The 144,179-nt window shown below is 44.8% G+C and overlaps 1 protein-coding gene across 1 annotated transcript; it reads right to left on the bottom strand.

The window, feature by feature from the left end:
- Positions 1-30,713: 30,713 nt before the first annotated feature.
- Positions 30,714-105,773, bottom strand: BRD10 (bromodomain containing 10). Its single transcript, XM_069764429.1, has 8 exons — positions 105,293-105,773; positions 95,250-95,444; positions 81,588-82,990; positions 80,875-80,939; positions 57,868-57,957; positions 42,955-43,070; positions 42,024-42,187; positions 30,714-34,526 (listed from the first exon to the last, which is right to left on the bottom strand). Exons 1-8 carry the CDS (start codon positions 105,625-105,627, stop codon positions 31,294-31,296), a joined length of 5,601 nt encoding a protein of 1,866 aa, XP_069620530.1. The 5' UTR covers positions 105,628-105,773; the 3' UTR covers positions 30,714-31,293.
- Positions 105,774-144,179: the final 38,406 nt, after the last annotated feature.

Below are 144,179 nucleotides of genomic sequence, written 5' to 3' on the forward strand. Positions count from 1 at the left end.
TTCCAAAATGGGGTCACTTGTAGGGCGTTTCTACTGGTTAGGTACATCAGGAGCTCTGCAAATGCAACATAACGCCCGCAGACCATTCTATCAAAGTCTGCATTCCTAAATGGCGCTCATTCCCTTCCAATCTCTGCCATGCACCCAAAAAGTGGTCCCCCTCACATATGGGCTATCAGTGTACTCAGGATAAATTGCTCAATACATTTTTGGGCCCAATTTCTCCTGTTACCCTTGTGAAAGTAAAAATTTGGGGGTGAAAAGATTATTTTTGTGGAAAAAAATATGAATTTTTATTTTCATGGCTCTACATTATAAACTTCTGTGAAGCAGTTGGGGGTTCATAGTGCTCACCACACATCTTGATAAGCTCTTTGGGGGGTCTAGTTACCAAAATGAGGTCACTTGTGGGGGGTTTCTACTGTTTAGGTACATCAGGACCTCTGCAAATGCAGCATGACACCCGCAGACCATTCCATCAAAGTCTGCATTTTAAAACATCCCTTCCGAGCCCCGATGTGTGCACAAACAGTGGTCCCCCCCACACATGGGGTATCAGCGTACTCAGGACAAATTGGACAATTTCTGGGGTCCAATTTCCCCTGCTTGCCTTGGGAAAATAAAAAATTGGGGGCTAAAAAAATCATTTTTGTGGAAAAAAAAAATATTTTCACAACTCTGCATTATAAACTTTTGTGAAGCATTTGGGCGTTCAAAGTGCTCACCACACATCTAGATAAGTTCCTTGGGGGGTCTAGTTTTCAAACTGGGGTCAATTTGTGGGGGATTTCCACTGTTTAGGCACATCAGGGGCTCTCCAAACGCGACATGGCGTCCGATCTCAATTCCAGCCAATTCTGCATTGAAAAAGTCAAACGGCGCTCCTTCTCTTCCAAACTCTGCCGTGCGTCTAAACAGTGGTCGACGTATTCAAGAGAAATTGCACAACAAATTTTGTGGTTCATTTTCTCTTTTCACACTTGTCAAAATAAAAAAAATTGGTTCTGAAGTAAAATGTTTGCAAAAAAAAGTTAAAGGTTAATTTTTTCCTTCCACATTGTTTTAGTTCCTGTGTAGCACCTGAAGGGATAATAAACTTCATGAATGTGGTTTTCAGCACCTTGAGGGGTGTAGTTTTTAGAATGGTGTCAAGTTTAGGTATTTTCTGTCATGTACAACCCTCAAAGTGACTTTAAATGTGAGATGGTCCCTAAAAAAAATGGTTTTGTAAATTTTGTTGTAAAAATGAGAAATCGCTGGTCAACTTTTAACCCTTATAACTTTCTAAGAAAAAAAATGTTGCTTCCAAAATTGTGCTGATGAAAAGTAGACATGTGGGAAATGTTATTTATTAACTATTTTGTGTGATATATCTCTCTGATTTAAGGGCATAAAAATTAAAAACTTGAAAATTGCAAATTGCCATATTTCCATTTTTTTTCATAAATCGCAAGTAATATTGAAGAAATGTTACCACTAACATGAAGTACAATACGTCACAAAATAATTCTCAGAATCAGCGGGATCCGTTAAAGTGCTCCAGAGTTATAACCTCATAAAGGGACAGTGGTCAGAATTGTAAAAATTGGCTCGGCCATTAACCCCTTCCCGACCCATGACGCCACGTAGGCGTCATGAAAGTCGGTGCCAATCCGACCCATGACGCCTATGTGGCGTCATGGAAAGATCGCGTCCCTGCAGATCGGGTGAAAGGGTTAACTCCCATTTCACCCGATCTGCAGGGACAAGGGGAGTGGTAGTTTAGCCCAGGGGGGGTGGCTTCACCCCCTCGTGGCTACGATCGCTCTGATTGGCTGTTGAAAGTGAAACTGCCAATCAGAGCGATTTGTAATATTTCACCTATTATAACGGGTGAAATATTACAATCCAGCCATGGCCGATGCTGAAATATCATCGGCCATGGCTGGAAATACTAATGTGCCCCCACCCCACCCCACCGATCGCCCCCCCAGCCCCCCGATCTGGCCGGTACACTGCTCCGGCTCCCCTCTGTCCAGTGCTCCGCTCCCCCTCGTGCTCTTGTCCGCTCCCCCCGTGCTCCAATCACCCCCCCGTGCTCCAATCACCCCCCCTGCACTCCGATCCACCCCCCCCGTGCTCCGTTCCACCCCCCGTGCTCCGTTCCAGCCCCCCCGTGCTCCGTTCCAGCCCCCCCGTGCTCCGTTCCACGCCTGCCACGCTCCGATCCCCCCCCCGTGCTCCCCCCCACCCTATCATACTTACCGATCCTGCCGGGGTCCGTCCGTCTTCTCCCCAGGCGCCGCCATCTTCCAAAATGGCGGGCGCATGCGCAGTGCGCCCGCCGAATCTGCCGGCCGGCAGATTCGTTCCAAAGTGCATTTTGATCACTGAGATATAATCTATCTCAGTGATCAAAATAAAAAAAAATAATAAATGACCCCCCCCCCCCTTTGTCACCCCCATAGGTAGGGACTATAAAAAAATAAAGAAATTTTTTTTTTCCCACTAATGTTAGAATAGGGTTAGGGTTAGGGGTAGGGTTAGGGTTAGGGGTAGGGTTAGGGGTAGGGTTAGGGGTAGGGCTAGGGTTAGGGTTTCGGTATGTGCACACGTATTCTGGTCCTCTGCGGATTTTTCCGCTGCGGATTTGATAAATCCGCAGTGCTAAACTGCTGCGGATTTATGGCGGATTTACCGCGTTTTTTTCTGCGCATTTCACTGCGGTTTTACAATTGCGATTTTCTTTTGGAGCAGTTGTAAAACCGCTGCGGAATCCGCACAAAGAAGTGACATGCTGCGGAATGTAAACCGCTGCGTTTCCGTGCAGTTTTTCTGCAGCATGTGTACAGCGATTTTTGTTTCCCGTAGGTTTACATTGAACTGTAAACTCATGGGAAACTGCTGCGGATCCGCAGCGTTTTCCGCAGCGTGTGCACATACCTTTAGAATTAGGCCATGTGCACACGGTGCGGATATGGCTGCGGATTCACAGCAGTGTTCCATCAGGTTTACAGTACCATGTAAACATATGAAAAACCAAATCCGCTGTGCCCATGGTGCGGAAAATACCGCGCGGAAACACTGCGTTGTATTTTCCGCAGCATGTCAATTCTTTGTGCGGATTCCGCAGCGTTTTACACCTGTTCCTCAATAGGAATCCGCAGGTGAAATCCGCACAAAAAACACTGGAAATCCGCGGACAATCCGCAGGTAAAACGCAGTGCCTTTTACCCGCGGATTTTTCAAAAATGATGCTGAAAAATCTCACACGAATCCGCAACGTGGGCACATAGCCTTAGGGTTAGGGTTGGAATTAGGGTTGTGGTTAGGGGTGTGATTAGGGTTATGGCTACAGTTGGGATTAGGGTTAGGGGTGTGTTGGGGTTAGGGTTGTGATTAGGGTTATGGCTACAGTTGGGATTAGGGTTAGGGGTGTGGGGGTGTTAGTGTTGGAGTTAGAATTGAGGGGTTTCCACTGTTTAGGCACATCAGGGGGTCTCCAAACGCAACATGGCGCCACCATTGATTCCAGCCAATCTCGTATTCAAAAAGTCAAATGGTGCTCCCTCAATTCCGAGCCCTGACGTGTGCCCAAACAGTGGTTTACCCCCACATATGGGGTACCAGCATACTCAGGATAAACTGCGCAACAATTACTGGGGTCCAGTTTCTCCTGTTACCCTTGTGAAAATAAAGAAATGCTTGCTAAAACATCATTTTTGAGGAAAGAAAAATGATTTTTTATTTTCACAGCTCTGCGTTGTAAACGTCTGTGAAGCACTTGGGGGTTCAAAGTGCTCACCACATATCTAGATAAGTTCCTTGGGGGGTCTAGTTTCTAAAATGGGGTCACTTGTGGGGGGTTTCTACTGTTTAGGCACACCAGGGGCTCTGCAAATGCAACGTGACACCCGCAGACCATTCCATCAAAGTCTGCATTTCAAAAGTCACTACTTCCCTTCTGAGCCCCGACGTGTGCCCAAACAGTGGTTTACCCCCACACATGGGGTATCACCGTACTCAGGAGAAACTGGACAACAAATATTGGGGTCAAATTTCTCCTGTTACCCTTGGGAAAATTAAAAAATTCTGGGCTAAATAATTATTTTTGAGGAAAGAAAACGTATTTATTATTTTCACGGCTCTGCATTATAAACTTCTGTGAAGCACTTGGGGGTTCAAAGTGCTCACCACACATCTAGATAAGTTCCTTTTGGGGTCTAGTTTCCAAAATGGGGTCACTTGTGGGGGGTTTCTACTGTTAAGCCACATCAGGGGCTCTGCAAACGCAACGTGACGCCCACAGAGCATTCCATCAAAGTCTGCATTTCAAAACGTCACTACTTCACTTCCGAGCCTCGGCATGTGCCCAAACAGTGGTTTACCCCCACATATGGGGTATCAGCGTACTCAGGAGAAACTGGACAACTTTTGGGATCCAATTTCTCCTGTAACCCTTGGGAAAATAAAAAATTCTGGGCTAAATAATTATTTTTGAGGAAAGAAAACGTATTTATTATTTTCACGGCTCTGCATTATAAACTTCTATGAAGCACTTGGGGGTTCAAAGTGCTCACCACACATCTAGATAAGTTCATTTCGGGGTCTAGTTTCCAAAATGGGGTCACTTGTGGGGGGTTTCTACTGTTAAGCCACATCAGGGGCTCTGCAAACGCAACGTGACGCCCACAGAGCATTCCATCAAAGTCTGCATTTCAAAACGTCACTACTTCACTTCCGAGCCCCGGCATGTGCCCAAACAGTGGTTTACCCCCACATATGGGGTATCAGCGTACTCAGGAGAAACTGGACAACAACTTTTGGGGTCAAATTTCTCCTGTTACCCATTGGAAAATAAAAAATTGCAGGCTAAAAGATCATTTTTGAGAAAATAATTTTTTTTTTTTTTTCATGGCTCTGCGTTATAAACTTCTGTGAAGCACTTGGGGGTTCAAAGTCCTCACCACACATCTAGATTAGTTCCTTTGGGGGTCTAGTTTCCAAAATGGGGTCATTTCTGGGGGACCTCCAATGTTTAGGCACACAGGGGCTCTCCAAAAGTGACATGGTGTCCGCTAATGATTGGAGCTAATTTTCCATTTAAAAAGCCAAATGGCGTGCCATCCCTTCCGAGCCCTGCCGTGCGCCCAAACAGTGGTTTACCCCCACATATGGGGTATCAGCGTACTCAGGACAAACTGGACAACAATATTTGGGGTCCAATTTCTCCTATTATCCTTGGCAAAATAGGAAATTCCAGGCTAAAAATCATTTTTGAGGAAAGAAAAATTATTTTTTATTTTCATGGCTCTGCGTTATAAACTTCTGTGAAGCACCTGGGGGTTTAAAGTGCTCAATATGCATCTAGATAAGTTCCTTGGGGGGTCTAGTTTCCAAAATGGGGTCACTTGTGGGGGAGCTCCAATGCATAGGCACACAGGGGCTCTCCAAACGCGACATGGTGTCCGCTAACAATTGGAGCTAATTTTCTATTCAAAAAGTCAAATGGCGCGCCTTCCCTACCGAGCCCTGCCGTGTGCCCAAACAGTGGTTTACCCCCACATATGAGGTATCGGCGTACTCGGGAGAAATTGCCCAACAAATTTTATGATCCATTTTATCCTACTGCCCATGTGAAAATGAAAAAATTGAGGCGACAAAAGTTTTTTTTGTGAAAAAAAAGTACTTTTTCATTTTTACAGATCAATTTGTGAAGCACTTGAGGGTTTAAAGTGCTCACTAGGCATCTAAATAAGTTCCTTGGGGGGTCTAGTTTCCAAAATGGGGTCACTTGTGGGGGAGCGCCAATGTTTAGGCACACAGGAGCTCTCCAAACGCGACATGGTGTCCGCTAACGATGGAAATAATTTTTCATTCAAAAAGTCAAATGGCGCTCCTTCCCTTCCGAGCCTTACCATGTGCCCAAACAGTGGTTTACCCCCACATATGAGGTATCGGCGTACTCAGGAGAAATTGCCCAACACATTTTAGGATCCATTTTATCCTGTTGCCCATGTGAAAATGAAAAAATTGAGGCTAAAAGAATGTTTTTGTGAAAAAAAGTACTTTTTCATTTTTACGGATCAATTTGTGAAGCACCTGGGGGTTCAAAGTGCTCACTATGCATCTAGATAAGTTCCTTGGGGCGTCTAGTTTCCAAAATGGGGTCACTTGTGGGGGAGCTCCAATTTTTAGGCACACGGGGGCCAATTTTTGATTCAAAAAGTCAAATGGCGCTCCTTCCCTTCCAAGCCCTGCCGTGCGCCCAAACAGTGGTTTACCCCCACATATGAGGTATCAGCGTACTCAGGACAAATTGGACAACAACTTTCGTGGTTCAGTTTCTCCTTTTACCATTGGAAAAATAAAAAAATTGTTGCTAAAAGATAATTTTTGTGACTAAAAAGTTAAATGTTCATTTTTTCCTTCCATGTTGCTTCTGCTGCTGTGAAGCACCTGAAGGGTTAATAAACTTCTTGAATGTGGTTTTGAGTACCTTGAGGGGTGCAGTTTTTAGAATGGTGTCACTTTTGGGTATTTTCAGCCATATAGACCCCTCAAACTGACTTCAAATGTGAGGTGGTCCCTAAAAAAAATGGTTTTGTAAATTTCGTTGTAAAAACGACAAATCGCTGGTCAAATTTTAACCCTTATAACTTCCTAACATGTTTCCAAAATTGTGCTGATGTAAAGTAAACATGTGGGAAATGTTATTTATTAACTATTTTGTGTCACATATCTCTCTGGTTTAACAGAATAAAAATTCAAAATGTGAAAATTGCGAAATTTTCAAACTTTTTGCCAAATTTCCGTTTTTATCACAAATAAACGCAGAATTTATTGACCTAAATTTACCACTAACATGAAGCCCAATATGTCACGAAAAAACAATCTCAGAACCGCTAGGATCCGTTGAAGCGTTCCTGAGTTATTACCTCATAAAGGGACACTGGTCAGAATTGCAAAAAACGGCAAGGTCTTTAAGGTCAAAATAGGCTGGGTCATGAAGGGGTTAAGTACCAAATTGGCTCTGTCACTATGGGGTTAAAGCACTAATGCACTTTATTTAGGTATTAAGTGCAATACTTCATTGTTATCTCCTACACGGATAACAAGATTGTTAAATAGTCCACCTTGTCAGCCACAGTTCCATTTTTTCTGGTTGACCAATTGTTCTTCGCCTCTTATCCCCAAGCCGTTGAGGAATGGGAGCGCCAGAGTGCATGTCCCAGAGTGCCAGCCTTCGCTGCAAGGAAGGTCCAATCTAGCAACCTGATAGATTCAGGCACTTCCCTGGTTCCTATCCTTTCCTTTTAAATTGTGCTGGTCGTCTTTTTAAAATATATATTATTGTCTTCATGATAAGTCAAGTCTTTAATCCATAGCAAAATAAAGGTTATAGGGCATGGCCTGAAATCCTGGCATGTAGTTAGCAGGATTCCTGAGCTCCATGGGGACACCAGAGAAAGCCACCTATAACTCAACAAAAAGAAGCTGGTCTCATTTGGACCCCGTTTGGGTGGATTCAGAACTGCCTGTGAAGCAATCCAAGACCACCTGTGACCCTCTACGTGCTGGCACAGCCGAGATATTGGCTTTGAAACCCAGCAGGACCGAACACTGCAGGCTGGTGAGTGGAGCCGCACCACAGATACCTGCGACTCATTAAAATAGTTCCCTATCCCCAGCTCCTAGCACAGCCATCAGGCGATGGTGGCGACAAAAATATACCCCACTCACTTCTGATCACTAGTGGTACTGTCACCAGCTCACTCTCGCCCTTCCTGAAGGTGGCACACCATAGCAGCATCTGTTCCTACGATCTTAGCAGAAGGTCTAGTTTGTTCCAGAGACTACCTTCAGTATACCGGACTCAAATTAGTCTGCAGTTAGACTTTAGCTATTAGTTAGCTATTAGATTTTCATGTATGGTGAATTATACATAGAGTGGATATTGTTTGGGTAAAATTTTGTTCAGGACTTTGAGATGTTTATTTTGACTACTTGTGGTGCTGGGTTATTCACGTAAATCGCTTATTTAAGTCGTGCATAATCAAACGTACTCAATCGTATCCAGGGATTCAAGCTTCAATCCAGGGATTCAAGCTTCAGGAGGCTAATTTGCATATTCCAGGTGCCTTCTGGGAGAAGCGAAGTCTCCCTAAGCTAGAAGATCGTTGGGTACAGCCGGGACCAGCTGCTTCGAAAGCATCACCAATCCAGGGATTCAAGCTTCAGGAGGCTAATTTGCATATTCCAGGTGCCTTCTGGGAGAAGCGAAGTCTCCCTAAGCTAGAAGATCGTTGGGTACAGCCGGGACCAGCTGCTTCGAAAGCATCACCAAACCAGGGATTCAAGCTTCAGGAGGCTGATTTGCATATTCCAGGTGCCTTCTGGGAGAAGCGAAGTCTCCCTAAGCTAGAAGATCGTTGGGTACAGCCGGGACCAGCTGCTTCGAAAGCATCACCAATCCAGGGATTCAAGCTTCAGGAGGCTAATTTGCATATTCCAGGTGCCTTCTGGGAGAAGCGAAGTCTCCCTAAGCTAGAAGATCGTTGGGTACAGCCGGGACCAGCTGCTTCGAAAGCATCACCAAACCAGGGATTCAAGCTTCAGGAGGCTAATTTGCATATTCCAGGTGCCTTCTGGGAGAAGCGAAGTCTCCCTAAGCTAGAAGATCGTTGGGTACAGCCGGGACCAGCTGCTTCGAAAGCATCACCAATCCAGGGATTCAAGCTTCAGGAGGCTGATTTGCATATTCCAGGTGCCTTCTGGGAGAAGCGAAGTCTCCCTAAGCTAGAAGATCGTTGGGTACAGCCGGGACCAGCTGCTTCGAAAGCATCACCAAACCAGGGATTCAAGCTTCAGGAGGCTAATTTGCATATTCCAGGTGCCTTCTGGGAGAAGCGAAGTCTCCCTAAGCTAGAAGATCGTTGGGTACAGCCGGGACCAGCTGCTTCGAAAGCATCACCAAACCAGGGATTCAAGCTTCAGGAGGCTAATTTGCATATTCCAGGTGCCTTCTGGGAGAAGCGAAGTCTCCCTAAGCTAGAAGATCGTTGGGTACAGCCGGGACCAGCTGCTTCGAAAGCATCACCAATCCAGGGATTCAAGCTTCAGGAGGCTAATTTGCATATTCCAGGTGCCTTCTGGGAGAAGCGAAGTCTCCCTAAGCTAGAAGATCGTTGGGTACAGCCGGGACCAGCTGCTTCGAAAGCATCACCAAACCGCGCGCGAATTTTTGCCTGTAGGACATTATTGCAAGAGAGCTTGGCTGAGTAGATTACACAAGAAGGAAAACACACAGCAAGTCAGCAGGATCTAGGAGCAACATGGCAGATGTGACAACCTACATGGTGAGCTGCAGCATGTGCTACATGTTCACAGATCGACCAGGAGAAGAATCCAATTTCACCTGTCAGAAGTGTAGACTAGTGGCCCTTTTAGAAGAAAAGGTGCGGGGTCTGGAAGAAAGAATAGCAACTTTGAAACTCATCAAAGAGAATGAAGACTTTCTAGACAGAACAGAAGCATCTCTACTGGTCACAGAAGGTGCAAAAAGTGTCAGAGAACCTCCAAAAGCAGATGAGTGGAAGCATGTGACCAAAAGAAGCAAGAAGACCATGGAGAAATCACCAACCACACAACTGAAGAACCGATATCAAATCTTTGTAGAGGATGAAGATGACACATCTAAGGATGAAGCAATACCAGCAAGCAAAAAAGAAAAGGGCACACAGCAACAAGTGACAGCAAAAAGTACAGCCAAGAAGCAACGAAGAGTGGTGGTGGTGGGAGACTCACTACTGAGAGGCACCGAAGCAGCCATCTGCAGACCGGACATAACTGCAAGAGAAGTATGCTGCCTTCCAGGTGCGATGATCAAGGATGTGACCGATAGGATACCAAAGCTCTTCAGCTCCAAGGACGTCCACCCATTTCTTCTGATACATGTTGGCACCAATGACACGGCAAGGAAGGACCTACCGACAATCTGCAAGGACTTTGAAGAGTTGGGGAAGAAAGTAAAGGAACTGGATGCACAGGTAGTTTTTTCTTCTATCCTTCCAGTAGACGGGCATGGCACCAGGAGATGGAACAGGATCCTTGATGCAAACAACTGGCTAAGACGATGGTGCAGACAACAAGGATTTGGATTCCTGGACCACGGTGTGAATTACTGGTATGATGGACTCCTCGCCAGAGACGGACTACACCTCAACAAACCTGGGAAACACACATTCGCCAGAAGACTCGCTACACTCATCAGGAGGGCGTTAAACTAGAAGAAGAGGGGACGGGAAGAAAAACATTAGACTCGAACAAAGACGACCCAGGAAAACATACTCAGAAGGGAGGTAAGAACATTTCTAAAACAATCCACAGTGAGGAGATTGGAACAAAACAAAATCCTCTAAACTGCATGCTCGCAAACGCCAGAAGCCTGACAAACAAGAGGGAAGAACTAGAAGCAGAAATATCTACAGGTAACTTTGACATAGTGGGAATAACCGAGACATGGTTAGATGAAAGCTATGACTGGGCAGTTAACTTACAGGGTTACAGTCTGTTTAGAAAGGATCGTAAAAATCGGAGAGGAGGAGGGGTTTGTCTCTATGTAAAGTCTTGTCTAAAGTCCACTTTAAGGGAGGATATTAGCGAAGGGAATGAGGATGTCGAGTCCATATGGGTTGAAATTCATGGAGGGAAAAATGGTAACAAAATTCTCATTGGGGTCTGTTACAAACCCCCAAATATAACAGAAAGCATGGAAAGTCTACTTCTAAAGCAGATAGATGAAGCTGCAACCCATAATGAGGTCCTGGTTATGGGGGACTTTAACTACCCGGATATTAACTGGGAAACAGAAACCTGTGAAACCCATAAAGGCAACAGGTTTCTGCTAATAACCAAGAAAAATTATCTTTCACAATTGGTGCAGAATCCAACCAGAGGAGCAGCACTTTTAGACCTAATACTATCTAATAGACCTGACAGAATAACAAATCTGCAGGTGGTTGGGCATTTAGGAAATAGCGACCACAATATTGTGCAGTTTCACCTGTCTTTCACTAGGGGGACTTGTCAGGGAGTCACAAAAACATTGAACTTTAGGAAGGCAAAGTTTGAACAGCTTAGAGATGCCCTTAATCTGGTAGACTGGGACAATATCCTCAGAAATGAGAATACAGATAATAAATGGGAAATGTTTAAGAACATCCTAAATAGGCAGTGTAAGCGGTTTATACCTTGTGGGAATAAAAGGACTAGAAATAGGAAAAACCCAATGTGGCTAAACAAAGAAGTAAGACAGGCAATTAACAGTAAAAAGAAAGCATTTGCACTACTAAAGCAGGATGGCACCATTGAAGCTCTAAAAAACTATAGGGAGAAAAATACTTTATCTAAAAAACTAATTAAAGCTGCCAAAAAGGAAACAGAGAAGTACATTGCTAAGGAGAGTAAAACTAATCCCAAACTGTTCTTCAACTATATCAATAGTAAAAGAATAAAAACTGAAAATGTAGGCCCCTTAAAAAATAGTGAGGAAAGAATGGTTGTAGATGACGAGGAAAAGGCTAACATATTAAACACCTTCTTCTCCACGGTATTCACGGTGGAAAATGAAATGCTAGGTGAAATCCCAAGAAACAATGAAAACCCTATATTAAGGGTCACCAATCTAACCCAAGAAGAGGTGCGAAACCGGCTAAATAAGATTAAAATAGATAAATCTCCGGGTCCGGATGGCATACACCCACGAGTACTAAGAGAACTAAGTAATGTAATAGATAAACCATTATTTCTTATTTTTAGTGACTCTATAGCGACAGGGTCTGTTCCGCAGGACTGGCGCATAGCAAATGTGGTGCCAATATTCAAAAAGGGCTCTAAAAGTGAACCTGGAAATTATAGGCCAGTAAGTCTAACCTCTATTGTTGGTAAAATATTTGAAGGGTTTCTGAGGGATATTATTCTGGATTATCTCAATGAGAATAACTGTTTAACTCCATATCAGCATGGGTTTATGAGAAATCGCTCCTGTCAAACCAATCTAATCAGTTTTTATGAAGAGGTAAGCTATAGACTGGACCACGGTGAGTCATTGGACGTGGTATATCTCGATTTTTCCAAAGCGTTTGATACCGTGCCGCACAAGAGGTTGGTACACAAAATGAGAATGCTTGGTCTGGGGGAAAATGTGTGTAAATGGGTTAGTAACTGGCTTAGTGATAGAAAGCAGAGGGTGGTTATAAATGGTATAGTCTCTAACTGGGTCGCTGTGACCAGTGGGGTACCGCAGGGGTCAGTATTGGGACCTGTTCTCTTCAACATATTCATTAATGATCTGGTAGAAGGTTTACACAGTAAAATATCGATATTTGCAGATGATACAAAACTATGTAAAGCAGTTAATACAAGAGAAGATAGTATTCTGCTACAGATGGATCTGGATAAGTTGGAAACTTGGGCTGAAAGGTGGCAGATGAGGTTTAACAATGATAAATGTAAGGTTATACACATGGGAAGAGGGAATCAATATCACCATTACACACTGAACGGGAAACCACTGGGTAAATCTGACAGGGAGAAGGACTTGGGGATCCTAGTTAATGATAAACTTACCTGGAGCAGCCAGTGCCAGGCAGCAGCTGCCAAGGCAAACAGGATCATGGGGTGCATTAAAAGAGGTCTGGATACACATGATGAGAGCATTATACTGCCTCTGTACAAATCCCTAGTTAGACCGCACATGGAGTACTGTGTCCAGTTTTGGGCACCGGTGCTCAGGAAGGATATAATGGAACTAGAGAGAGTACAAAGGAGGGCAACAAAATTAATAAAGGGGATGGGAGAACTACAATACCCAGATAGATTAGCGAAATTAGGATTATTTAGTCTAGAAAAAAGACGACTGAGGGGCGATCTAATAACCATGTATAAGTATATAAGGGGACAATACAAATATCTCGCTGAGGATCTGTTTATACCAAGGAAGGTGACGGGCACAAGGGGGCATTCTTTGCGTCTGGAGGAGAGAAGGTTTTTCCACCAACATAGAAGAGGATTCTTTACTGTTAGGGCAGTGAGAATCTGGAATTGCTTGCCTGAGGAGGTGGTGATGGCGAACTCAGTCGAGGGGTTCAAGAGAGGCCTGGATGTCTTCCTGGAGCAGAACAATATTGTATCATACAATTATTAGGTTCTGTAGAAGGACGTAGATCTGGGTATTTATTATGATGGAATATAGGCTGAACTGGATGGACAAATGTCTTTTTTCGGCCTTACTAACTATGTTACTATGTTACATAAGTTCAATTTGAAAAGCGGTACCCTGGACCACTAGTACTCAAAATGAACAAATGAACATATCAATGTCCTGAATAATATTTGCCCAAAAATGATCAACTCTATGTGTAGTTCATAAGTTATTCACGTAAATAGCTTATGTCGCGCATAATCAAACGTACTTAATCGTACATACATTCAATTTGAAAAGAGGCACCCTGGACCACTGGTACTCAAAATGATCAGCTCAATGACCTGAATAATATGTGCCAAAAAATGATCAACTCTATGTGTAGTTCAGAAGTTATTCACGTAAATCACTTATTATTGTTGCTCATAATCAAACGTACTCAATCGTACATAAGTAGTGATGAGCGAACGTGCTCACCACTACTCATTACTTGCCCGAGTATCACTATGCTCGGTGTAATCGGCAAGCACTGAGCATTTCCGGGATTATTTGGCGGTAACTGGTGTCTCCATCCAGCGTTTTTGGCAGACTTTAGAGACCCAATCACGGTGCAGGGATTGTCTGCCAGGCCATGAAACGCTGCAGCCATCTTTGTTGTGGGCGTGCAGTGATTGGCTTGGCCACACAAGCATCATCCCGAGTATAAGAGACCTGACGCCGCCCTGCTCGCGGCATTCAGCTCCGGATTCAGCGAGAGTAGGGAGAGCTGCTGCCGAGATAGGGTCAGAATCGTGGTTTTTAGAGTTAGTGTAGGTTTGCAACTCTTAAATCCACAACTACTCAGAAACCAAAAGTCCTTTTTAGGGCTAATTCGTGGGTCCTGATATTGAAGCGGTAGGTAGGAGGGCACAGCATATCCACATCAGTGCAAGGCCTGCAGGCACTGTATGTGCATCAATTGCTCCCACTGCATCCCTCCCAAAGCTCCATAACTGTCTGCTGTTGCTGCAGCTTAATTACTATATACCTAGCTGCATTTTTTTCTAAAAATTCACCCCCCCCCAAAAAAAAAAAAATACAGTCAGACTGAAGCCTTTTGATAAATCATAGTTTGTCAGGCATACATAGCATACAGGTCCTTCTCAAAAAATTAGCATATAGTGTTAAATTTCATTATTTACCATAATGTAATGATTACAATTAAACTTTCATATATTATAGATTCATTATCCACCAACTGAAATTTGTCAGGTCTTTTATTGTTTTAATACTGATGATTTTGGCATACAACTCCTGATAACCCAAAAAACCTGTCTCAATAAATTAGCATATCAAGAAAAGGTTCTCTAAATGACCTATTACCCTAATCTTCTGAATCAACTAATTAACTCTAAACACATGCAAAAGATACCTGAGGCTTTTATAAACTCCCTGCCTGGTTCATTACTCAAAACCCCCATCATGGGTAAGACTAGCGACCTGACAGATGTCAAGAAGGCCATCATTGACACCCTCAAGCAAGAGGGTAAGACCCAGAAAGAAATTTCTCAACAAATAGGCTGTTCCCAGAGTGCTGTATCAAGGCACCTCAATGGTAAGTCTGTTGGAAGGAAACAATGTGGCAGAAAACGCTGTACAACGAGAAGAGGAGACCGGACCCTGAGGAAGATTGTGGAGAAGGACCGATTCCAGACCTTGGGGAACCTGAGGAAGCAGTGGACTGAGTCTGGTGTGGAAACATCCAGAGCCACCGTGCACAGGCGTGTGCAGGAAATGGGCTACAGGTGCCGCATTCCCCAGGTAAAGCCACTTTTGAGCTACAGAGAAGCAGCACTGGACTGTTGCTAAGTGGTCCCAAGTACTTTTTTCTGATGAAAGCAAATTTTGCATGTCATTCGGAAATCAAGGTGCCAGAGTCTGGAGGAAGACTGGTGAGAAGAAATGCCAAAATGCCTGAAGTCCAGTGTCAAGTACCCACAGTCAGTGATGGTGTGGGGTGCCATGTCAGCTGCTGGTGTTGGTCCACTGTGTTTCATCAAGGGCAGGGTCAATGCAGCTAGCTATCAGGAGATTTTGGAGCACTTCATGCTTCCATCGGCTGAAATGCTTTATGGAGATGAAGATTTCATTTTGCAGCACGACCTGGCACCTGCTCACAGTGCCAAAACCACTGGTAAATGGTTTACTGACCATGGTATTACTGTGCTCAATTGGCCTGCCAACTCTCCTGACCTGAACCCCATAGAGAATCTGTGGGATATTGTGAAGAGAAAGTTGAGAGACGCAAGACCCAACACTCTGGATGAGCTTAAGGCCGCTATTGAAGCATCCTGGGCCTCCATAACATCTCAGCAGTGTCACATTCAGAAGATTAGGGTAATAGGTCGTTTAGAGAACCTTTTCTTGATATGCTAATTTATTGAGACAGGTTTTTTGGGTTATCAGGAGTTGTATGCCAAAATCATCAGTATTAAAACAATAAAAGACGTGACAAATTTCAGTTGGTGGATAATGAATCTATAATATATGAAAGTTTAATTGTAATCATTACATTATGGTAAATAATGAAATTTAACACTATATGCTAATTTTTTGAGAAGGACCTGTACTTACCTTCCACAGATCTGTAAAGTCCAACGATGTAAATCCTTCTGAAGGGGTTAAAACATTTTGCAGCCAGGAGCTTTGCTAATGCAATGCTACTCCTCGCTGCAAAACCCCGGGGAATGAGTCTAAATATAGCCTGGGAGCTTTCAAGGAAAGTTCCCACGATCTATGAACAGCCAGCAGAGGGCGCCTCACCGCAAATGAAGCTAAATATAGCTCATTGATCTATATTTAGACTCATTCCCAGGGGTTTTGCAGCGAGGAGTAGCATTGCATTAGCAAAGCTCCTGGCTGCAAAATGTTTTAACCCCTTCAGAAGGATTTACATCGTTGGACTTTACAGATCTGTGGAAGGTAAGTATATTGTTGGTTTATTATTATTTTTTGTCACAGAACGAGGGTCTTCACTGAGTGGATTGGGCGTTAAATAAAAAATTACAACAACCTTTGTTTTTATTTCATTAAAATAATTTTTAATAATGTGTGTGTATTTTTTTAACCCTTTCTTTCAATTGGATTAATAATGGATAGGTGTCATAATTGACGCCTCTCCATTATTAATTAGGCTTAATGTCACCTTACAATTGCAAGGTGGCATTAACCCTTCATTACCCCATATCCCACTGCTACACGGAAATGGGAAGAGAGTGGCCAAGTGCCAGAATAGGCGCATCTTCCAGATGTGCCTCTTCTGGGGTGGCTGGGGGCAGGTGTTTTTAGCCAGGGGGGGGCCAATAACCATGGACCCTCTCCAGGCTATTAATATCTGCCCTCAGTCACTGGCTTTACTACTCTGGCGGAGAAAATTGTGCGGGAGCCCACGCCAATTTTTTCCGCCATTTAACCCTTAAATATAATAGCTAGAACGCCCAAATTTTGCATATACACACTACTAACATTAGTAGTGTGGAATATGCAAAAAAAATGGTGATATGAGATGGTTTACTGTATGTAAACCAGGTCTCATATCATGTCGGGTTTGTGAAGGAGAAAGCAAAAGCCGGTAATTGAATTACCAGCTTTAAAGCTATCTAGCGCTGCATTAAATATAAATATATATATATAGGTGTCTCCCTGACATATATATATGTATATATACCTATTCTATGTGTATATATCTACTCTAATCTAACCTGTCACTGTGATTTTACTGTACTCTGCGCTGAATTACCGGCTTTTCAAAGGAGACCCGTGCGTAAAAATCGGACAGCAATACAGATGTCATACGGATGTTGCGATAAAAAAATCGCATGACACTCGCATGGCACTCGCAGACGTTACATCAGTTTTTTCGGTCCGTAAATCGGACCGTTTTTTTCTCACACAAGTGGAAAGGGGCCCTTACTCTAATTATATACAGCACTATTTTGCATTTTTAAAAAAAACAAAACAGGGCACATTTTTGCCAGTGTGGTATTTCCGTGACAGGATTGTTATTGTGATTGATATTGTGCTATGAAGGTGTGGATGTGTGCCCGGGAGGGGAAGTTGGTTATAGTTATAATACACTGCTTAATGTTCAAAGTACTGTAAAACTCTATTTGTCAAATATTCAAATATTTTCAAATGCTTCTGAATAATCTAAGCACCCATTGGTTATTGTTTAGTAAAGACGGTTTTATAATGAAAAAGGTTACATTTTAATCAATAAGTTCAGAGGCTGACACAGTGATTTAATTCATTTTCTAGGAACCCTCCATGACCGCACAGGTAATTCCCATCGCAAGTTCATTATGTATTCCTTGGTGTTAAATAAATATTTTGAGTATGCATACTGTTTTGAATATGCATACTGTTTTGGCCTTCAGAAAACCGTTGAGGATAGGAAGTGGGGAAAGGCTATTTAACCTCTTTGTTTCCTGTCCCTCTTAGCAAGGGGAGGCACCTCCTGTTGTGGGGTCCTGGAGGGTTCTTAGAATAAAGACTTACCGGTAAGTCTAATACCATTTTCTTTCCCAAAGCCTGAAACGTCATTAATGAGAGTCCTGTAACATGTTCCCTTTTGACCTCCTAAATAAGGTGCTGTTGTGCAAACTGTCAACAGTTAGTCTTATTGAGTATTTGATTGCAGAAATTTCTGCATCTCTATGCATTTTTGTACAGCAACGAATGCTTGTTAGTGCTAAATACAGATATTAACACTTAGCCTAGTGTTTTCCAGATGCCCTGGTACAGTCCCATTGGGGTAATGGGATTTAGGGGTTAAGGTACCGTCCCATTAAGCAACTTACCAACGAGAACGACAACGATCCGTGACATTGCAGCGTCCTGGATAGTGATCTCATTGTGTTTAACACGCAGCAGCGATCAGGATCCTGCTGTGATATCGCTGGTCGTCGCTGAAAGTCCGGAACTTTATTTGGTTGTCAGGTCGGCGTGATTCGTCCTGTTTGACAGCAAAAGCAACGATGCCTGCAATGTTTTTCCATGGAGCGAACAACCAGCGAGAACGATAAGTACGTCACAGGATCGCTCCTGCATCGTTCTGCTGTTACAATGTTTGACGTCTCCTAGCGACCTAAACAGCGACGCTGCAGCGATCGGCATCGTTGTCTATATCGCTGCAGCGTCGCTTAATATGACGGTACCTTTAGTATGAGCAGCTGTCACTGACACCTGCATTACTAAACCTGTAAGTAAATAGTTAAAGGGAACCTGTCACCTGAATTTGGCGGGACTGGTTTTGGGTCATATGGGCGGAGTTTTCGGGTGTTTGATTCACCCTTTCCTTACCCGCTGGCTGCATGCTGGCTGCAATATTGGATTGAAGTTCATTCTCTGTCCTCCATAGTACACACCTGCACAAGGCAAGATTGCTTTGCGCAGGCGTGTACTATGGAGGACAGAGAATGAACTTCAATCCAATATTGCAGCCAGCATGCAGCCAGCGGGTAAGGAAAGGGTGAATCAAACACCCGAAAACTCCGCCCATATGACCCAAAACCAGTCCCGCCAAATTCAGGTGACAGAGTCCCTTTAAATAAACACATCCAAAATAAAACACTTTATTTTAAATATAACAGACATTCTTAATCATTTAATTTAACCCAATATACTCAGCCCAGGTCTGACAGTAATCATCAGCCTACGTCGGAGCGTTCACAGAATAAAACTACATAGGCGGTAACCAAACAGCAACTGGCAGAACTTGGCATGCACCGCACATGTGCAAGAAAAACAGACGAGTGCAATCTGATAACAAAAAAAAAAAATCGAATTGCACTCTGACCAATGTTAATCTGAGAGTCCCTGCTGATCTGCGATTTTTTTTTCTCATCTGAATTCGGACAAAAAAAAAGCAGTATGATGTGATTGTCCTCGTATATTGGCTGAGATTCAAGTCAATTGGTGCAAGGAGAAAAAAAAACCGGACGGCATACAGACCATGCGAGTGCCATCTGATTTTTATACACCCATGTACTTGAAAACCCAACATTTCATCTGCCACATACAGTAAAATCACAGCATGACCTGACAAAATGGGATAGAATAGATATATACATATAGAATAGATAAATATGTCAGTGGTTGCATAGCTTACTGTACCTGTATTTTATTAACAAACAGAGGGAAAGCAGACAGCTGGGGGCAGATGTTTATAGTCTGGGAAGGAGGTAGTATCAATGGTGTGTCCCAGACTATTAATATCAATAAGCTGACTGCTGTATACAAAGCCTTTAAGGGTTATTAATGGTGGAACCACCCCCCCCTACCAAAAAAAAAAAAAAAGACGTATGGTTCTCCTATAATAACCAGCAAAGGCAAGGCAGACAGCTGCAGGATGATAATAATAGCCTAGGAATGGCCAATGGATATTGGCCTGTCCGAGACTAAAAACATCAGTGGCAAGAGGACTGATAGTTGGTGGGAGGGTGATGTGACCTTTGTATGGCAGGTGACATCAAGCCCTGGTTAGTAATGGAGAGGCATGTATAAGACGCCTCCATTACTAAACCCATAGTGATATTGTATATTAAAAAAACAAAGAGTATATTAAAAACAAACACCCACCACACACCCAGAATAAACTCATTTATTTGAACAAATCATGCAGGCTCCTTTATTGACACTAAGTTAAACCATACTTGCATCATTGCCTATTCCACTGAAGCCAACGTCTCCTATAATTAATTAAAATAAGAAACCCTATTTCTCACCTGTCCGAAGTGAAGAGATAATCCATAATGGCAGGCTCACACTGACACACGAGGTAAATCGCTCCTGCAGTGTGTAGCACTATGCTGCGGTGAGAAAGCTGACCGGAGTTCATGAGCTGATGAGCCCCAGTGAACTCACCGAGTTCTCGTGCAGCAGCGCTATTTCTCACCATGGTGGTGCCGTGAGCTCACTGGGGCTCATCAGCGGAGTAACTCCAGTGATCTCTGATGCTCCTGTCAGTGTCGCCAGCTGCTGGGTAAAGCGGATTACAGCGGATAGGAGAGGGATACGGTGGTTTATTATTTTTTCTCTTTTGCAGGTGACATAGGCATCGGGGATTAGGCGTTAAGGTGAGTATAGGGTGTTTTTTTTATTTTATTTCCAGGAGACAGGGATTAGGTGTAAGGTGAGTATATACTGTGTTTTTTTATTTCAATATTTTTGACTGCTATGCCTGCTCCAGCTGTTGACAGCAGGCGTGGGTCACGATGACATCTGACAGAGTGACTCCGCAGCGCTTTAACTATGTCACCGGCGGTAACTTTACCGCCAAGCAGAAGAGCTGATGTGTCTCAAGATGTTTCCAACACTGTTATCTGTGTGACACCATAGGAAATCTGAAAAACGCAAACAAAACCTCAGCAAATATGCAAACATTTTTACACTTGCGTTTTTGCTGCGCATTTGACTGACTCAATTGAAGTCAAAGGGTGAAACATGAGGTAAAAAAGCACAAAGATCTGGCATGCTGTGGTTTTAAAAGCAGCACAAATTCTGAAATGAAAAATACTGATTATATATGCACAGCCCTTCAGTATTGCCATTAACTTTGCTGGTATAATGATTCCCTAGCGCTTTTGGGCCAATTCTGAGTGGAAAAAACACTTAAAAAATGCATCGAGTGCACACAGCCTTACAGTGTTTATGAATTTTTATTTTATAAATAATACATGAAAATAAGCAACTTTAATATATCTCATCAGAAAAATTATCTTTTTTTCTCTGCCAAAATTGATCAGTCATTATTAAAATTCTCAATTCTAACACAAAAATCTGTATTCAGTGAAGACAGACTGTCTAATCACGGAGATATAATCTTGTCAGTAGCAACTGCCATCTCCTATGTAGATAGGAGGGGAGGATCTCTGCCTCTGGCTTCTCCTTCGTTCGGACTACATAAAATTGTATGCATATTGTAACGGGGTCTACCAAGCTGGGGTACCTCTTTCAGTGCCACCCCGTGTTTCAGGAGGTCCACTCTGCTTTGGTTGGAGTCTGAATGAAGGATGTTGGCTGAAATTGCTTGGTTACATGGGCGCATATAAAAGATCACTGCTTCTCCATGTTTTTCCAGTCTGACAAAACTTTACTCACAGGATACAGAATATATCACTCAGATACAGAGGGCAGGCCAGACATACATTACAATAGCCGCAGGGGGCCGGAGCCTGACGATATTTACTGTGGGAATTACAAAGGTGGGGGGCGGACAAAAGTGGAATATCGTGTTCCCTCTGCCCAGGGGCGCAGCCTGTGGGCTGATGCATTAGGGACATGCATCTCACATGGAACCTATTATACATACATATAACTGCACAACATATTCTGGGTGCTGAGTGGTTCCATAACACGTAACACATATCAACTGCCATCTCCTATCTCAGTAATGGGAAAGTCAATCTTCAACAAACACAGCTCTTACCTCAGGACTGAGAATTTTAATAATGAGATTTATCACAAAGTTGCTTATTTTCAGGTGCACTATTGATTCGTGAAATAAAAATGAAAGTTGGAGCTGCACGACGACATTTGTTGTATTGCATTATTTCCTATTGTGTTGCATTGCGGCCAGCGACTTTCTGTAACAGTCACAAATGTTTCCAATTGAGATGGATAATCTATTTCAAGTCGTACAGTGGCTATGGAAAGTACTTAGACCCCTTTAAATTTTTCATCCATTTGGTAAATTAAAAAACATTTTTTTCACATTAATGCACACTATGCACCCCATATTGACTGAAAAGGAAACAAAAGTAGACATTTTTGATAATTTTATAAAAAAGAAAAACTGAAATATCACATGGTCATAAGTATTCAGACCCTTTGCTCAGACACTCCTATTTAAGTCACATGCTTTCCATTTCCTTGTGATCCTCCTTGAGATGGTTCTACTTCTTCACTGGAGTCCATCTGTGCTTAATTAAACTGATAGGACTTGGTTTGGAAAGGCACATACCTGTCTATATAAGACCTCACAGCTCACAGTGCATGTCAGACACAATGAGAATCATGAGGTCAAAGGAACTGGCCAAGGAACTCAGAGACAAAATTATGTCAAGACACAGATCTGGCCAAGGTTATAACAGAATTTCTGGAGTACTCAAGGTTCCTAAGGCCGGTTTCACAAGTCAGTGGCTCTGGTAAGTGAGGTGACAGTTTCCTCACGTACCGGAGACACTGACTCACGTAGACACATTGAAATCAATGTGTCTCTGCACATGTCAGCGTGTTTTCACGGACCGTGTGTCCGTGTGCAAAACACGGAGACATGTCAGTGTTCGTGGGAGCGCACGGATTACACGGACCCATTAAAGTCAATGGGTCCGTGTAAAACACATACCGCACACGTGTGCAGTCCGTGTGCCGTGCAGGAGACAGCGCTACAGTAAGTACTGTCCCCCCCACGTGGTGCTGAAGCCATCTTCTCTTCAGCAGCGTTCGCTGGAAAGAAGATATGAAAAATCCTTTTTTTTTGTTTGTTTCGGGTTTTAAATAAAGATCCCTGTCCCCACCCCCTGTGCGCCCGCCCGCTGTTAATAAAACACTCACCCGGCTCCCTCGCAGCATCCTCAGCGCCAGCTTCTCCTGTATGAGCGGTCACGTGGTGCTGTCGATTACAGTCATGAATATGCGGCTCCACCTTCCATAGGGGTGGAGCCGCATATTCATAACTGTAATGGGCGGCACCACGTGACCGCTCATACAGGAGAAGGTGCGGCGAGGACAGGATGCTAAAAAAAAACAAACCACATGAAGGACTCCCAGACTATGAGAAAAAAAGATTCTCTAGTCTGATGAGATGAAGATAGACCTTTATAGTGATAATTCTACGCAGTATGTGTGGAGAAAACCAGGCACTACTCATCACCTGCCAAATAGAAACCCAACAGTGAAACATGGTGGTGGTAGCATCATGCTATGGGGGGTGTTTTTCAGCTGCAGGGACAGGACGACTGGTTGTCACTAGGGTTGAGCGAAACGGATTGGACAAATTCAAAAATCGCCGACTTTCGGCAAAGTCGGGTTTAATGAAACCCGACCCAATCCTAGTGTGGAATCGGCCATGAGGTCAGCGATCTGCGCGCAAGTCACGTTTCGTATGACGCTTTCAGCGCCATTTTTCAGCCAATGAAGGAGGACGCAGAGTGTGGGCAGCGTGATGACATAGGTCTCGGTCCCCACCATCTTAGAGAAGGGCATGACAGTGATTGGCTTGCTTTCTGCGGCATCACAGGGGCTATAAAGGGGCATGCACGCCGGCCGCCATCTTACTTCTGCCGATCTTAGCATAGGGAGAGGTTGCTGCAGCTTCATCAGAAGAAGGGATATAGTTAGGGAGGGAAGATTAACCCCCAAACTGCTTGTGCTGTAGCGATTTCCACTATCCAACACCACCGTTTTTTGCAGGGACAGTGGAGGCTATATTTTTGTGCATCAGCTCTGTAGCTTATTAGGCTGCCTTATAAGGCTCCCTGATGGCTGCATTGATGTTTGCACGCTGCTGTGCAAACCAACTGCTTTTTTAAAAGCAAAAATCCTGTTGCTCCTTTCTGCGCAGTTATCTTGTTTATTTGTTCACACATTTGTGTGCAACAGTCCTTTTTATTGCTGCCATACTTTTCCTGAGATCATTGTTGGGAGATTGAAATTGTACTACAGTCCTTGTATTTTTTCATATATCTTCCAGCCACTTTCTGCCACTTACATTGTGTTGTTTTATACACTGGGCCTGAGTTTTGGTTCAGTCTCCCAGAAAAACAAGGGAGATTTAAATTCTCAACAAGTTTATATACACCTTCTACCTTGTTTTACATTACCATATAACAGTTGTTATTTTGGTTAGATTTTCCAAAAAATGAGGAAGTCTGGTGGAAGAGCCCGTGGGCAGTGGTTGCCAGCTGGTACTGATGGTGGTGGTAGTGCATCTGGTGGTAGTGGCAAAAGCACAATAGCACCTAAGGCTGGAGGTGTTGAGCCAGTGTCATCGTCTGGCTACACAAAGCCTCGAAGGCTCCCTTATCTGGGAGTAGGAAAACAGCTTTTAAAGCCGGATGATCTAACCTTCATTAAAATGAACCAATCATGGATTTCAAATTATTTTGCCCCACCATCCCCTGCTGACACGTAGCTTGCCTGAAAAATGTCTTGGTTTTGGCCTCCTCTTACTGACTTCTCCAATTCCTCCATTTGCAGCTGCTGAATGTCCACCATAGGCCATTTTTATAACTCCCTAAATGGGCTGACTCCCTCCACAGGGCCGTGGTCACCACCTGGCACAAGCACCCGTGCGAGTGCCGTTTGCCTGGACAGGTTGGTGTCCCCACTCTTGGGCGACGGCACTGGCACAGGGTCCCTCACAGTACAATGAAGTGTCTCTGAGGGTGGTGGTGCACAACCAACGTCAGACACGCAGTTGTAATATGAGGGGCCCTGTGCCAGCACCGCCGCCCACGAGAGAGTGTTCCCCCCCCAGCTCGAACAGTGCTCTACCACTTGCAATACTTACCTCTCCCTGCTCCACCACTGTGTAGTCTGTGCTGTTAAATCCTTCAATGGCACTGCCAATACAAATTTGTTGAAATGATAGATGATAGTTAAAATATACAGGGGCCCTGGCATCCATTTAGATCAGTTAATACTTTGCGCCTACTACCACTGTCTGCTACTCAGCAGAGGAGCCCACCCCTGTACCTAGCTATGCCACCTGTTTAGTCCTGTTACCAATTTTGAACTGCATTTAGCCTACTTTATTATTTGGGCCTACTGTGTCTGCCACTCATTACAGTTGTCCTCCACTGAACAAAGAAATGCCACCTGTTTAGTCCTGTTACCAATTTTGAACTGCATTTAGCCTACTTTATTATTTGGGCCTACTAACTGTGTCTGCCACTCATTACAGTTGTCCTCCACTGAACAAAGCAATGCCGCCTGTTTAGTCCTGTTACCAATTTTGAACTGCATTTAGCCTACTTTATTATTTGGGCCTACTAACTGTGTCTGCCACTCATTACAGTTGTCCTCTACTGAAGAAAGCAATGCCGCCTGTTTAGTCCTGTTACCAATTTTGAACTGCATTTAGCCTACTTTATTATTTGGGCCTATATCTGTTTCCTCCTCATCCTGCCCATTGCCCAGCCACTGCAAGATGAGTCTGCTGGTACATTGACCCAGACCACTACATTCCCCTTGCACTCTACACAGCCAGAATCTGACCCTGCTGAAAGTCAAGTTCCCCTTCCCGCATACTATACCACCGTACACGGGGGCAAAGAGGAAGGTGCAGATGAAAGTGCAGGTTCCTTCATCAGGTGGGGGGGCATACTCGTTGGCGACATCACTGGCATAGGGCCCCTCATAGTACGCAAAAGTGTCTCTGCCAGTGGGAAGCGCCACCCACCGTCAAGCACACCGCCGTACTATGAGGGGCCCTGTGCCAGTGCCAACGAGTGGGCCCCCCTGCTTGCTCTGGATCACAGCACTTGCAAAGTTGAAATACTTACCTCTCCCTGCTCCACCGCCGGGACGTATTCCGCGTTTCCTGGGCCCACGAAAATCTTGAGTCAGCCCTACCCCCCCACAACTTTAGCCAAATGACCCCCAGTTTTCAATGCCTAAGTATTATTATAAAGTAAATTAAGATTGACAAGCTTAAGTAGTAAGAATTTATGTTTTTGGCATTAAAATGGGCACTGTAGGTGTTTTCCTGTCCTCCACTCACTGCCGACTTTGATTCCCCATTGACTTGCATTGGGTTTCATGTTTCAGTCGGCCCCTGACTTTTCGCAATAATCGGCCGATTTCACCCGACCCGACTTTTGACAAAGTCGGGTTTCGCGAAACCCGACTCGATCCGAAAAAAGTAAAAAGTCGCTCAACTCTAGTTGTCACTGAAGGAAACATGAATGAGGCCAAGTACAGAGATATCCTGGATGAAAACCTCTCCCAGATTGCTCTGGACCTCAGGCTTGGCCGAAGGTTCAACTTCCAACAAGACAATGACCCTATGCGCACAGATAAAATAACAAAGGAGTGGCTTCAGAACTCTGACCAATTTTTGACTGGCCCAGCCAGAGCCCTGACCTAAACACAATTGAGCATCCCTGAAAATAGCAGTCCACCAACGCTCACCATCCAACCTGACAGAACTGGCGAGGATCTGCAAGGAAGAATGGCAGAGGATCCCTAATTCCAGATGTGGAAAACTTGTTGCATCATTCCCAAGACATGGCTGCACTAGTTCAAAAGGGTGCTTCTACTCAATACTGCGAAAAAGGGTCTGAATACTTATGACCATTTGATATTTCAATTTTTTTTTTTTTTTTAATAACTGCAAAAATTACTACATTACTGTTTTTTTCAGGCAAGATGGGGTGCAGAGTGTACATTAATGAGAAAAAACAACTTTTTTGAATTTACAGAATGGCTGCAATGAAACAAAGTTAAAAATTTAACCCCTTAGCGACCGCCGATACGCCTTTTAACGGCGGCCGCTAAGTGTACTTAAACCACAGCGCCGTTAATTAACGGCGCTGTGGAAAAAGTCCATAGCGCCCCCCAGAGGCCGATTTTCTCCGGGGTCTCGGCTGCCGAGGGTAGCCGAGACCCCAGAGAACATGATTCGGGGGGTTTTTAACCCACCCCGCATTTGCGATCGCCGGTAATTAACCGTTTACCGGCGATCGCAAAAAAAAAAAAAAAAAAAAAAGCGATCTTTTTAATTTCTCTGTCCTCCGATGTGATCGCACATCGGAGGACAGAGAAAAGGGGTCCCAGGTGGCCCCCCAATACTCACCTAGCTCCCCCGATGCTCCTCGTGTCTCCCGGTGGGCGCCGCCATCTTCAAAATGGCGGGCGCATGCGCAGTGCGCCCGCCGGCCGGCACCGGGAGAATCTTTGGGGTCTCGGCTGCCGGGGGTAGCCGAGACCCCAAAGAGCATGATCGGGGTCGGTATTACCGACCCCTGTTTTGCGATCGCCGGTAATTAACTGTTTACCGGCGACCGCAAAAAAAAAAAAAAAAAGTAAAGTGTAATTCTCTGTCCTCTGATGTGATCGCACATCAGAGGACAGAGAAATAGGGGGATTCGGGGACCCTAGCATACTCACCTAGGTCCCTGGATCCTCTTGCTGCTCCTCCTGGCCGCCGGCAGAAGAACACGGCAGACGCATGCCCAGTGCGCCCGCCATCTGTCTCCATCTGCCGGCCGGCAGAAGAACAGCAGTTGGGGCTAAAATTAGGGTTAGGGGTAGGGTTAGGGCTAGGGTTGGGGCTAAATTTAGGGTTAGGGTTGGGGCTAAATTTAGGGTTAGGCTTCTTTCACACTTACGTCGGTACGGGGCCGTCGCAATGCGTCGGCCCGACATACCGACGCACGTTGTGAAAATTGTGCACAACGTGGGCAGCAGCTGTAGTTTTTCAACGCATCCGCTGCCCAATCTATGTCCTGGGGAGGAGGGGGCGGAGTTACGGCCACGCATGCGCAGTCAGAAATGGCGGATGCGACGTACAAAAAAACGTTTCATTGAACTTTTTTTGTGCCGACGCTCCGCCAAAACACAACTGATCCAGTGCACGACGGACGCGACGTGTGGCCATCCGTCACGATCCGTCGGCAATACAAGTCTATGGGCAAAAAACGCATCCTGCGGGCACATTTGCAGGATCCGTTTCTTGTCCAAAACGACGGATTGCGACGGAATGCCAAACGACGCAAGTGTGAAAGTAGCCTTAGGGCTAGGGTTAGGGGCTAAAGTTAGGGCTAGGGTTGGGGCTAAAGTTAGGGTTAGAGCTGGGATTAGGGTTAGGGTTTGAGCTGGGATTAGGGTTAGGATTAGGGTTGGTATTAGGGTTAGGGTTGGCATTAGGGTTACGCTTGGGATTAGGGTTAGGTTTGGGATTAGGGTTAAGGTTAGGGTTGTGATTAGGGTGTATTGGGATTAGGGTTAGGTTTGAGGTTAGGGTTGAGATTAGGATTAGGGGTGTGTTGGATTTAGGGTTTTGATTAGGGTTATGGTTAGGGTTGACATTAGGGTTGTTTTGGGGTAAGGGTTGTGATTATGGTTAGGGTTAGTGATTAGGATTATGGATCAGGTTGGGATTAGGGTTAGGGGTGTGTTGGGGTTAGGGTTGGAGCTAGAATTGGGGGGTTTCCACTGTTTAGGTACATCAGGGGGTCTCCATACACGACAGCCAATTTTGCGCTCAAAAAGTCAAATGGTGCTCCCTCCCTTGTGAGCTCTGCCGTGCGCCCAAACAGTGGGTTACCCCCACATATGGGGCATCAGCGTACTCGGGATAAATTGGACAACAACTTCTGGGGTCCAATTTCTCTTGTTACCCTTGTGAAAAAAACTTGGGGGCTACAAAATCTTTTTTGTGGAAAAAAAAAAATATTTTTTATTTTCACGACTCTGCATTCTAAACTTCTGTGAAGCACTTGGGCATTCAAAGTTCTCACCACACATCTATATAAGTTCCTTGGGGGGTCTAGTTTCCAAAATGGGGTCACTTGTGGGGGGTTACTACAGTTTAGGTATATCAGGGGCTCTGCAATCGCAACAAAATGCCCACAGACCATTCTATCAAAGTCTGCATTCCAAAAAGGCGCTCCTTCCCTTCCGAGCTCTGCCGTGCGCCCAAACAGTGGTTTACTCCCACATATGGCGCATCAGCATACTCAGGACAAATTGGACAACAACTTTTGGGGTCCAATTTCTCTTGTTACCCTTGTGAAAATAAAAACTTGGGGCTAAAAAATCTTTTTTGTGGAAAAAAAAAATATTTTTTATTTTCACGGCTCTGCATTATAAACTTCTGTGAAGCACTTGGGCATTCAAGGTTCTCACCACACATCTAGATAAGTTCCTTAAGGGGTCTAGTTTCCAAAATGGTGTCACTTGTGGGGGGTTTCCACTGTTTAGGCACATCAGGGGCTCTCTAAACGTGACATGGCGTCCGATCTCAATTCCAGCCAATTCTGCATTGAAAAAGTCAAACGGCGCTCCTTCACTTCTAAGTTCTGCGGTGCGCCCTAACAGTGGTTTACCCCCACATATGGGGTATTGGCGTATTCAGGAGAAATTGCATAACAAAATTTATGGTTACATTTCTGTTTTTACACTTGTGAAAATAAAAAAAATGGTTCTGAATTAAGATGTTTGCAAAAAAAAGTTAAATGTTCATTTTTTCCTTCCACATTGTTTCAGTTCCTGTGAAGCACGTAAAGGGTTAATAAACTTCTTGAATGTGGTTTTGAGAACCTTGAGGGGTGTAGTTTTTAGAATGGTGTCACACTTCATTATTTTCTATCATATAGACCCCTCAAAATGACTTCAAATGTAATGTGGTCCCTAAAAAAAAAAATGGTGTTGTAAAAATGAGAAATTGCTGGTCAACTTTTAACCCTTATAACGCCCTAACAAAAAAAAATTTTGTTTCCAAAATTGTGCTGATGTAAAGTAGACATGTGGGAAATGTTATTTATTAACTATTTTTCGTGACATATCTCTCTGATTTAAGGGCATAAAAATACAAAGTTTGAAAATTGCAAAATTTTAAAAATTTTCGCCATATTTCCGTTTTTTTCATAAATAATCGCAAGTAATATCGAAGAAATGTTACCACTAACATTAAGTACAATATGTCACGAAAAAACAATCTCAGAATCAGCGGGATCCGTTGAAGCGTTCCAGAGTTATAACCTCATAAAGTGACAGTGGTCAGAATTGCAAAAATTGGCCTGGTCATTAAGTACCAAATTGGCTGTCACTAAGGGGTTAAATGAGTATGAATACTTTTTGTACCTACAGTAAGCGACTAGGGTGCTTTAACATTGCGTTGTGTCCCCGTCGGGGCATACGTCTGAAATCCCGAGCAAAACAGGGTCTGGATGCATGGGCTGACAGGGCCATAGACCATAATGGTGACGGCAGAGTGAATATGCGCTTTGCTGTGCATAATTTTTCTGGAGTGTATGCCTACATCTGCAATAGACTGCATGATGTCTGCCTTCTGTAGGCATACACTCCCGAAAATGATGCATGGCAGAGAGCAGGCTCGCCCTGCCATCACCATTACAGTCTATGGCCCCATCAGCCCATGTGTCTGGATCCCATTTTGTGGGGGATTTTGGACGTATGCCCCAACGGGGAAACAGAACACAATGTGAAAGCACCCTTAGACTTCAATGCAAGCCACAAGTGAAAAGTCACATGTTGCTGCTAAGCAATTACATGACTAAATAAGAGCTCTAAAATGGTCAATGTGCCATCAAGTTATAGAAAATTTGCACAGATGTTTGTGGCACGACTATGCTAAAAATTGCTATTGCTTGACAAATAGTGTAGCCCCAGCCTTGGTCTTCTAGAATGTAACTTCGTTCAGTTTAGTACACACAAGTTTTCATCATACAGTATGTAATCTGGCTTCTCCTAGGTATATATTATCTCATTAAAAAGTCTTACTTTCAAGAAATCATACAGTAAGAATGATTGCATAACTTTTATTTTCTACAAGCAGACTAGTCTGCATTAATGCTAAACAGTACACTTCTGAAAAATACTAAAATACTTAAAAAAACTATATACATTATGTAAACAAAACATAAATAAGACAATATTCTTTATACAGAATATTTAGTAAAGAATGTTAAGGGTAAAGAATATGTACAAGTTTACAATTTTGCTAAAACCCTTTAAATTCATAAATATTTACCCCCCTCAAACTAAAATTATTTTTTATTACAACCTGTAGAAAGACAAATACTGTTCTAGATAAACTGCAAAAATATTCAAATAGAAGTGCAAATAGCTAGACTATCAATGGCAAACTATACTGGCTGATTAAAGTGAATCATCATTCACTTAAAGCAGATTGCCACACTCTGCTCTACTTATGTGAACCTAGGAAAAAAAAAAGGAATAAAAACAAAAATTAAACTACAACCAGTAAGATAACTGCGTAAACCGTACTTGATGAAGTGCATGTGAAACATTTAAAAAAAGCTGTGTCAGTTTATCATTTCATTAAGTGCCACAATATCTACCTTTTCATTGTATAACCTCATTTAGGATGCTACAGTGTGCCGCTTTTCTGGTGAAGACTGATTGACAAAAGAGGCAGAGCCTGTCATGTTGTTCTCTGAAGCAGGTACTAGATTGGCAGAGGATTCACTCACATTTGAAATAATTTGCTCCTTGACAGATATACTCTTAGGGAATTGCATTACGTTACTTGGTTGTGGGTAGCTGCCCTGGAGTATGCATGGAACGATGCGAGGTTGAGGTACAGTGGTTAACGAAGGGCATGTTGAAATCCTTTTGACTGAAGATACAGGACACGGAGACACAACTCTAGATGTCATATTTACATACTGAGTCATATTCTGTACAGAAGGTACCAATTTAGGAGCGGCCACAGAATACATATTTAAAGGTTGTTCGGAAGTCGGCACTGGTGCCACATTTTGCTTTAAAGGTTGTTGCACTGCGGTGTTATTCAGGAGAGAATGACATGTTTGCACACTATTGCCAACTAAAGATCCTTGTTTAACATTTGAGGATAAAAGCAGAACATGACTTCCTGCCCCAAGACCTTGAGGAGGAACAATTAAACGTGTACCATTAATAGTAATCTGAGTTCCAGGTACCAATGGCGTGCTAGTATTAATAACCAGTTTCTGATGGGTACAGTCATTCAACTGGGGCTTTAACTGGGTGACGGTAGTGGATGAAAATGGCGGTAAAGCATGATAGGAAGAGTCGACGGAGCTGGCTTTACATAAAGGAGGCATTAAAGGAGAATTCAATACCACCTGTGGCTTGGTGGCATTTGTTGAGAGAATTTTAGGAAAGATTTCTGAGCTATATTGAGTTTTCTCCATTCGTTCCCTAATTACTGGCGGAGATGCGGCGGTCATTGGAGGTTTTAGATGTGAACTGTCCTCTAGACAAGTGGTTGTTACAGGTATTTGCAAAGAAGATAATGCCTGTTTTACCTGTCCAGTCATTTGTGTTGACAGTAAAACTGATGATGAAAGATGTCCAGTTTTCACAGTTGATAATGCTACAATACTCCCTCCATTTGAGGGGCACAAAAAAGGTGGCAAAGGCTTTGAAAAGTCTCTTCCACTAGATGGAGTTGTGCCCGGCTTTGCTGTGGCCACCACAGTACTTTTTGCAGCAGACTTTGCAACAAACACAGTACGTAAACGGTTTGAACTTGTAACTTGTCCATTTTGCCCTTTTAACTTAAAATTCTCTACAGAGGAATCAGCAAAGTCTGTATGACTATTGTCAACTCCCTTACCCAATGTTTTTTGTAAAATAATAGGTAGGATATTTTTCATACCACTAGTGGAATTGACAGTGGTCTGTCCTATAGTTAATCCAATCTTTACATCCTTCACTTGAGACACAATTGGTGCAGAACTTGTCTTTATTGATGAAGTAATGGTGGAAGGTAGTAAAATAATTTGTGGAGACTCAGCCGGCTTGACATAGGTTTTGCCAATAATATTGGGAGAAGCCAGTTTTGAGCTTTGTAGTGCAACATTTGTGCTTGATGAACTAGTCGGAACTTGAGTGTTTATAAAAACAAATTTTTGTGGGGTTACTGCGGATGTTGTCAGCATGCCTATTTTTGGAGTATTTGGAGATGAGAGAATAGGAGGGGGAGAAATCAGCAGAACCTTATGGAGGGAAGATCCGATACATAAATCACCCTTTGAAGTAGTAGTGTCAGGCTGGACTACAGAAAGACTACTTTCTGCTTGTTTTAGGTCTGTGATCTTGTTTACAGCACTACCACACTGTTCACCACTGCTACGAGTAGGAATATTAGTAGGAATATTTAAAGCAATATTTGTCGTAGCTTGGGAAACTGTAGGTCGATGAACAGTGTTGACTATATTAGAAGATTGCATGGACTTTTCTGTAGTTTTACATATCCTTGAGCTAGGATACTGGACTGGTGTCGACGTAGTGTTTATTTCTGTCAGATAACTTCTGTCACCAAAAGCTGATAAAGTCTGCAGGCCAGAAGATTGAGGTACTGGCGTAGTATTGGAAGAAGCAGAGGTTTTAGATCTTGAGACCAAGAATGACTGAAGCTGTGGGGTAAAAGTAAATAGGGAGTTTGATACTGGAGTAACTTGTTCTTGGCTTGGCTGCACTTTCACAAGCCCTGTATTGCCACCCCTAGTTCTTACAAGAATTGACTGTGAATCTCTAATGCATACAGTTTTTAATTCCTGTTTTGCTTCAGGTATATCTGTCTGTGATGCACTGGATACATTTACTATGTGGCTAGCCATAACCGCTTTGCTTATATTTGGTGGCACACCTCCAGAGTCAGACTGAACTGCTGGTGACCTTACAGATGATGGCACTGATATAGGCAATTTAGCTGTCAAAATGGAAGTACTACTTTTACTTGTTTCACAGGGTGATACCGTGGAACTACAAGCAAAAGGTACGGCTGGTTGGCAAACAACACCAGCTGAACACGTGGAATGTACTGAACTTTTGTTAAATGCTGTGACAAGTTGTGCAGTTTTCTCTGCATTTATATAACCTACAGAAGAAGACATTGGTGACAGAACAGCAGACTTCATAATGTTGCCAGATGCATCTGGCTGGGCATGGTGGTTATCACGTCTGGATAGCGTTTCATCTTTTTGCTGGATAATTAGGTTTTTAGGCAGAATAAGAACCGGTTGCATTAGTTTCTCTCCCGTTTTAGTATCTACTACAGGTTGCACCTGATTGTTAACAGGGGAGTTCTGTAGAACAGGGATACAGTGTCCATCTGGGAGCTTGTATATCATCTGTAATGGAGGTTTTAAAGAATTCTGACAAGGCAGTGCAGACTGTAACGGGAATAAGTCTTGACCATTTTGAGACATGGGTTTGTTAACAGACTGTGCAAGTTGGCTCGTTAAGGTCACTTTATTCCCAAAATTTTTAGCTAGCAAAGCCTGTATTGGTTTGCTCCTTCTAGCCGCTTCTAGGGGTGAAACACACATGACATCCGCTGTTATTTCTGTAGCATCCAGTTGATTTTGCTGCTGGTTTTCTAAGCATGTTATTCGGTCCCTGCCTTCCAAGGAGGAACCAGAGATTTCATGAGAGCTTAATTTTATTCTTTTTTGTTGGCAAGTGACATTTTCTTCATTATCTGTGTAAATATACTGTCTATTCAGACGTTTACAGCTTCTTTCTGGCAATTCTTTTAAAATTGACTCTTGCCTAGCCATCTTGGTTTTGCCACATATTCCAATCTCTGAATACACTAGCTTCTCTGTAAAACAAATATAGAAAAAAAAACAAAATCAATACATATTACTACATTTTATATGATTATCCAGAATACAGATTATGTATATGTAAAAGTATCTGCCAAATCTTAGAGGTATTGATGCAAAAATAACACTTATTTCTGTGGCTCCACCTCTACCAACTCCCACCTCTTAGAAAATGGTCATCCCCCAGTCATCGTTTTGCAACACAAGTTTGTCAGCAACCATTACTAATGAGAAGAAGCTTGTTCCATGTTTTTACAGCTCTATTTCATATTCTTTATTGCAGACAGACACAGGCAAGTAAGGCTTCTTAGCCATTTCAGTGACTTTCATAGAGAGGACTTGCTTGAGCTTTCACAGCATTTCATCACCTTAGACACCAGAATGAGGTGTATAGCAAAACAGTGAGCAATGGAGCCCCATTTTCCTCAGACAGGGTCTCGAAAGTTATGGCATACTGGCATATTGTAAAACAAAACAAAACAACAAAAAAATTGCTTCTGGGTCAAGATATACAGAAATCACTGGATCTGTGAATACTTTAGAATTGCATTTAAGGCACATTTGCAATATTACAGATATTCAAATACATTATGTAAAACGCCACAGCTTAAAGTTTAAGCTCTTATGTTGGAAAATGGTAATGAAATCCTTTATTGTTCTGTGTCCAACTTATGGAACCCCATGATCCTGTATATTTGACCATTTGGTGATATTGGGCCATATAATGTCCCTGTTTGGTTGAAACCACACTAAGCGGCGATAATGTTATTTTAAATGTTTTGAAATGTATTTGTTGTAGGTTTTGGTGTGCAATAATAAAAATACTTGTTAATTTGTTAAAAGGTGATCCCTGCTTTTGTGCAAGTCTTCTTGTTCTTTGATTGTTTCATTGATTTTTTTTCGAGAAAACAATGTCAGAATCACCGGGATCCGTTGAAGCGTACCAGAGTTATAACCTCATAAAAGGACAATGGTCAGAATTGTAAAAATTGGCCTGGTCATTAACGTGCAAACCACCCTTGGGGGTAAAGGGGTTAAAGTATGTAAGTGAGCTGTTACGATCTATGGGCCAGACATGGATCTGCATGAGAATCTGCCTCCAGAGCGTATTTTAAATGAAAGGGGGCTGTTACGAGTATGAGACATGTAATGACTGACAGTCTGCTTTCCTGATCTACATGTCTCACACTGGTAACAACCAGTTCCATTTAAAATAAGCCCTAGAGCCAGACTCTAGGACATCTATGTTCGGCCCGAAGAGCTTAACAGCTCATTTATACATTAAGAAAAATGTGGATTGCTCTAGAATAAAACATCAGATTACATCTCAAGGTATACTTTTATTCAACTTTGCATGACCTATATGCCCATATAATTGGCTGACAAGGGTTGATCCTACTGACAGATTCTCTTTAATGACCACATCTTGAGCCTGTGTCCCTTATCTTTTGACATCTTCATCACTGCCGCAGACAGCGAATTGAGCTCCATGCAATCTTTAGACTGTTCTAGTAATTATTCGGGGTGCCGCTAAGGTTGTTGGAAAACCCTTTTAGTATACTGCATAAAAATATAACCTCTCTATCAAAAACACCCAAGAATGGTGTAACCTAGGCCATTAGAGAAGTTGGTATTAAACCCTCAGGCATTTATCCTATCAGAAAGGCTAAAGGTATCGTCACACTCAGCAACTTTACAACGAGAACGACAACAATCCGTGACATTGCAGCGTCCTGGATAGCGATCTCGTTGTGTTTGACACGCATCAGCGATCTGGATCCCGCTGTGATATCGTTGGTCGGAGCTAGAAGTCCAGAACTTTATTTGGTCGTCAGGTCGGCGTGTATCGTCGTGTTTGACAGCAAAAGCAACGATGCCAGCAATGTTTTACATGGAGCTAACAACCAGCTACAACGATAAGTGAGTCGCCGTTACGTCACTGGATCGCTCCTGCATCGTTCTGGTGTTGCCGTGTTTGACGTCTCTACAGCGACCTAAACAGCGACGTTCCAGCGATCGGCTCATTGTCTATATTGCTGCAGCGTCGCTGAGTGTGACGGTACCCTTTAGCCTCCTTGTCCCTTATCAGTCCTCATCTCAATGGATAGATCTGAATAAGTGACCAGTTGGTGGATAAGGATGCCATAGTTGAAAGCCTCATTTAAGCATGTATTCCTAGAAACCGGTTTTCCGTAACTGCAGATTATCTACAGTGTGTCCGTAAAGTCATGGTGCACTTTGACCAGTCACAGGATCTATTTATAGTTTACAGGAGGGCAACAAAATTAATAAAGGGGATGGGAGAACTACAATACCCAGATAGATTAGCGAAATTAGGATTATTTAGTCTAGAAAAAAGACGACTGAGGGGCGATCTAATAACCATGTATAAGTATATAAGGGGACAATACAAATATCTCGCTGAGGATCTGTTTATACCAAGGAAGGTGACGGGCACAACGGGGCATTCTTTGCGTCTGGAGGAGAGAAGGTTTTTCCACCAACATAGAAGAGGATTCTTTACTGTTAGGGCAGTGAGAATCTGGAATTGCTTGCCTGAGGAGGTGGTGATGGCGAACTCAGTCGAGGGGTTCAAGAGAGGCCTGGATGTCTTCCTGGAGCAGAACAATATTGTATCATACAATTATTAGGTTCTGTAGAAGGACGTAGATCTGGGGATTTATTATGATGGAATATAGGCTGAACTGGATGGACAAATGTCTTTTTTCGGCCTTACTATGTTACATTTTGGTGCCCTTTCTCTGACCCAATCATATCAGACCTGTTTATGAGGAGAGATAACAAGAACCAATCAAACAACACAAACTAATTTAATTGATTATATAGATCACCAGAATATTTACACAATCAAAGATATCAAAAAATACAGACTCAAAGAGATCAATTAAATCCCTTGAGGAAGCGAGTGTTTATACTCGCGAAACGTGCGTCAGGTTTGCTGTCACATCGTGGACAAGAGGAGACAATATGGGTAATTAACCCTTGATTTATTGATGTATACCTTATGCTACTTATGTCTGATACATTGTAATGGTTTTTAGCAATGCATGCTAGCGCTAAACATGGTGATAGTTATAGGTGGAACGGATTAGTCTTGGTACAAACAAGTGACTAACTTATTGTCCTACCTGTTTAAGTTACATTGCTTGTGTGCATTGCTTTCTACATGTGTATCTAATTATTTAGCATAATATGTTGTCCTGATCGACCCTGTGACTGTTACCCCCTTTTTTGGGGGGGGGGGGAATCACACTATTTTATCATATCCTATTATATGTGTACTAGCTATTGAACCCGTTCTACGCCCGGGTGGCGAGCATTTATATTGGTATATGGTCTCCATCATGTGCTGCTGCCATCCTGCGCCCGTTCTGTCATGTGCTGCTGCCATCCTGCCTCCGTTCTGTCATGCGCTGCTGCCATCCTGCCTCCGTTCTGTCATGCGCTGCTGCCATCCTGCGCCTGTTCTGTCATGTGCTGCTGCCATCCTGCCCCCGTTCTGTCATGCGCTGCTGCCATCCTGCGCCCGTTCTGTCATGCGCTGCTGCCATCCTGCGCCCGTTCTGTCATGTGCTGCTCCCATCCTGCGCCCGTTCTGTCTTGTGCTGCTGCCATCCTGCGCCCGTTCTGTCATGCGCTGCTGCCATCCTGCGCCCGTTCTGTCATGTGCTGCTCCCATCCTGCGCCCGTTCTGTCATGTGCTGCTGCCATCCTGCGCCCGTTCTGTCATGTGCTGCTGCCATCCTGCGCCCGTTCTGTCATGTGCTGCTGCCATCCTGTGCCCGTTCTGTCATGTGCTGCTGCCATCCAGCACCCGTTCTGTCATGTGCTGCTGCCATCCTGCGCCCGTTCTGTCATGCGCTGCTGCCATCCTGCGCCCGTTCTGTCATGTGCTGCTCCCATCCTGCGCCACTATTGTATTATATGCCCCCCATAAGACGCTCCAGTGTGTATGCCCCCGTATGCTGCTGCCATATAAAAAAAAAAAAATACCATACTCACCTATCGTCCGGCTCCACTGCAGGTGTGTCTTCAAGAAAATGGCGCCGGAAAGCGCGGACTGCGCAGGCGCCGATTCCGGCAGCAGGAATCGGCGCCTGCGCAGTCCGCGCTCTCCGGCGCCATTTTCTTGAAGACACACCTGCAGTGGAGCCGGAGTGTGTCTTCAAGAAAATGGCGCCGGAAAGCGCGGACTGCGCAGGCGCCGATTCCGGCAGCAGGAATCGGCGCCTGCGCAGTCCGCGCTTTCCGGCGCCATTTTCTTGAACACACACTCCGGCTCCTCTGCCTGTGACTGGACTCTGTCACAGCAGAGGAGCCGGGAGACGGAGCCGCACGCAGCGCTGGAACGGAGGACAGGTGAATATACTTACCCTCCCTCCTGGCGCGTCCACGGTCCCTGACTCTCCGGTGGAGATCGCGGTATGCGTTCAGTGCTTACGCATACCGCGATCTCCTGGGAGCGTCACTCTGTGGGGGCCAGACTGCGCCGGCGCTTGCGCCTGCGCAGTCTATAAAGGCTTCGGACAGAGTGTCGCTCCCAGCGTTATATTATAGATTTGTATTTAGTCTATGTGGTAAATATCTACCCTTAATAAAATATTTATATCTTGAGATACATTATGACTTAAGTTCTCCTCATATTTAACAAACTCATTTAACCCCTTAGTGACGGAGCCAAATTTTTAAAATCTGACCAGTGTCACTTTATGTGGTAATAACTCTGCAACACTTCAGCAAATCCCAGTGATTTTGAGACTGTTTTTTTCGTGACACATTATACTTTATGATAATGGTAGATTTAGGACAATATGTTTTGTGTTTATTTATAAAAAATATCAAAAATTTGAGAAAAATGTTAAAAAATTAGCAATTTTAAAAATTTGAATGATTATCCCTTTAATCCAGATGGTCATACCACAGCAAACCATTAATAAATAACATTTCCCACATGTCGGCTTTACATCGGCATCATTTGTAAAATGTTATTTTAATTTTTTAGCATTTTAGGAGCTTTAAAAATGTAGCAGCAATTTTACATTTTTTCAAGGAAATTTACAAAATTCATTTTTTAGGGACTTATCCATGTTTGAAGTGACTTTAGGGGTCTCATATATTGGGAAACCCCCAAACGTGATACCATTTTAAAAACAGCACCCCCTGACATATCGAAAACTGTTGTCAGGAAGTTTATTAACCCTTCAGGTGCTTTACAGGAATTAATGCAAAGTGGTATGACAGAAATGAAAATGTGTCTTTTTACCACCTAAATGCCTCTAACTTCTGAACAGATTACTACAGCTGTCAGACTCTAAGGCCGCTATTTGGTCATGAATTGCCACGGCAAACATCAGGACCACAAAATCATGATCTGAGGGCACCAATTGGGATAAAGAGGAAGCCCCCACACTCTGTTAACCATGTATAATGATGTAGTCACTATTTAGAGCAGCATCTAATGGGTTAAACAGATTTGGACGGTGCAAACACTGATCGTGGCTGATGCAAGTTATCAGCTATAGTGCACAGTCAACAGCTGCTGGATTGTCACCTGTATGGGGAGGCTATTCTCTTATATGTCAGGTCAGTTAAAAGGCGTATTGGCTGTCATTAAGGGGTTAAACTGTTGCTGAGCCCCCAGTCAAATTAACCCCTGATATACTGAACTCTGATTAATACACTGCCAGGTCTGTGACATCATGCAACTACAAGCTTATGCCAGCTGTGTGGTTTTCCATACCAGTCGAGATGTGGAAGGTACAGTGGAAAGTTCAGTATGCTTTATGGCTCGCTAAATTCAAATCCGTGACCAAAGTGCTACGTGACTATCGGGGCATTTATAACGATGCACCACCACATAGGAATAACATTACTCAGTGGGATAAGCAGTTGAAGGAAACCGGCAGTTTGGTGGAGAAACCCCGTTCTGGTAGGCCATCAGTCAGTGACGAGTCTGCAGAGGCTATATATTTCAAAACACTGACCGTCACATCCAAACATAGACTAAGTGTGAACAGGTGCTGAACCTAGAGTCGCCAACTCGTATATAGTCAAGTAAATAAGGCAGCACACTGCAGCGCTAAAACATGCAAACATGAAACACGAAAATTGAACTGCATTACTGCACTAGAAATATGAAAAATGAGAGCGTTTAGCGCATAAAATGCAGAGGCTATATGGAATAGCTACCTAAGGAGCCCTAAAAAAATCTGTGCGTGCGTGTGCTTGACAATTATACCCAAGCAAGACTACAGTTCAAAAGATAAAGAAACGTCTCTGTTTTACGGGGTACAAATTGCAGCTGTTGCACGCTATCAAACTGGTGGATAGACCCAAAAGATGCGCGTTTGCTACCGATATGCTTCATGAGATCAGAGATGATGCAAGCTTTTTGCAGAAGATTGTGTTTAGCGATGAGGCGACCTTCCATAAAACAGAGAATCACAGACGTTATTCACTCTGTTACACCAGACGTCTTTACCCGTGTGTGGAAAGAACTTCACTATCGTTTAGATGTGTGTAGGGCAACAAATGGAGCCCACATCGAACTGCACTGAATAGGTATAAAACTGGGAGAATTTTTCTCTTATTTGGAGCAGATTTCACATTTCTATCGGTTTTTGTTGCTTTCCAGTGACTGGTCAAAAGTGCACCATGGCTTCATGGACACACTGTATTTCTAGCTCAAAAACTAGTTTAGCCCTGTACCAATTGCTGTAGAGAAAGAAGAGATTTTGGTAGCAGTGATGTAGTTTCTTAGCTGAACCTGCTTTATTACCCAGATAAGTCAATGAAGTAGTTGAGCATTTTTCAGAGAGACCTGTACCGAGACAGAGCGATCGATATTGATAGCATCATTTAGCAGGCAAGGATCTGGGCAGTGAGTGCTGGGTGTCAGCTGTCATATCAGCTGAACACCCAGCAGCGATCACACACACAGCTCCTGTGTGCGAGCGATCGCCATGACTTATATATACACTTTCTCAGTCGGGAAGTACTTTCTAACCATGATGTGTATATATAGACTTCAAATGTCAAGACGGGGTTAAATGTAATGTCAAGCTCAAAAAAAAAAAAAAAGCGAGGCCACGCCCCTATCTGCAAAGGGTCACTGTGACGTGGTGGGATGGCTTTTATGTTTTTTGGTCAAAAATATGCTCCTGGCATGATCTAAGCAGGCCACAGTTGCTGGCGGACCTGAAGGTCGTCATGGCAACCATCGGGCAGTGGAGTTGATCAGAAGGCAGAGGGAGCTCCCTCTCCCCCTAAATGGCTGTGACAGCCTGGGATCAGCCGTCATGGAAGCCGAGCTCCCGGTTGCTATTACCCTGAAGTGCTTAATGGGTATGTAAACTTTTGAATTGGATTTACTTTATTGCTAGGATTTGTTTCAGGATTTAAATAAAATGAAATAATGTATACCTTATATAAACTCTTAATACAAGCATACAACCAAAACTCTGAATTCTTACCAAGAGAGCCTTTTTCCTGAATTTCCTTTTGACAGGAAACAAATGTTTTTGACGGAGACTTTGTAGATTTGTTAGTTTGACACTCTTCATTATATGATTCCCTGGTAAGATTTTCTGAATTTGTCAGTTTTAAGAAATCATCGTAATCTCTTCTGAGGCGTGCCCTGCAGAAACACAGAAAGGACAATGAAGAAGTATAATTAAGCCTTAATTACATTTCAGTACAATGAATTCTTACGTCGCACAGTCCAAACACAAACATAATACAATAATTATAATCAATAAAGCACTTTTAAAATAAGGTTTTGCTAGCTGGGAGAGGTGACACAGTATCTATCCAGCATGTCACCGCAAGTATGCAATAAATGTGCTTACATGATCACCCACTTAAGCTGTAAATACAGGGAAATCGGCAGTCTGTATATAATGACTGCAGGCTTTTCTTTAGAGCTGGGAAATCCTTTTTTAGGATTAATATGAACAGATGGGATCACTTAGCTTCAGGTATCTCTAGCCTACTAAAGGGTCACAAAATAATTTTCATTTTCTACTGGCATAGAGAGATGGGATAGAATTGAGAAAAGTAAAAAAAGCTAAATATTCTGTTTTCATTTACAAGGGAACATATAAAAACGATATCTTTACAGCAACCTAATTTGATGTACAGAAGCACAATAACTCTTTGGTGCCATATGGAGAATGCTCTGGTGCTCCTACTAAACATAATGTATTAAATACTTGTGGGAAAGAATATGGCGCAGTTCTTGTGGCCTGCAGTGCTAAATAACTATATGTCTATTTAGAAATGGGTAAGTAAATACTCTGTTAGACATGGTTGCTCTGCTTGACTGACCAAGTGACTTCAATCAATTATTTTTAGGGAAAAAAAAGCGGCCTTTAGACATGAATGTAATTATAGAAACATTATTACCGGTTTTTCTGAAAAGCTTTTTGCAGCTTTGGTTCCCATGGCAACAGCTCATTTAACAGACGTGTCAAGGTGCTGTGTAGCTCTTTCACACCTTGTCTCCTGACGTGCCACTTTCCCTAAAACATTAATACAATAGACACTTGTTCTAAAAGTGGGTTCATCTAGTCTTCAAGCTCTCAAATACATATACGGTATATAGCTACCCATCTCATGTATCACAGTGGATAGCTGTCCATCTAAAGCGCAAGACATACAGTCACAGCAGAAGGAGTTTGCACCCTTGAAATGGCTCCAGAAAATAATTGCTTTGTGTGTATTGGAACAAAAAAAAAAAAGCAATTTGGACATTATTTCACACTACACTCCAAAAGTGGGCTGGACAAAATTGTTGGCACCTTTGCAAATTTGTGGATAAGCAACTTAACCTTGTTTCAAGCACGTGATGCTCGTTCAAACTCACCTGTGGCAAGTAACAGGTGTGGGTAAAATGAAAATCACACCTGAAACCAGATAAAAAGGGGAGAAGTTGAGTAATTGTGTGTGCCACACTAAGAATGGAAAACAAAGAGGAGAAGAGAACTGGGAGGACTGGATAAGGCCGGAGTCACACATGCGAGAAACTCGTTCGTGTCTCGCATGTGAAAAGCAAGCTCTGGCGCCGGCACTTGGGAGCAGAGCGTGGGCTCCATGTGTTGCTATGTGGCTGCACGCTCCGCTCCTAAGTCCCGGCGACAGAACTTGCTTTTCGCATGCGAGACACGGATGTGTTTCTTGCATGTGTGACTCTGGCCTAATAGTGATGAGCAAATTTGTTCAAAAAACGATCGCCAAACATAAATTCGGCACATTCGGATTCGTGATCTGAAACACGAGCAAAATTTTATAAAAATTGTAAAGAAAAAAATAAAAAATCGTAACATTTGGTAAAAAGTGCGGGAAAATATTTGCGTTGCCACAAGTATTTTCAGCCTTTTAGCAACGATAATGGTGGTGTTTCATGAGCATTTGGTACGTGTTTGATGAGGGGAGGGGGTTTGCAGAGCTCAGAGGTGCGACGTTCTTGTAAACAGTCATTTTTTCCCCCTAACTTTATGTGTGCACATTGTGGCTAGCCAATTAGGGCGCAGGAAACACCCACAATGTTTTGACACAACGGCTTGTGTCTTTGGCTGCTAAAATCACATATCCCTCTCCATATTAATAGCGTACATCTTATTTTAGCACCATTTTGACATTAACAGCGCAGAGAGGCTGCTCCTGATGCTGGCACTGTTAGCAGAAAGATTTTAGCTAGTTAACTAGGAAGTTGTATATCAGTCAGATAGTGCAGCTAGATAGTGGCCAGTGTGGATGTAAAATTTACCCCCCAGCAATTATTTTTTTGGGCCATTACTGAAGTCCACAGACAAAGCCGGCAGGGCACACGTCCTACAAGTGTGTTGTGCACTGCTTCTATTGTGCTCCATGAATGAGTATAGCATTCTAAATAATATTACTTCACTAGTTAAATGTGAAACAGCCTGCTGTATCCCACCTTGTCATTTAGTGCTGTGGTGATATAAAAAAATCAGTCTGCAGACCTAAGGACATTAAAAAAAAAAAATTGTAATTTTTCAGTTGCAAAAACTTTGACAGTCAGCCGTATCACACTTAGCCATTTTGTTGGGTTGCAATTAAGCTGTACAAATATCAACAGTCTCCAGAGCTCTTGTTTTTCCTTTGTCCACCATGTGCAACATAAATCAAGAAGTTTACAACCCATGGCACTGTAGCCAATCTCCCTGGATGTGGACGGCAGAGAAAAATTGATGACAGGTTGCAACGCAGGATAGTCCACATTGTGGCTAAGCAGCACCAATCAAGTTCCAAATAAATTATTTTCAATGTTTTATTTATCTGGAAATTCAGATAACAAGAACATGAAATAAAGTCTGTACAACACACTTATTTTAACCTCTTAGGCTGGTTTCATACTTGCGTTCCTGTGTGCTGCGGATGTCAGCGCACTTCCTCCTTGTTTCATCCGTGAAGCTCTGCCTAGTTCTGGCTGCATCCAGCGTTTCCCTGCGTACCTATCTTTAACATAAAATTTTGCGTTTCTGTGCGGGCGCCGCACACCTTAAATCGCCGCATGCGGACAGATTTGCATACAACGCATGCCCTTGCGTACCCAATGTTAAAGATAGGTACACAGAGAAACGCTGGACGCAGCCGGCAGAGCTTCACGGAGGAAGCAGGGAGGAAATATGCTGTCATCCGCAGCACACAGGAACGCAAGTCTGAAACCAGCCTTAGTGACAGAGCCAATTTAGTACTTTATGACCAGGCCAATTTTTACAATTCTGACCAATGTCACTTCATGTGATTATAACTGTGGAACACTAACGGGGCCCGCTGATTTTGAGACTGTTTTTTCGTGACATATTATACTTTATGTTAGTGGTAAAATTTCATTGACATGACTTGAGTTTATTTATGAAAAAAACGAAAATATTTAGAAAATTTTTGAACATTTTGCAATTTTCAAACTTTTAATTTTTATGCCCTGAATTCAGAGAGATATGTCACACAAAATACTTAATAACATTTCCCACGTGTTTACTTTACATCAGCACAATTTTGGAAACACTTTTAATTTTTATTTTATTAGGAAGTTATAAGGATTAATCCCTGGAACTTTTTTCGATTTTGCTTTTTCCACTCCCCTCCTTCCCGGAGCCATAACTTTTTTATTTCTACATCAATATGGCCATGTGAGGGCTTATTTTTTGCGGGACTAGTTGTAGTTTTGAACATCATCATTGATTTTACCATGTTGTGTACTAGAAAACGGGAAAGTTTGATTTTTTTTATTGTTTTATTTTGAATGGGGCGAGGCTAGAAGCTGGCATAGTCTGATCGGCTCTACTACATAGGAGCGATGCTCAGATCGCTTCTATGTAGCTAAATTACAGCATTGCTATGAGCGACGACCACAGGGTGGCGCTCACAGCAATCTGGCATCAACAACCATAGAGGTCTGCAGGAGACCTCTGGTTGTTATGCCAACGCACCGATAACCCCCGATCATGTGACGGGGGGTACCGATGCACGCATTTCTGGCCGGAATCGCTTGATAAATGCCACTGTCAGAATTTTACACCGGCAGTTAACTAGTTAATAGGTGTGGGCAGATCGCGATTCCGCCCGCACCTATTGCGGGCACGTCAGCTGTTCAAAACAGTTGACATGTCCCGGCTTCGATGTGGACTCACCGCCGGAGCCCGCATCAAAGCAGGGGTTCTGCCATTGGATGTACTATTCCGTCTGATGGCAGAAAGGGGTTAAAAGTTCACAAGCGATTTCTCATTTTTCCAACAAAATTCACAAAACCTTTTCTTTTTTTTACAGACCACCTCACATTTGAAGTGAGTCTGGAGGGGTCAATGTAATAGAAAATACCCCAAAGTGTCACCCTTCTAAAAACTGAACCCCTCAAGGTGCGCAAAACCACATTCAAGAAGTTTATTTACCCTTTAGGTGCTTCACGAGAACTAAAGCAATGTAGAAGGAAAAAAAATGAACATTTTACTTTTTCACAAAAAATTTGGAACAAATTGTTTTTATTTTCACAAGGGTATCAGGAGAAAATGGACCACAAAATTTGTTGTGCAGTTTCTCCGAAGTGTGTCAATACCACATATGTAATAATAATATAATAATAATAATTTTTATTTATATAGCGCCAACATATTCCGCAGCGCTTTACAAATTATAGAGGGGACTTGTACATACAATAGACATTACAGCATAACAGAAATACAGTTCAAAACAGATACCAAGAGGAGTGAGGGCCCTGCTCGTAAGCTTACAAACTATGAGGAAAAGGGGAGACACGAGAGGTGGATGGTAACAATTGCTATAGTTATTCGGACCAGCCATAGTGTAAGGCTTGGGTGTTCATGTAAAGCTGCATGAACCAGTTAATTAATTTTTTTTTTTTTTTTAATATAGGCCACACAGGGATCGTTAGGTTAATGCATTGAGGCGGTAGGCCAGTCTGAACAAATGAGTTTTTAGGGCACGCTTAAAACTGTGGGGATTGGGGATTAATCGTATTATCCTAGGTAGTGCATTCCAAAGAATCGGCGCAGCACGTGTAAAGTCTTGGAGACGGGAGTGGGAGGTTCTGATTATTGAGGATGCTAACCTGAGGTCATCAGCGGAGCGGAGGGCACGGGTAGGGTGGTAGACTGAGACCAGAGAGGAGATGTAGGGTGGTGCTGAGCCATGGAGTGCTTTGTGGATGAGGGTAGTAGTTTTGTACTGGATTCTTGAGTGGATGGGTAACCAGTGTAATGACTGGCACAAGGTAGAGGCATCGGTGTAACGGTTGGTGAGGAATATGATCCTGGCAGCAGCATTCAGGACAGATTGGAGCGGGGAGAGTTTGGTAAGAGGGAGGCCGATTAGTAGAGAGTTACAATAGTCCAGACGAGAATGAATAAGTGAAACAGTAAGAGTTTTTGCAGAGTCGAAAGTAAGAAAAGGGCGAATTCTAGAAATGTTTTTGAGATGCAGGTAAGAAGAGCGAGCCAGTGATCGGATGTGGGGGGTGAATGAAAGGTCAGAATCAAGGATGACCCCAAGGCAGCGGGCATGTTGCTTTGGAGTAATGGTGGAACCGCAAACGGAGATGGCAATGTCAGGCAAAGGTAGGTTAGTAGAGGGAGAAAACACGAGGAGTTCAGTTTTTGACAGGTTTAGTTTCAGATAGAGGGAGGACATGATGCTAGAGACAGCGGTAAGACAATCACTGGTGTTTTCTAATAAGGCAGGCGTGAGATCAGGAGAAGAAGTGTATAGTTGGGTGTCGTCAGCATAGAGATGGTACTGGAAGCCAAATCTACTGATTGTTTGTCCAATAGGGGCAGTATACAAAGAGAAGAGGAGGGGGCCTAGGACTGATCCTTGAGGAACCCCAACAGTAAGGGGAAGGTGAGAGGAGGAGGAACCAGCGAAACATACAGTGAAGGATCGGTCAGAGAGATAGGAGGAGAACCAGGAGAGAACGGTGTCCTTGAGGCCGATGGAGCGGAGCATAGTGAGGAGGAGCTGATGATCCACAGTATCAAATGCTGCAGAGAGATCCAAGAGAATTAGCATGGAGTAGTGACCATTAGATTTAGCTGTTAGTAGGTCATTAGAGACTTTAGTGAGGGCAGTTTCAGTAGAGTGTAAAGAGCGGAAACCAGATTGAAGAGGGTCGAGAAGAGAGTTATCTGAGAGATAGCGGGTAAGACGGGAGTGGACCAGGCGTTCGAGGAGTTTAGAGATGAAGGGAAGATTAGAGACAGGTCTATAATTAGCGGCACAGTTTTGGTCGAGGGATGGTTTTTTAAGTAATGGATGTATGATGGCATGCTTAAATGAGGAGGGAAAAATACCGGAAGTGAGGGAAAGGTTGAATATTTTTGTTAGGTGAGAGGTGACAGCCGGGGAAAGGGACTGGAGGAAATGTGACGGAATGGGGTCACTGGTGCAAGTGGTCGGGCGAGAAGATGCAAGGAGCCTGCTTACTTCTTCTTCTGTAACTGGTTCAAAGTCAGAGAGTGAACTAGATGCAGTGGGGGAGGGAGGACAGTGCATGGTATGAAGAGATTGGGAGATGATTTCCTGTCGAATATGGTCAATTTTTTCTTTGAAGTAATTGGCCAGATTGTCAGCACGGAGATCCGTGGTTGGGGCCTGCGCTCTTGGGTTGAGTAGGGACTGGAACGTGTCAAAGAGACGTTTAGGGTTATTGGACAGGGAGGTGATGAGGGTGTTGAAGTAGGTTTGTTTGGAGAGGTGAAGGGCAGAATTGTATGTCTTTAGCATGAACTTATAATGGATGAAATCTTCGGGTAGATTAGATTTTCTCCACAGACGTTCTGCGCACCTGGAGCACCGCTGCAGGAAACGTGTTTGCAGCGTGTGCCACGGTTGTTGCCGTCTGTGCCGAGTTGTTTTATGTATAGGAGGAGCAGCTTCATCCAGGGCACTTTGCAGGGTTTCATTGTAATGCTTCAGAGCAGAATCAATGAATCAATCATATGTAGGAAAAAGCCACTGTTTGGGTGCATGGCAGGTTTCCGAAGGGAGGGAGCACCGTTCGATGTTTTGAATGCAAAATTGGCTGGAATCAATGGTGGCGTCTTGTCACGTTTGGAGACCCCCTGATGTACCTAAACAGTTGAAACCCTAACCACACCCCTAACCACAACCCCAACCCACCCCTAACCCTAATCACACCCCTAACCCCAACTTTAGCCCAACCCCAACACGCCCCTAACCCCAAATTTAGCCCAACCCCAACTTTAGCCCAACCCTAAGCCCAACACACGCCTAACCCTAACTTTAGCCCAACTCACCTTTAGCCCAACTCACCTTTAGCCCAACTGTTGTGATAGGCAATTCAGTAACACAATGTACATAGCGATCAGAGCACATACAGTGATCTGACAATAACCCAAAATAATAGAACGAGCTCTGAGACGTGGGAACTCTGCAGACCGCAATCCCTGATCCTCTCCAAACACAACTAGAGGCAGCTGTGGATTGCGCCTAACGCTCCCTATGCAACTCGGCACAGCCTGAGAAACTAACTAGCCTGAAGATAGAAAAATAAGCCTACCTTGCCTCAGAGAAATACCCCAAAGGAAAAGGCAGCCCCCCACATATAATGACTGTGAGTAAGATGAAAAGACAAACGTAGGGATGAAATAGATTCAGCAAAGTGAGGCCCGATATTCTAGACAGAACGAGGATAGGAAAGATAACTTTGCGGTCTACACAAAACCCTAAAGAAAACCACGCAAAGGGGGCAAAAAGACCCTCCGTACCGAACTAACGGCACGGAGGTACACCCCTTGCGTCCCAGAGCTTCCAGCAAAACAAATAGACAAGCTGGACAGAAAAAATAGCAACAAATAGCAAAGAAGCACTTAGCTATGCAGAGCAGCAGGCCACAGGAATGATCCAGAGATACACAAGTCCAACACTGGAACATTGACAGGAAGCATGGATCAAAGCATTAGGTGGAGTTAAGTAGAGAAGCAGCTAACGAGCTCACCAGATCACCTGAGGGAGGAAACTCAGAAGCTGCAGTACCACTTTCCTCCACAAACGGAAGCTCCCAGAGAGAATCAGCCGAAGTACCACTTGTGACCACAGGAGTGAACTCTGCCACAGAATTCACAACAGTACCCCCCCCTTGAGGAGGGGTCACCGAACCCTCACCAGAGCCCCCAGGCCGACCAGGATGAGCCACATGAAAGGCACGAACAAGATCGGGAGCATGGACATCAGAAGCAAAAACCCAGGAATTATCTTCCTGAGCATAACCCTTCCATTTAACCAGATACTGGAGTTTCCGTCTTGAAACACGAGAATCCAAAATCTTCTCCACAATATACTCCAATTCCCCCTCCACCAAAACCGGGGCAGGAGGCTCAACAGATGGAACCATAGGTGCCACGTATCTCCGCAACAATGACCTATGGAATACGTTATGTATGGAAAAAGAATCTGGGAGGGTCAGACGAAAAGACACAGGATTAAGAACCTCAGAAATCCTATACGGACCAATAAAACGAGGTTTAAATTTAGGAGAGGAAACCTTCATAGGAATATGACGAGAAGATAACCAAACCAGATCCCCAACACGAAGTCGGGGACCCACACGGCGTCTGCGATTAGCGAAAAGTTGAGCCTTCTCCTGGGACAAGGTCAAATTGTCCACTACCTGAGTCCAAATCTGCTGCAACCTGTCCACCACAGTATCCACACCAGGACAGTCCGAAGACTCAACCTGTCCCGAAAAAAAACGAGGATGGAACCCAGAACTGCAGAAAAACGGCGAAACCAAGGTAGCCGAGCTGGCCCGATTATTAAGGGCGAACTCAGCCAAAGGCAAAAAGGACACCCAGTCATCCTGATCAGCAGAAACAAAACATCTCAGATATGTTTCCAAGGTCTGATTGGTTCGTTCGGTCTGGCCATTAGTTTGAGGATGGAAAGCCGAGGAAAAAGACAAGTCAATGCCCATCCTACCACAAAAGGCTCGCCAAAACCTCGAAACAAACTGGGAACCTCTGTCAGAAACAATATTCTCTGGAATGCCATGCAAACGAACCACATGCTGGAAGAACAAAGGCACCAAATCAGAGGAGGAAGGCAATTTAGACAAGGGTACCAGATGGACCATCTTAGAAAAGCGATCACAGACCACCCAAATGACCGACATCTTTTGAGAAACGGGAAGGTCAGAAATAAAATCCATAGAGATATGTGTCCAAGGCCTCTTCGGGACCGGCAAGGGCAAAAGCAACCCACTGGCATGAGAATAGCAGGACTTAGCCCGAGCACAAATCCCACAGGACTGCACAAAAGTACGCACATCCCGCGACAGAGACAGCCACCAAAAGGATCTAGCCACTAACTCTCTGGTACCAAAGATTCCAGGATGACCAGCCAACACCGAACAATGATGTTCAGAGATAACTCTATTCGTCCACCTATCAGGGACAAACAGTTTCTCCGCTGGGCAACGATCAGGTTTATTAGCCTGAAATTTTTGCAGCACCCGCCGCAAATCAGGGGAGATGGCAGACACTCCCTCTTTGAGAATACCCGCCGGCTCAGACAAACCCGGAGAGTCGGGCACAAAACTCCTAGACAGAGCATCCGCCTTCACATTTTTAGAGCCCGGAAGATACGAAATCACAAAGTCAAAACGGGCAAAAAACAACGACCAACGAGCTTGTCTAGGATTCAAGCGCTTGGCAGACTCGAGAGAAGTCAAGTTCTTATGATCAGTCAATACCACCACGCGATGCTTAGCTCCTTAAAGCCAATGACGCCACTCCTCGAATGCCCACTTCATGGCCAGCAACTCTCGGTTGCCCACATCATAATTTCGCTCAGCAGGCGAAAACTTCCTGGAAAAGAAAGCGCATGGTTTCATCACTGAGCAACCAGGACCTCTCTGTGACAAAACAGCCCCTGCTCTAATTTCAGAAGCATCAACCTCGACCTGGAACGGAAGAGAAACATCTGGTTGACACAACACAGGGGCAGAAGAAAAACGACGCTTCAACTCTTGAAAAGCCTCCACAGCAGCAGAAGACCAATTGACCAAATCAGCACCCTTCTTGGTCAAATCGGTCAATGGTTTGGCAACACTAGAAAAATTGCAGATGAAGCGACGATAAAAATTAGCAAAGCCCAGGAACTTTTGCAGACTTTTCAGAGATGTCGGCTGAGTCCAATCATGGATGGCTTGGACCTTAACCGGATCCATCTCGATAGTAGAAGGGGAAAAGATGAACCCCAAAAATGAAACCTTCTGCACACCAAAGAGACACTTTGATCCCTTCACAAACAAAGAATTAGCACGCAGGACCTGAAAAACCGTTCTGACCTGCTTCACATGAGACTCCCAATCATCCGAGAAGATCAAAATGTCATCCAAGTACACAATCAGGAATTTATCCAGGTACTCACGGAATATGTCATGCATAAAGGATTGAAACACTGATGGAGCATTGGCAAGTCCGAACGGCATCACTAGATACTCAAAATGACCCTCGGGCGTATTAAATGCAGTTTTCCATTCATCGCCTTGCCTGATTCTCACCAGATTATACGCACCACGAAGATCTATCTTAGTGAACCAACTAGCCCCCTTAATCTGAGCAAACAAATCAGATAACAATGGCAAGGGGTACTGAAATTTAACAGTGATCTTATTAAGAAGGCGATAATCTATACACGGTCTCAGCGAACCATCCTTCTTGGCTACAAAAAAGAACCCTGCTCCTAATGGCGACGATGACGGGCGAATATGCCCCTTCTCCAGGGATTCCTTCACATAACTGCGCATAGCGGTGTGCTCAGGCACGGATAAATTAAACAGTCGACCTTTTGGGAATTTACTACCAGGAATCAAATTGATAGCACAATCACAATCCCTATGCGGAGGTAGGGCATCGGACTTGGGCTCATCAAATACATCCCGGTAATCAGACAAGAACTCTGGAACCTCAGAAGGGGTGGATGACGAAATTGACAGAAATGGAACATCACCATGTACCCCCTGACAACCCCAGCTGGACACCAACATGGAATTCCAATCCAATACTGGATTATGGGCTTGTAGCCATGGCAACCCCAATACGACCACATCATGCAGATTATGCAACACCAGAAAGCGAATAACCTCCTGATGTGCAGGAGCCATGCACATGGTCAGCTGGGTCCAGTATTGAGGCTTATTCTTGGCCAAAGGTGTAGCATCAATTCCTCTCAATGGAATAGGACACTGCAAGGGCTCCAAGAAAAACCCACAACATTTAGCATAATCCAAGTCCATCAAATTCAGGGCAGCGCCTGAATCCACAAACGCCATGACAGAATACGACGACAAGGAGCATATCAAGGTAACGGACAGAAGAAATTTTGACTGTACAGTACCAATGGCGGCAGACCTAGCGAACCGCTTAGGACAATCAGAGATAGCATGAGTGGAATCACCACAGTAGAAACAGCCCATTCAGACGTCTGTGTTCTTGCCGTTCAACTCTGGTCATAGTCCTATCGCACTGCATAGGCTCAGGTTTAATCTCAGGTAATACCGCCAAATGGTGCACAGATTTACGCTCGCGCAAGCGTCGACCGATCTGAATGGCCAAAGACAGACTCATTCAAACCAGCGGGCATAGGAAATCCCACCATGACATCCTTAATGGCTTCAGAGAGACCCTTTCTGAAAATGGCTGCAAGCGCAGATTGATTCCATTGAGTGAGCACGGACCATTTTCTAAATTTCTGGCAATATAGCTCTATCTCATCCTGAGCCTGACAAAGAGCCAGCAAATTCTTTTCTGCCTGATCTACTGAATTAGGCTCATCGTACAGCAATCCAAGCGCCAGGAAAAACGCATCGATATTACTTAATGCAGGATCTCCTGACGCAAGAGAAAATGCCCAGTCCTGAGGGTCGCCACGCAAAAAAGAAATGACGATCCTAACCTGTTGCGCTGGGTCACCAGAAGAGCGAGGTTTCAAAGCCAGAAACAGTTTACAATTATTCTTGAAACTCAGAAATTTAGTTCTATCTCCAAAAAACAAATCTGGAATAGGAATTCTCGGTTCTAACAAAGAATTCTGAACCACAAAATTTTGAATATCTTGAACTCTTGCCGTGAGCTGATCTACACATGAAGACAGACCTTTAATGTCCATTGTAACACCTGTGTCCTGAAGCACCCAAATGTCTAGGGTAAAAAAAAAGACAAATCACAGTGCAAAGGAAAAAAAATGGTCTCAGAACTTCTTTTTTCCCTCTATTGAGAATCATTAGTACTTTTGGCTTCCTGTACTGTTGTGATAGGCAATTCAGTAACACAATGTACATAGCGATCAGAGCACATACAGTGATCTGACAATAACCCAAAATAATAGAACGAGCTCTGAGACGTGGGAACTCTGCAGACCGCAATCCCTGATCCTCTCCAAACACAACTAGAGGCAGCTGTGGATTGCGCCTAACGCTCCCTATGCAACTCGGCACAGCCTGAGAAACTAACTAGCCTGAAGATAGAAAAATAAGCCTACCTTGCCTCAGAGAAATACCCCAAAGGAAAAGGCAGCCTCCCACATATAATGACTGTGAGTAAGATGAAAAGACAAACGTAGGGATGAAATAGATTCAGCAAAGTGAGGCCCGATATTCTAGACAGAACGAGGATAGGAAAGATAACTTTGCGGTCTACACAAAACCCTAAAGAAAACCACGCAAAGGGGGCAAAAAGACCCTCCGTACCGAACTAACGGCACGGAGGTACACCCCTAGCGTCCCAGAGCTTCCAGCAAAACAAATAGACAAGCTGGACAGAAAAAAATAGCAACAAATAGCAAAGAAGCACTTAGCTATGCAGAGCAGCAGGCCAAATGAATGATCCAGAGATACACAAGTCCAACACTGGAACATTGACAGGAAGCATGGATCAAAGCATTAGGTGGAGTTAAGTAGAGAAGCAGCTAACGAGCTCACCAGATCACCTGAGGGAGGAAACTCAGAAGCTGCAGTACCACTTTCCTCCACAAACGGAAGCCCCCAGAGAGAATCAGCCGAAGTACCACTTGTGACCACAGGAGTGAACTCTGCCACAGAATTCACAACACCCAACTCACCTTTAGCCCAACTCACCTTTAGCCCAACTCACCTTTAGCCCAACTCACCTTTAGCCCAACTCTAACCCTAATGAAAATATTTATTTTTTTGCTAACTAAGGGGGTGATAAAGGGGGGTTTATGTTGATCATTGTGATAGGGTCTATCACAGCGATCAAAATGAACCAATAGGAAATATTTCCTTTTGTTGACGGGTGCCGGCAGATCTAGGTGGGCGCATTGCGCATGTGCCCGCCATTTTCTCCCGAAAGAATACGCCGGCGGCCCGGGGACTTCATGAGGGTTGCAGGGACAACGGTACTGGGGGGTGATCGGGAGTCATTATTTCTCTCTCCTCTGAAGTGCAATCACATCAGAGAGAGAAATTAAATGGAAAAATCAAGACTTTTTTTGCGGTCCCCGTTATACAGTTAATAACATCGATTGCCACACCGGGGTCGGTAAAAACCGACCCGAATCTTGTTCTCTGGGGTCTCAGCTACCTCCCAGAAGAATTCCAACTCTGGGGGGCACTATAGCCTTATTCCTTAGCGCTGCTTAAAAGCGGCGCTGTGGTTTATGTACCCTTAACTGCCGCCATTAAAAGGCGCATCGGTGGTCGTTAAGGGGTTAAGAGAAAATGTATGGAAATAAAGGATAACAATCATCCAAGTGACTAAGAACGTGCCCTACAGGGCTTGTTAGAGAAGTATGACTTTATAGAAAGTACCGAAAAACGTTTCATTTTTTACTTAAATGTAGCTAACAAACAAAATCAGAGTGATATTAGTGGATGTGGAAAAGGCATAGAGGTAACTAAGTGTATAGGAAGGAAAGGGCGTGTGTGAGATCGTGTTTTAGGTGTCACTTGTCTTATGTTTGATAGGGGGAGAGATTCCTTTCAAACCCCTCTGGAGCGGCTGTTGCCAAGATTGCATTTAGTAAGGTATACTTCCTTCACCACACACACTATTCGTGTGTTGTGGAAAGGGAGACGAACTGGTGTGAAGTTCTGTATTTCTCCCATGACAACCAAATCTTGTGAAAAGGGGCTAGATTATGGTGGGCAAGGGCAGCTAATTCTTCAATATGATAGAGCTGGTCTACATTAAAAAACATTTGTTTTTTAGAGAGGGGTGTTGGTTGTGCGCCACAGTGGGGGTATTAGAAGTTTGCTGGCTGCTAGTATAAAAGAGGATAACTTAGATAGTTCTGGAGTCAAAGTTACACGAGAATGAAGTAAATCTGTTAGGATTTGTGAGACATTTCTTGTTGTGAATTCTGCTTTTGGGCTCCCTCCGGTGGTTGTAGATGGTAATGCAGTTGTGCCTGGACTGCAGGATTGGGCAGATGTATCTGCTAATTGCAAAGCTGACTGGGGTATTTAGCTTTGCAGGACTCATTAGTCCCTGCCAGTTGTCAATGTTCTATTGCCAGTAATGGTTCTCTGCCTGGCCTCTCCTGCCTGCTGCCATTTCAGCTAAAGATAAGTGTCTTATTCTTTTTCTTAGGCTCACAGGCTGTGTGTCTATTTTTCAGTGCTGTTCATAGTTTCTATTTTGTTCCAGCTTCGACTGTCCTGTTGTTTTCTCAGTCTGGTTGGATTTGCTGGAGTTGGAGATATACTCTCCACACCTTTAGTTAGGTGGTGGAGTTATTGTATTTTTCTGCGGTGGATATTTTGTAGATTTTGTGCTGACCGCTCAGTATCCTGTACTATACTTTCCTATCTAGGTAGAAGTGGCCTCCTTTGCTAAATCTGTTTTCCGCCTGCGTGTGTCTTTTCCTCTCCTACTCACCGTCATTATTTGTGGGGGGCTGCCTATACTTTGGGGGTCTACTCTGAGGCAAGTCAGTTTTCCTATTTTCCATCTTTAGGGAAATTTAGTCCTCCGGCTGTGTCGAGGTGTCTAGGTCTGATAGGTACACCCCACGGCTACTTCTAGTGTCTGTGATAAGTTCAGGGTTAGCGGTCTGTATAGTTACCACTACTCCAGCGAAGGTCTTTTCATGTTGTTCCAAGGCCGCCTGATCATAACAATTTCTCCTTTTTGTAAGGCACATCATTTTACACTGTTTACCAAAAATGCAATGAGACCTTCCAAGAAAAGAACACACTACCTACAGTCAAATATGGTGGAGGTTCAAAGATGTTTAGGTGTTATTTTTTGACTCTGGCACTGGGTACCTTGACTGTGTGCAAGGCATCATGAAATCTGAAGATTACCAAAGGATTTCGGGTCGTAATGTAGTGCCCAGAGTCAGAAAGCTGGGTTTGCTCATGGGTCTTCCAGAAGAACAATGGCATCAAACATACTTTAAGAAGCACCCAGAAATGGATGGAAACAAAGCGCTGGAGAGTTCTCAAATGGTAAGCAATGAGTTCAGATCTAAATTACATTGAACACCTGTGGACAGATCTTAAAATTGCTGTTGGGAGAGGGTGCTCTTCAAATACAAGAGACCTGGAGCAGTTTGCAAAAGCAGCGTGGTGAAACATTCCAGGTGAGAGGTGTAAGAAGTGATTGATGTAGTTATTATTCCAAAAGGGTGTCCAATACACTCAGGAAGTAAACGTGTATAACAAAACATGTAAATACAATAATTATTAATACTTTATTTTCTGGAACAATGTTAAGGGTGTGAACACTTCGTTCATGACTGTATTGTAGTTTGAACTGAAGGATCCAAAGTTGAAATAGTAATAGACAATCTTACCGACTTCTTTTTGTTGTTTTCCATACACTTCAGCTCTCCCTTTATTTTCTTAATCAGTTCCCTGAGTTCATGAAGATTTGTGCAGACAAGCTGAAAATAAAAGGGTTTGGTTAATTAGCATTTTGTGACCTGCACATATTTACTCAGGGTACAGTCATTTCACCAACTATACCAAAACATTCTTAGCGTAATTGGCTTTGCTTTCCATTATACTTTCCCAGAATACTTTCAGTAAGATGTATGAATACAATCTTGCTACGATGCTGAAAACTGTTTCAACCCCATGTAACCAGGGAGCATAAATTACTCGATAGCAGGCCTTGCCGGTCAAGAAATCATGTGCTGTGCTGACATCTAGTGACTGGTATCAAAACTACCAAATTTCATTTTACATAAGCATTACAATTGAAAACTTAGTTTCAAACATATCGAGTGTTACTTACCTCTCCATGATCTAACGGTGATTACCTGCTGGCGGCCACAACTTCCCAACTCCAAGCCTCCTCATGTTTCTGTAGCACCCAGTATGCTTGGATGAGGTTAAAGCCAACAGATATATTTGCAGAGGAGCATGCTTTGTAAGGTATTTGAACTGGTTTCATTTGATTTAGAGTCTGACCTTTGTCTTGCTGCCAGCTCCACTTCAGCCCCTATCTTACAACTACATCAATGTTGAAAAGGCCACACTTATTCGTCTGATTACATGTATAATTATCATCTCTATCAGTTATGTACTACAGCAGGGGTGGGGAATCGTTTCTGCCACGAGCAATTTGGATATTTATACCGTCCTTCAGGGGCCGTACAAATCACGCGCTAATTCAGCCCACAAACTCTGTCTTGACGCTGGTGTCAGGACATAATTCTTTCCTTGCTCGCGCCTCAGGGCTCAGTAGTGAACAATGCGTGTGCTCAGAGCAAGGAGAAATTGATGGACTTGTAGCAGTCAAAATACTGCTGCCTGTACAAGCACTTCGGTACCCGGGAATCTGCCTTGTGGCCGGATAAATGGCCATTAACCCCTTCATGACCCAGCCTATTTTGACCTTAAAGACCTTGCCGTTTTTTGCAATTCTGACCAGTGTCCCTTTATGAGGTAATAACTCAGGAACGCTTCAATGGATCCTAGCTGTTCTGAGATTGTTTTTTCGTGACATATTGGGCTTCATGTTAGTGGTAAATTTAGGTCAACAAATTCTGTGTTTATTTGTGATAAAAACGGAAATTTGGCGAAAATTTTGAAAATTTCGCAATTTTCACATTTTTAATTTTTATTCTGTTAAACCAGAGAGTTATGTGACACAAAATAGTTAATAAATAACATTTCCCACACGTTTACTTTACATCAGAACAATTTTGGAAAAAAAATATTTTTTTTGCTAGGAAGTTATAAGGGTTAAAATTTGACCAGCGATTTCTCATTTTTACAACGAAATTTACAAAACCATTTTTTTTAGGGACCACCTCACATTTGAAGTCAGTTTGAGGGGTCTATATGGCTGAAAATACCCAAAAGTGACACCATTCTAAAAACTGCACCCCTCAAGGTGCACAAAACCACATTCAATAAGTTTATTAACCCTTCAGGTGCTTCACAGCAGCAGAAGCAACATGGAAGGAAAAAATGAACATTTAACTTTTGTCACAAAAATGATTTTTCAGCAACAATTTTTTTATTTTCCCAATGGTAAAAGGAGAAACTGAACAACGAAAGTTGTTGTCCAATTTGTCCTGAGTACGCTGATACCTCATATGTGGGGGTAAACCACTGTTTGGGCGCACGGCAGGGCTTGGAAGGAAAGGAGCGCCATTTGACTTTTTGAATGAAAAATTGTCTGCACTCTTTAGCGGACACCATGTCACGTTTGGAGAGCCCCCGTGTGCCTAAAAATTGGAGCTCCCCCACACGTGACCCTATTTTGGAAACTAGACGCCCCAAGGAACTTATCTAGATGCATAGTGAGCCCTTTAAACCCCCAGGAGCTTCACAAATTGATCCGTAAAAATGAAAAAGTACTTTTTTTTTTCACAAAAAAAATATTTTAGCCTCAATTTTTTCATTTTCACATGGACAACAGGATAAAATGGATCCTAAACTTTGTTGGGCAATTTCTCCTGAGTACACCGATACCTCACATGTCGGGGTAAACCACTGTTTGGGCACATGGTAAGGCTCGGAAGGGAAGGAGCGGCATTTAACTTTTTGAATGAAAAATTATCTCCATCCTTAGCGGACACCATGTCGCGTTTGGAGAGACCCTGTGTGCTTAAACATTGGAGCTCCCCAACAAGTGACCCCATTTTGGAAACTGGACCCGCCAAGGAACTTATCTAGATGCCTAGTGAGCACTTTAAACCCTCAGGTGTTTCACAAATTGATCCGTAAAAATGAAAAAGTACTTTTTTTTCACAAAAAATTTCTTTTCACCTCAATTTTTTCATTTTCACATGGGCAATAGGATAACATGGATCCTAAAATTTGTTGAGCAATTTCTCCCGAGTACGCCGATACCTCATATGTGGGGGTAAACCACTGTTTGGGCACACGGCAGGGCTAGGAAGGGAAGGCGCGCCTTTTGACTTTTTGAATGGAAAATTAGCTCCAATTGTTAGCGGACACCATGTCGCGTTTGGAGAGCCCCTGTGTGCCTATGCATTGGAGCTCCCCCACAAGTGACCCCATTTTGTAAACTAGACCCCCAAAGGAACTAATCTAGATGTGTGGTGAGCACTTTGAACCCTCAAGTGCTTCACAGAAGTTTACAACGCAGAGCCGTGAAAATAATAAATACGTTTTCTTTCCTCAAAAATAATTTTTTAGCCCAGAATTTTTTATTTTCCCAAGGGTTACAGGAGAAATTGGACCCCAAAAGTTGTTGTCCAGTTTCTCCTGAGTACGCGGATACCCCATGTGTGGGGGTAAACCACTGTTTGGGCACACGTCGGGGCTCAGAAGGGAAGTAGTGACTTTTGAAATGCAGACTTTGATGGAATGGTCTGCGGACGTCACGTTGCGTTTGCAGAGCCCCTGGTGTGCCTAAACAGTAGAAACCCCCCACAAGTGACCCCATTTTGGAAACTAGACCCCCCAAGGAACTTAGCTAGATATGTGGTGAGCACTTTGAACCCCCAAGTGCTTCACAGACGTTTACAACGCAGAGCCGTGAAAATAAAAAATCATTTTTCTTTCCTCAAAAATGATGTTTTAGCAAGAAATTTTTTATTTTCTCAAGGGTAACAGGAGAAACTGGACCCCAGTAATTGTTGCGCAGTTTGTCCTGAGTATGCTGGTACCCCATATGTGGGGGTAAACCACTGTTTGGGCACATGTCGGGGCTCGGAAGTGAGGGAGCACCATTTGACTTTTTGAATACAAGATTGGCTGGAATCAATGGTGGCGCCATGTTGCGTTTGGAGACCCCCTGATGTGCCTAAACAGTGGAAACCCCTCAATTCTGACGCCAACACTAACCCCAACACACCCCTAACCCTTATCCCAACTGTAGCCGTAACCCTAATCACAACCCTAACCCCAACACACCCCTAACCACAACCCTAACCCCAACACACCCCTAACCCTAACCACAACCCTAATTCCAACCCAACCCTAAGGCTATGTGCCAACGTTGCGGATTCGTGTGAGATATTTCCGCACCATTTTTGAAAAATCCGCGGGTAAAAGGCACTGCGTTTTACCTGCGGATTTACCGCGGATTGCCAGTGTTTTTTGTGCGGATTTCACCTGTGGATTCCTATTGAGGAACAGGTGTAAAACGCTGCAGAATCCGCACAAAGAATTGACATGCTGCGGAAAATACAACGCAGCGTTTCCGCGTGGTATTTTCTGCACCATGGGCACAGCGGATTTGGTTTTCCATATGTTTACATGGTACTGTAAACCTGATGGAACACTGCTGCGGATCAGCAGCCAAATCCGCAACGTGTGCACATAGCCTAATTCTAAAAGGTATGTGCACACGCTGCGGAAAACGCTGCGGATCCGCAGCAGTTTCCCATGAGTTTACAGTTCAATGTAAACCTATGGGAAACAAAAATCGCTGTACACATGCTGCAGAAAAACTGCACGGAAACGCAGCGGTTTACATTCCGCAGCATGTCACTTCTTTCTGCGAATTCCGCAGCGGTTTTACAACTGCTCCAATAGAAAATCGCAGTTGTAAAACCGCAGTGAAATGTGCAGAAAAACCACGGTAAATCCACAGCGGTTTAGCACTGCGGATTTATCAAATCCTCTGCGGAAAAATCCGCAGAGGACCAGAATACGCGTGCACATCCCGAACCCCAACCCTACCCCTAACCCTACCCCTAGTTCTTACCACAACCTTAGTGGAAAAAAAAAAAATTCTTTATTTTTTTTAATTGTCCCTACCTATGGGGGTGACAAAGGGGGGGGGGGTCATTTACTATTTTTTTTTATTTTGATCACTGAGATATAACCTCTCTCAGTGATCAAAATTCACTCTGGAACGAATCTGCCGGCCGGCAGATTCGGCGGGCGCACTGCACATGCGTCCGCCATTTTGGAAGATGGCGGCGCCCAGGAAACAAGACGGACGGACCCCGGGAGGCTCGGTAAGTATAAGGGGGGGGGGGGGGGGGAGATCAGGGCACGGGGGGGCGTCGGAGCGCGGGGGGGTGGATCGGAGCATGGGGGGGTGGATCGAAACACGGGAGGGTGGATTGGAGCACGGGGTGGAGGATCGCTGTGCGGGGGGGGGGTGGATCGGAGCACGGGGGGGATTGCTGTGCGGGGGGGGGGGGAATCGGAGTGCGGGAGGGTTTGATTGGAGCACGGGGGGTGTGATTGGAGCATGGGGGGAGCGGACAGGACGACGGGGGAGCGGAGCACAGGTCGGAGGGGAGCGGAGCACAGATCGGAGGGCTGGGGGGGCCGATCGGTGGGGTGGGGTGGGTGCACATAAGTGTTTCCAGCCATGGCCGATGATATTGCAGCATCGGCCATGGCTGGATTGTAATATTTCACCAGTTTTTTAGGTGAAATATTACAAATCGCTCTGATTGGCAGTTTCACTTTCAACAGCCAATCAGAGCGATCGTAGCCACGGGGGGGTAAAGCCATCCCCCCTGGGCTAAACTACCACTCCCCCTGTCCCTGCAGATCGGGTGAAATGGGAGTTAACCCTTTCACCCGATCTGCAGGGACGCGATCATTCTGTGACACAGCATATGCGTCACAGGTCGGATTGGCACCGACTTTCATGACGCATACGCTGTGTCACAGGTCGAGAAGGGGTTAAGGGCCATAATCGATCTGAGGTTCTCCACCCCTGTACTACAGCCACACAATTACCAAAGTTTAACCTTACTGTATCGTTTCTAAAATCACAATGTCTATTTTGCTTCCATTATTGAACTTCAGCTTTAGAAGCCAAGCTCACCCGTGATTGGATATATTATTGCTAACATTAAAGCACCACTAACGTTTTTGTTTTTACTACAGCGCTGTAGTGGTGCTACTAATCCAAGTTCATTGCCCCAAGTCTTATACCAGCTACCGTCTTCATCCATTATCTGTACTGCATCGGTCAGCTTCCAGCAGTTTGTGACTTGCCAGATCTTGCCAGTGTTTGCTGGGGAATCCAGAAGTCACTACTCAATGTAAACCATGAAAAAGCAACACAATCAAAGATATAAACAAAATTAACAAATTTTATTGCTCAATAAATAGATATACAACAGCAACTTTTTTCATCACTGGCATGGGAGAGCACATACCGTGCATGCGCTACAGTGGAAAGTTGCTCTATCCATTGCTCAGCATCGCCTGGGTAACAGGTTTAGTCAACTAACCGGGTCATGTACCCATGTGACGGGCACATTGAGTGCAGTCTCCTCCGACACGGTAACACGGAGGGGACTCACCGGCACACATGTGTGATAGCTCAGGTGATTATGAGCACTATATAACACTGTTAAATAATACCCTCCTCTACCTCCTGACGAAAATCGGTGAAACGTGCATCGAGATGTCTAGCAGCATACATATTTCCCCATCATAGCCACAGGTAACAGATACAACTGATATCTGAATGGATCATATTTTGGGTTTACCAGTGTGATCAGGGAGGTGCATTAGCACATATATCTTCTCCAATTTGGCCAAGTAATACATAATCAAGATACAACTAAGTGTACCATTATTTTACTTATATGACCTCATGTATGATGATAACCTACATTTATCAGGAGAATGGGAACAATTAGCCTCATTATATAATAACTTTCCCATCATGTCACAAAATTAAAATAGGCTCTTTGCATTATATGCAGTATAGATCCGGTAAACAATATAGAAGGATTTTCTGGTACTTACCATAAAATCTCTTTCTTGGAGCCTTCATTGGGGGACACAGATAACCGTGGGTGTATGCTGCTGCTGCTAGGAGGCTGACACTATGCAAAAAGGAAAAAATAATAGCTCCTCCCCAGCAGTATACACCCACTGACAGGCACCAAGCACCTCAGTTGGTGAAAAAAAGCAGGAGAAACAACCAGAACTCAGAACATATAAGTACCAACTCAATCAGGGCTTTTAGGCCCAAACACGGTACCAGAAACGAATCATCAGAGAGGGTGCTGCGTCCCTCAATGAAGGCTCCGAGAAAGAGATTTCTACCAGAAGTAACAGAAAATCCCTCTTTCTTTATCGCTTCATTGGGGGATACATAACCGTGGGACGTCCAAAAGCAGTCCCAGAAAAGAGGGTGGGTAGAAAGGAACGAGAGAAGGGCTCAGGTCGGCCAGTGAGCAACCGCTGCCTGCAGTACCTTCCTACCAAAACCTGCATCCAATGAGGCCTGGGTATGAACCCTATAGAACAGGGGTGTCAAACTGCATTCCTCGAGGGCCTCAAACCATGCGTGTTTTTAAGATTTCCTTAGCATTGCACAAGGTGCTGGAATCATTCTCTGCAGGTGATTAAATTATCACCTGTGCAATGCAAGGAAATCCTGAAAACATGACATGTTTGCAGCCCTCGAGGAATGCAGTTTGCATACTTATAGGAGGTTCTATAGCAGGGGTGTCAAAGATGACCTGGTTGCGGCCTTGCAAAGCGGAGGCCTGGTGACGAACAGCCCAGGAAGCCCTGCCAGCTGTGGTGTAGTGGGCCCGCACCTCGGAAGGGGGCCGTGTCTCATGCACACGATAGGATTCCGTTATTGCAGAACAAATCCAGAAATTGTAGACTTGGACGCCTGAAGGCCTTTCCGGCGACCCTCAGAAACGACGAACAGAGTTGGATTGACGAAAATGGGCGGTTCTAGAAAGATAGATCGGAACGGCCCTGACCATGTCCAGCTTGTGAAGAGACTTCTCCAGTGGATGAACAGGAGAAGGGCAAAAAGAGGAAGGAATGATAACCTCATTGATGTGGAAAGCAGATACCACCTTGGGAAGAAACTTGGGGACAGGTCTGAGAACGACCTTGCCCTGATGAAGAATCAGAAACGGGGAACGGCAGGATGAGGCTGCCAACTCGGAAACCCTCCTAATTGAAGTGATAGCAATGAGGATGGACTCCTTCCAGTAAAGAAGGGAAAAGGAAACATACTGAAGCGGTTCAAAAGGAGCAGCCTGATGCGCACTGAGAACCAAATTGAGGTCCCAAGGTTTCAGAGGAGAACGGAAAAGAGGAGCAAGATCAGCAACTCCCTGTAGAAAAGTCTTTACTTGAGAAATGGAAGCCAAGTCTCTTTGAAAAAGAATGGACAAGGTGGAAATTTGACCTTTTAGGGTACTGAGGGACAGCCCCGAGTCGAGACCCGACTGCAGGAAACTAAGAAAGTCCGGAAGGGAAAAAGACATCGGAAAGACGTCATGTGTTTCGCACCACCGGAAGAAAGCCTTCCAGTACCTGTGGTAAATGCGAGAGGAAGTCGGCTTTCTGGCTCTGATCATGGTCTGTATGACCTATTGAGAAAAACCAGACTCCCTCAGGACCACGGCCTCAACGGCCATGCCATTAAACTCAGGGACTGAGAACTCTGGTGGAAGAGCGGGCCCTGTTAGAGAAGGTCTGGGCGGTCTGGGAGTCTCCAGGGGGTATTTGCGAGCATGTTCACGAGCTCCGCATACCAAGGGAACCTTGGCCAGTCTGGTACTATCAGTATGACTGGAATCCCCTCTAACTATCTTTTTTACTACCCTTGGGATCAAGGGGAGAGGAGGAAACAGGTAAGGAAACTGAAACTGGGACCATGGTATTACCAGAGCGTCGTGGCCGATGGCCAAAGGATCCCGGGATCTGGCTACAAATCGAGAAACCTTGTAGTTCATCCAAGACGCCATGAGGTCGACGTCTGGGGTGCCCCAACGAAGACAAATCTGATCGAAGACTGAGGGATGGAGAGACCACTCGCCCGCCGCCAGACCTTGGCGGCTGAGGAAGTCAGCGGCTCAATTTTCGACCCCCGGAATGTGAACGGCTGATAAGGCCGGAACATGACGTTCCGTCCACTAAAGGATCCTTGCCGTTTCCGCCATTACCTGACTGCTGCGAGTCCCGCCCTGGTGGTTCAAGTACGCCACGGCCGTGAAGTTGTCCAACTGGATGCGGACGGGATGACCCGCCAGGAGGGACTGCCAGTGGAGTAGGGTAAGGAAGATTTCTCTGATCTCCAGTAAGTTGATGGGAAGGAGAGCCTCCTGGGGGGTCCAGCAACCCTGCGCTGTGAGATGTCGGAAGACTGCTCCCCATCCGAGCAGACTCGCATCTGTGGGGATGACCTGCCACTGAAGTGGAAGGAAGGACCTCCCTCTGAGGAGCGATGAGGACAGGGTCCATCAGGTGAGGGACTGCCGAACTTCGCGAGGCAGACGAAAAGGGCGGTCCAGTGAGTCCGTGGACCGGTTCCAAGTGGAGAGAAGAAATGGTTGGAGGGGACGTGTGTGGAATTGGGCGAAGGGAATGGCCTCCATGGAGGCAACCATGTTCCCCAGGGCTGCCATGCAAAACCGTAACGAGCGAGGAGCTGGGTGATTTAGAGATCGGACTGCCTTGGGGAGAGCGGAAAACTTGTCCAAAGGGAGAAAGACCCGGGCCAAGTTCGTGTCGAATTCCAGGCCCAGGAAGGAAAGGCGCTGGGAAGGAATCAGAGAAGACTTGTCCCGATTGATAATCCAGCCGAGGAGAGTCAGAGTGTCCAGAGAGATTTGGAAGCTACGCGCGCAGTCGCGATGGGATAAACCTTTGATCAAAAGATCGTCCAGGTAAGGGATAATGAGAATCTCCCTGGAACGAAGGATGGCCATGACCGCCGCCATGAACTTGATGAAGACCCAGGGGGCCGACGCCAGGCCGAATGGGAGAGCCATGAACTGGTAGTGCTCGTCCTGGATAGCAAACCGAAGGTACCTCTAGTGCCGTAAGCAGATGGGAACATGAAGGTAAACATTCTGAATGTCCACAGAGCACAGAAACTCCCCGGACTCCATGGCGGCAATCACAGACCGCAAGGATTCCATCCTGAAGTGGCGAAGTCTAAAATGGCGGTTCAAAAGTTTGAGATCCGGAATTAGACGTAGGGAACCGTCCTTCTTTGGGACCACAAAGAGGTTCGAACAGAACCCCGAAAAACGCTTGTTTGAAGGGACAGGAACGACTACACCAGCAGCGACCAGGGAAGAAACGCCTGACGGAAACCGGGCAGTTGGGACGGGTGTTTTGGTGGACGAAGAGAGGAAGAAACAATTTTCTGGGAGAGAAGTGTCCTCGCCATGAGAGACGATCGGAGCACTGGTGGCTGCAGATAGCTGTGGAAGTCGTTCAAGCGCCTGGACCAGAGACTGAGATACCTTAGTCAGGTCAGAGACTGACTGGGACATGGCAACAGCCCACTCTGGGGGAGGGAGAGTGCGCTCATCCCAAGATTCAGAAGCTTCCTGTGGGGCAGACATGGTAGGAGGACTGCAGGACTGGCAGAATGGGTGACGACTGACCTGCTGACCACTTTTTCTTGCAGTGTGAGCAAGGGTACTGAATGATGGTGGGCTTAGGAATAGGAGCCCCAATAGAGTTGGACATATGTAGGCTGTGCACTTATATTAAGAAAAAAAGTTTTGGAGAGTCTGCCTGTGTACGTATAAAATACTGCAGCTCTGCCTCTGTATGTATGAAATACTGCAGGGAAGGGCTGCTAGGATATAAATGAAAGCCTACCGTACAGGATAGAGAAGCTGCAGCTGAGCGGTATCTGTGTCCCCCGAGTGGTGCAGCGTCCAGAGGAAGCAGAAACCAAGATGGAGGAGGAAGAGAGACCTCGTGGAGAAGGAGGGAGTGGTTAAGCGCACAGCCAATGGCCGAGAATGAGGGAGACCCTTGATTGGTCCGGCGGCCGAAGGGGGCGAGCGACCTGTAATAGGATATCGCTGAACGCCAAGAAAGTGCGGGCGATAGGGGCGTGGCCGACCGGCCCGAATGCCGTGGACAACTAAATTAAAAGGAGGAAGCCTGCGGCGCGCTGAAAGGAGGCAAGAGGCGGCGAGGACGCACCTGATCTTGAGCGAGAAGGTAGGACACGCAGGGATTAGATGGCAGGCAGCGCTGTCGGGTCCAGGGGAGGGAGGAGGAGCTGGCAGAAAGTGGCGCGCAATTCAAAACAAAATCCCGTCCTGTCAGTGGGTGTATACTGCCGGGGAGGAGCTAGTTTTTTCCTTTTTGCATAGTGTCAGCCTCCTAGCAGCAGCAGGATACACCCACAGTTATCTGTGTCCCCCAATGAAGCGATAAAGAAAGGTATTTTAGCACCATTTCGGATCTTGTGACCGAATCCTCATCATATACTGTGTGTAACCCACATCAATATTGGGTATATATGGTTACCATTGGGGAAATATGGCTCTTTTCTCCGTATATATGTCCCATTTTTTATTGCTTCATTTGTCTTTCCATAGTGCTTTGTTGTAGATCTATTTATTCAGTAATGAAAAGTTGTTTTTTTTTTACCATCTTTGATTGTGTTGCTCCTTCATGGTCACTGTAGGTTTAGAATTATATCGTGAAGTGATCCTTATTTATAATTATGAGGAATTATTTTTTGCTTCACACTACTCAATATAAGTCTGAGAGACAGAAAGAGGTTCATAGACTTACACTGAGAACTTGTGACCGTTAACTCCGACTTCCAGTCAGTCACAAGCAACAAGATGGCTGCGTGGGACCAGAGAGATGAAGGGAAGAGAAGAAGACAGCGGCTTGTAAGTATATTACTAGGGTCAGGGAACTTAGATTAAGGTGCATCACTCAAGTGTTTAAACCCCCACCCACCCAAAAAAAAGCGCTGGTGTGGTGCTTTAAACTGGTTCATGTTTAAGCCATTACTGACTACACCAATCTGATAGGACTTTATAGATATAGTGTTTTTACTCTCCTGAAAATATAATTTTTCATTCTACAATATGACAGATGTACCACTTTTTGTGTCATTATTTTACTATTTATTCATTGTGGAACTATTTCAATCTTTTACTATCCTGGCAGCTAGACTCGCTTGTTTTTCAGACATTTAAATAATGCTCTCTATAGGTTATGCTGGCAGTCTCAGATTTGCTTCTGCTTAACCCCTTCACCTCCAGGCCATTTTCAGTTTTTGCTTTTCGGTTTTTTGCTCCCCTTCTTCCGAGAGCCTTAACTTTTTAAAATTTTTGTCAATATGGCCATGTGAGAGATTGTTCTATGCAGGACGAGTTGCATTTTTGAATTATATCGATCCAACATTTTATTGATACCATTTTGGTGTCAATACAATGTTTTGATTGCCCATTATTGCATTTTAATGCGGTATGATTTTTTTTCTCGTTATGCTGTTTACTGATAGGATTAATTATGTTTATATATTGATAGATGGGGCAATTCTGAAAGCAGCGATGCCAAATATGTGTTTTTTATTGCTGTATCTTGAATGGAGTGATATAAGCTTATAGTTTTATTTTTTTTTAAATATATATATTTTTTTACTTTACACTTGCTTCAATAGTCTCTAAGGCCTCTTTCACATTTCCGTCGGTACGGGCCCGTCGCAATGCGTCGGGCCGACGTACGTTGTGAATTTACTGCACGACTTGGGCAGTGGATGTAGTTTTTCGACGCATCCGCTGCCCATTCTGCAGTCCGGGGAGGCGGGGGCGGAGTTTCAGCCACGCATGCGCGTTCGAAAATGGCGGACACGACACACAAAAAAAGTTAAATTGAATGTTTTTTGTGACGACGATCCGCCAAAACACGACAGATCCGTCGCACGACGGACGTGACGTGTGGCAATCCGTCGCTAATACAAGTTTATGGGCAAAATACGCATCCTGCGAGCACATTTGCAGGATCCGTTTTTTGCCCAAACCGACGGATTGCAAAAAACGGAAGTGTAAAAGAGGCCTTAGGGAGACTAGAAGCTGCAATCATCCGATCGCTTGTGCTACACAGAGCAGAGCTTTACCAGAAATGCTCACTTGCTATGAGCGCCGACCACTGGGCAACGCTCATAGCTATCCAGCAATGACAACCACAGGGGTCTCCTGAAGACCCCGGGTTGTCATGCCAATCCATCGGCGACCCGTGGTCATTTGACACGGGCGCCAATGGGGGGGGGAAAAGTGAAGTGCTTCCAGTGCGATCATGATTGACAGCGGCATTTAACCAGGTTAAACAGCCATGGGTGGATCACGATTCCACCTGCGGCTGCTAGGGGCACATGTTAGCTGTTCAATTCAGCGGACACGTGCCGGAAAAGATGTGGGCTTAGAACCGGAGCCCACAAGGGGGAGACATGACATGCGTCGTACGTGTTCAGTGCATGTCGGGAAGTGGGTTAAAGTGTTCCTGGCAGCGTACCAGATGCCAATTGGAGTACATTCTGGAACCGATTTTGGAATTGCTCAGATTGAGATCTCAGCAACGAGATCTTGGGAGACTTTTTTTTTTGGGTCCACATTACATTTGAAGTGATTTTGAGGGGCCAATATGACAGAAAATACCCAAAAGTGACACCATTCTAAACAAAATTGCACCCCTCAAGTTGTTCAAAACCACATTCAAGAAGTTCATTAACACTAAATGAACTCTTTTTCACAACCATTTTACTTTAGGTTACTTTAGACCCAGTTTTTATTTTGCAAGGGTAAACAGGTGAAAATGGACCCAAAAATTCTTGTGCAATTTCTCCTAAGCATGCAGATACCCCATATGGTAACCATTGTTTGGGCACATGGTAGAGCTTGGAAGGGAAGGAGCACCATTTGACTTTTTGAATGCAAAATTTGCTGAAAAAATTAGCGCACGTCATGTTGCATTTGGAGAGGCCCTGATGTGCCTAAACAGTGGAAACCCCCACAAGTGACCTCACTTTGGAAACTAGACCCCTCAAGTGCTTAGATGTGTGGCGAGTACCCTAAACCCCCAGGTGCTTTACAGAGGTTTATAAACATTGAGCCGTGAAAAATTAAGAAAATATTTTACAAATTTGTCATTACCCCCATTTTTTTTTTTTAATTTCACACGGGTAACAGGAGAAAATGGACCCCAAAAATTGTTGTGCAATTTCTTAGGAGTACACCAATACACCATATGTGGTTGAAAACTACTTTTGAAGCACAGTGCAAACCTCAGAAGGGAAGGAGCGCCATATAAGGGTATGTGCAGACGTTGCGGATTCGCAGCAGTTTTCCCATCAGGTTTACAGTACCATATAAACCTATGGAAAACCAAATCTGCTGTGCCCCTGATGCGGAAAATACGGCGTGGAAACACTGCGTTGCATTTTCCGCAGCATGTCAATTCTTTGTGCGGATTCCGCAGAGTTTTACACCTGTTCCTCAATAGGAATCCGCAGGTGTAAAACCACAAGTGAAATCCGCACAAAAAACACACCTGCGGATTGTTCAAAAACGGCGAGGAAAAATCCGCATACGAATCCGCAATGTGTGCACGTAGCCTTACAGTGCAGATTTTTCTGCACTGGTCTGTGGGTGCCATGTCACACTGACAGAGCCTCTGAGGTGCCAGACCAGCAGAACCCTGCATAAGTGACCCCCATTCTACAAACTACACTTCTCAATTCTTTTAGGGGTGTGGTGATCCTATTGACACAGGTTTGTCACAGTATTTTATACTTTTTGGCAGTGAAGAAAAGAGGGATTTTTGGTTCTTACCGTAAAATCTCTTTCTTGGAGCCTTCATTGGGGGACACAGGTAACCATGGGTGTATGCTGCTGTCGCTAGGAGGCTGACACTATGCAAATAAAGAAAAGTAGCTCCTCCCCGGCAGTATACACCCTCCGACAGGCACCAGGCAACTCAGTTGGTGCAAAAGCAGTAGTAAGAACAAGTAATATTAAACTCAACCTATATACCAACCCAAAACAACGGCACGTTGGCCATCACGGCACAACTTCAAGGGAGGGTGCTGTGTCCTCCAATGAAGGCTCCAAGAAAGAGATTTTACGGTAAGAACCAAAAATCCCTCTTTCTTTCTCGCTACATTGGGGGACACAGGTAACCATGGGACGTCCAAAAGCAGTCCCTAGGGCGGGATATTCCGCAGAAAAAGAGAAGTTAGGTCGGCCGATGAGAAACCGCCGCCTGCAGTATCTTCCTACCCAGCCTCGCGTCCGCAGAAGCCTGAGTATGCACCTTGTAGAATTTTACAAAGGTGTGAATGGATGACCATGTTGCAGCTTGGTGACGAACTTCCCAGGAAGCTCCCACAGCCCGGGTAGAGTGAGCCCTCACCCTCGAAGGAGGCCGCTTGTCTTGGACACGGTATGCCTCCAGAACCGTAGAACGGATCCAACGAGCAATTGTGGACTTTGAGGCGGGGAGCCCCTTTCGACGCCCTTCCGAGACGACGAACAGAGGATCGGCCTGACGAAAGGAAGCAGTTTTGGAAAGATAAATCCGGATAGCCCTGCCCACATCCAACTTGTGAAGAGATTTTTCCAAGGGATGAACCGGGGAAGGGCACAAGGAAGGGAGGACGATGTCCTCATTGATGTGAAAGGCCGAGACTACCTTCGGTAAGAAGGAAGTGACCGGCCGAAGAACCACCTTGTCCTGGTGCAGGACTAGAAAGGGAGAACGACACCATAATGCCGCCAGCTCCGACACTCTTCTAATGGAGGTGATGGCAACAAAGAAGGCTACCTTCCAAGATAGAAGCGGGAAGGAAATGTCCTGAATCGGTTCAAAAGGCGCACGCTGGAGGGTGTCTAACACGAGGTTGAGATCCCAAGGCTATATGAGCGACCCCCTGAATAAAGGTCCTCACCTGAGAAAGGGAGGTCAGGTCTCTTTGAAAAAGGATGGACAGAGCGGAAATCTGACCCTTCAAGGTGCTAAGGGAAAGTCCAGAATCGAGACCCGCTTGAAGGAAACTGAGAAGGGATGGAAGGGAAAAGGTCATAGGAAACAGACTGTTGTCTTCGCACCATCGGAAAAAGGCCTTTCAACATCTGTGGTAGATACGCGAGGAAGCCGGTTTTCTCGCTCTTATCATAGTCTGGATGACGCTGTGAGAAAAGCCCGCGTCCTTCAGGACCGCAGCCTCAACGGCCATACCATTAAATTCAGAGACCGAGAATTCGGGTGGAAGAGGGGTCCCTGCGAAAGAAGATCCGGTAGTCTCCATGGAACGTCCGATAGCATGTTCACTAGTTCCGCATACCAGGCGCTGCGAGGTCAATCTGGAGCTACCAAGAGCACGGGGACCCCTTCCGACTTGATCTTTTTTACGACCCTTGAGATCAAAGGGAGGGGTGGGAACAGATAGGGCATCTGGAACTGGGCCCATGAGATCACGAGAGCGTCGCATCCGACGGCCATCGGATCCCGAGATCTGGAAATGTACTGGGGAACCTTGTGGTTTGCCCGGGAGGCCATTAAGTCGAAGTCTGGGACGCCCCACTGCTGACAAGTCTGGCTGAAGATTGAGGGGAGGAGAGACCACTCGCCTGCCATGATGCCTTGGCGACTTAGAAAGTCGGCTTCCCAATTGTCCACCCCTGGGATGTGGATGGCTGATAGAGAGGGAACGTGGCTCTCCGCCCAACACAGAATTTTTGCCACTTCCGTCATGACTTGTCTGCTGCGAGTCCCTCCCTGATGGTTTATGTAAGCCACGGCTGTGGCGTTGTCCGACTGAATGCAGACCGGTTTTCCCGAGAGGAGAGACTCCCAGCGGATGAGGGCTAGGAAGATGGCTCTGATTTCCAAGAGGTTGATGGGGAGACGCACCTCTTGAGCAGTCCAGCGGCCCTGGGCCGTGAGGTGGAGAAAAACCGCTCCCCAACCCTGGAGGCTGGCGTCGGTGGTGATAACCTGCCAGCGGGGAGGGAGAAATGACCTCCCGCTCAGAATGGAGGTGGACAGCGTCCACCAAGAGAAAGACTGCATCACCTTGGAAGAGAGGCGAAACGGGCGGTCCAGGGAAAGTGGGTTCCTGTCCCAGACAGTCAGAAGGGCCAGCTGGAGGGGACAAGAGTGGAACTGGGCATAGGGGACCGCTTCCATAGAAGCGACCATTTTCCCCAGAACCCTCATGGCGAGGCGGAGGGACAGAGGGTTCGGGCCCTTTAGTGCTCTGACACCCCGACAAAGAGAAAGGAACTTCTCCTTGGGGAGGAAGACCTGAGCCTGAAAGGGGTCGAATTCCATGCCCAGGAAATCCAGACGCTGGGTTGGAATCAAGGAAGACTTCTGGTAGTTGATTATCCAGCCGAGGCGAATAAGAGTGTCCAGCGTAAGCTTGAGGCTCTGGCTGCAATCCCGACGGGATGAACCCTCGATCAAGAGGTTGTCGAGGTATGAGATTACCAGAATCCCCTTTGAATGCAGAATGGCCATGACTGTTGCCATGACCTTCCTAAAGACCCTGGGAGCAGACGCCAGTCCGAAAGGGAGAGCCGTGAACTGGTAATGATGTTCTTGGATCGCGAACCGGAGGAACCTCTGATGCTGTACGCAAATCGGAACGTATAGGTACGCATCCCGAATGTCCACGGAACACAGAAACTCTCCCGGTTCCATGGACACGACCACCGAGCGTAGAGATTCCATTCTGAAGTGCCGGAGATGGCGGTTTAACCGCTTGAGATCCAAAACTGGACAGAGAGAGCCATCCTTCATTGGAATCACGAACAGGTTCGAGTAAAAAGCCAAAAATAGGGATTTTTGTGTACTCACCGTAAAATCCTTTTCTCCGAGCCATTCATTGGGGGACACAGACCGTGGGTGTATGCTGCTGCCAATAGGAGGCTGACACTAAGTGATACAAAAAAAGTTAGCTCCTCCCCTGCAGTATAAACCCTCCTGCTGGCTCTCAGCTAACCAGTTCGGTGCAAAAGCAGTAGGAGATCAATAACAATATATGAGCGTATAGCATGTCATATTATATATGAGAGTATAGCATGTCAGATTATAAAAAACAATCATAAGCTAATAACAGGGTGGGAGCTGTGTCCCCCAATGAATGGCTCGGAGAAAAGGATTTTACGGTGAGTACACAAAAATCCCTATTTCTCCTTCGCCTCATTGGGGGACACAGACCGTGGGACGTCCCAAAGCAGTCTCTGGGTGGGGACAACAGATCAGGCACTGTGTAACCGCTACTTACAAGTGCACCACCGCGGCCTCCAGAGTCCGCCTGCCCAGACTCACATCTGTGGAAGTGTGGGAATTATAGTGCTTCAAGAATGCATGCGGACTGGACGAATCCGCAAGCTTGCAGGCGTGCCTTGCTGACTCCTGGTGCCTAGAACCCTTGATAGACAGGGAGATAGGCTGACATCTAGCACGGAAGGACTCCTGGATGGTGAAAAGAATTCACCATGTTATCATGGTCGATGAAACGGCTAAACCCTTCCTGAAAATGTCAGGGAGCCTTCCTCTACCGTCAGGAAGCCCAAATAAAACGTCCAACCTTCAGAAGGACGCCGTCCTCAAGACGTACCTACTCAGAGCACTCACTTCGTCCAGAATATGGGGGATCTTATTCCATTTTGTGGACTGGAGCCAAAAGAGATGAGGGAAGAACTATGCCCTCATAACAGTGGTAATACAGTACCACCTTGGTAACAAGGGATGGAGATGGCCTGAGGACAACCTTGCCTCGAAGGAAATAAGGGAAAAAAGTCTGAAAGAGCAGAGAAGCTAGCTCCGAAGACTCGTCAGAGTGAGAATATCGCAGAGGAGAACGGGACGACTTTCCCTGATAGTAAAGTCTGCCCGGATGAAAAAGGAGCCTACTGTAAGGCTCCTAGGAATAATAAGGTCCCAATGATCTAACGGTATGCGATAGGGAAGAACTACGTGTGAAAACTCCCTGTGAGAAAGTCCCTACTTGCGGTTGTGCTGCGATAAGGCTAGAAGATACTAGCTCCGCAAACAAAAACAAAAAACGTTGGGGTCTGAAACAGACCCATGAGCCTCCTACAGACACTAAGCAAGAACTGGTTAGCTGAGAGCCAGCAGGAGAATTTATACTGCAGGGGAGGAGCTAACATTTTTTGTATCACTTAGTGTCAGCCTCCTATTGGCAGCAGCATACACCCATGGTCTGTGTCCTCCAATGAGGCGAAGGAGAAACCGCTTGCGATAAGAAACCAGAACCACGACTCCTGAGGCGAGGAGTGAATCGACGGCCTGGAGAAGCCCTGGGAGATGGGAGGGCTGTTTGGGAGGACGAGAGAGCAGGAAACGTCTTCCTGGGGCGAAGAAAATTCTATCTTGTAGCCTGAAGTGATGATCTCCCTGACCCAGGCGTTGTCGACTACCGATAGCCAAACTTCTGAGAACAGAAGAAGCCGGTCTCCCACCCTGGAAGGATTTCCAGGTGGGGGCGACCCGTCATTTATTAGAAAACCTGTGGCCACGAGGTCCAGATGGTTTTGAGGGGTGGCTCTTCGCTCTCCAGCGCGGGGGAGGCCTGAAAGAAGGCTTCCTCCGGTCTCCTTGTGAGGAAGAGCGGTCCTGATTGGGGTTTCCTGAGGAGGTAAAGGCCCGAAAGGGATGAAAGGACTGGGGGCCCCTCCTGTTGAAGGAACATTTAGGCTTGGACTGTGGTAAGGAGGTACTCTTACCACCCGTAGCGTCGAGATCATTTGATCCAACTGCGTGCCGAAGAGTCTAGAACCCTGGAAGGGCAGACCAGTGAGGGATTTTTTAGAAGCAGGATCTGCGTTCCACGCTTTGAGCCAAAGAACCCGGCGAATGACCACAATGCTACTGTTAGCCCTAGCCGAGCAGGCCGCCGCATCAAGGGAGGCATTCATGAGATATTTACCCGCAAGAGAAATCTGATCCGCTAAATCCGACAGTTCCTCAGCAGGAGCAGAGGCCAAAATGCCTCTACGCAGGGTTTTGGCCCAGGCTGACACAGCTTTCGCTACCCATAAAGAGGCAAAATTAGGACAGAAGGAGGCTCCAGAAGCCTCAAACGCCGATTTGGCTAATGCTTCGATTTGTCTGTCAGTGGGGTCCCTAAGAGAAGCCGCGTCCAAAATAGACAGAACCGTCTGAAAGGATAGCCTGGACACAGGCGGGTCAACCTTAGGAGATTCGGACCATTTGCTGACAAGGTCGGAGTGAAAAGGGTATAAAACATCTAGCCGTTTCCTGCCAGAGAAACGCTTACCAGGGTGTGTAGACGTAGTGTTGTCGAACTCCTTGTGATTAGTAAAAACTCTAGAGGGACGTTTAATCCGTTTAAACGCAACAGAGACGTCCTGAGAGCTTGTCTCATCCTCCTTAAGTTCAAGCCTCTGAATAATAGCCGAAATAAGGCTATCGAGCATATCCTGTGTTACGGAAGTCTGATCTGCATCCGAGTCAGATTCCGACTGAGAGGTTAAGTCAGATCCGACGTCTGCCTGCGAGGAGGGGGAACGGTAAGATAGGGGTATCCCGGTGTGGCCCGGGGAACTGGAAGCGGATCTAGATAGGGTCTTTTTTCTGTCTCTTTTCTCAAGTCTGCCTCTGTGAGGGTCTTGGACAGGTGCGAGCGAATCGCCGTGTGAGGCGTTCGTGGCACTGGTGGCATTAGAAAGAAGCGGGATACGTTCAAGTGCCTGGACCAGAGACTGAGACACCTTAGTCAGGTCTGACACTGATTGAGACATTGCAACAGCCCACTCCAGGGGAGGGGGGGTGCACTCATCCCGAGACCTAGGAGCTTCCTGAGGGGCTGACAAGATGGGAGGAACGCAGGACGGGCAGAAAGGAGAAGGCTGACCTGAGGCCCACTTTTTCTTACAGTGAGCGCAGGCGTAATGGATGACCGTAGTGGAATAGCCTGGTGCGGGGTCGGACATAGGTAGAGGTATTACCTTGTACCGCAGGCGCGGAGAAGTACTGCAGGGAGGAGTAGAGCCCGAGAGAGCAGTAGCGCCAAGCCTACCGAAAAACAGCGACAGCGGCAGCCGCAGGAGTCTGTGTCCCCCAGGGATCCTTGTGTCCCACGCGATGCGATGGAGACACAGCAGGAAGAGGAAGTCTGCCTGTGGAGCGCGGGAACAACGCAACGGAGGTGGGTGTGTCCAAGCGCAGAAGGGACGGAGGAACTCCCAAGAGAAGAAGACGCCCCCGAGAGCGCTGGACTCCGGGGAAGGCGTGTCCAAGGGGACGCAGGGCGGGACAATGCCGCAGGGGGCGTGGTTAGCCGGGCGCCGAAAGGCCGCCTGTAGTAAGAAAAAATTGGCGCGTGCGCGCCCGAATAAGTTTGAAATAGAAGGAGGGAAAATTAAAGATGCCTGCCGCGCTAGCGGCCGAAGGGACAAGATCGGCTCTGACTGGAGCGGCGCAAGAATAACAGGTGACTCCATAGAAAGCAGAGGCCCTCCTAAGAGATAAGTCCACAGTCCAGAAATATTGCAATCGCACAGCCGTTATACGTAAGACCCTTTATGCTTCAGGGGTATAAGCACACCGTATAAGCCTTTAGTCTCAATAGAAAAAAAGTTATCGCTATGTAAGCTCCACCTGGGTGCTGCTCCACAGAGAAAAACAGTTTGCATAAATGTATCCAAAACAAGAAAAAGTAACAGCGCACTCACTGGTGTTGAGCAAAAAGCGATTTATTCACATGAAGTCATGCGGTGCAGGGAGGGTAGTGAAACACATACGGATGACAGCTGTTTCGTGCTGCAGGCACTTCAACAGATCTGTTGAAGTGCCTGCAGCACGAAGCAGCTGTCATCCGTATGTGTTTCACTACCCTCCCTGCACCGCATGACTTCATGTGAATAAATCGCTTTTTGCTCAACACCGGTGAGTGCGCTGTTACTTTTTCTTGTTTTGGATACCTCCTAAGAGATAGCTAGCTAGTTACTGGCTCTGCACGTTCGCCATCCTGAGCTGCCTACTAAATGAACGCTTGTTGATTGAAGATTCCCTACCTGAGGCTGAGGAACGCATCAGGAGCCCTTGTCCGAGGAGAGGGTCCTGGAAATGAAGTCCTCCTTCCCGCGCCATGAACTTCGGCGCAGAAGATGGCGTCAACCCCTAAACAGGGTGAGAGGGTCACTGGAAGTGACCGCCGTCTTCCTCTCAGCCCACTCCAAGGAGAGGGATGAGGAGGGGAAACGGGCAAGGACTGGCCACCGAGAAAAGGTCACCCTGAACACCCGAAGGGTTGACAGGGGACGAAGTCCTGCCCAGCGGGTCCGAGAGGGTGCGATGTGGGTGAAACCACACTGCTCTCTCGGTCGCTCAAAGTGGGGAAAACAGGGTGAGAAAACTGCACCCTGTTACCCTGAAGAAAGTATCTGAAAAAGAAAGGGGGAAATGATTAATAACACACAACAAATCCCTGTAAAAGAAATGCGGATCTGTGGTTAGATCCAGGTCTGCCTCCTACAGACAGTAAGCAAAAACTGAGTTGCCTGGTGCCTGTCGGAGGGCGTATACTGCCGGGGAGGAGCTACTTCTTCATTTGCATAGTGTCAGCCTCCTAGCGACAGCAGCATACACCCATGGTTACCTGTGTCCCCCAATGAAGCGAGAAAGAAAATAGAATTAAATTTTTACCTCCAAAATTTTGTTTTAGCCCCAGATTTTACATTTTCATACTGGGAAATAAGTAAAAATGGAACCAAACTTTGTCTCAATTTCTGATGAATGTAAAAATACCCACTATGTGGTTATACAGTGCTGCTTAGCCACACGACTAATTCAGGAATTGCTTTTTGGGGATAATTTTATACAGTTTCGCATGCGGCAAAAATGATAAAGCAGCTTTATTCTTCGGGTCAGTACGATTATAGCGATACCATTATATATATATATATATATATATATATATATATTATTTTTTATGCTTTGCCTTTTTTTTATAGAAAAATAATTTTTGCATTGCTTTATTCTGAGAACTATAATTTATTTTTCTGCTGATAAGCCGCCGTACAGCTCAGTTTTCTGCGGGACAAGAGGATGTTTTCAAAGGTACCATTTTTATTCACATTCATCTTTTTGTTCCGCGGTATGATGATGAAGCATTGTTTTTGCCTCGTTTATTTTTTTATGCTGTTCACTAAAGGGGTTAATTAGCAGAACAGTTTTAAAGGCCGGATCGTTTCGGATATGGCAATACCAAATGTGTACTTTTTGTTTTTACATAAATAAATGTACATATTGGTATAATTTTTTTGTTCTTTATTTATTTTCAGGCTTTTTTTTTTTTTAAAGTTTTTTACATTTTCACTATCTAATACTCTGCCATGCTTTTGAACTGCAGAGCATTAGATCAGCGTCTCAGATCCAGGGAGCAGGCCTGTCAGTTCCTGCTTTGACCACGAGCTGACAGACCACCGTCCCTGGGTGACCAGCTGCCATCTTTCAGGTCACCATGGAGAGCATCGGCACAACGAGATCACAATTGTAATGTGCCGATAGGAGCACAGAGAGAGCTTCCTCCCTCAACAACAACAACCACCCTTTGTAGTTGATAAGGGTTCAGTCTTTAGAAACTGAAGAAAGTCAGTTACCTGGAACTCAGGAGAAGATTGTGACGCTGCAGACACTTTCTTCTTCATAGTCACCATTTTCTTTCCTTCCAAAAATCAAAAATAACTTTGTAAGAAACCATAGACAGATTTGATGAACGACAAGTCCAGATCAATCGAAAATGTGGAACTCAGATTTGCGACGGATACAAACTTCTTACATTGCTTATTATACAGTGAAGAGATCCTTTTCGAGAAAGTGTTAAAAAAATAAATAACCAGTAAACCTTTTAGCTTGTCTTAATGCAGATTCTGTCTGGGAGCATCTGCACCATGTTACTATATTAATAATACTGGAGTTATAGATTTAATGAAGATTTATACATCTTGAATGGCTTTTATATTAATGATGAAGCATGGACTATCAGGGAGACACCAAGGTACAAGATTATCAGCAATGCTAAACTCCTGTATGTTCACTCAATATATTTTTTCTTGCTCCCAGCACTAGCTGCCAAGCTCATTGACGTTGAAGAAGACATGCCGTCATTGAAGCTTAGACACCCATGTGACAATTGCTGCATCCCACTAGCATACACGAACAGCCGCAGATGCCGTGGACACAACGATTTAAGCAAAGTGCTACCATTTCTGCATAGGCGCTTTTGTTGTATTTTTCAGGATTCCTAGACCAAAGATCTGTGGAGTGATGGAAATCTATTGTGAGTGAAGTACATAATTCATATGGTACTCACCAGGCTTGTACTTCTTGTGCTTGGCTTGCTTTTTGTTTAGATAGAATTTACTAAACATTTCAGATTTAAAAGATCTGATTGAATGGGTTTTGAAATTTTCACATTTACCCTGTATGCTTTCATTTTGGAGATCCTTTAATTTTTTCTTTTTCTTCTTCTGCTTTGCGCGCATCTTATTGAGACTTCGTTTTTTATGGTTTAGTAGAGGATGGTCTAAGATAATGTCCATTGCTACCCTGTGGCAAATAACCTCTGCATTGTCAGTGTGGTTGCTATTCATATGGACTTGATACGTTTTAAGTGCATTTTCTTTCAATGGGCTAGTGTCAGCCTTGAGTAAGGTAGCTTCAGAGTATTTATCTACATTTTCAAGGACTTGAATCTCTCCTGGACTGAGAGGTTCCCCATATCCCAGAAGCTCCCCAGGTCTAACAGGCTTTTCTACATTTTCTTTGCAAGAGACAGGCATACTGCAGGAATGGCAACTGTTGTCTTCAAGCTCACAGTCTGGCTTCAGGTCAAAGTCAGATAGGTTACTGCAGTTGCTCCAACTTTCTTCCTTAAAGTCACAGTAATTCTCTGAATTGGTTGAGCAGGTTGAAGACACCACCGACATAACATCTTTTAAAATTCCATTCCTTTTTTTAGAGTATTTGCATTTGGACCTGCCCGATTTTATACGTGGAGTTCTTTTAATTTTAACCAATGGAATAGGAAATTCAGGGGCTTTAAAGGGTCTCTGTTTGTAGACTCGCACATCTGCGCCACAAAACTGGGGAAAGTGAATGTAAGCATTTTCCTGGGTATCATAACCTAGAATTACCTCTCTGCATTCATGAATTGGCTGCCCAAGCACAGCATCTTGTACTTCGCTTTGTGTTTCGTAGACAAAATCACAAAGACCTTTTAGTAACCATACTTTCTGGTAAAATGTTAACTCGTGAAATGTTTTATGTTCAAGTGGATTAACTTCACCTAGAGCTTTAAAAAACTGAGGGCAAAGCCCAAGCTTCTCAGCGCAGCGGTCAGGATTCTCAGCTTGACCTATAACAGTATACCACTGCTGAACCTTTTGCCTTAGAGCAGTTTCCCAGGCTCGGTATGAAAGGTTGGGGCGTCGATGTAAAGTTAGTCTGCGATGTGGAGGGCTTAATAGTGAAGTCATTATCTTTGCCAAAAACACATTACACTGAGGCATCAATAGGCACCGCTCCAGTTCATAAAACACTATTTCAGGCAGGTTTAAGATTTGCTGAGCCAAGCAAAGAAAATGACCAATGGCTGGAATTTCCCACATTGTCTCCATTGATGAAGGTGCTGCAAGGGTTAGGAGACCTTTATCCCACTCTTCCATTTCCTTCAGGTTGGCTTCCTCTGCTTCTTTCTTCTCTTGTTCCTTAATTCTAAAATCATAAAGAACAAAATTACCAAAAAGACGGCATGCATGGGTTCTGCGCCTACCCTAAATGGAAAGCAAAAATTATTTAAAACAAAATCACACTGGCACTGTCCAATTCCACTGTAGTGTATAAGCCGCTGGCACCCTGGCAGATGGGATGTGCAAATCTGCCCAAGAAAATGTCTCAAGGATAATGGAAAACAGGCGGGGACTATTTGAGGAGCATGTCGAAAGTGGATTTTTACATTAGACAGTTTGGCCCCGAAGGGACTCAATTATGAAATAGAATTGTTTGCCCTGTACGGGGAGCAACATTTGGTGGTATTATTTTAATGATTGTAAAAGGATTTTTGAGTGGTAATAAATTTAAATATGGGTATATAAAAACAATTAAATTATCATGGTTTTATATATAATTTAAATCTTTTATAAATATTTTTACACGTTTCGGGAGTTAACATAGTAGTTTTTATACATATAAATATATTTATATTTTTATTTTTGGAATAAATAAAACATAACTTTTATAATGTCACATGTTTTTTTTAATATTGGCACTGCACTTTTGAGCAATGACAGGGTGTCTCTCCATTGCTCAATACATTAAAACGGTTGTTTGCTGAGAAAGGGGTTTTTTAGAGATTGGAGAAACAAATAGCCCCTCATGTATAACAAGTGTTTAATATAAGGGAGACCATTCCTCTTTTTCCAAAATTCAATATTTATGCAATATGTACATGTAGTTCAGTGGTAAGGCAGAATTCATCATGTGCAAGCTTCTGGCAAGCAGCGTGCCCAAGATAGTGCTATCCGCAAGTCAATTAGGCAGATTGGCACATCAGCAGGGAAAAGCATGGGGGTATAAAGGGTTAGCGATAGTACAGGTACAACAACCATAAGAAAGAGCGACGGTTCCCTCGAAACGCGTTGGGATTGGCCCTTGTACATGTCCGTCTTCCACGGGCAGGTGACGTCACCGCTAACCATGCCACACGCTCACCACGCTACTACACGTCGGCGCCTTCGGCCGAGGCTGACCTCCGGTTCTTGCAGACGGGGATTCAGGAGCCATTTCTGTGCAAAGGGAGGGCGCTCCCCAACTGTGGACTCAGTTCGGCTAACTGCATTGCCAGAGACTTCAGGCACAAACAAGTGAGTGCCGCTCTATTAACTTCGGAACGTGTAGTGACTGCAGGCATACAGTCACTAAGTTTGTGCATCGGCACACTGGTATTAGCGCGGCAGCCCCTTTTCCATTATCCTTGTAAGCAAAAATTAGTTTTAAATTCGGACCTTTAAATGAAGTAACTTAGTAGCTACATAATAAGTAATCTTTTCTATTTTAACCAATCCCATATAAAAGGCATCATTAATTAGAATGGAAAGGAAAATTGGCCTTGCTGCTCAAAATGTGTGATGATATTTTTAACATGCGCCTACAGGAAGTGCATAATACATCCCGACCCTTCGGCGCTCGTCACGTGATCACGGGGCTCTGATGGGTTGTTGCGACAGCCAGTGCTCGTCATTATGATACTCTTGTGAACACTGGCCCGTGGCTGGCATTCATAGGAGATCGTGATTACTTCTATACATAGCACAGGCGATCAGATGATTGGAGCGTCAACTCCTAAGAGGATTGTTGAGGGCTATTTAAAAAAAAAAAAAAAAAACACCCCCACAAAAGTTCAAACAGATTACCCACTGTTTCGCCCATTAAAAATAAAACAAAACTACACATTTGGTATCGCTGCAGAATTGTCCTATCACAATTTTAAAAAAAACATAAAAACACCAGAATTACATTTTCTTCGCTGCAACTTTCCAGTATGAAATTATCAAAATCGTATCTAACCGAAAATAGTTTCAATAAAAAAAAGTCAGCTCAGGGTGAAAAAAAATGGAAACGCTATATGTCTTGGATAATGGCGACAAAACATAAACATTTTTTTTTTTTGTAAAAAGAATAAAATAAAAGCTAAACATGTTTGGTATCTGCATACTCGTACTGACCTGGGAAATCGTACTGCGAGGTCAGTTTTACCATATAGTGCACATGGTAAATAAAATACAAACACACTTTTTGCAATTTCACTGCACTTGGGATTTTTTCTTCCACTGTTTTCCAGTACACTATATGGTAAAACGAATAGTGCCCTGTTCAAAAGTACAACTAATCAAGCCCTCATATGGCCATAATGATGAAAATATAACAAAGTTATGGCTCTTGGATGAAGGGGAGGAAAAAATGGGAACATGGAAAATGGCCTGACAGCAGGAGTTATCCTTACTACAGCACTGCATTCGCCATGCCACCCCAGATTTCTAGCAACCCAAATGCTAAAGGAGAAGTTCCCAGCATAATTGTAATACAAGTGTCTTATAAGGGCATCATAGGTATTGATCATTAAGCCAAGGACAACATCTGCAAGGAGTTTGTATGTTCTCCCTATGTTTGAGTGGGTTTCCTCCGGGTACTCTGGTTTGCTCCCACACTCCACCATACCGATAGGGAATTTAGATTGTGAGCCCCATTGGGGGCAGTGATGATAATGTGTGTAAAGCGCTGTGGAATTAAAGGCGCTATATAAGTGAGTACAATAAATAGCCACTTTCATAATTTGCTTTATTATAACATTCCCTACAATTCTCCCTATATGTGCTTATTCTTGTCACTTCTCTACAGCTTCTCATTAGCCCCCCTGAAACTTACCACAGCTCCTGTCACCATCATCCCCTGTTGACATCATGCTTCAGAGGGTGATCAAGAAGTGACAGCAGTTTCAGTCGCTGCTACCAACATGTTCAGTGACCCCCGCTGATACAAGATGCGGAGAAGTGACTGCAGGGCCGTCCTCCTGTGACATCTCATTTGAACCCCCCCTTTCAAAACAAAACTTCACAGGAAGAAAATAAAAAAAAGTAGATATATACATATAACAAATAGCAGGAGAGTGAGAACGGTAGGTAACTTTATAATAAAAAACGTTACAAAAGTGGTTGAGGCTTAACGTTAAATAAAGCAGCACTCTGTAGCACTATAATATGTAAACATGAAATATATGAAAATTAAAATCGTATTACTGCTCTAGAAAATAGAGCACAAATTGGCCACTTCAGCCACTACCCGTTTTAATCACAGCAGGATGACGGGTAGTGTGGCGAGCACTCTTGCTGAGATCCGAGGTGCTGGTGAAGTGGCAATCCCTGTAATAGAGTAATGTTCAATCACCGCACACTCTTGATAAATGCTTGTGAAGACTTTATTATACAGATGCCGATGTAGCGATAACACAATTCATGAATAAGGAATTGGTGCAGGGGTAGAGAAAATGGTGAGGCGACAAGAACATTAACGTTTCGACCCTCATAGGGTCTTATTCATATAGTCGCTCTTGGCAAAATTCACTGATTTGGCATTGCAGCCTACAATCCAAGGCGCAGGTGCGCCGGACCTACCCAGGACCCAGGCGTCCTTTTGCAAGCAGGATATCCTTTACACTACTCAGTGAATTTTGCGGTGATTGAACATTGCTCTTAATCACAGCAGGATCACAAAGGAATCACATTAGGTTAGATTCCCATTAAAGAGAATCGCCTTATCGCGGCTGCTGGGTATACATAAACTGGCCAATTTATGAACTAAGTATTCTCGTTTTTTCCTATTTTCTATAGCAGTAATCCAATTCAAATTTCATATATTTCATGTTTGCATGCTATAACGCTACAGAGTAACTTTGTTTGTTATATATGGAGATGGCAACTCTTAGGCTATGTTCACACTTTGCAGATTCCACTGCGGATTTTTCCGCAGCAGAATTCCAAAATCCGCAGCGCGTTATCACTGCGGATTTATCGCGGTTTTTACTGCGTTTTCTTCTGCGGATTTTCAACTGCAGTTTTCTATTGGAGCAGCTGAAAATCCGCAGAAAAGAAGTGACATGCTGCGGAATGTAATCCGCAGCGTTTCCGCGCGGATTTTTCTGCAGCATGTGCACAGCGTTTTTTGTTTCCCATAGGTTTACATTGAAATGTAAACTCATGGGAAACTGCTGCGGATCCGCAGCGGTCAAATCCGCTGCGGATCCGCAGCAAAATCCGCAAAGTGTGAATATAGCCTTACAGTAGATTGCAGCTGTACACACCAGTTTCCGTTTGGAAGGGATGGTCAGCGTTTCGTTAGTTGTAGGGCTTAAAGATAGATATTTATAGAGGGAACTAGATGGTGGCCCAATTCTAACGCATCGGGTATTCTAGAATATGTATGTATGTATGTATGTATGTATGTATGTATGTATGTATGTATGTATGTATGTATGTATGTGTATATATATATATATATATATATATATATATATATATATATAGCAGCCACATAGTATATAGCAGAGGCCACATAACACAGACAGCCACATAGTATATACAGTAGCACAGACATGTAGTATATAGGAGCCACGTAGTATATAACACGGCCACGTAGTATATAGCACAGCCCACGTAGTATATAACACAGCCCGCGTAGTATATAACACAGCCCGCGTAGTATATAACACAGCCCATGTAATATATAGCACAGCCCACGCAGTATATAACACTGCCCACGCAGTATATAACGCTGCCCACGTAGTATATAACACAGCCCACGTAGTATATAACACAGCCAAGTCGTATATAGCACAGCCCACGCAGTATATAGCACAGCCCACGCAGTATGTAACACTGCCCACGTAGTATATAACACTGCCCACGCAGTATAACACTGGCCACATAGTATATAACAGCCCACGTAGTATATAACGCAGCCCACGTAGTATATAGCACAGCCAACGCAGTATATAACACTGCCCATGTAGTATATAGCACAGCCCACGTAGTATATAACACAGCCCGCGCAGTATATAACAGAGCCCACGCAGTATATAACAGAGCCCACGTAGTATATAACACTGCTCACGCAGTATATAACACTGCCCACGTAGTATATAACACTGCTCACGCAGTATATAACACTGCCCACGTAGTATATAACACTGCCCACGTAGTATATAACACTGCCCACGTAGTATATAACACTGCCCACGTAGTATATAACACTGCCCACGTAGTATATAACACTGCCCACGTAGTATATAACACTGCCCACGTAGTATATAACACTGCCCACGTAGTATATAACACTGTCCACGTAGTATATAACACTGCCCATGTAGTATATTACAGCCCACATAGTATATTACACAGCCCATGTAGTATATAACACTGGCCACGTAGTATATAGCACAGCCCACGTAATATATAGCAGCCACCCAGTATATAACACTGCCCACGTAGTATATAACACCCCATGTAGTATATTACACAGCCCACGTAGTATATAACACTGGCCACGTAGTATATAACACAGCCCACGTAATATATAGCAGCCACGCAGTATATAACAGCCCACGTAGTATATAGCAGCCTTGCAGTATATATCACAGGCCAAGTACTATATAGCAGTGTGGGCACCATATCCCTGTTAAAAAAAAGAATGAAAATAAAAAATAGGTATATACTCACCCGCCGGAATCCAGCGAAGCTGTCCCGATGCCGTCGCCAGCTTCCGTTCCCAGCGATGCATTGCAAAATTACCCAGATGACTTAGCGGTCTCGTGAGACCGCTAAGTCATCTGGGTAATTTCACAATGCATCGCTGGGAACGGAAGCTGGCGGTTGCCTCGCGCATCGGTGGACGACTGAAGGTGAGAATAGAAGGTTTTTTTATTTTTTTAACATTAGATCTTTTTACTATTGATGCTGCATAGGCAGCATCAATAGTAAAAAGTTGGTCACACAGGGTTAATAGCAGCATTAACGGAGTGCGTTACAAAGCGGAATAACGTCCGTTAACGCTGCGATTAACCCATTACTTGCCAAATTAAAATTTTTACAAGTACGGATTTTTCAGAAAAGGGCGCCCCAATATTCAATTAAAAATGACAATGACATGATTTCCTATTTTGAAAACATTCATTTTACAAACACAACACAAAAAATTGGAGCTAATTATAAAAATTATAAAATCTTAGTTGCTAGAAGCTAAAGATTAGACATCCCAAAAAAAGGACATTGGTAGATAATGGGTTATCCCTGTGTGAGCGCTGACTGGAGGGGAGTATGGAGCGGGCCTGACTGGATGGAAGTAGGGAGGGGCGAATTTGCGGGATTTCCGTTACAGACAGACAAACAGGGGGAAGTACCCCTTAGACAATTATATAGATAGACTAGATGGTTGCCCAATTCTAACGCATCGGGTATTCTAGAATATGCATGTCCACATAGTATATTGCCCAGCCACGTAGTATATTGCACAGCGAAGTAGTATACAGCACAGAGCCACGTAGTATATTGCCCAGCCAGGTTTGTCACAGGTGAAAAAATAAAAAATAAAACATTATATATATATATATATATATATATATATTTATTTCCGAGGGAGCCCTTGTAGTCCACGGCAGGTTCCAGTCCCAGGGTTGGTATTAGCGCAGGACCTGTGATGACGTCGCGGTCACATGACCGTGACGTCATGTACTGTAACTCACTTGAGGGAAATCTGCAATGTGTGCACATAGCCTTATAGTCTCTAGTGTCCCTCTGTCTCCCTTCTAAAATCACACAGATGCCAGGCAGCTGCCATGACTTCGGGCATGCACAGTGATCTGCCTATGTGCCACTGCCTTGGTCTCACACTGAGTAAACCCGAAGTCTGAATGGCAGAGAACTTGCCATTGCAACCACACAACAGACGTGCTGCGCTGGTTTGTATGGTGCCATGCCATCATGTATTAACACATAGGAAGAAGTTCATTGTACATGCCAATAGCTCCCGAATCAGCACTACAACACAGCAGTACAGCACATCTGCCGTCAGAGCATAGGAGGAAAAGCTTGGCTGGTCAGATTTTGGATCAGCAGTGTGATACAAGGGCAGTGTCACATAGGCAGATTATTATGCATGCCTAGAGTCAAGGCAGCCGCCGGGCATTTGTGAGATATAGGAAGCAGGGAAGATGTATGGTATTACCGAGACTATAAGGCCGGGGTCACACTTGCGAGTGTGATGCGAGAAACTCGCACGAGTCTCTCGCATCAATTCCTGGCACTGCCTCTGGCACTCGGGACCGGAGAGTGCGGCTGAATAGAAATACATGTAGTCGCACACTCCGGTCCCGAGAGCCGGCGGCAGTGCCAGGTATTGATGCGAGAGACTTGTGCGAGTTTCTCGCATCACACTCGCAAGTGTAACCCCGGCCTAACCATGATATCGGCTGGCTGGCTGGGCTGCTCAGCATGAAGAGCACGCCTATCTGACTTGTCAAACTAATTAGAATATGCAGCACCACAAATTACAACACTGATGATTATGCAGGTAACTTCTCCTTTACTTTGGTGTTGCAAGAAATCAGTGTTTAAATGACAAATGCAGATCTACTATTTAGTTAAGGGGAAATCAATGTAATTTTACCTTTAAACAGTCTGTACAACGAAGTGTGCGGATTAAAAATTGAAAACAAAAATATAATATAACTAGATGGTGGCCCGATTCTAACGCATTGGGTATTCTAGAATATGCATGTCCACGTAGTATATTGCCCAGCTACGTAGTATATTGCCCAGCTGCGTAGTATATTGCTCAGTCGCATAGTATATTGCCCAGCCACGTAGTATATTGCCCAGTCACGTAGTATATTGCCCAGCCACATAGTATATTGCCCTGCCACGTAGTATATTGCCCTGCCACGTAGTATATTGCCCTGCCACGTAGTATATTGCCCAGTCACGTAGTATATTGCCCAGTCACGTAGTATATTGCCCAGTCACGTAGTATATTGCCCAGTCACGTAGTATATTGCCCAGTCACGTAGTATATTGCCCAGTCACGTAGTATATTGCCCAGTCACGTAGTATATTGCCCAGTCACGTAGTATATTGCCCAGTCACGTAGTATATTGCCCAGTCACGTAGTATATTGCCCAGTCACGTAGTATATTGCCCAGTCACGTAGTATATTGCCCAGTCACGTAGTATATTGCCCAGTCACGTAGTATATTGCCCAGTCACGTAGTATATTGCCCAGTCACGTAGTATATTGCCCAGTCACGTAGTATATTGCCCAGTCACGTAGTATATTGCACAGCGACGTAGTATATTGCCCAGCCACGTAGTATACAGCACAGAGCCACGTAGTATACAGCACAGAGCCACGTAGTATACAGCACAGAGCCACGTAGTATACAGCACAGAGCCACGTAGTATACAGCACAGAGCCACGTAGTATACAGCACAGAGCCACGTAGTATACAGCACAGAGCCACGTAGTATACAGCACAGAGCCACGTAGTATACAGCACAGAGCCACGTAGTATACAGCACAGAGCCACGTAGTATACAGCACAGAGCCACGTAGTATACAGCACAGAGCCACGTAGTATACAGCACAGAGCCACGTAGTATACAGCACAGAGCCACGTAGTATACAGCACAGAGCCACGTAGTATATTGGCCAGTTACGTAGTATATTGTCTAGCTACGTAGTATATTGCCCAGACACGTATGTAAGAGGTTAAAAAATAAACATATACTCACCTTCTGAAGGGCCCTTGTAGTCCTGTCGCCTGTGTGCGGTGCACGCAGCAGCTTCCGGTCCCAGGTTTGGTATGAGCGCAGGACCTGTGATGACGTCACGGTCACATGACCGTGACGTCGTGGCAGGTCCTTCTCGCATACCATCCTTGGCTCCGGAACCTGCCGCTTGCACTGCTGAGGACAGGACGACACGTCGGAGGGTGAGAATAAGGTTTTTTTTTTATTCTTATTATTATTTGTAACAGTAGATCTTTTTACTATTGATGATGCGTATAATAGTAAAAAGTTGGTCACACAGGGTTAATAGCTGCGTAACCGGAGTGCGTTACACCGCGCTCCGGTAACGCTGGTATTAACCCTGTGTGAGGGCTGACTGGAGGGGAGTACGGAGCGGGCACTGACTGTGGGGAGGAAGGAGCGGCCATGTTGCTGCCGGACTGCGCCCGTCGCTGATTGGTCGTGGTCAATTAGCAACTTGGATTTTCATGACAGAGGCCGCGACCAATGAATATCCGTGACAGAAAGACAGACAGACAGACAGACGGAAGTGACCCTTAGACAATTATATAGTAGATGTAAGATAGCATTTGACTGCTGACATACACCTAAAGTAAGCATTCCAATAAAACAGTCAATTACTACTTGTATCATTAAAGCAACGCTGCAGAAGTTTATGCTTACAGTATTTTTCGGACTATAATACGCACTTTTTTCCTCCAAAAACGTGAATTCTTTCTGTGAAGTAAAACATTTCCCTGCAATGTTTTACGTCAAAAGAAAGAATCATTTGTGATCCTGTGCTGTAATGTTTGTATGCTCTTATGCTTCCTCCCCTGCCCAGGAGCTGTGGTATGATCAGACCATGTCCCTGTATGGTCAGACACGGCCATTACACAGTACACAGCAGGGACACATTTATAAGATTATCTCAGCACAGAGACAGTTTTTTTTATCTATTCACAGGGATCTATTGATTAAAATGTACCTTTGTTCATGGGAAAACTCCTTTAATGGAGTCTACATAAAATTGATTTTATACACATTCAAAAATCCATGAAAGGTACAAAAAGGATCTTTTTAGGAAGTGTATAAATGGATCAATAAATACTGCTGCTTCCTTGCAGTATGATAGAGGGTGGTAGTTCTATAATTAATGGTTGCCTAAGGCTACTTTCACACTAGCGTTTTCTGCAATCCGTCACAATGCGTCGTTTTGCAGAAAAAACGCATCCTGCAAAAGTGCTTGCAGGATGCGTTTTTTCCCCATAGACTTGCATTGACGACGCATTTGCGACGGATTGCCACACGTCGCATCCGTCGAGCGACGGATGCGTCGTGCTTTTGCGGACCAGTTAAGTAAATAAGGCAGCACACTGCAGCGCTAAAACATGTAAACTTGAAAACACGAAATTTGAACTGCATTACTGCACTAGAAATATGAAAAATGAGAGCTTTTAGCGCATAAAAATGGCCAATTTTATGTGTACCTGGTAGCCCCTTTACGGCATCTCTCTTATACCAGGTCCTACGCTTGCCTTACCTCGCTGAGAATAAACGTCTCCATCTGAATGGGTACATGTGAAAACCTCTTCCTAGACTAAAATTCTCTCTCTCTGGAGGGGTATTGGACCTGCTGTAATTAAAACACCTGAAGCTAGGAGGCGGAGTGCACGATCAGAAGGCTAAAGAATACATTTCAAAAACCTGACAGGCACATCCAAACATAGACTAAGTGTGAACAGGTGCTGGGACACACTTAGTCTATTCATAGCCTGTTCACACTTAGTCTATGTTTGGATGTGCCGGTCAGGTTTTTGAAGTGCTTTTGCGGACAGTCGGGAGAAAAAAACGCTACATGTAACGGTTTTTTCTCCTGACGGACCGCTTTTTCCGACCGCGCATGCGCGGCCGGAACTCCGCCCCCACCTCCCCACACCTTACAATGGGGCAGCGGATGCGCCGGAAAAATGCATCCGCTGCACCCATTGTGCAATGCAGCAAACGCTAGCGTCGGAATCTCTCCCCGACGCATTGCGACGGGGAGATTCCGACGCTAGTGTGAAAGAAGCCTAATCGGCCTGTATAAACAATCATTGATGGCAGCTAGTTCATTTTGTTCTCGTGGAGATACATGCTTGCAGTTTTGTGGGCCTGTAGAAGCTGAGACGTTCCTTTTAGGCTATGTGCACACGTTCAGGATTTCTTGCAGAAATTTCCAGAGCAAAACTGGACATTTTCTGCAAGAAATCCGCATGTGTTTTTACCGCATTTTTGGTGTGTTTTTTTTTTGCGGATTTTTCCGGAGGTTCCCAATGCAATAATATAATGGAAAATCTTCAAAAAATCCGCAAAATTAATGAACATGCTGCGTTTTTTACCGCAATACGTTTTTTTTCGCGGAGAAAAAAAACATCATGTGCACAAAAATTGCGGAATGCATTCTAAATGATGGGATGCATAATGTAACGCAAAAAATCTGCAACGTGTGCACACAGCCTTAAGGTGCAATAGTATCAATAAGGCTATGTTCACACCTTGCGTCGGGTCCCTGCGTGTTCTCCCGCAGCGGATTTGATAAATCTGCAGGGCAAAACAACTGCGGTTCTCCCTGCAGATTTATCGCGGTTTGTTCCGCGTTTTCCGCTGCGGGTTTCCGCCTATACTATTGATGCTGCATATGCAGCAATATGCAGCATCAATAGTAATGTTAAAAATAATAAAAATTGGTTATACTCACCCTCTGATGTCCGGATCTCCTGGGCGCTGCACCCGGCGGTCCGGTTCCTAAGATGCTGTGGGAGAAGGACCCTTCGTGACGTCACGGTCATGTGACCGCGACGTCACCGCAGGTCCTGGTCGCACAGCAACTCTGACCGGACGGCCGCGTGCAGAGCCCAGGAGCTCCGGACATCAGAGGGCGAGTATAACCAGATTTTTTATTTTTTAACCCCAAATATGGTTCCCAGTCTCCTCTCCTCCACCGCGGGTACCACCCGCATATTATCCGCTTACTTCCCGCAACGTGGGCACAGCCCCATGCGGGAAGTAAGCGGTTCAATGTATTCCTATGGGTGCAGAATCGCAGCGATTCTGCACAAAGAAGTGACATGCTGCGGGTTGTAAACCGCTGCGTTCCCGCGCGGTTTTTCCCGCAGCATGTGCACAGCGGTTTGCGGTTTCCATAGGGTTTACATGTTACTGTAAACGCTATGGAAACTGCTGCGGACCCGCAGCATCAAAATCGCGGCGGTTCCGCGGTAAAAACCGCTAAGTGTGAATATAGCCTTATAGTTAAAATCACATTTTTTTTTTATAGTAAGTCTGATGATTTATGGATATAATATTTTTATACTAGTTAGAATAAAAAAAATCATGATTACTGGTATAAATAAGTGGTTGAATTATTATATAGCAGTTTTTGTAAAAAAATTTTTTTACATTTTATTTATTACAGATGGTCATGCTACTTTTCATTTTTTCTTATGTCAATGTGATTTGGAAAAGAAATTCTGTGACTGTAGTATTTTTAAGATGGGCCTCTGGTATCTGATTGGTGTAGGTCCTACTACCATCACCTCCCATAAAACTCCATGTTGAGTTACAGAATTTTCAGTGACAAGCTAATGCAACCTCCTTACCTTTTTTCTTCCTTTACTCTTAAAAACTCAGCTTGTTTTAAGACTTGTAACATCACAGATTCCATTGCCCCACTGTTTGCACCAGCCAATTTTCTTGCTGACGATCTCCGTCTTGTTGAAGTGCACTGTATATCTTCCTCAGGTCTTTCACAACTTATGGGGGTTACTTCTGCAGAGGTTTTCTCTCTCAGATTCCTCAAATAGAGAAAAAGATTCTTACCGTATATTAAAAGAATTGCAATGCACCAATGTGTAGAAAATATTAGGTAGTCGTTTAAACATCAATTTCCAAAACAGATGTAATTTAATATGTATTAGTTCTAGGAGTCCAGTATTAACTCAGTATTGAATGAATGGAATTCAAATCTATAGCTGCTCTGTTCCCACACGATAGGCTTTTGTCTGCAACAACACTAAAATAATATTAGGTTTTTTGGAACACCCCTACTGCCTGCATTACATTTGATCAATATTTCCTGGAAATAGGCTATGTGATCATGTTGAGTATTTGATTGCAGAAGTTTCTGCATCTCTAGGAATTTGTTGGCAGCAAAAACACAAAGAAAAAAAAACACACTTGTAAAAAAAAAATGTTTAACCCCTTTTCTGCCATCGGATGGAATAGTACGTCCAATGGCAGAACCCCTGCTTTGATGTGGGCTCCGGCGGTGAGCACGCATCAAAGCCAGGACATGTCACCACGTGACCGCTCATACAGGAGAAGGTGCGGCGAGGACAGGACGCTGCGAGGGAGCTGGGTGAGTATTTTATTAACAGCGGAGGTTGCGCACAGGGGGTGGGAGGGGGGGTGGGGACAGGGATCTTTATTTTAAACAAGGAAAAAAAAAAAAAAAAAAAAGGGGGGTTTTCATATCTTCTCTCCAGCAAACGCTGCTGGAAAGAAGATATGCATGGCGGCTTCAGCACCACGTGGGGGGGACAACGCTTACAGTAGCGCTGTCTCCTGCACGGCACACGGACTGCACACGGACAGCGTCCGTGTGTGGTACGTGTTTTACACGGACTCATTGACTTTAATGGGTCCGTGTGATCCGTGCGCTCCCACGAACACTGACATGTCTCCGTGTTTTGCACACGGACACACGGTCCGTGAAAACACGCTGACATGTGCAGAGACACATTGATTACAATGTGTCTACGTGAGTCAGTGTCTCCGGTACGTGAGGAAACTGTCACCTCACGTACCAGAGCCACTGACGTGTGAAACCAGCCTGAGTTATGTCAACGCTGCAGTTTTTTACTTGGAACCAGAGGTGACTCCAGGTCACCAACAAGCTGCAACCTTAGAAGGAAGATAGACTTTTCAATGACTGTCCAATAATATGGAAAATCTGATGGTTCAGAACCTGTCCGGTCCCTTTTAGGCTGCTTTCATTTATATCTTCAGTTTTAAAGCTGAAGTCTTAAACAGGTAAAGTTTTACTTTTATTCTACTTCCACATATGTAGCAAATATTTTATATGTACCAGTCTGAAATCGGCTGGGCAAGGAGTTCAGCAAGCTGGAAAATGTTAGGATTTGTTTCAGCTTTGTATTATTATGCTTTTGGGTAGTGTGGTGCCACCTGCAGGTCATTTTTACTTACTGCAGATTTATGAAAAGGTTTAAAGTGTATTTTGTGGATGTGTGATTTGTTTGGCTATTTTCTTGCTGAAGGGGGCAAGTTTACCTTTCAAATGGTGCATCATATGTGTGTGAGGGTGCAGTATGAACGGAGATACAAAGGAATCACCGAAAGAGTGTTTTGAAATAATATAAAAGGATGGTTTGCAGGTGCCATAACCCACTGGGAAAGCCGATGAGGTGCCAGAACAACCGAACCCCCCATAAGTGACCCCATTTTACAAACTACACCTCTCAATGAATTCATCTAGGGGAGCAGTGATCATATTGACACCATGGGTGCGTCCCAGAATCTTATACCATTGGGAAGTGAAGAAAAAATACCATTTTACAACCAAAATTTTGTTTTAGCCAAAGATTTTACATTTTCACACCAAGATGGTAAAAATGGCACCAAAATTTGTCCCATAATTTCTTCTGAATGTGGCAATACCCCATAAGTGGATGTACAGTGCTACTTAGCCATACGGAGAGACTCGGGAGGAACAGAGCGCTATTTGCCTATTCAAGTGAATGGGTCTGTGTACATGTCAATGTGTTTCCACGGACCTTGTGTCCGTGAGCAAAACACGCTGACATGCCCGTTTTGTAATGTCAGCACGGGCCACAAAACGTCCCGCACACATGCATACACAAACACACATGGCTTTTATCTGTGTGACCCGCAGAACGGGAAGATGCGTTACAGTAAGCGCTGTTCTCCATCGCCAGGTGCTGAACACGGCTCTCCTCATTTTTCCCTGCTCTGCCGGCTATCGGGGTGAGCAGGGGAGAATGATGAAAGTTACATTTAAGTAATAAAAGAGACGACAGGCAGCGGCTGATGAGACTATTACTCCCATCAGCCAACCCCTGCTGCTGCTAATAACAGTGACAGAAGGAGCGGCGGATGGGAGCATTCATCAGCCGCGGCCGGCGCTATAAATAAATGAAAAAAAAAAAAACGGCGTGGGTTCCCATGTATTTTCTATAACCAGCCAGGCAAAACTCACAGCTGGGGGCTGCAATCCTTAGCCGTCAGCTTCAGCAAGGTTGGTTATCAAGAATAGAGGGGTCTACACACATTTTAAAATTATTTTAAAAAACGGCATGGGGTTCCCCCAATATTTGACAATCAGCCTTGCTAAAGCTCACAACTGGGGGCTGGTTTTCTCAGGCTGGTAAGGGGCCATGGATATTGACCCCCAGCCTAAAAAATAGCAGCCCGCAACTGCCCAGAAAATGCACATCTATTAGATGAGCCAATTCTGGCTCTTTGCCCGAATCTTCCCACTTGCCCTGTAGCGCTGGCAAGTAGGGTTCATATTTGTGAGGTTGATGTCCCCTTTGTCTTGTCAGGTGATATCAAGCCCACGGCTTAGTAATGGAGAGGTGTCTACAGGACACCTCTCCAGTACTAATCCCATAGTTATATGGTGTCATCACGGCGTCCTTCTCCGATAACACACAATCAACAGAGCAAGAGAATAGCGAGCAACTCCAAGACCTTTATTTAGGCAAAAATACGAAAGGTCCATATACGATCCACCACACAAAGGATAAAATGGTCCAGAAGCCGAATGCAGTTCAGTAACAGGATAAAAGTCCAACAATCCAGCAGACAGAGGATAGCATAGTCCATATACTCTTCTTTCTCTCTGATATGCTGTGTCCACATCATCATTCCACACAGGACTGCCTGTGTGTCACCTCCCTGATATTTACAAGTCCCTCTCCTCATTCACAGGTTAGGGGGGTGGGTCACAGGGGCTCATTGTTTCAACAAGCTAGTTCAATATGTCATTAGCATATTAGCAAACAACATTATTCAATGACCCTGTGGAGAGATAACAGTACAGGACTGTGGGGGAATATGAGATGGCAAATAACAGCAATTCATCAATTGGCAAATAACATCCTACAAGAGAACACCATGATAATCAGTAAAATAGAAATATACACAAAATGATACCCACATAACATATATCCCACCATCACATATGGTAAATAAAGACACAGCCAGAATAAAGTCCTTTAATTAAAAAAATGACCCAGACTCCATTAAAATTCTCAATTAAACCATGCTTACGGCCTAGCCTAATTCCACCAAAACCCTCGATCTCCTGTAATAAAAATAAAATAAAAAAATAACAATGTACCATACCTGTCCGTCGTTCTGTCCCACGTTGTAATCCATGTCTGGGGAATTAGTTTTCTAATTTCAATTTTTTTTTTTTTTTTACAAACAGCGTGGAGACCCCTCTATTCTTGATAACCAACCTTGCTGAAAATGACAGATGAGGATTGCAGCCCCCAGCTGTCAGTTTTGCCTGGCTGGTTATAGAACATACAGGGGAACCCGTACCGTTTTTTTTCCATTTATTTATAGCGCAGGCAGCGGCTGATGAACACTCCCATCAGCCGCTCCTGCTGTAACTGTTATTAGCAGCAGCAAGGGTAGGCTGATGGGAGTAATAGTCCCAACAGCAGTCGCCTGCTGCATCTTTCATTACTTAAATGTAACTCATCATTCTCCCCTGCTCGCGCCGATCGCTGGCAGAGCAGGGGAGAATGATGAGAGCCTTGTTCACCACCCAGCGCCGGGGGATCAGCGCTTACTGTAACGCTTCTTCCCTGGCACCCGTCTGTGTGGTACGGATGCGGCACACAGATGCCACATGTGTGCTGCAAGTATTACACATACGGACACTGACATCTCCGGTACTGGAAATATCAGGATGTGTGAAAGAGACCTTATAGTGGGTTTTTTATGTTTGGCTGCTGTCACACATTAAGGCTATGTGCACATGGTGCGGATTGTATGCGTTTTGCCGCTTTTTTTCGGCACGAAAACGCATACACAACAAAACCCATTGAATTCAATGGGATTCCGCAATGCTGTGCTAATGCTGCGTATTTTTCCGCAGCGGAATCGCATCGCGGAAAAACACGCAGCATGCTCATTCTTTGTGCGGAATCGCGGCGATTCCGCACACATAGGAATGCATTGATCCGCTTACTTTCCGCATGTGGCTATGCCCACCATGCCCAAAGTAAGCGGATCATGTGCGGATAGTACCCGGGTGTGGATGAGAGGAGACTCTCCTCCAGGACCTGGGAATAAAAAATAGTTATAATACTCACCTTCTGGCAGCCCCCGGATTCAGCCCAGGCCTTAGCGATGCTCCCGTTCCCAGCTATGCCTTGCGACAATGACCTGTGATGACATAGCGGTCTCGCGTGATGCTACATCATCTGGGGTCATTGTCGCAAGGCATCGCTGGGTACGGGAGTTGCCAGGAGCATCGTGAGGATCGGGAAGGCTGTGGGGGGCCACCGGAAGGTGAGAATATCACGATTTTTTTTTTTTTTATTATTTTTAACATTATATCTTTTTACTATTGATGTTGCATAGGTAGCATTAATAGTAAAAAGTTGGTCACATTTTTCGAACACTGTATTTGACAAGTGTGACCAACATGTCAGTTTTCTAAGCGATGCTACTGATCGCTTGGAAAACGCTAGCATTCTGCAAACTAATTACGCTTGCAAAACGCTAGTGTTTAGCTGGAATATTCATGCCAATTCCGCATGCGTATTTCCCGCGGCAGGGAGTTGCGGAATTGCCGCAGAAATTTCTGCGGCAATTCCGAACGTGCGCACATAGCCTTAGGCTGGTATCACACGTCCTGATATTTCCAGTACTGGAAAAACGGTACCAGAGATATCAGTGTGTGTGTGTACTACGTGCGGGACATGTGTAGCAACCATGTGCCGTATCAGTACCACACGGACGGCCACTGGGGAAGAAGTGCTACTGTAAGCGATGTTCCCCGGCTGCTGGTGCTTAACGCGGCTTTCATCCATTGTCCCCTGCTCCGCCGGCGATCGGTGGGAGCAGGGGAGAATGAATGAATGAAAAACCCGATGTGGGGTCCCACTAGGTTTTTAAATCAACACGGCAAAACGCACAGGTGCGGGCTGCTATTCTCAAGCTGGTAAGGGGCCATGGATATGGCCCCCCCCCCCCCAGCCTAAAAACAGCATTCCGCAGCTGCCCAGAAAAGGCGCATCTATTTGATACGCCAATTCTGGAGCTTTCCCCGGTTCTTCCCACTTGCCTTGTAGCGGTGGCAAGTGGGGTAATGAGGGGTTAATGTCCCCTTCCTATTGTAAGGTGACATTAAGCCGGCTTAGTAATGGAGAGGTGTCAATTATTTTGGCCCACAGACTCATGTGAGGTCTTGTTTTTTGCGGGATGAGTTGACTTTTTTATTGGTACCATTTTTGGGCACATAACATTTTTTTGATTTCTTTCTATTCCGATTTTGGGGAGGCAGAATGAGCAAAAAACAGCAATTTATGAATTTCTTTTTTTTTTTTTTGGGGGGGGGGGGGGGGGAGGAGTTTATACCATTTCCGTGTGGTAAAATTGATAAAGCAGTTTTATTCCTTGGATCAGTATGATTACAGCGGTACCTCATTTATTTTTTGGGTGTTTTTATACAATAAAAACAATTTTATAGAAAAAAATATTTTTGCATTACGTAATTCTGAGAGCTATAACTTTTTTATTTTTCCGCCAATGAAGCTATACGGCGGCTTGTTTTTTGCAGGACAAGATGACATTTTCAGTGATATTTTTATTTATTTACATTCATCTTTTTGATTTTGTGTTATTCCACTTTATGTTTAGCATGATGATAAAGCATCATTTATTTATTTTATGTGGTGCTCACTAAAGGGGTTAACTAGGGAGTTTTATAGGTATATAGATGATATCTTTTTTATTTAGCAGGGTAGAGAGACGGGTATCGCTGAAATTGTGGGTCAGCTCAACTGCAATTTATTCAACATCAAATTTACATATAAAGCACACAGACTGAGAATTGATTTTTTAGACATTTGTCTAGAGGTGGATGAGAGGGGGATGTTACATACAGATGTTTTTAGAAAAGCAACCGCTGTAAACTCTTTGCTGCATGCGTCCTCCTCTCACACCACACATACTTTCAAGGCCATCTCAGTTGGACAGTTCCTCAGGATGAAGCGGATTTGCTCAACAGATCAAAAATTTGAGGCCCAATCAAAAGATTTAAGAAATAGGTTCAAAGCCCGTGGTTACAGAAACCGCTGCATAAAACATGGATACTTGAGAGACAAAAAAACCAGAGAGACACCAATTACTGTTTAAAAAAGGGCAACATCTGACAATAACATCAGATTTATCTCCACATATAATTGTTATTGGAAACGTATGCACGAGAAAGTAAACACTCATTGGTCAGTACTTCTCACGGACCCAGTCTTGGCATCTAATATTCCAATAAGACCGCATTTTACAGCAAGACGCAGTAAAAGTATTAAGGATCTATTAGTGAAAAGCCACTATGTGGAAAAGGTATCTAATCCCCTAAACCCAAGTAATAGGGGTCCAACGTGGGGATGTTACCCTTGCGGGGACTGTTTGGCATGCAAAGAAAAGAACCTAATCAGGGGCACCCATTTTATGTCATCAAATGGAACAAGATTCCAGATTCGGCATTATATAGGCTGCAGTAGTACATATGTGATATATCTGGCCACATGTCCTTGCTCCAAGACATATGTAGGGCTGACGTCATGACAGCTCCGTGTTCGTGTCAGGGAGCACATAGACATCACAAACGCACAGGAGGTTGAGGACGTCAGTACCCTGAAAACCCTCCCAAAGCATTTCCGCATGCTGCACGGGTGTGATCCCAGGGGTCTACAGATCATTGGGATTGATCAGGTACATTGTGGTAGCAGAGGAGGGAACATCAAGCGCCTACTGGCACAAACTGAGTGTAGGTGGATCGTAACTCTGGATTCCATGTCCCCTGCGGGATTAAACGATAAGTTGAGCTTTGCTCCATTCCTGTAATTGCCCTTGTTCTGATATGTCTTCTTTGTGCAGGTTGTGGATATTCTTTGTATAATTTTTAAAATATTTTTTTTTATTTCCTTTTCATCGTGTTTTCTCTTTATCTTATTATTTTTGCACCCCTAGATTAAGTTTTCCCATGCATGGAGTTTTGTGGTGGCACGATATCTAACAAGTTTGAGGAATCAGGGATGACGATATTATATTATTGAATTTTATATATATGAATATAATGGGACTTATCAAAGGAAGAATACATGGAATCATGTCATTATCCATCTTCTGATAGGACAGCGAGTGCAAATTGTTTTTTTTTTTAGCACTTAGTCTTGGTAATGCATTTTGGTGAATGTGTAATGATTTTATATAAACATATTAATCCGGTACATCACTTATTGTACGTTGCGAGTCACTATTATTATTCGTGGTGCATTTTTATGAATATGAAATCTATGCATCACGAGTGTTTTTCTGTATATTTATACATACATTTTTGTTTTCATAGTTCGCACATTAATTCATGTACTTGTGCACTATTTTATGCAATATTTTGCACCATGCACTTTATTAATGTGATTAGCATACATTATTATTAAGGCATCACTTACTAATCCCAAATTGTACGCTCTGTTGCGCTTATAGATCATAGCTGCCCTTTGATGTAATCCTCCTTTGCTGTCAGCGATCAATATGGTGGTTGCTGTTCTGAGCGTGCGCCCTGCAACCGCTGGAGGGGCCTCGCGTTTCCGGCTTTAATTTTCTAAGGGCGCATGTCCTTTGACATCACCAAGGGATTTCCACTTGACGTGTGCTCCTGGTGATTGCCGGGGAGCGGGGAACTATTTCCGGCAGTGATGACGGCACGCACGCGCAGTATGGACACGCCGCATAATGAATGCCATTATAAAATCCCGATTTGGGGAAGCTTGATACATTCCCTTTTGATAAAGCCTACGCGAAACGCGTGTCAGGGGGTGGATCCGTTCCCTTGGCATCTTGTTATGTCCATCATGGGTAAGCTCTATGGCGATTAGGTGCACTGTATTTTTCTTTTCCCTCTGTGGAGGCACATGGTCACTGTGACAGCCTCAGGGAACTGTACTATTAGAGGGATACCCTTGTCAACACTAAGGTTAAGATTGATACCTAATGCTTTATTAACATGATTTATACCATATGTTGTTAAAATTTACAGTGCCCTGTACTAGCACCAAGGTGATGGCTATCACTATTTTTTTATGCCTGGGACCTATTTGCTTCTCACTAGGGTTTTTATGTTCCATGTTTGTGCTTCATTCTGTGACATTTTCTGTATTATTATTTGTAATAAAATATATATTTTTAATTGTATTATGTGAACTCCATTTTCTTTATTGTTTCTAGTGAGTTTTATAGGTCGGGTCGTTCCGAACTCGGAGATAACAACTGTGTACTTTTTTTGTTTTCATTTTTTTAATAAAAATATTTTAATATATTTACACAACTTCTTTGCTTTTTTTTTTTTTACTTTGTCTCACTATGGGACTTGCACTTTCTGCAGTCTGATCGCTTTGCTATGCTTTACAAACTGTCAGCGTTGCACTGATAAACAAACTACATCATGCTCTGAGCATAATCTAGCAAGTTTGCTAGCTCTGCTGACCCAGATGTCATCATGAAGATATTGGGTCATCATGGCAACAATCGGCTCATTGTGACGACATCGTGGGACGCCGATCGGAAAGCAAAAGGGGGCACCGTTCCTGCACAAAGTGCCGGGTGTCAGAATCAGCTGACGCCCGGGGGCGATCGCACAGAGACAAAAATGCCATGACGTATCCATAAGTCCAAGGTCGGTAACTACCAGGTGATGTGGACCTATGGATATGTCTAAGGTCGTAAAGGGGTTAGAGCCTCGTTAGCCAAGTGACTGTTCGGTCAATAGCTCTCTCATCCGATTCCACCACCCATAGGAATGCTGAGAACTCCTGTATGATCTCGGAGACGGGCACAGTCAGACACCTCTGGACGGGGCTCATCACCTGGGAAATAAGACAGGCTGGATCCTTCCCTACCCCATCATCATCAGTTAGGGAAGAGTATAGAGAAACACATGTATAAGCGTGCAGCTGATCCCACTGACAGGTTCGGGTCTGAGTGACCTTTGTCTATGGTGTATGGGGGGCTTATATGCAATGTTAGCAGACTTTCCCATTACTGAGATAGGAGATTACAGTTTCTATGGATACAATTGTATGTAGATGGGAGGAGCTACAGGCAGAGCTCCTCCCCCTACCTACATAGACTCATCAGTAACAGCTGCCATCTCAGTAATGGGAAAGTGTCTTCACCGATTACAGATTTGACCTCAGAAGTGAGATAATGACTGGTCAGTCCTGGCAGAGAAAGAAGCAGGTTTTTCTGATAAGATTTATTAATAAGTTGCTTATTTTCAGGTGTATGATTAAACAATAATCCATAGTGCTTGTAATGAGTGGCCCCGTGGTGAAGCACAGGGCCACAGAGCTGCGCTCACCTGGACAGCAGGGACAGCTTCTGCTCCAGCATCAGCTCCAGCTTCTGCGCCTGCCTGGACAGCCAGTGGTCGGCGCCATGGAGCCGGTAGCAGCCCTCCAGCATAGTCCTGAAGTCTGACACGAAGTCCCCGATGGCGCGGTACTGACCCGAGGAGAACTTCTCCTCCATCCTCAGTAAGGACATGGCGGGCGGCCAGGGCTCCGCAGCTGCGGCACCAGGCTGCGCGGTACCGGCTGCTCCATCCTCTGCAGAAGCCGCAGCCCGGGCAGCTGTCCCGTCCGCGGCCACCTGGTCCACTAGCGGCGACACACTACCACTCTGCACCCCGGCCATTCCGGAGTCCCTGACACGTCCAGCTTCGCCCCGCACTCACTCATCCCTCCCGTGTCCACCGCGGGAGCAGGAACGGCGCTCACTCCAGCCACTGACCGCGGATGACGGTGTACCGGAAGCACTGAGGTGCGCAGCTATCACTTCCCTGCTGCAGCTGTCCCGCCTACCACAGCCCTACGCAATTCGTCAGGAAAGTGCCCGAGCGACCAATCACAGTGGCCGGTACAAAAGGCGCCGAAAACGGCACGAGAGGAGAGAGCCGATTGGCTGACCATACAGCTGTGTGCACACGTGGTGCTTCTGGCTCCGCCTCCTAGAGTAGGAAGGAGAAGGACAGGTAGGAGATCAGAAGTGCTCAGCCCAGGTCCGATGAATAATGCTTATTAGTAATAAAACGGCAGGAAAGAAATGAAAAAAATATACAGAGAAATGGTGGAGAGGAAGAACAGGAATAGCCACCAGTGTGAGACCATGCAGGCAAAGATGAATCCATATTATATGAGCAAAATAATATGTATAGTGACCACATAGTTACATTACTCAAATGGAGTAAATTATTAAATGGACATATACAGGATTAATAAATAAAAAACTTTACAAAAGATTTAAAAAGAATTTCATCATAATAGTAAGAATATCTGCACACATATGCCAAATGAAGTGTTTATGTACCGTATGTCAAGTCAAAAAAGGAAGTCCTGTGCGAAACTGTCCTGCTATGAAATCTTAAGGGCTGGGTAGACACAAAAATAATAAGGTGCAAGTGCACAGAAACCTGGATGGGTGGTCACAACGCGGCAGCCAGAGACCTCGACGCGCGTTTGGTGTATAGCTTCAATAGGGAAGTGCTGTCAGCACGTGCACATCCAGGTTTGTGTGAACTTGCACCTTAGGCAGTTATGCCTACTTACCTAAGATTTATATTGCCTTTATGTCTACTTACCTGTTCAGGATTTAATGGCAAGTTAGCCCAGTATAAACACTTGCACCTTATTATTTTTGTGTCTACCCAACCCTTACGATTTAATAGCTGGACAGTTTAGCACAGGACTTTCCTTTTGACTTGACATATAGTAACATAGTTATTAAGGATGAAGGAAGACTTTAAGTCAATCTAGTTCAACCCATAGCCTAACCTAACATGTTGATCCAGAGGAAGGCAAAAAAAAAACAAGTGGCAAATAGTAAGCTCCACTTTGGGGAAAACAATTCTTTCCCGACTCCACATATGGCAATCAGACTAGTCCCCGCAATGTTTTCCAGAATTAGAGTACTTGTCCTCCATAGTTTGCGCGTGCGCAATGCAATCTTGTCTCGCTTATGCGCAGTATGCTTTGCCCATCTGCGGGCAAAGCCGAAAAGCATTACTGCGCATGGTTCGGCGCACTATGTTCAGAAACACAGAGAAATACTTCCGGAACATAGTGCGCCTGCGCATGTGCAGTAATGCTTTTTGGCTTTGCCCGCAGATGGGCAAAGCATACTGCGCATGTGCTAGACAAGATTGCAATGCGCATGCACAAACTATGGAGGACACCTCCAATTCCGGAAAATATTGCGGACAGCGGGGAAGGATGAGGTGGAGGAAAAAAGAAGAAACACCGCCTATCAGACCGGACACATGGCATTTACATGGCCCGCCAAATTCAGGTAACAGAGTCCCTTTAACCAAGGATAGGGGAAAAATTATGGAGTCACTCAATTCTGAGGAAAAAATTATGGAATCATGAAAAAGAAAAAATCAAACAAGCACTCCAAAACATCACTAGTATTTTGTTGCACCACCTCTGGTTTTATAACAGCTTGCAGTCTCTGATGCATGGACTTAGTGAGTGTCACACAGTACTCTTCATCAATCTGGCTCCAACTTTCTCTGATTGCTGTTGCCAGATCAGCTTTGCAGGTTGGAGCCTTGTCATGGACCATTTTCTTCAACTTCCACCAAAGATTTTCAATTGGATTGAGATCCGGAATATTTGCAGGCCATGACATTGACCTTATGTGTCTTTTATCAAGGAATGTTTTCACAGTTTTTGCTCTATGGCAGGATGCATTATCATCTTGAAAAATGATTTCATCATCCCCAAACATCCTTTCAATTGATTGGATAAAAAAGTGTCCAAAATATCAACATAAACTTGTGCATTTATTGAAGATGTAATGACAGCCATCTCCCCAGTGCCTTTACCTGACATGCAACCCCATATCATCAAGGACTGTGGAAATTAGCATGTTCTCTTCGGGCAGTCATCTTTATAAATATCATTGGAATGGCACCAAACAAAAGTTCCAGCATCATCACCTTGCCCAATGCAGATTCATGATTCATCACTTAATATGGCTTTCATCCAGTCATCCACAGTCCACAATTGCTTTCCCTTAGCCCATTGTAACCTTGTTTTTTTCTGTTTAGGTGTTAATGATGGCTTTTGTTTAGGTTTTCTGTATATAAATCCCATTTTGTTTAGGCGGTTTCTTACAGTTCGGTCACAGACGTTCACTCAAGTTTCCACCCATTCGTTCTTCATTTGTTTTGTTGTGCATTTCCTGTTTTGGAGACATATTGCTTTAATTTCCGGTCTTGACGCTTTGATGTCTTCCTTGGTCTACCAGTATGTTTGCCTTTAACAACCTTCCCATGTTGTTTGTATTTGGTCTAGATTTTAGACACAGCTGACATCTTTTGCAACATTGCGTGATGATTTACCCTCTTTTAAAGGTACCGTCACATTTAGCGACGCTGCAGCGATATAGACAACGATGCCGATCACTGCAGCATCGCTGTTAGGTCGTTGTGTGGTCGCTGGAGAGCTGTCACACAGACAGCTCTCCAGCGACCAACGATGCCGAAGTTCCCTGGTAACCAGGGTAAACATCGGGTTACTAAGCGCAGGGCCGCGCTTAGTAACCCGATGTTTACCCTGGTTACCATTGTAAAAGTGAAAAAAAAAAACAGTTCATGCTTACATTCCGGTGTCTGTCACGTCCCCCGGCGTTAATGAAATCGTTATGTGTGAAGGTAAGAGTTTGATAATCCTCTCCTTTGTTTCAATTGACATTTCTAGTGTTGGAGCCATGATTCATGTCAGTCCACTTGGTGCAACAGCTCTCCAAGGTGTGATCACTCCTTTTTGATGCAGACTAACGAGCAGATCTAATTTGATGCAGGTGTTATTTTTGGGTATGAAAATTTACAGGGTGATTCCATAATTTTTTTCCTCAGAATTGAGTGATTCCATAATTTTTCCCCTATGCTTGGTTAAAAAAGTAACCATTACTGACTACCACATTTTTTGATACAGGAAAGATATATATCTTGGTATCGTGTTAGCCAGTAGATATAAAAATGTTTAGAATTGAGAGTCCTCAGTGGTTGATACATAGTTACATAGTTACATAGTTATTAAGGTTGAAGGAAGACTTTAAGTCCATCTAGTTCAACCCATAGCCTAACCTAACATGCCCTAACATGTTGATCCAGAGGAAGGCAAAAAAAAACCATGTGGCAAAGAGTAAGCTCCACCTTGGGGAAAAAAATTCCTTCCCGACTCCACATACGGCAATCAGACTAGTTCCCTGGATCAACACCCTATCAAGGAATCTAGTGTATATACCCTGTAACATTATACTTTTCCAGAAAGGTATCCAGTCCCCTCTTAAATTTAAGTAATGAATCACTCATTACAACATCATACGGCAGAGAGTTCCATAGTCTCACTGCTCTTACAGTAAAGAATCTGCGTCTGTTATTATGCTTAAACCTTTTTTCCTCCAAACGTAGAGGATGCCCCCTTGTCCCTGTTTCAGGTCTATGATTAAAAAGATCATTAGAAAGGTCTCTGTACTGTCCCCTCATATATTTATACATTAACATAAGATCACCCCTTAGTCTTCGTTTTTCCAAACTAAATAGCCCCAAGTGTAATACCCTATCTTGGTATTGCAGACCCCCCAGTCCTCTAATAACCTTGGTCGCTCTTCTCTGCACCCGCTCTAGTTCAGCTATGTCTTTCTTATACACCGGAGACCAGAACTGTGCACAGTATTCTAAGTGTGGTCGAACTAATGACTTGTATAGAGGTAAAATTATGTTCTCCTCATGAGCATCTATGTCCCTTTTAATGCATCCCATTATTTTATTTGCCTTTGTAGCAGCTGCCTGACACTGGCCACTGAATATGAATTTGTCATCCACCCATACACCCAGGTCTTTTTCATTGACGGTTTTGCCCAGAGTTTTAGAATTAAGCACATATTTATACATCTTATTACTTCTACCCAAGTGCATGACCTTACATTTATCCCCATTAAAGCTCATTTGCCATTTATCAGCCCAAGCTTCTAGTTTACATAAATCATCCTGTAATATAAAATTGTCCTCCTCTGTATTGATTACCCTGCAGAGTTTAGTGTCATCTGCAAATATTGAAATTCTACTCTGAATGCCCCCTACAAGGTCATTAATAAATATGTTAAAAAGAAGAGGGCCCAATACTGACCCCTGTGGTACCCCACTGCTAACCGCTACCCAGTCCGAGTGTGTTCCATTAATAACCACCCTTTGTTTCCTATCCCTGAGCCAGCTCTCAACCCACTTATACATATTTTCCCCTATCCCCATTATTCTCATTTTATGTATCAACCTTTTGTGTGGCACTGTATCAAAAGCTTTTGAAAAGTCCATATACACTACATCTACTGGGTTCCTTTGGTCCAGTCCGGAACTTACCTCTTCATAGAAACTGATCAAATTAGTCTGACATGAACGGTCCCTAGTAAACCCGTGCTGATACTGGGTCATGAGGTTATTCCTCTTCAGATACTCCAGTATAGCGTCCCTTAGAATGCCCTCCAGGATTTTATCCACAGTAGAGGTTACGCTTACTGGCCTATAATTTCCGAGTTCAGTTTTTGTCCCCTTTTTGAATATTGGCACCACATTTGCTATACGCCAGTCCTGTGGCACAGACCCTGTTATTATGGAGTCTTTAAAGATTAAAAATAATGGTCTATCAATGACTGTACTTAATTCCTGCAGTACTCAAGGGTGTATCCCATCCGGGCCCGGAGATTTGTCAATTTTAGTGATTTTTAGACGCCGCCGCACTTCCTGCTGAGTTAAGCAGGTGACATTTAATGGGGAATTTTTATCACTAGACATTTTGTCTGCCATGGGATTTTCTTGTGTAAATACGGATGAAAAAAAGTCATTTAGCATATTGGCTTTTACCTCATCCTCATCCACCATTTCACCCAGACTATTTTTAAGGGGGCCAACACTATCATTTTTTAGTTTCTTACTATTTACGCAGTTAAAGAATATTTTGCGATTATTTTTACTCTTTCTGGCAATGAGTCTCTCTGTCTCAATCTTTGCTGCCTTGATTTGCTTTTTACAGAATTTATATAATTTTTTCTATTTATTTAATGCCTCCTCACTACCTACTTCCTTTAATTCTCTAAATGCTTTCTTTTTGTCACTTATTGCGCCCCTTACAGCTCTATTTAGCCATATTGGTTTCCTCCTATTCCTAGTATGTTTATTCCCTTACGGTATATACTGTGCACAGGTCCTATCCAGGATGTTAATAAACGTCTCCCATTTTCTTTGTGTATTTTTGTGTCTCAGGATATTGTCCCATTTAATTGCACCAAGATCCTCTCTCATCCGTTGGAAATTTGCCCTCCTGAAGTTTAGTGTCCTTGTAACCCGTCTATTACACATCTTTTTAAAGGATACATGAAAACTTATTATTTTGTGATCGCTATTTCCGAAGTGACCCCCAACCCTTATATTTGCTATGCGGTCTGGCCTGTTGGTTAATATTAGGTCTAGCAGTGCCCCCCTTCTTGTTGGGTCCTGAACCAGTTGTGAAAGGTAATTGTCTCTCATAGTTGTCAAAAACCGATTACCTTTGCTGGAACTGCAGGTTTCTGTTCCCCAATCTATTTCAGGGTAGTTGAAGTCCCCCATAATAATGACTTCTCCTTGAGTTGCAGCTTCATCTATTTGCTTTACGAGGATATTCTCCATTGCTTCCATTATTTTTGGAGATTTATAACAAACCCCTATCAGTAATTTATTATTTTTCCCCCTCCCCTTATCTCCACCCACAGGGATTCTGCATTTTCATTAGATTCACCTATATTATCACGCCGGATGGGTTTTAAGGACGATTTTACATATAGACACACCCCACCCCCTCGCTTATCTGTACGGTCATTTCTGAACAGGCTATAGCCCTGCAAGTTAACAGCCCAGTCATGGCTCTCATCCAGCCACGTTTCAGATATCCCCACCATGTCATAATTATGCTCCAACAACATTAGTTCTAATTCGTCCATTTTGTTGGCGAGGCTTCTGGCATTAGTATACATGCACTTGATGTTCCTCTCTGTACCTCTACTCTTTCTTAAATTATTAACTGTTCTAACCCCACCCCCCATTCCACCGCCACCCCCAACTTCCTTATTTGTGCCCAGGTCTCTGTCTGCTCTATCTTCCCCTCCTATAAATTGAATACCCTCCCCCATCCCTAGTTTAAACAATCCTCCAACCTTCTAGCCATTTTCTCCCCCAGCACAGCTGCACCTTCCCCATTGAGGTGCAGTCCGTCCCTAGCGTAGAGCCTGTAGCCAACTGAGAAGTCGGCCCAGTTCTGCAGGAACCCAAACCCCTCCTTCCTACACCAATTCTTGAGCCACTTATTAACTTCCCTAATCTCCCGTTGCCTCTCTGGCGTGGCACGTGGTACAGGCAGTATTTCGGAGAATACCACGTTGGAGGTCCTTGCTTTCAGCTTGCAGCCTAATTCCCTGAAATCATCTTTAACCCCTTAGCGACCGCCGATTCGCCTTTTAACGGCGGCCGCTAAGGGTACTTAAACCACAGCGCCATTAATTAACGGCGCTGTGGAAAAAGTCCATAGCGCCCCCCAGAGGCCGATTTTCTTTGGGGTCTCGGCTGCCGAGGGTAGCCGAGACCCCAGAGAACATGATTCGTCGGGTTTTTAACCCACCCCGCATTTGCGATCGCCGGTAATTAACCGTTTACCGGCGATCGCAAAAAAAAAAAAAACGCGATCTCTTTTTAATTTCTCTGTCCTCCGATGTGATCGCACATCGGAGGACAGAGAAAAGGGGTCCCAGGTGGCCCCCCCAATACTCACCTAGCTCCCCCGATGCTCCTCGTGTCTCCCGGTGGGCGCCGCCATCTTCAAAATGGCGGGCGCATGCGCAGTGCGCCCGCCGGCCGGCACCGGGAGAATCTTTGGGGTCTCGGCTGCCGGGGATAGCCGAGACCCCAAAGAGCATGATCGGGGTCGGTATTACCGACCCCTGTTTTGCGATCGCCGGTAATTAACTGTTTACCGGCGACCGCAAAAAAAAAAAAAAGTAAAGTGTAATTCTCTGTCCTCTGATGTGATCGCACATCAGAGGACAGAGAAATAGGGGGATTCGGGGACCCTAGCATACTCACCTAGGTCCCTGGATCCTCTTGCTGCTCCTCCTGGCCGCCGGCAGAAGAACATGGCGGACGCATGCCCAGTGCGCCCGCCATCTGTCTCCATCTGCCGGCCGGCAGGAGAACAGCAGTTGGGGCTAAAATTAGGGTTAGGGGTAGGGTTAGGGTTAGGGGTAGGGTTAGGGGTAGGGTTAGGGCTAGGGTTAGGGCTAGGGTTAGGGCTAGGGTTAGGGCTAGGGTTGGGGCTAAATTTAGGGTTAGGGTTGGGGCTAAACTTAGGGTTAGGCTTCTTTCACACTTACGTCGGTACGGGGCCTGTCATGATCCCAATGGCAGGGGATCACTAAAGGACAAGCACAGATACAAACAAGCTCTAGGGCGATGGAACCTGAGCTGACCGCGACCCTGAACCTAACACACAAATAAAAGTAGCCGGGGAACGTGCCTACGATGATCCTAGACGTCTCGCTCCAGCCGAAGATCTAACTTCCCCTATTAGAAGAAACACAGACCTCTCTTGCCTCCAGAGAAATACCCCACAGAAATAGCAGCCCCCCACATATAATGACGGTGAAATGAGAGGAAAGCACATACGCAGTATGAAAACAGTTTCAGCAAAATGAGGCCCGCTAAAGCTAGATAGCAGAGGATACAAAAGTGAACTGCGCGGTCAGCGAAAAACCCTTCAAAAAACCATCCTGAAATTACTTGAACTCATGTGCCAACTCATGGTACATGAGGAGCAATTTCAGCCCACTAGAGCAACCAGCAGCAATAATCACATATCTGCAGGCTGGACTAAAAACCAAATAAAGCAAAACACCAAAACAGGAAAATCCAAACTTAGCTTGACCAGAAGATTCTAGGAGCAGGGAGCAGAGGTAACAAGACACACTGGATACATTGATAACAGGCGAGGAAATGCCAGCAAAGCCAGGTTAAATAGGAAACTCCCATATCCTGATGGAACAGGTGGAACCCAGAGACCCAGGAAAGACAAGTCACCCAGTACCATCAGTAACCACCAGAGGGAGCCCAAAAACAGAACTCACAACAGGGGCCGTCGCAATGCGTCGGCCCGTCATACCGACGCACGTTGTGAAAATTGTGCACAACGTGGGCAGCAGCTGTAGTTTTTCAACGCATCCGCTGCCCAATCTATGTCCTGGGGAGGAGGGGGCGGAGTTACGGCCACGCATGCGCGGTCAGAAATGGCGGATGCGACGTACAAAAAAACATTTCATTGAACGTTTTTTTGTGCCGACGCTTCGCCAAAACACAACTGATCCAGTGCACGACGGACGCGACGTGTGGCCATCCGTCACGATCCGTCGGCAATACAAGTCTATGGGCAAAAAACGCATCCTGCGGGCACATTTGCAGGATCCGTTTCTTGTCCAAAACGACGGATTGCGACGGAATGCCAAACGACGCAAGTGTGAAAGTAGCCTTGGGGCTAGGGTTAGGGTTGGGGCTAAAGTTAGGGCTAGGGTTGGGGCTAAAGTTAGGGTTAGAGCTGGGATTAGGGTTAGGGTTTGGATTAGGGTTGGTATTAGGGTTAGGGTTGGCATTAGGGTTACGCTTGGGATTAGGGTTAGGTTTGGGATTAGGGTTAAGGTTAGGGTTGTGATTAGGGGTGTATTGGGATTAGGGTTAGGTTTGAGGTTAGGGTTGAGATTAGGATTAGGGGTGTGTTGGATTTAGGGTTTTGATTAGGGTTATGGTTAGGGTTGACATTGTTTTGGGGTAAGGGTTGTGATTATGGTTAGTGATTAGGATTATGGATCAGGTTGGGATTAGGGTTAGGGGTGTGTTGGGGTTAGGGTGGGAGCTAGAATTGGGGGGTTTCCACTGTTTAGGTACATCAGGGGGTCTCCAAACACACAGCCAATTTTGCGCTCAAAAAGTCAAATGGTGCTCCCTCCCTTCTGAGCTCTGCCGTGCGCCCAAACAGTGGGTTACCCCCACATATGGGGCATCAGCGTACTCGGGATCAATTGGACAACAACTTCTGGGGTCCAATTTCTCTTGTTACCCTTGTGAAAATAAAAACTTGGGGGCTACAAAATCTTTTTTGTGAAAAAAATATATTTTTTATTTTCACGACTCTGCATTCTAAACTTCTGTGAAGCACTTGGGCATTCAAAGTTCTCACCACACATCTAGATAAGTTCCTTGGGGGGTCTAGTTTCCAAAATGGGGTCACTTGTGGGGGTTACTACAGTTTAGGTACATCAGGGGCTCTGCAATCGCAACATAATGCCCACAGACCATTCTATCAAAGTCTGCATTCCAAAAAGGCGCTCCTTCCCTTCCGAGCTCTGCCGTGTGCCCAAATAGTGGTTTACCCCCACATATGGCACATCAGCGTACTCGGGATAAATTGGACAACAACTACTGCAGTCCAATTTCTCCTGTTACCCTTGTGAAAATAAAAACTTGGGGGCTACAATATCTTTTTTGTGGAAAAAAAAAATATTTTTTATTTTCACGACTCTGCATTCTAAACTTCTGTGAAGCACTTGGGCATTCAGAGTTCTCACCACACATCTAGATAAGTTCCTTGGGGGGTCTAGTTTCCAAAATGGGGTCACTTGTGGAGGGTTTCTACTGGTTAGGTACATCAGGGGCTCTGCAAACGCAACATAATACCCGCAGACCATTCTATCAAAGTCTGCATTCCAAAACGGCGCTCCTTCCTTCCGAGCTCTGCCGTGCGCCCAAACAGTGGTTTACCCCCACATATGGGGTACCAGCATACTCAGGACAAATTGGACAACAACTTTTGGGGTCCAATTTCTCTTGTTACCCTTGTGAAAATAAAAACTTGGGGGCTACAAAATCTTTTTTGTGGAAAAAAAAAATATTTTTTATTTTCACGGCTCTGCATTATAAACTTCTGTGAAGCACTTGGGCATTCAAGGTTCTCACCACACATCTAGATAAGTTCCATGGGGGGTCTAGTTTCCAAAATGGGGTCACTTGTGGGGGATTTCTACTGTTTAGGCACATCAGGGGCTCTCTGTTGTGAATTCTGTGGCTGAGTTCACTTCTGTGGTCACAAGTGGTATTGCAGTCTCTGGGCTTCCTCCCTCAGGTGTTTTGGTGAGCTCGTTGGCTGCCTTGCTATTTAGCTCCACCTGAGTCTGTCTTCCTGGCTCCTTGTCAATGTTCCAGTGTTGGATCTGAGCTACTGCATCTTTCCTTGGGCCTGCTGCTCTGCTAGATAAGTGCTTCTAGTTTGTTTTCTGTTTTTTCTGTCCAGCTTGCTATTAACTTTTGCTGGAAGCTCTGAGAAGCGCTGGGATTGCTTTACGATGAGCCTAATTCAGTGGATCAGGCTGAGAAAAATCTGCTGGCTTTATGCCAGGGTCAGGATGATGTAGAAGTATATTGTCAGAAATTTAGGAAGTGGTCAGTACTCACTCTGTGGAATGAATCTGCACTAGCGGCTTTGTTCAGAAAGGGTCTCTCTGAAGCTCTTAAGGATGTAATGGTGGGATTTCCTATGCCTGCTGGTTTGAATGAGTCTATGTCCTTGGCCATTCAGATCGGTCGTCGCTTGCGCGAGCGTAAATCTGTGCACCATCTGGCGGTATTGTCTGAGAGTAAACCTGAGCCTATGCAGTGCGACAGGACTATGACTAAAGTAGAACGGCAAGAACACAGACGTCTGAACAGACTGTGTTTCTATTGTGGTGATTCTACTCATGCTATTTCTAATTGTCCTAAACGCACTAGGCGGTTCGATAGCTCTGCCGTTATTGGTACTGTACAGTCCAAATTCCTTTTGTCCATTACCTTAATGTGCTCTTTGTCATCGTATTCTGTCATGGCGTTTGTGGATTCAGGCGCTGCCCTGAATCTGATGGATTTGGATTATGCTAAACGTTGTGGATTTTTCTTGGAGCCTTTGCGGTGTCCTATTCCGTTGAGAGGAATTGATGCTACACCTTTGGCCAAGAATAAGCCTCAGTACTGGGCCCAGCTGACCATGTGCATGGCTCCTGCACATCAGGAAATTATTCGCTTTCTGGTACTGCATAATTTGCATGATGTGGTCGTGTTGGGGTTGCCATGGCTACAAACCCATAATCCAGTATTGGATTGGAACTCTATGTCGGTAACCAGCTGGGGTTGTCAGGGAGTACATGGTGATGTTCCATTTTTGTCTATTTCGTCATCCATTCCTTCTGACATCCCAGAGTTCTTGTCGGACTTTCAGGATGTATTTGAAGAGTCCAAGTCTGATGCCCTACCTCCGCATAGGAATTGTGATTGTGCTATCGATTTGATTCCTGGTAGTAAATTCCCTAAGGGTCGTTTATTTAATTTGTCCGTACCTGAACACACCGCTATGCGCAGTTATGTGAAGGAGTCCCTGGAGAAGGGACATATTCGCCCATCGTCGTCACCATTGGGAGCAGGGTTCTTTTTTGTAGCCAAGAAGGATGGTTCGCTAAGACCGTGTATTGATTACCGCCTTCTTAATAAGATCACTGTTAAGTTTCAGTATCCCTTGCCATTGATTTCTGACTTGTTTGCTCGGATTAAGGGGGCTAGTTGGTTTACTAAGATTGATCTTCGTGGTGCGTATAATCTGGTGAGAATCAGGCAGGGAGATGAATGGAAAACGGCATTTAATACGCCCGAGGGTCATTTTGAGTATCTGGTGATGCCGTTCGGACTTGCCAATGCTCCATCTGTTTTTCAGTCTTTTATGCATGACATTTTCCGTGAGTATCTGGATAAATTCTTGATTGTTTACTTGGATGACATTTTGATCTTCTCAGATGATTGGGAGTCTCATGTGAAGCAAGTCAGAATGGTTTTCCAGGTACTGCGTGCTAATTCCTTGTTCGTGAAGGGATCAAAGTGTCTCTTCGGTGTGCAGAAAGTTTCATTTTTGGGGTTCATCTTTTCCCCTTCTACTATCGAGATGGATCCGGTTAAGGTTCAGGCCATCCAGGATTGGACTCAGCCGACATCTCTAAAAAGTCTGCAGAAATTCCTGGGCTTTGCTAATTTTTATCGTCGCTTCATCTGTAATTTTTCTAGCATTGCCAGACCATTGACCGATTTGACCAAGAAGGGTGCTGATTTGGTTAATTGGTCTTCTGCTGCCGTGGAAGCTTTTCAGGAGTTGAAGCGTCGTTTTTGCTGTGCCCCTGTGTTGTGTCAACCTGATGTTTCTCTTCCGTTCCAGATCGAGGTTGATGCTTCTGAGATTGGTGCAGGGGCGGTTTTGTCACAGAGAGGTTCTGGTTGCTCAGTGTTCAAACCATGTGCTTTCTTTTCCAGGAAATTTTCTGCTGCTGAGCGTAATTATGATGTGGGCAACCGAGAGTTGCTGGCCATGAAGTGGGCATTCGAGGAGTGGCGTCATTGGCTTGAGGGTGCTAAGCATCGCGTGGTGGTATTGACTGATCATAAGAACCTTACTTATCTTGAGTCTGCCAAGCGCTTGAATCCTAGACAGGCCTGTTGGTCGTTATTTTTTGCTCGTTTTGATTTTGTGATTTCATACCTTCCGGGCTCTAAAAATGTGAAGGCGGATGCTCTGTCTAGGAGTTTTGTGCCCGACTCTCCGGGGTTATCTGAGCCGGCGAGTATCCTCAAGGAAGGAGTCATTGTGTCTGCCATCTCCCCTGATTTGCGGAGAGTGTTGCAGAAATTTCAGGCTAATAGACCTGATCGTTGTCCGGCCGAGAAACTGTTCGTCCCTGATAGGTGGACTAGTAAAGTTATCTCTGAACTTCATTGTTCGGTGCTGGCCGGTCATCCAGGAATCTTTGGTACCAGGGAGTTGGTTGCTAGATCCTTCTGGTGGCCATCTCTGTCACGGGATGTGCGTGCTTTTGTGCAGTCCTGTGGAATTTGTGCTAGGGCTAAGCCCTGCTGTTCACGTGCCAGTGGGTTGCTTTTGCCCTTGCCGGTCCCGAAGAGGCCTTGGACACATATTTCGATGGATTTCATTTCTGACCTTCCCGTTTCTCAAAAAATGTCGGTCATTTGGGTGGTCTGTGATCGCTTTTCTAAAATGGTCCATCTGGTGCCCTTGGTTAAATTGCCTTCCTCCTCTGATTTGGTGCCTTTGTTCTTCCAGCATGTGGTTCGTTTACATGGCATTCCTGAGAATATTGTTTCTGACAGAGGTTCCCAGTTTGTCTCGAGGTTCTGGCGAGCCTTTTGTGGTAGGATGGGCATTGACCTATCTTTCTCCTCGGCCTTCCATCCTCAGACTAATGGCCAGACCGAACGAACCAATCAGACCTTGGAAACATATCTGAGATGTTTTGTTTCCGCTGACCAGGATGATTGGGTGTCATTTTTGCCGTTGGCTGAGTTCTCCCTTAATAATCGGGCCAGCTCGGCTACCTTGGTCTCTCCATTTTTCTGCAATTCTGGGTTCCATCCTCGTTTCTCTTCAGGACAGGTTGAGTCTTCGGACTGTCCTGGTGTGGATTCTGTGGTGGACAGGTTTCAGCAGATCTGGACTCAGGTAGTGGACAATTTGACCTTGTCCCAGGAGAAGGCTCAGCTTTTCGCTAATCGCAGACGCCGTGTGGGACCCCGACTTCGTGTTGGGGATCTGGTTTGGTTATCTTCTCGTCATATTCCTATGAAGGTTTCCTCTCCTAAATTTAAACCTCGTTTTATTGGTCCGTATAGGATTTCTGAGATTCTCAATCCGGTGTCTTTTCGTCTGACCCTCCCAGACTCCTTTTCCATACATAATGTATTCCATAGGTCGTTGTTGAGGAGATACGTGGCACCTATGGTTCCATCTGTGGAGCCTCCTGCCCCTGTTTTGGTGGAGGGGGAATTGGAGTATATTGTGGAGAAGATTTTGGATTCTCGTGTCTCTAGACGGAAACTCCAGTATCTGGTCAAATGGAAGGGTTATGCTCAGGAAGATAATTCCTGGGTTTTTGCCTCTGATGTCCATGCCCCAGATCTTGTTCGTGCCTTTCATGTGGCTCATCCTGGTCGGCCTGGGGGTTCTGGTGAGGGTTCGGTGACCCCTCCTCAAGGGGGGGGTACTGTTGTGAATTCTGTGGCTGAGTTCACTTCTGTGGTCACAAGTGGTATTGCAGTCTCTGGGCTTCCTCCCTCAGGTGTTTTGGTGAGCTCGTTGGCTGCCTTGCTATTTAGCTCCACCTGAGTCTGTCTTCCTGGCTCCTTGTCAATGTTCCAGTGTTGGATCTGAGCTACTGCATCTTTCCTTGGGCCTGCTGCTCTGCTAGATAAGTGCTTCTAGTTTGTTTTCTGTTTTTTCTGTCCAGCTTGCTATTAACTTTTGCTGGAAGCTCTGAGAAGCAAAGGGGTGCACCGCCGTGCTGTTAGTTCGGCACGGTGGGTCTTTTTGCCCCTTTGCGTGGTTTTCGTTTTAGGGTTTTTTGTAGACTGCATAGTTCTCTTTGCTATCCTCGCTCTGTCTAGAATATCGGGCCTCACTTTGCTGAATCTATTTCATTCCTACGTTTGTCTTTTCATCTTGCTAACAGTCATTATATGTGGGGGGCTGCCTATTCCTTTGGGGTATTTCTCTGAGGTAAGTCAGGCTTGTATTTCTATCTTCAGGCTAGTCAGCTCCTCAGGCAGTGCCGAGTTGCATAGGTAGTGATAGGCGCAATCCACTGCTGCTTATAGTTGTGTGAGGATAGATCAGGTACTGCAGTCTACAGAGATTCCACGTCTCAGAGCTCGTCCTATTGTTTTTGGTTATTGCCAGATCTCTGTATGTGCGCTGATTACTGCACGCTGTGTTGCCTGATTGCCGGCCATAACAGCTCTCCAAACGCGACATGGCGTCCGATCTCAATTCCAGCCAATTCTACATTGAAAAAGTAAAACGGCACTCTTTCTCTTCCAAGCTCTGCGGTGCGCCCAAACAGTGGTTTACCCCCACATATTGGGTATCGACGTACTCAGGAGAAATCGCAAAACAACTTTTGTGGTCTAATTTCTCCTGTTACCCTTGTGAAAATAAGAATTTGTGGGCGAAAAGATCATTTTTGTGTAAACAAAAGCGATTTTTTATTTTCACGGCTCTACGTTATAAACTTCTGTGAAGCACTTGGGGGTTCAAAGTGCTCACCACACATCTAGATAAGTTCCTTAAGGGGTCTAGTTTCCAAAATGGTGTCACTTGTGGGGAGTTTCCACTGTTTAGGCACATCAGAGGCTCTCCAAACGCGACATGGCGTCCGATCTCAATTCCAGCCAATTCTGCATTGAAAAAGTCAAACGGCGCTCCTTCACTTCTAAGTTCTGCGGTGCGCCCTAACAGTGGTTTACCCCCACATATGGGGTATTGGCGTATTCAGGAGAAATTGCATAACAAAATTTATGGTTACATTTCTGTTTTTACACTTGTGAAAATAAAAAAAATGGTTCTGAATTAAGATGTTTGCAAAAAAAAGTTAAATGTTCATTTTTTCCTTCCACATTGTTTCAGTTCCTGTGAAGCACGTTAAGGGTTAATAAACTTCTTGAATGTGGTTTTGAGAACCTTGAGGGGTGTAGTTTTTAGAATGGTGTCACACTTCATTATTTTCTATCATATAGACCCCTCAAAATGACTTCAAATGTGATGTGGTCCCTAAAAAAAAATGGTGTTGTAAAAATGAGAAATTGCTGGTCAACTTTTAACCCTTATAACTCCCTAACAAAAAAATATTTTGTTTACAAAATTGTGCTGATGTAAAGTAGACATGTGGGAAATGTTATTTATTAACTATTTTTCGTGACATATCTCTCTGATTTAAGGGCATAAAAATACAAATTTGAAAATTGCAAAATTTTAAAAATTTTCGCCATATTTCCGTTTTTTTCATAAATAATCGCAAGTAATATCGAAGAAATGTTACCACCAACATGAAGTACAATATGTCACGAAAAAACAGTCTCAGAATCAGCGGGATCCGTTGAAGCGTTCCAGAGTTATAACCTCATAAAGTGACAGTGGTCAGAATTGCAAAAATTGGCCTGGTCATTAAGTACCAAATTGGCTCTGTCACTAAGGGGTTCAGGACCTTCCACCTACCTCTCACTTTGTCATTTGTGCCTATGTGCACCATGACCGCTGGATCCTCACCAGCCCCTCCCAGTAATCTGTCCACCCGATCAGCGATGTGTCGGACTCGAGCGCCAGGTAGGCAGCACACCGTTCGACGATCCCTGTCTTTGTGACAGATTGCCCTATCTGTTCCCCTAATAATTGAGTCCCCCACTACCAGCACCTGTCTGGCCTGCCCTGCTCTCCTATTTCCCTCCTTACTGGAGGAGTCACTCCTCCAGCTTTCAGAGGACATGCCTGGCTGCAGCAGTGCTACCCCTGTACTGGCACCCCCTCATCTGCCAACTTAGCAAACTTATTGGGGTGTTCCAGATCAGGACTAGCCTCCCTGGCACTCTTCCCTCTACCCCACTTCCTAACTGTCACCCAGCTTGCTACTTCACCGTCCTGCAGCTCCATCCTACCATCCCCCACCTCATCTATCCGATTGACCGTCTGCTCCGTGAGCAGAAGACTCCTCTCCATATTGTCAATGGATCTAAGTGTTGCCAGCTGCACATTTAGATTCAGAATCTGGGTTTCCAAATGCACAACGTGCTCACATCTCGCACAGCAATATGCACCCTCGATCGGCTGCTCAAAGACTGCATACATGTGGCAAGATGTGCACTGGATGGCATTAACAAGAGTGGAGCACATTTCCTAATGGGGATTGCACCAGACAGAAAAGTTAAATAAAAAATAAATACAAAGTATTAATACAAAACAGACAGCAATTCAGTAATTCCTCTTTTGGAAACTCCCTGACTCCAAAGTCACTGAATCACAAGTCACACTTACCGCCGTCCACACTTACGCTCTGGTCACACTCAGCTCGCTCACACTCGCTATGCTGCAGATTTATAGATTTTTTTTTTTTCCTCAAGTTCCCCTCAACAGCAATCCACCTTGCTGTTCAAATGCACTTCCAAAACGGAAGGAATACCTTTTAATGGCTAACTGAAAAGATGGTAACAAATTGCAAGCTTTCGAGACTACACAGGTTTCTTCATCAGTCAAAGACTAAAAGAAATTCTGAAGAATCACATATTTATACACAACATAGCACAGAAAAAAACAAACCATGGATAAGACAGGTGACATAAAGCAGAATTACCATGAGTGATAAACATAATATTATGGACATAACTGTTTATCACTCATGGTAATTCTGCTTTATGTCACCTGTCTTAACCATGGTTTGTTTTTTTGTTTTTTCTTTGCTATGTTGTGTATAAATATGTGATTCTTCAGAATTTCTTTTAGTCTTTGACTGATGAAGAGACCTGTGCAGTCTGGAAAGCTTGCAATTTGTTACCATCTTTTCAGTTAGCCATTAAAAGGTATCAACCACTGAGGACTCTCAATTCTAAACATTTTTCTACCACATTTTTTGTTCTTGATTTCTTTAAGTGTTTCTTAAAGCCAGAAAGTTGCCATTTGAAATGACTTTAGTTTTGAGCCGTGTCTGTGATCTGCTTTTTTTCTACAAAATTAAACAACTATATATACTCAAAGCCAAAACAAGTAAATTGATGGCACATGGAGTGTAAGAAAAACAATCATTTTATTCACAGAAAAAATCCATATAAAATCATGTCAATGTGTACAGGTACCTCAAAATTGAAACTAGAGACAAGGGACGACAGGAAAAGCCATGAGACAGCTGCAATGAATCCAATAAACACTAAATGGCATCCATGATACTCACTGCAGCTTTGTGTAAATTAACGATGATCAAAGTAATATAAATCTTAAATGCAATTAGATGGTACTCCAAGTTGTCACTATTATAACCTTGACATCAATAGCTAATGTGAAACTGCTGATCATAATCCTCTGCTAAGCGATAAATATCATCAGACCATAAAACTGTGTGCATGTACTGTAATTAGTATAATTAGTGTAATTAGTATAATACCTGTAGCGTGCCCAAGCTCCCCGACGCGCGTTTCACCTGTTCTTCTTCCGGAGGCGTATCTGCTAGGGAGGCAGATGGTCCCTATAACTCCCCAGTGGCCAATCAGAGTCCAGTATTATGAATGGGGTTAAGTGCCTGCCCATGACGTGAAGTGTTGCGACAGAGGTAAAGCAGCGCATCCGGCGCTGAGGTCACTCGACGTAAGAACCACCCACTTCTGGTAAAGAGAACGCATGCGTTCCACAAAGCCATAGCCGGGCGGAAGTCACACGTCACCATCACCTGCTGGAGCCATGAGATTCGGAGCTATCAAAGCAGCGCATGCGCACAACCCAATGCCATCAGGTGTTAAGTGTATTAATGTGAGTACATGTATTAGTGTAATATGTACTTAAATAACATACATTAAAGTGATAATGTGCATAACATAAACTAAAACTACATAAGTTGCCAACACTAAAACATTAAAACAATCTCGGGAGCGCATACCCACTACCCAGTTAGCATAAAGTGCCAAATGTGCTGATATGGAAAAATATGTGACCATAAAATTGTTGATTAGTATAATATCAAGTTTAAAGTGTGCAGAACTTATATACAGTATTAAACCACATATGCCTGCAGTAAAAATTACAAAATATGTCTACCAAAACTGCAGGAGTACCATATTGTTACTGTAAAGGCATACATCATACAGCTTATAGCTTAGTGTAACAGTCATATACATACAAATAATGGTGCCGCCGTATATAAGAGACTAAAATAAAGATAAACACAACAAACATCAAAGGCATACACCATGTAACATCCCCAAGTTGAGAATCCTACAGGAAATATAAAATAGAAGAATGAAGTTCGCCTGATTTTGCCCTCATTATACAATAACTATCCATAGACTATTATAATACACCTAATAAGTAATTCAAAAATCACCTGATACTATACAGCATAGAGGGTGCATTAAAGTCAGTGCATTCATTATCTATATTTTATTTTTTCAAGTCTTTTGAAGCCAGTCTTCTTCTTTAAGGAATATCTTCTTCCATAATACTCATTTAGAATACCAACTGGATCAATATGACAGCAAAAGGGTATTGTATGGCCATATATACGATACAGTTCTAAAAAACAAGAATTAGTGTATGTGCACACGTTGCGGATCCGCAGTGTTTTTTGCAGTGCAGAAACGCTGCAGATCCGCAATTGATTTACAGTACAATGTAAATCAATGAGAAAAAAAAAATGCTGTGCACACTTTGCGGAAAATCTTCCCCGTATGAAGCATCCCAATATGGACCACAAGTGGCTCAGTAACAAGACGAACCATCACCGAAGAGTTCTCCCATCAACAGATGTTATAGCCAGAGGATAAATAAATAAATGAAAAAAATCTGCGTGGGGTCCCCTGAATTTTCCATAACCAGTCAGGCAGAACTCACAGCTGGGGGCTGAAACCCTCAGCTGTCAGCTTCAGCAAATATAGTTATCAAGAATAGAGGGTCCCCATGCTGTATTTTTTAGTTATTGAAATAAATAATTTAAAAAACGGCGTGGGGTGCCCCCCATTTTTGACAACCAGCCTTGCTAAAGCTGACAGCTGGGGGCTGGTATTCTCAGGCTGGTAAGGGGCCATGGATATTGCCATCCAGCCTAAAAATAGCAGGCTGCAGCTGCCCAGAAAAGGCACATCTATTAGATGCGCCAATTTTGGCTCTTTGCTCGGCTCTTCCCACTTGCCCTGTAGCAGTGGCAAGTGGGGTAATAGTTGGGGGGTTGATGTCACCTTTGTATTGTCCAGTGACATCAAGCCCCGAGGGTAGTAATGGAAAGACGTCAATAAGACTCCCCCATTACTAACCCCACAGTCACATTGTAAGAAACACAGACACCCAGAAAAAGTCCTTTAATTGAAAAAATAACACAGACTCATTTAATAACCTCAGTTAAACCATGCTTACTGCATCACCTAATTCCAGCAAAGCCCTCAAACTTCTGTAAGAAACCAAAAATAATTAACCAACAATATACCATACCTGTCCGTCGTTCTGTCCCATGCCGTAATCCTTGTCTGTGGGATAATTAGTTTTCAACCTGGACGGTGCCAAGATGCGACCGTCCCGGCTGAAAACCACTGGGGAAATGAACAGCTGTGAGCGCAGCTTCACTGACTGGCTTTGGGCGTTCATGAAGGGGCAGGGTCAGTGTGCTATGCGGCCGGTTTATCTCCCCGGCTGTGTACATGGTAGAATGAAGAGGGGGAAGGGCGGCCGGGCTGTGTGTGACATATGTCTGAATCCGACTCCTGCTTTGTCCCGGCCTGACTGTAGGAAGCATGGTCACCGCAGAGCCCAGAACGCGCAAAGGGAACGTTGTGAGCCGCCGGCTGGTAACTATGTAACCGTATCGGCACCACCACAACATACCTACTGTATGAGGTCAGCTGTGAGGGGGAGCACGGCGGGGATACAGGCTGTCCCTGTCAGGTGGGGGAGCTCAGCACAGAGTCTATGGTATAAACACATTTCCACATGGTGGGTACCAGGAAAAAAAAGAAGTGAAGATGAGGATACTATTGAAACCAATAAATTTATTTAGAACTTTCTTCTAAAAGTGTATAACACATAAAATAAATGCAGACATAGAGGGAGGGAACGGAAACCTCCAAATACCTGGGAGGCACACCACAACACTAGGATATGAACTGGGAATCCGAAGCAGCTAAATCAATCTCTCACATGTGTGTCAGATATTAGAGAACAAGGCTGAAAAGATCCCAGATATCAAAAGAATGATGATAATAAAGTGATAGTATATAGAACTGGAGGAAGGGTATATGATAACCGAAAAAGGAAGGCAAACAGGCCCCTAGAGTGTTAGCATGTAAATCCGCTATAGCAATGAATCTGGGGAGTGAGGATATCACTATATATGCCAAGAGGGGGAGGGGGAGCTGAGATGTAGGAGGGAAGAATTAGGGGGGCTGTGTTATCAGCCAATTCCCACTTCGGTCTGCTATGAACACTAATAAGACTTAGAATAAAAATAACTGTAAAACACAATAATTCCCTTTTCCATTTTTTTTCCTGTTTCTCATTAGGTAACAAAGCGTAACCCAAAGGTAACACTTGGGGAAGTTGCCCCAGCTCGCTGTGTGTCTGTGTAGGAGGCTGTGTGTCTGCTGGGAATATTCGCTCATGGATGAAGGGATATTTAATGTACTTGTAACACCTGCACTGGGAACTGTTAGGGCAGCTACTGGTATACTGGGATTTACAGACACTAAGAAGAGCTTTGCAGCTGCTGTTATACCAGGACCTACAGACATTAGCAGATTTTCCTCTGAGCTGCAGTGGACTACAATTCCCAAGGACCCCTGGACTACAATTCCCAGGGATCCTTGTTTGAGTCAGATGACACAGCTTGGATTGGAGGAGGAGGGACTTGGAGGCAGGAGCTGGGGAGAAAGTGAAACTAAGAATTCAGAGGAAGAAAAGAGCGTGGTATCTTGTTGGGAGAGACAGAGCACGGGGGACTTGCCTGGCCCCATGCTGCAGGGTTGCTGTCCTCCCGGATATACTCGTGTTGCTGGAGAGAGTGCGACTTTGTTTTACCCTCTGGAGCAAGTTGCATCAAGAACTTGGAGAGTTCTGCCTGCAGTCCCACCGTATAAAGGATTGAATCCGGCCGCCCCCAGCTGGTGTCCAGAGAACCATCCGACCGTTAGAGACGTGCCGTGAGTGACTTTCTGAGACTTGTGGTCCTACCAGCGTTATTTACAGTGAGTACATTACAGCCCAGAACTATTGCCAGTTATATTCGTCTAAGTGCACCGACTGTTTTAATTTGCGCGCCTGCATCCGCGGCAACTGGGCCCCAACGTTTGGACTGAGTTAAACTAGAAGAAACAAACAAAAAACCCTACTACGTTATACTTGCAGGGTTGAAGTAGAATTAGAGTGAGATGTGTATATGACCTTGACAGAGCACAGTTATTTGTATTTCATGTTATTCTTTTAAATCCATCTAATTTATGCTGCGTAGCAATAAACCTGTTAAACTGTTTTACTCCTGATCCCTGTGAGTGTGTACTGAGAGTGGCAGGGGCTTCCCGAATCAGCCCCTGGCAGAAGATAATAGCCCTTCTGCAGTCCCAGAGAGAGAACTCCAATCAAGATTCGGGTGGAGGCACTGCGCCCTGGAGAGGTGAGACCCCCCATTACACCCAGTGTACCGTGGTAGCCCTAAAGGGGTGTCACATACTAATAAAAGTAAATGAAATGAAATGGAAAATAAAGTTTATAAGGGATTAGTTCGTGACGCCACCTGTGGTACTCGGCCAGGGATGGTCACGCTGCTCAAAGAGACCGCTGGGGCTGATGGTGATGAAACAGAATTGGTACAGCTCTCCACAGGTAGAGCCTAGTCCCAGGGCATTTAAAGAGTTAAAGTGAACGATGGTGGAAGTGAATGTTGTAGTGCAGGGTGAGTGACTCAGTAATAATTCAGAGGACACAGCAGGATACAGTTTCCATGCTTTTAATCACAGTCCTTAGATGCAGTCCCCAGCTGGGGTGCTGTGTTCTCCGGGTCTGTGGTCCAGCCAGCTATCAGGTAATTTGGGTGCACTTTTCCAGGACCCACTTCTAATGTTCCTTTCCTGGCTGTCTCGCTTCGCTGGCTCCCACCTCTCCTGCCCTGCGCCTTCACACACAGTGTACCAAGCCAGCAGCCTCGGATCTTGTCGGGCGACGTCTTTCTGGTCCCCTTCGTGCTATGTGGCTGCTTTTTCAGCGAGTATGTGTGGTTGTGGCTGTGGCACGTACAGATACCACAGCCTCTGGCTTGCTAGCTGAGCCTTTTAGTTCTCCAGTAGTCTTGAGGGCCGGTTCCCCCACTGGGACCTGGTCCCTCAACCCAACTATGGTCGGCGTGGATGCGGGCCCAATGGGCGGATTCCTCACTACCTGTGCCCCTTAGGACCCCTTCTTTCTGTAGCTTCACCTTTCTCTAGCTCCCTCTCTCTGGGAGCTCCTGTCTGCACGTCTCACTCCATCTACTTCATCTCACAGTCTAACTTTTCCCCCAACTGTCACTACTCCTCCAGCCTGAGTGAGATTTCGCCCCTTTCTCTAGGGTCTGCCCATCTTGCCAGGCTAAAGTGATGTGATGTTGGATGCAAGTGTAAGGCTATGTGCACACATTCAGGATTTCTTGCAGAAAATTCCTGAGAATTCCGGACATTTTCTGCAAGAAATCCGCAAGAAAACCGCATGTGATTTTGCCGCGGTTTTTTCCAGACACTTCCCAATGCATTTTGGAGTGGGAAATCCGCAAAAAAAATGGAAAATTAATGAACATCCTGCGTTTTTTGCCGCTATGCGTTTTTTTCGCAGAAAAAAACGCCTCATGTGCACAAAACATGCGGAATTCATTCTAAGTAATGGGATGCTTATTGTATGCGTTTTTTTGCGGTTTTATAGCATTTTTATCGGGAAAAAACGCGGGAAAAAAAGCAACGTGTGAACACAGCCTTAGGGTCCTGGGCAGTGTCCCCCTTCTTACCTGAATACCACACCTCTGGCTGAGGTGCATTATCTCTGTGGCGACTGAACCCTCAGGGGCGCCACATATGTACAGTGGCATAACTATAAAGTTATGGGCCCTGGTGCGAACTTTCAAATGCTCCCCCCCCACACCCAAATTTTTACATTAATTACCCTCACTAACCTATTTAATGCGCTATTGGGGATAGCGTACAGTCTACAATTCTGTTTTCATTCGGCAGCTGGTCAGGGCACAACTCAGTAAATGCTTCTGCACTCCAGATCTCCACAGATCTAGAGGGTTTTTATGGGACACCAATAAATTCTTAAGTAAATACAACACTTTACTTATAGTACAGTACTAGGCCATGGCCGAGGACACCGGGGTTTCTGTGCCCTGGCCTCCTCTTACTGGAAAATTATCACCCTTAGCATACCTGTGTATCCTCTGGTCCAGCTCCTTTTGGGGTCTTCCCTAAGCTGCGCGGAACCCCCTCTAGGCAGATTTGCATTAATTGAGACATAGTCCATTTCAACTTCAACAAGAACATCTTTACTGGGTTCTGTACACAACACATCCAAAGTCTTCACAGCAATTACAACAGGCTTCATAAAATAACGTGACTTTCCTTTCCCTGCAGTTCTCTCATACACTAGAAAAAGGACAACAAGCAGTCATAGAATCCAAGGCAAACAAGATTTATTGAAATAGACACAATTCTAAAACACCCAGACACACAGTGCAGAGAAGGGCTAAAAGATGACACAGTACGTCATCAACAGCATGTAAAAAGCCCAACGTACGGTAGTCCCTTATAGTGCAATGATGTAGGTGACCTTACAAAGTGCAATATGCATAATCTAGCAGCAGATGTAATGACCCGTAGGTGAATAATACAGCTTATCCCTCCTGACGGACAATCACATAGTGAACCATGAAATGGCTATAGATATATACAGGAGACACAAGAAAAAAAACAGTAGCAATAGCATGCACATCACCTTAGATAGATGTAGGGTAAACTCAGGGACCCTGATCCACCCCGATGCGCGTTTCAGTTGGATACCTTCCTCAGGGGGCGCATAAACGCATATGTGCAAGAGGTAGTATATATACATACCCGCCGCCAATGTGGCACGGCCCCGCGCCGTCCTGCTCCCTCCCATCCAAGTGCGCCGGGCAGCCGATGACCGGAAACACGTGGGGGCCCTGAAGATGTTATGGAGCGAAGACAGAGCGGCGCATGCGCAGGAATCAAGCAGTTAGGAGAAACCATCTCCACTAAGGGCAAAGAAGAGGGCAGCGGGGCAGAATAGAAAATCCATATCAACAGGTACACGGTACAAAAACACAGAACCAGGGGAAGCTGAACATGAGATAAACATTTAGTATACCGCTGTTGAAGGCGTATAAGGGGGGCAGAAACCCGATAGCAACCACATATATGCGCAGCATAGCCATAAAGTGTAATAGTATCAAATTGTACAGGTAAACAAGTATCACATATGTAATAGAAACATATTGTGGGAGATGGAAACATCGTACAGGTTAAACAAAATTAAATATAGAGACCCAACAGATGTACAGTGGGGCAAAAAAGTATTTAGTCAGTCAGCAATAGTGCAAGTTCTACCACTTAAAAAGATGAGAGGCGTCTGTAATTTACATCATAGGTAGACCTCAACTATGGGAGACAAACTGAGAAAAAAAAATCCAGAAAATCACATTGTCTGTTTTTTTAACATTTTATTTGCATATTATGGTGGAAAATAAGTATTTGGTCAGAAACAAAATTTCATCTCAAAACTTTGTAATATATCCTTTGTTGGCAATGACAGAGGTCAAACGTTTTCTGTAAGTCTTCACAAGGTTGCCACACACTGTTGTTGGTATGTTGGCCCATTCCTCCATGCAGATCTCCTCTAGAGCAGTGATGTTTTTGGCTTTTCGCTTGGCAACACGAACTTTCAACTCCCTCCAAAGGTTTTCTATAGGGTTGAGATCTGGAGACTGGCTAGGCCACTCCAGGACCTTGAAATGCTTCTTACGAAGCCACTCCTTTGTTGCCCTGGCGGTGTGCTTTGGATCATTGTCATGTTGAAAGACCCAGCCACGTTTCATCTTCAATGCCCTTGCTGATGGAAGGAGGTTTGCACTCAAAATCTCACGATACATGGCCCCATTCATTCTTTCATGTACCCGGATCAGTCGTCCTGGCCCCTTTGCAGAGAAACAGCCCCAAAGCATGATGTTTCCACCACCATGCTTTACAGTAGGTATGGTGTTTGATGGATGCAACTCAGTATTCTTTTTCCTCCAAACACGACAAGTTGTGTTTCTACCAAACTGTTCCAGTTTGGTTTCATCAGACCATAGGACATTCTCCCAAAACTCCTCTGGATCATCCAAATGCTCTCTAGCAAACTTCAGACGGGCCCGGACATGTACTGGCTTAAGCAGTGGGACACGTCTGGCACTGCAGGATCTGAGTCCATGGTGGCGTAGTGTGTTACTTATGGTAGGCCTTGTTACATTGGTCCCAGCTCTCTGCAGTTCATTCACTAGGTCCCCCCGCGTGGTTCTGGGATTTTTGCTCACCGTTCTTGTGATCATTCTGACCCCACGGGGTGGGATTTTGCGTGGAGCCCCAGATCGAGGGAGATTATCAGTGGTCTTGTATGTCTTCCATTTTCTAATTATTGCTCCCACTGTTGATTTCTTCACTCCAAGCTGGTTGGCTATTGCAGATTCAGTCTTCCCAGCCTGGTGCAGGGCTACAATTTTGTTTCTGGTGTCCTTTGACAGCTCTTTGGTCTTCACCATAGTGGAGTTTGGAGTCAGACTGTTTGAGGGTGTGCACAGGTGTCTTTTTATACTGATAACAAGTTTAAACAGGTGCCATTACTACAGGTAATGAGTGAAGGAAAGAGGAGACTCTTAAAGAAGAAGTTACAGGTCTGTGAGAGCCAGAAATCTTGATTGTTTGTTTCTGACCAAATACTTATTTTCCACCATAATATGCAAGAAAAAATGATAAAAAAACAGATAATGTGATTTTCTGGATTTTTTTTTCTCAGTTTGTCTCCCATAGTTGAGGTCTACCTATTATGTAAATTACAGACGCCTCTCATCTTTTTAAGTGGTGGAACTTGCACTATTGCTGACTGACTAAATACTTTTTTGCCCCACTGTATAAATTATACAGCATAGCACCCCAACAGATATAAAACAGAATATATAAAGGTGGCATAGATAGCAGCAGTCCATCAATTTCAAGCTTCATAGTCTTCCTGGAATCCAGATGAAATGCACCAAGCTAATTGTAACAATATGAAGAACCTAAACAACAAAAAATAAAGGGTTAAAAACAAATAAAAACATACATGATGCGGATAGACAGGCCCTACACAGCAGTGTGGCGACTAAAGAAAAGGTGCATAACTGATGTTTTCTTTTAGGCCCAATGGATGTACGGTTTCAAGAGACCATATCCATCGTGTCTCCAATTGGCCTAAACGTTTGAAGAGACTGCCACCACGGATGTTGACATTGAGCATGTCAATACCGCGTACACGGAATAGTGAAGTATCACTTCGATGGAACGACCTCAAATGCCTCAGGATTGTTTTAAAGGGAAGGTACCGCATTTGTAGATCATTAATAAATCACTGTAATGTAGCATAACATGCTGCTATAACCAAGTTTTAAATGCATGTGAAACAGATTACGTGTGTAATATGAGTTTAAAGAAGGCACTGGGGGCTGACATCTTGGTTTCACAGCAGTTCACAACACTATCAGTGTCATTTTACGGCACTCCATGGACATAGGAGATAATAGACCGGCGCTGACCCTATCTGTAACATTGCAGCAGCATTAGCAGTGAGCTGGGCACGCCTCTGTGGGCTGCACAACTCACTGCTGTAGGTGTGACTGGCCGCCATTTTATTATAGCCCAGTGCTATCTGCCAAGCTCCACTTACTTTCTATCACAGGAGAGAAGCACTCAGTGGAACTGGAGGATGGAGAGTGCGGGTGATTTATCTCCATGCTCCTCTGTACTCCAGGCACTGCATGTCCTGGGCAGACATCCTCTGCTCTCACACCTGCCCTCCCTGTGTGCTTCTCCTGCTCTGTCTCCGCCTCCTCAGACACAGACCCTGTGCATTCACAGCCTGCCTCTCTCTCTCTGCCATACAATGTATCTCTCCCCTCCTTCCACAATGCCTGGCCATTCTCTGCAGACCTGGATCTCCTCCTTATCTTACTGAGGGATGAGTCACAGACAGCTCTGCTCAGATAATGCTGCTCCATACATAAACACCACATGTCTTCACTTTTCCTCCAGTCCACCATGCTGCTGAGCCCACTGTGTTCTGCTTTTTTGTAAACTCTGTAGCTGTGTTTCTGATGCAGTGCTAGCAGATCACAGGGCAATCACACACAAATGGCTCTGCCCTGCGATGCTGCTCTTCATTCTGCCCCAGGGATATTAGACCACCCAAAAGGGGAGGGAAATGGTGATGTCAGCAGTTACTGCCCCAATTTTCCAGCAAAGAGTAAAGCTGGTAAGTCTTACTATAGCTGCTTGAGGTCTAAAATGGAAAATGCTCCCCCTAGTGTTCAATATATATATTGTAAGAAAATATATATTTTTCATATAGAAATGTTTGTAAACAGTGCAAACATTGCATTAATACATTTTATTTACTATTTTAAGCTTAATTTCACACATAAAACAAACTGCAAAAAAACTGGTGACACCTTCCCTTTAAGGAGAGATATATCATCCTGAGTGGCAGCTGCCTCAATCCCTAAGACATGCTCCCTAACTCTCACTTTGAATTGCCTGGTTGTCATCCCGATGTAGATAAGCCCACACGGGCACGTGGCAACATAAATAACATATCTGGAGGTACATGTAATGTGCCTCCTGATAGTGTAATTCCTTGTACCACTTGAATTTGAAAATGTGTCGCATCTGTCCACATTTGGGTAGGCGACACAACGGCCACATGGGTTGCAACCTCCCAAAGGTGGAATATTGTCCAAGAAAGTCCTTGGTCCTTGTGCCACATAGTGACTATTTGTAAGGTGGTCTCTAAGGTTTCTCGCCCATCTAAAGGTTAGTAGTGGTCTTTTGGGAAGAAATTTACAGATAATCGGGTCGGTCTGTAAAATAGGCCAGGCCCTAGTGAGAGCTAGTCTGACTCTTTCTGCCTGTGGATGATAGGTGGTAATAAATCTAAGTTGGTCACTTACAGTTTTTGTTCCACCTTCCTGGGGTTTGTATAGCAGTCGAATACGAGTCGAATATTTAGCCCTATGATAGGCTTTTTTGATAATACGCCTGCTATACCCCCGTTCGACAAAATGTGCCGATAATTCAACGGCCCGCTTTTCAAAATCGACATCCGTTGAGACGGAGGAACTGGCCAACGGGTATCGAGGAAATCATGTGACGCGGGTGACACGACGAGGCATGCAACACCATATTTGTGGACGTCGCTTTACAGTAAATGTCCGTATGGACATTTCCTGCATCATCCTTGGTAACCAAAACATCCAAAAAAACTAATTCTAGACCTATCCCACTCACAGGTAAGGCGAATATTAAGATCATTACTGTTGAGACAGCCGATGAGCTGCTCCAGGTCAACGGCCTCACCCTGCCAGACAAAGAGGATGTCATCGATGTACCGTATCCAAAAGGGGATACGGTCCATCGATGACAGCCTGTCCGACAGGAAGAGGTCCCTCTCCCACAGCCCCAGGAACAGGTTAGCATAGGCAGGCGCAAAGGCCGCACCCATGGCTGTCCCCTGGAGCTGCAGGTAGAAGGACCCCTTGAACACAAAGAAATTGTGCGTGAGGGTGAACTCTAGTAGTCTCAGCAGGAGTCACCTAAGACCACTTAATAGTGTGGACATGTCAAGAAAAAATTTAACTGCAGCGATACCTTCTTTGTGTTTAATACTAGTGTAGAGGGACTCTACATCTGCTGAGACCAGTAGAGATTCTCCCCCGAAATTGAGGCCATCGACCCTACGGAGCAGCTCACCGGTATCCTTGAGGTATGAGGGAAGAGCAATAACCAGAGGCTGGAGGTGGAAATCTATCCAAGAGTTGACATGCTCCAGGTAGTTTCCCCTCCCTGATACAATAGGTCGACCGGGTGGTGACACCAGGTCCTTGTGTATCTTAGGAAGGAGGTAAAAAGTAGCTATCGTGGGGTCGTTTATAAGAAGTGCAGAGGCTAGGTCCTTAGTGATGATATCACCTGCTAAAGCCTCTTTGATGATAAATGCTAATTGGTCAGAATAGGCACTTGATGGATTATACGTCAATTTTTTATAACAGGTAGAATTGTTTAGTTGACTAAATGCCTCCTTTTCATACATTCCTACCGGCCAGACATTTACTCCCTTATCGGCAGGTTCTAATATTACATCAGGGAGGTTTTTTAAAAAATCCAGTCGCTCACGCTCAATTCTGGATAGGTTGTCTGACCACGAGAATCTCGGAATTTGACACAGGTCCTGGGTCACCATAGCGCGGGCCTGGGTCGGACCATCCCTGACAGTTCCTCAGTATCCTCTCTGCACAGCGCCGCTATGTATATGTATCCCTCGGTCTGTTTAACCCCAGACACAAGATCATTGGTTCCCGGAGTCAGAAGCCACTGAGAGAGAGACCTGCCCTTCTGTTCTGTACCCTGCACTTGCACCACATCTTTACTGTCCAAATTCACTGCGTCTGTGGGTTCCTCCAGTCGTCTCGCCCCAACCGTGAGGGTATCTACCCAAGCGATGAGTTGACAAATTTTGGAACCATTATTGGCCCCCGACTGTACTGGCCCGCTGTTGTACTGTTCTGGTGCTGTCGATGCCTGGGCTTCACCACTTTAACGTTTTGTGGCTGTGCTTCCAGGACAGAGTGGCACTTCAAGGCAATGACGGTGATGATCTCTCCCTTAATTATTTTTCGCACATAGCACTTTATTAATTATATGGAGGATTGCATACCTATCATGTGATTCACTCCACTGCTGCACTTACATATGTTGTCAGCTATCTTTATTTTATTTTTTTCACCTTGTCACGTGTATATTTTTAGCATTGATTGATTGTCACATGTATGTTATGTTATTTCACTCTAGGTTCTTTTTAGGGATTTTCTATACCCTATTTTGGGTGACCATTATCTTGTATAGGTCCACTGTTGATATCCCATATAGGATATAATTCATGCGTATGGCTTAATTTTTATTGATTTATATGGTATATGTACTGTCCTGATACGTACACACTTTGTCTATTTAGTATTTAACTTTTATTCATTTTTGTGTATCACTGCTACTAGTGAATAAAGATATTTATCCTTAATTATATGATCCTGTCTGGTCTTCCATGGTGTATCCATAGATTTGGTGATTGGGTTGTTTTTTGTTTTGTGGCTGCTGTTGTGTCTTGGGCCTATCTTTGCCCTTTGACTTATCCTAACACCTACACTGACTTACCACACAGCAGCCCCTCCTACTATTATCCATGTACTTTACTATACACTGGCTAGAAACTACCATATATGCACTAGCATGTCTCCATCTAGTGGCCAATATATACACTACACTTTCCCTCTCTACAATCTTAAACATGTTATAACATCTGCGTCAGACTGGAGCACCTTGGGCCCACCAGAGAAAATCATTCTTGGGGCCCACTATGCAGCTACATAGAAATAAATTCAAGACCATCAATTGTATAGTAAAACACGCTAATATCAGGGAATAATATAAGGTAGTACACATCTTAATTATGTAGCAGGGGTTGGGGTAGCCCCTTCATAGAATATAATGTAGCCTCCCTCATGGAATATAATGCAGCTCCCCTCATAGGGTATAATACAGCACCCCACAAAATATAATGCAACCTCCTCATAAGGTATAATGCAGCCCCCCCCATAGAATATAATGTAGCTCCCTCATATGGCATAATGCAGCCCCTCCACAGAACATAATGTAGCCCATCAGAGTATAATGCAATCCCCTCATAAGGCAGCCCCCCATAGAATATACTGTAGGCCCCTCAGAGGGCATAATGCAGCTCCCCTCATATAGTATGATGTAGCCACCTTAGAGAATAATGCAGCCCCCACATATATAATGCAGCCACTCCACAGACTATAATGTAGCCCCCTCAGAGTATAATGTTTTAAGCGTACCCTAAAAACTCATTTGTTCAGACTGGCCTACCGCATCAATGCATTAACCTAACGATCCCTGTGTGGCCTATTTATATATAAAAAAAAACAATCAGGTTCCTCGCATCATGTTCTCATTCACTTTATGCAGTTAATAGCCCTCTGTGTCTGTACTGCTACATACTTAGGCAGTTAACTGGTTCATGCAGCTTTACATGAACACCCGAGCCTTACACTATGGCCGGTCCGAATAACTAAAGCAATTGTTACCATCCCCCTCTCGTGTCTCCCCTTTTCCTCATAGTTTGTAAGCTTGCGAGCAGGGCCCTCATTCCTCCTGGTATCTGTTTTGAACTGTATTTCTGTTATGCTGTAATGTCTATTGTCTGTACAAGTCCCCTCTATAATTTGTAAAGCGCTGCGGAATATGTTGGCGCTATATAAATAAAAATTATTATTATATTATTATTATAATGCCAACCCCTCATAAGGCAGCCCCCATAGAATATACTGTAACCCCTCATAGGGCATAATGCAGCTCCCCTCATATAGTATGATACAGCCCCCTCAGAGAATAATGCAGCGCCCACAGAATTATAATGTAGCCCCCTCATAGGGTATAATGCACCCCCTCCACCATCATTGTTTCCCCCACCACCATTGCCTCCTCCCCACCACCATTGTCCTTTCCACCACTACCAACTTTGTCCTTTCCACCACAACCATCATTGCTTTCTTCCCCACCACCATCATCATTGCCTCCCCCACCACCATCATCATCACTGCCTCCCCATCACCATCATTGCCTCCCTCACCACCATCATCATTGCTTCCCTTACCCCCACCATCATCATCATTGCCCCCACCATCATCATGGCCTCCAGCACCATCATCATTGCCCCCACCACCATCATCATTGCCTTCAGCACCATCATCATCATTGCCTCCCTCACCACCATCATCATCATCATCATTGCCCCCACCATCATCATTGCCTCCAGCACCATCATCATCATCATTACCTCTGGCACCATCATCATCATTGCCTCCAGCACCATCATCATTGCCCCCACCACCATCATCATCATTGCCTCCCCACCACCATTATCATTACCCCCACCACCATCCACCATTATCATTGCCCCCACCACCATCATCATTGACCCCACCACCCCATCATCATTGCCTCCAGCACCATCATCATTGCTTCCCCCACCACCATCATCATCATTGCCCCCACCACCATCATCATCATCATTGCCCCCACCACCATCATCATTGCCTCCAGCACCATCATCAGCATTGCTTCCCCCACCACCATCATCATCATCATTGCCCCCACCACCTTCATCATTGCCTCCAGCACCATCATCATTGCCCCCACCACCATCATCATTGCCTCCAGCACCATCATCATTACCCCCACCACCATCATCATTGCCTCCTGCACCATCATCATCATTGCCTTCCCCCACACACACAGCTGCACACACGGAGGCAGGGACGCAGCCACACACCCACAGGCACACACACAGTCGCACACACAGCACCCACTCACCTCTTCGCACGATCCCAGCAGCTGCAGCACATCCCGACAACTTTCTCTCTGAAACAGCCGCGCTGAATGATGACGTCATCCAGCCGCACTGATTCAGAAAGGAAGTGCCGGGCAAGAAGGACAACGGCGTGGATCCCTGCAGCTCCGCTCTGGTCTCAAGCTGCAGGGATCACAATCAAGGATCACCGCCCTTTAGGTGCCCACCTCCGTGGCCCCCCATTCAGCAGCAGCGGTGGGCAGTTTTAGCCTCAGCCTGCGGCTAGCACTGCCTGCCATTAAACTGAAATGGTATTCACGCCTCTCCACGCCCACGGTGGCGTGAGGAAGTGTGAATATTCATTTCTCTTTAGCAGCGGGGACAGGCTCCTGTCCATCTGCTGCTCTCTGGCACCAGGAGGGCCCCCCTTGAATCAGGGGCCCCATAGCAGCTAGATGTGCCGCTGTTAGCGACACTCCACTGGCTGGGGGGCCCCTGGAGCAGTGGGGGCCCTAGGCAGCTGCTGGCCAATATACCAGCAGGTGTCAGTGCCTGGGCCCACCGGAGAATCCTCCGGTTCTCCGGTGGGCCAGTCCGACCCTGTATAACATATCATGCATTATTCTTTCAACAACAATGGTAATACTTTAACTGTGTAGCAGTATCAATATAACAGCCAATGGTAATACACATAATGGTGTAGCAGTACCAGAATATATATGAATATAATAAACATTCTTTTATCCCCTTACAGTATTACGCTGCAGAGAGTCATTTCCGGTCCTGTGCAGTGTGGGGGTGTATTGGGTGTACTGGGCAGCTCCGGAGCATGCACACTGCACATTCTGAAGCTGGCGAGTACACTCAATACTCCCCCACAATGCACAGGATCGGAAATAATGCAGACGCGAGTCATACCAGGAAGAACCAGCACACAGATTTCAAACACGGTAGTGCGCTGGGAATTGGAGCAAGAAAGGACATGAATGCCCAGAGCTGGGTGGGCCCCTAAACACTCTGGGCCCCATCACATCTGTGTCACGTGCAGCCTCGATAGTTACGCCCCTGTGTATGTACATACATGTATGTACAGTCAGCTGTCACGACCCCTGTGGAAGCCACACCAGGGGGCAGGGTGGCACTGTAGCTCTCAACAGCCCACACAGAGACGCCGCAGCCTCCAACGGCCCAGTACAAAGCCCCTGCAGAAGAGCCCCTGTACAGGGAGCCACAGCCTCCTGCAGCCCGGGGGGGGGGGGGGGGGGCTGATGCAAGAATTAGTCTGTGAGGCATCAGTTTTTGTTTGTGCCCACTGTGCTTTTTTGTTGCAGAAATCGCCTGCAGAAGTCTGAATTACTCTGCAGTCTTTGTGAATTGCAATAGTTAAATGGAGTTAAAGGTAACCTGTCACCCCGAAAATCGCGGGTGAGGTAATCCCACCGGCATCAGGGGCTTATCTGCAGCATTCTGTAATGCTGTAGATAAGCCCCCGATCTTACCTGAAAAAGGAGAAAAAGACGTTAGATTATACCCACCCAGGGGCGGTCCCGCTGCTGGTCAGGTCGGATGTGCGTCTCCGGTCCGCTCCGGCGCCTCCTATCTTCTTTCCATGACGTCCTCTTCTGATCTTCAGCCACGGCTCCGGCGCAGGCGTACTTTGCTCTGCCCTGTTGAGGGCAGACAAAGTACTGCAGTGCGCAGGCGCCGGGCCTCTGACCTTTCCGGCGCCTGCGCACTGCAGTACTATCCTCTGCCCTCAACAGGGCAGAGCAAAGTACGCCTGCGCCGGAGCCGTGGCTGAAGATCAGAAGAGGACGTCATGGAAAGAATATAGGAGGCGCCGGAGAGGACCGGAGACGCCCATCCGACCTGACCAGCAGCGGGACCGCCCCTGGGTGAGTATAATATAACGTCTTTTTCTCCTTTTTCAGGTAACATCGGGGGCTTATCTACAGCATTACAGAATGCTGCAGATAAGCCCCTGATGCCGGTGGGATTACCTCACCCGCGATTTTCGGGGTGACAGGTTCCCTTTAATTAATTTTGCCTACTAAGGATTAGGCTACTTTCACACATCAGGTTTTTGGTTTCAGGCACAATCTGGATCAGTTTTTTTCTGATGCCTGATCCGTTTTTTCCCCATAGAGTTGTATTACTGCCGGATTGTGCCTGAAGGACATCCGTTTTGTGCCGGATCCGTCCCTTCAGGCTTTTTTGCCGGATTCAAAAAACGTCTCCTGCAACGTTTTTTGTGTCCGGCGAAAAAGCCTTAAGGGACGTTTCCGGCAATAAATGCATGGAACTGATGTGTGAAAGAACATTTCCGGCGACCGAATCCGTTTTTAACACACTGAGCATGCCCAGAAGCTTTGTTTTTGATTCTGGCATGGAGATATGGAGATCTCTCTCTCTCTCAAAACCCATGCCCCGGAACTCGGATCCGGTGCATCAGTTTGCATCCATTTTTTAGCAAATTTGCCGGATTGTGCCTGAAACCAAAAACCTGATGTGTGAAAGTAGCCTTAGCATCTGTGGCTCCTCAGATGAGCTGCCACTGGATGTGTCAGGTGACCAGCCTTTAAATATTCCAATTACCCCTCATCTGTTGACTGTGAAAGAGTTAATGCTCTGCAAAGACAGTGCTATGTAGACACCATGTGCTGTTCTGCTGAATCTGTGCTTGTAGCTTCACGGAGTTAGCCATCTGACTGGAGTTGCTGTGCTTATCCCGGTCCCTGTGGGGAGTTGAGGGGGTTATAGCCTAGGGCTGGTCAGGAGCAGGGTAAGAGTGGCGGCCGAGACGTACTCACCTTTAGACCCCTTTTATGCGTCCTGATATTTCCGGTACCCAACAAACCGGTACCAGAGATATCAGTGTTCGCGTGTCTGTGTGTGCTACATGCGGGACACGTGTGGCAAACGTGTGCTGCATCAGTACCACATAGACAGCCGCGGAGGAAGAAGTGCTACAGTAAGCGCTGTTCCCCAGCTGCTGAAGACGGCTTGCAGCGTGAGCAGGGGAGAATGAATGAATGAATGAAAAACCTGATGTCGGGTCCCCATATGTTTTTAAAACAACCCGGGAAAACTCACAGGTGCGTGCTGCTATTCTCAGGCTGGTAAGGGGCCATGCATATGGCCCCCTCAGCCAAAATAGAACAGCCCACAGCTGCCCAGAAAAGGTGCATCTATTAGATGCACCAGTTCTGGAGCTTTGCCCAGTTCTTCCCACTTGGCCTGTAGCAGTGACAAGTGGGGTAATGTGTTAATGTACACCTTCCTATTGTAAGGTGACATTAAGCCCGGCTTAGTAATGGGAGGTATCAATAAGACACCTATCCATTACTAATTCTATAGTTGGTAAAGGGTTAAATAAACAACACACTGTAAGAATTAAGTATTTTAATGAAATCATACACCACACAGTTTTGCCATCTTTATTCTACTGCTAATCCAAGCGACACCCTTGATCTCCTGTAAAAAAAAAAAAAATAAATAAATAAACCAACAATATACCCATAACAGAAAAAAATCGGCTAAAAGCCGCAGCCAGCTCACCAACCTTCTTTAAATGTGGCACCACAGCGTGCAGTACATGTGCACACTCGCAGATTGGGACTACATTTACTAATGCAGAAAAAAATAAAAATTACAACATAAATAATTTTATTAACTGTCACACAAAGAATGTAGTATACAAAGTAGATTGTACAGCCTGCCAATTATCATATGTAGGCTGCACAACACGTAAATTAAAAACGCGCATTACGGAACATATTAGGGATGCCACTAATTGTAATTTTACAACTAGGAATGTCTCCATGGTCTCTAAACATTTTAGCACAGTACATAATGGTGATACCACAACCCTAAAGGTTCAGGGCATCGAGAAAGTTCACTCACATAGTCGTGGGGGTGACACAAAAAGGCGTTTACTTACCAGAGAAGCTTTTTGGATGAACAATTTAAATACTCGTTTCCCTGTAGGCTTGGACAAAAGGAATGAAATTTTATATCATTATTGTTGATATTTTAGTATATTTTTATTGTATTTCTTCTTTCTGTCTTTTGGTAAATGTATGCAGTTGAGATCTGTAGGACCTTTCAATTTGTCATGTGATTGTGAAAGAGTTTGTGATAGGTCCATTTTCTCTATATGTATTAGACTGAATGAGGGAACCATATGGGCATGAATAAGATCCTGTGTGATCGAAACGCGTTGCCTATATTTATGTAACCACCCGCGTCCTCTTACCACTGTAAGGATTGTCCGTTTTATGAAGTTGGACTAATAAAGAATTTCGCCATTTTATTGGAGCTGGAGTTTCCACGTTTTAATATACCCATACCTGTCGAGCGTTCAGTCCTACGCCGTAATCCATATCTGGAGAATGTACAGTTTACAAAGGGAGTGGTGCTAAGATGCGACCACCCCGGCTGTAAACTACTGGGGAATGAATGAGAAGCAGTGGGCACAGGCTCAGTAACTAGCCGTGACGTCACTTAGGAGTTCATGCCAGCAGCGAGCACAGACTGACCTCAGGACCTTGGGAGAATGCAAGTGATGAGGTCACTGTGACAGAGCTTGAACTGCCATAGGGGGACCGCACATCGTGTTTTTCATTCATTCTCCCCTGCTCAAGCTGATCGCCGGCAGAGCAGGGGAGAATGGATGAAGGCTGCGTTCAGCACCAGCCGCCGGGGAACAGTGGATTACAGTAGTGCTACTTCCCCTTCGGCTGTCCATGCACACGGAGGACAGTGTGCACTGTTCTCCGTGTGCACGTGTGTGGCACGTTTTCCAGCCCGTGTGTCCGGGTGAAAACG

The sequence above is a fragment of the Ranitomeya imitator genome, chromosome 1, assembly GCF_032444005.1.
Source record: "Ranitomeya imitator isolate aRanImi1 chromosome 1, aRanImi1.pri, whole genome shotgun sequence".
Lineage (NCBI taxonomy): Eukaryota > Metazoa > Chordata > Amphibia > Anura > Dendrobatidae > Ranitomeya > Ranitomeya imitator.

What these genes read in the sequence shown, in the direction of transcription:
- BRD10 (XM_069764429.1), bottom strand. Translation starts at nt 105,627, where the DNA reads ATGGCCGGGGTGCAGAGTGGTAGTGTGTCGCCGCTAGTGGACCAGGTG. An exon ending in AAGCTGTCCCTGCTGTCCAG is followed by an intron (nt 95,445 to 105,292) that starts GTGAGCGCAGCT and finishes TCTCTATTTGAG; the next exon opens with GAATCTGAGAGAGAAAACCT. An exon ending in AAAACAACAAAAAGAAGTCG is followed by an intron (nt 43,071 to 57,867) that starts GTAAGATTGTCT and finishes TTAATGTTTTAG; the next exon opens with GGAAAGTGGCACGTCAGGAG.